Here is a 138887-nt window from a genome sequence, read left to right on the forward strand (position 1 = left end):
ATTTTTTTACTATTTAGAGCTATTTGGAATTTTATTACAGGATTTTAAGGGGATGTGTATATACATATGTATATGTGTGTATGTATATGTGTATATATATATACACATAGTATGTGTATGTACACATGTATGTATGTATATATCTGTGTGTATGTATGCATATACGTATATATGTATATTCTTGATACAAGCGTCTTGTCAAATAAATGATTTAACATATTTTCTCCAGACTGTGGCTTATCATTTTATTCTCTTAAAAAAAATTTTTTTAATAGCAGAAATTCTTAATTTTGATAAAGTCCAGTTAGTTGTTTTTTTATTATTTTGTTTTATTTGTCATACCCAAGACATCTTTGCCTGATTCTAGAACACAAAGATTTTCTCCTATATTTTCTTCTGGAAGTTAATTTTTGTTCAGGCATACCTTGGAAATATTGCCGGTTCAGTTCCAGACTGCCACAGTAAAGTGAGTCACACATTTTTTTACTTCCCAGTGCATATAAAAGTTATGTTTACACTATACTATAGCTTATTAAATGCACAATAACATTATGTCTAAAAAACAATGTACATACCTGAGTTAAAAATACTTTATTGCTGAAACATGATAATCATCAGAGCCTTCAGCAATTGGTAATCTTTTTGATGGTAGAGGATCTTGCCTTGATGTTGATAGCTGCTGACTGGAGTGGCTGGTACAGTTCCTACTTTTTTTTTTTTTTTTTTTGAGACAGAGTCCTGCTCTGTTGACCAGACTAGAGTGCAGTGGTGTGATCTGGGCTCACTGCAACCTCTGCCTCCTAGGTTCAAGAGATTCTCAAGGTACACTTTTTTGCGATAAGACAACAATCAAGCTTGCTGCATCAATTGACTCTTCCTTTCACAGAAAATTTCTCTTTAGCATGTGATGCTGTTTGATAGCATTTTACCCACAGTAGAACTTCTTTCAAAATTCGAGTCAATCATCTAAAAACCTGTCACTCCTCTATCAACCAAGCTTACGGTATATTCTAAATTCTATGTTGTCATTGCAACGATGTTCACAGCATCTTCACCAGGAGTAGATTCCATCTCAAGAAACCAATTTCTTTGCTCATCCATAAGAAGCAACAACTCATCTGTTCAAGTTTTATCATGTGATTGCAGCAATTCAATCACATCTTCAAACTCCACTTATAATTCTAGTGCTCTTGCTATTTCTAACACACCTGTGGTTACTTCTGCCACTGAAGTCTTGAATCCATCCAAAGTCATCCATGAGGGTTGGAGTCAACTTCTTCCAAACTTCCCTTTAGTGTGGATATTTTTACCTCCTCCTATGAATCACAAATATTCTTAATGGCATCTAGAATGGTGAATTCTTTCCAGAGAGTTTCAGTTTACTTTGTCCATCAGAGGAATCACTATTTAAAGCATCTATGGCAGCTATAGCCTTACAAAATGTATTTCTTAAATAATAAGACTTGAAGGTGGAAATTACTTCTTGATCTGTGGGCTGCAGAATCAACATTGTGTTAGCAGGTATGAAAACATCAATGTCCTTTATATCTCTATCACAGCTCTTGGGTGACTAGGTACATTTGTCAATAAGCGGTAATTTTTCAAAAGCAATCTTTTGTTCTGAGCAGTAGGTTTCAACTGTGGGCTTAAAATATTCAGTAAACCATGCTATAAACAGATTTTCTGTCAACCAGGCTTTGTTGCTCTATTTATAAAGCACAGGAATAATAGATTTAGCATAATTCTTAAGGGCTTTAGGATTTTGGGAATGATAAAGGAGCATTGACCTCAAAGTCATCAGCAGTATTAACCCCTAACCAGAGGGTCAGTCTATTCTTTGAAGCTTTGAAGCCAGGCATTGACTTCTCCTCCCTAGCTATGAAGTCCTAGATAGTATCTTCTTCCAATAGAAGGTTGTTTCATCTACACTGAAAATTAGTTGTTTAGAGTAACCACCTTCATGGACTATCTTAGCTAGTCCTTCTGGATAACTTGCTGCAGCTTCTACATCAGCACTTGCTGCTTCCCCTTGCATTTTTTATGTTATGGAGCAGACTTCTTTCCTAAACATCATGAACTAACCTCTGCCAGCTTCAAACTTTTCTTCTGCAGCTTCCTCACCTCTTTCAGCATTCATAGAATTAAAGAGAGAGTTAATTCTATGGATTGCTGTGGATTAGGCTTCAGCTTAAAGGAATTATGTGGCTGCTTAGATCTATCCAGACCACTAAAACTTTCTTCATATCAGCAATAAGGCTGCTTTGCTTTCTTATCATTCATGTGTTCACTAGAGTGGCAGTTTCAATTTCCCTCAAGAACTTTTATTTTGCATTCACAACTTGGTTGTTCAGCATGAGTCCTATCATTTGGCCTATCTCAACTTTTGACATGTCTTCCTTACTAAGCTTAACGATTTTTAGCTTTGGGTTTAAAATAAGAGATATGTGACTCTTCCTTTTACTTGAACACTTAGAGGCCATTGTGGGGTTATTAATTGGCCTAATTTTAATAGTGTTGTGTCTCAGAGACTAGAAAGGCCCAATGAGAGGAAGATAAATGGGGGAATGGCTGATTGGTCTAGTAGTAAGAACACACACAATATTTATCAATTAAATTTGTCATCCATCGTCTATGGGCACAGTTCATGGTGCCCCAAAACAAATGCAATAGTAACATCAAAGATCAACAGTCACAGATCACCATAACAAATATAATAATAATTTTAAAAGTTTGAAATATTGCAAGAATTACCAAAATTTGACAGAGAGACATGAAATGAACACTTGCTGTTGGAAAAATGCTACCAATAGAATTACTGGACATAGGGTTGCCATATAACTTCAAACTGTAAAAAATTACAATATCTGAAAAGTGCAATAAAATGGCGTATGCTTATTTACGGTGGAAGGTATGAACAAAGGTTCATTGTTTGTTTGTTTGTTTGTTTGTTTTGCTGGGGGAGAGGCAGAGGGAAGCATAGGGATATCCCATTGTTTTATCACTATTTATTAAAGACTGTCCTTTCTCCAGCCTTTGCATTTTGTCAAAAATCACTGCCATGTCATATTTGTTTAACTCTTTTACATTGATCTATTTGTCTGTCTTGACACTAATGTCTTATTTACTGTAGCCTTATGCTAAGTGTTGAAGTCAGGTAATATGTCCTCTAATTTAGTTGTTTATCAAAGTTGTTTTAGCTACTCTAAGTTCTTTGCACTTTCATATTAAGTTTAGACTAAACCTGTCAATTTCTAAAACTAAATGCTGGGATTTTTTAAATCTATGGATTATATTTTGGGGATGGAAATGAACATCTTAACCATATTGAGTATTTTGATTGGTGAACATGGATTATCTCTCCATTTATTTACGTCTTCTTTAATTTTTTAAAGTTTTATGGTTTTTGGTGAATAATTTGCATGCATTTTGTCATATTTCCCCTAAAATTTGCAAGCATTTTGTCATATTTCCTCTGTGTTTGATATACTTTGATCATATTATAAATGACATTTTTATTTTGGTTTCTAATTATTCAGTTAATATACAGAAATGCAATTTTTTTTGTATATCAAACTTGTGTATGGCTTTTCCTTCTTTCTTTTTTTTTTTTTTTCTGAAATGGATTCTCAGTCTGTCACCCAGGATGGAGTACAGTGGCACAATCTGGGCCCACCACAACCTCCACCTCCCAGGCTCAAGCAATTCTCCCACCTCAGCCTCCCGGGTAGCTGGGATTACAGGCGCATACCACCATGCCAGCTAATTTTTGTATTTTTAGTAGAGACAGGAGGTCACCATGTTGGCCAAGCTGGTCTTGAACCCTTGACCTCAGGTGATCCGCCCGTCTCAGCCTCCCAAAGTGCTGGGATTACAGGCATGAGCCACCGTGCCCGGCCTGTGTACTGCTTTTTAGTTTTTACAGCTTTCATGTAAATGCCATAAGATTTTCTACACAAATGATCATGCCATCTAAGCAAAGATTTGACTTTTTTCTTTCCAATGTATTTTATTGCTCTGTTTTGCCACTTGAAGATGTTCCTTCTTTTTCTACTTTGTTGAGAGTTTGTAACAGAAATGAATGTTGGATTTTGAAAAATGTTAGTTCTACATCTATTGAGATGAACATATGGTTTTTTATTTTTAGTCTGCTAATGCAGTGAATTACATTGATTTTTGAATGTTAAAAGAACCTTGCATACTGGAGATAAGCCCTCTTTGATCAAGTTGTATTATCCTTTTTATATTCTTGGATTTGATTTGCTAAAATTTTGCTAAGAAGCTTTGGCTTTATGTTAATAAGGGATATTGCACTTGTTGGTAGTTTTCTTTTTTGTAATATCTTTGTCTGATATTGGTACCAAAGTAATGCTGTCCTTATGAAATGAGAGGTGTTCACTTCAATTTTCTGGAGCAGTTTGTGGAGAATTGGTGTGATTTCTTCCTTAGACATTTGATGGAACCCAGGTGTAGTTATCTGTTCCTGGAGGTTTCTTTGTGGGAAGATGTTTAACTGAAAATACAATTTCTTTAATTGATTTTAGTTTTTCAAATTATCTGTTTACTTTTGAATGAATTTTACCACTTTTTGTCTTTCAAGAAAATCATCTATTTCATCTAGGTTTTAAAATTTATTGGTACAAATTTATTCATGAGATGCCCTTATTATTTTTAACATATATGGAATCTGTAGTAAGCTTACCTCTTTCATTCCTGTATTGGTAATTTACATCTCCTCTCTGTATTTCCTACTTAGTTTAGAGAGTATTTTCATCAATTTAATCAGTCTTCTCAAAGCCCTGGCGTTTTGTTTCATTAGTTTTTTATGTTGTTTTTGGTTTTCTATTTCATTTATTTTTACTCTGATCTTTATCATTTCCATTCTTCTGCTTATTTGGGGTGTAATTTGTTCTTTTTTCTAATTTCTTAAGGTGGAAGTCGAGGTTATTATTTTGAAATATTTTCTATTTGATATAGGTATTTAATGTTAGAAATTTTTCTTTAGGCATTGTTTTAGCCACAACCAAAAAAATTTTGGAATGTTGTGTTTCTGTTTCTAGTTCAAAGGAGTTCTTATTTTCCCTTTTGATTTACTTTGATCTGTGGGTTAATTAGAAGTGTTTTTATTTATTTTCAAAATGCTGTGAGATTTTCCAAGAGATATTTCTGTTTTTGATTTCTAATTTTATTCCTCTGCAGTCAAATAACATACTTTATATGACTTGAATTTTTTAAAATTCACTGAGATTTCTTTATGACTCAGAATATGCTCTATCTTAGTAAATGCTTCATGTGCCCTTGAAAAGAAAGTGTATCCTACTATTGTAGGATGGAGTGTTCTGTAAATGTCAATTAGACTAATTTGTTTGACCATGTGATTTGAGTCTTCTACATCTTTACTTATTTTCTGGTTACTTGTTTATCAAGTATTAAATGTATAGCATTGAAAAGTCTGACCATAATTGTGAATTATTCTATAGTTTCTTTCAATTTTAGCAGTTTTTGCTTCGTGTATTTTGAGGCTCTCTTATTAGAAGCATAAAGATTTAAGATTTATTGTATCCTTTTCGTGAATTGCCTCTTTATTATCACAAAATTACCTTCTTTATCCCTGGTAATATCTTAGTTTGAAATCTACTTTGAAGTCAATATATCCACATTTTCTTTCTTTTGATTAGTGTTAACAAGACATTTTCCCCATTATTTTGCTTTTAACCTATTTATGTCTTTATGTTTAAAGCAGGTTCCTTCCAAGCAATATATAGGTGGGTCTTTTTTATTTGACCTGATAATTTATGCCTTTTAATTGGAGTACTAAGATCAATAGTGTTAATGTGATTAGTAAATATGGTCGTGTTTAAATCTGCCATCTTGCTGTTTGTTTTCTGTCTCATCTATTTTTTGTTTTCTTTTGTCTTATTCCTTTTTTTGAATTGAGCCTTTTATACAACCCCATCTCATCTCCTTCATTGACTTAATCTCTGTAACTTTTTTGTGTTATTTAGGTAGTTGCATTAGGATTCTATTGTTTAGATTTTTAACTTTGTATAGTCCACCTTTATGTTATACTACTTTGCTTACAGTATCAGAACCTGTAAACTATATACTTCCATTTTTCTCCTTCTGATCTTTGTGCTATTATTATAATACATTTTTATTTTACATATCTTAAAAATATTCATAATATGTTGCTCTCAATTTTGCTTTAAATAGTTATTTATTCTTCCAGTAGGTTTGAATTGTAAGAAAAAAAGGTTTTGTTTTATCCAGGTATTTACCATTTATGGTGCTCTTCTGTTGTGTAGATTCATAGTCCCATTTGATATTATTTTCCTTCATCCTGAGGACTTCCTTTAAAATTTTGTATAATTCATAGTCTGCCGGTGTGAAATTATTTCAGCTTTTAAATGTCTGAAAAAATCTTTATCTCATTTTAAAAATGTATTTTGCTGGATATAGAAATCTAGTTTTCCAGTTTTTTGTTGTTGTTTTTTCTGTTTGTATTTTTTCTTTCAATATATTAAGGATGTTGCTTTGCTGTTTTCTGGCTTGCATTGTTTCTAGTAAGAAATTTGCTCTCATTTCTTTCTTTTTCCTGTCATCATGTGACTTTCCTCATGTGACATGTCTATTTATCTCTGGCTATTTTTATGACTATTTTATCATATGTTCGAAGCAATTGTATTGTCCTTGTGCCCTGGTATAATTTTCTTCATGTTTCTTGTTTCTTGAATTTGTGGATTTAGAGCACCCTGCCAATTTTGAAAAATTTTGGTAATTCCCCATCTACCCCATTATTCAAGGATTTCACCTGTTCTTATATTAGGCTGCTCAAAATTTTCCCACACCTCACTGATGTTCTCTATTTGAGTTCTTTTGTTTGGTTGGTTTTCGTCTTTTTTCCTCCTCTCTGTGTTTTGTGTTAGGTAATTTCTATTGTGACATCTTCAAGTTCACTATATTTTCTTCTGTACTATCTGATATACTATTAACCTCATCCAAGGTATTTTTTTATTTCAGACATGGTAGTTTTCATCTCCACAAATTTAATTTTAAAATATATATATTTCATATATTTTCTGAATGTGTGCAATATTTTATCTAGCTTATTAAACATATAGAATGAATTTATAATCATTGTTTCAATGCTCTTGTCTACAAATCCTGTGTCTTTTCTGCGTTGCTTTTATTTTTCTATCATTATTGATGACATTTTACTATTTCTTTGCATGCCTGGCAATTTTTAATTGGAAGTCAGACATTGTGAATTTTGTCTTTCTGGGTGCTAAATATATTTATGTCCCTATAAATATACTTAAGCTCTGTATTGAGATACAGTTAAGTTACTTGGCAGCAGTTTGATTCCTTCAGATCTTTTTTAAGACCAGAAAAACATTTAATCTAAAACTAAATTGTACCCACTACTGAAGCATAACCCTTCTGAGTATCCTATCTGAAGCCATGTGAATTACACATTTTTCCAGTCTGGCTAGTAGAAACAGAAAGTATTTCTGGCCCTGTGGGCTCCAGTGATTTTCCTTCTTAATTCTTTGAAGTAATTCTTTCTCCTGTCTCATATGATTTCTTCACATGAATGTGCCTGTTAGTACTCAGTTGAAGACTCAAGAAGAATCTTCTGCAGATCTACAGAGTTCTCTCTGTGCACAGTTCTCTTCTCTCTGGTTTTCTGCAAACTCTAGCTGCCTTGGCATCCCCGCTTCCCAGTTCTGTCTTCACTCAGGGAAATAACCAGGCCCTGTCTGGATTCCCCTTCTGCACAGCAGCCTGCAAACTCTCTGAGAGTAAGCTGGAGCAATCAGGGCTCACCTCATCTGTCTGTCAAGGTCCACTGTCCTTCGTTGCCTGGTGTGTCTAGTATCTTGAAAACCACTGTCTCAGGTATTTTTTTCTTTTTTGGTGGAAGGGTAATCTGGCCCCTTTTACTTTATCTTTACCAGGAGTGGTAGTTCACTTTGTTTTACCAACTATTTGTTTGAGCATCAAATAACTGCAAGGTCCTATGTGATACACTTCAGACATGGAAATAAATAAATCAAGTCTGTTTTGTGATGCTTACAGCACAGACAGCAAGACAGGAAAGCAGATACAAAGGTGTAAGTGTTGTGATGGTAGGAAGCATGTTTTTTTCTAACTCCAACAACCTGATCTTTCCTGCCCATGTATCCTTTCTCCAGGAGTCTCCTTGGACTCCTCCCTGACTGCATCCTCATGGAGTGAAAACCAAAGACAGGTACACTTTGCTGAGGCTCCAGTGGATATGAATCTGGTTGTGGGTTGGGTGCAAAGACTGAAATGGCTCAGGAGGCTATGAATAGGGCTGGAGGTTTTAAAATACATGGTAAGAAAGCTCTTTGGCCCTTCACTAAATACTAGTGAGAAGCCATGCTGTGGTGGAAATAAATATTGAAATTCGGGATGGAGAATCCCTGAGATACAGAGCTTCAAAGCTGCCAAACTGCTGCTGAAACAGAAGACAGCAGCTCTAATATTAAGACAGTGATGCACTCTACTCTAAGAGGCTGTATGCAGCGGGAAGTGAGGGAAGGAAAGCCAAAGAAGCACTTCGTATAAAGGGGAATAATTTCAATGACAGAAAACTCAAGTTACAAAGGTGTCTCTGGAAGTCCAATACAACTAGTTCCTCCTGCACTCAGCACTGGATCAATTGATCTTTGCTTGGTTAAGCACTGGATGAAGTGGTTGTGCTTCATTTAGAACAAAAAATATAAATTCTGTTTTAAAATATCGGTATAATGATTCACAGAGCAGAGATGTTTGTGTTGTGCAAGGCCGAGAGGGCTGCAATACCAGGTCAAACACAGAAGATTGGGTCCTTGAGCCTTGGCCTGACAAAATGTTCCTCCTTCCTCATGTAAAATCACACTGCAAACCCCCTGGGTGCAGCTCCCCTCCCCCTCCACCTTTGTCTACCTCCTGGAGGTGGGCACAGGGCAGACTCCTCAGGAGAGCTGGTCTGTCTTAGCTGTATCAGCCAACCAGGGCCTGTGGAAATGCCAGGTCTCCCTTTCCTTGCCTCATCCCTACATGCAGACTTCCCATTCTGTTTGGCCTCATGGCCAGTTAGCCAGTTGCTCGGAGCTGCTTAGAAACAGGAGTAAGGAATTGTTGTAATTTCTTATGTCACGGAACTGGAGGAGAGGAATAAAGGGGTGAAACTTTAAGCACAGGAAACCCACCAACCAAGTGCCAGGGCAGATGAAGGAGGAAAGAATTGGGTCTTGTCTTTGTTCTTGGGAGCTTGGGGCTATTAGTGAGGAGGAAAGGGATGTTTACAAAATCATATGATCACCATTGCCAAAAAATGGAGAGAGTACTTAGGAGGATGAAATTCTGGAATACTGCAAGGCCATCTTTTCTCTCACACGAAGCTTCCTCAGAGGCCATCCCATCGAGTCAGCAGAACATACTATTCAGGGGAGGGTCTAGAGCTGGATCCTCCGGACAAAGACTTTTAAGTTTCTAAGTAGGCTTTGGGGATTTATTGCAGAGATCTAAAAGTATATGCTCTCCATAAAGCAGTCTTAAATAAATCTCCAGTAAGGGGAGAAGGAGCGGGAGAGGAGATTCTACATTGCATGAGGTAAAGCCAGAGCTGACTGTGTTTACTAGGAGTTGAGTACATTGTTTTCTGCAATCAGGGATAGTGACTGGATATTAGAAGTTAAGTTTATTTATGGGAAAATGCATTTATATCTTTTTGACAGGAGTATTCATTTCTTCAACAAACATTTAGAAAGGTGTCATAATGGATGTATTGGAGAGACTATGCATCAAGCACAGTTCTAGGTGTTGGGGAAGTCAAGAAGCCAAATACAGTCAAGGGCCCCGCTCTCATGAACTTAACATTCTAGGGAGGCAAGAACACAACAAATAACACAAGCTCCAATAGTGGTGAGCGCTATAATGAGATGAAGAAGGGCACGGGGTAGAGAATCAAATGTAATTGTGATTTTGGACTGTGAATTTCAAGTTATTATAACTAGGCTCAAACACATCTTTATTAATCAAAATAGGAACCATTGACAATCAACACATTTTTGCCAATGAGAAATAAGTTTACTTTTTCCTGTAGCATTAAAATCCATGATTCAGGGTTCAACAAACTCTTGGAAAGCATTTTCTTCACCCTGCTGGTTGTGGAAGCATTTTCCCTGCAAAATGTTGTCAAGATGCTTGAAGAAGTGGTAGTCGGTTGGCAAGAGGTCAGGTGAATATGGCAGATGAGGCAAAACTTTGTAGCCCAATTCATTCAACTTTTGAAGTGTTGGTTGTGTGACAAGCAGCTGGGCATTGTCATGGAGAAAAATTGGGCCCTTTTTGTTGACGAATGCTGGCTGCAGGCATTGCAGTTTTTGGTGCATCTCATGAATTTGCTGAGCATACTTCTCAGATGTAACGGTTTCACTGAGATTCAGAAAGCTGTAGTGTATCAGACTGGCAGCAGACCACCAAACAGTGACCATGACATTTTTTTTGGTGCAAGTTTGGCTTTGGGAAGTGCTTTGGAGCTTCTCCTAGGCCCAACCACTGAGCTGATTGTCACCAGTTGTCATATAAAATCCACTTTTCTTTGCACGCCACAATCCGATCAAGAAATGGTTTGTTGTTGCATAGAATAAGAGAAGATGACGCTTCAAAAACAACTATTCTTTTTTCTGCTCAGCTCATGAGGGATGCACTTATCGAGCTTTTTCACCTTTCTAATTTGCTTCAAATGCTGAACGACATAGAATGGTCAACGTTGAGTTCTTCAGCAACTTCTTGTGTAGTTGAAAAATAATCAGCTTGGATGATTCCTCTCAATTGGTCATTGTCAACTTCTGACGGCCAGCCACTACACTCCTCATCTTCAAGGCTCTTGTCTCCTTTGCAAAACTTCTTGAACCACTACTGTACTGTATGTCCGTTAGCAGTTTCTGGGCCAAACTTGCTATTGATGTTGTAAGTTGTCTGCACTGCTTTATGACCCATTTTGAACTTGAGTAAGAAAATCGCTTGAATTTGCCCTTGTCTAACATCACTTCCATGGTCTAAAATAAATATAAAATAAACAGCAAGTAATAAGTTATTAGCAAAAAACATCAAGTGAGAAGTGTGCATTAAAATGATGTATAACATAACCACATTTACTTAAGAATGTATTCCGATATCAAATGGCAAATTTCAACAACGCAAAAGCCCCACTTACTTTCACATCAACCTAATATTTTAGAGAGGTTAAAGGAGCCATCTCAGAAAAGTGACATTGGAGTAGAGATCTGAATGACATGAAGAAGTAATTCACTGGGATATTTGCAGCAGAGCTCTCCGGAAACAGAGAACAAGTGGAAAACCTGCAAGGCTGGATCCAAACCCTCCGCAAGTAGGAGCTGAGGAGTGGGGAGGTGAGGTGGAAATGAACAGGGACTGTGGAACAGTCAGGGCGTCATGGGCTTTGGTGTGTCAGTAACAGCTTTATTGGGGAGGAAGGGTGGGGTAATGAGCAGAGTTTACAAGGAGCTGGAGAAAGAGAGTCAGCACTGGCTATTGCCCCATTTATCTGCTTCTCTTAACAATATTTTTAAAAATGCTCTCTATCCTCGCTGTTCCCAAGCCCTCTCTTCTCATTCTTTCTTGAATCCACCCCAATCTGGCTTTTGTCCTTACCACTGCCTTAGACTGCCAGTGTCAAGGTCACTAATGGCCTCTGTGTTGCCTGATCCAATGGGCATTCTTAGTCCTTATCTTTTAAAACATATTTAATTGACAAAGATTGTATATACTTAAGGTATACAATGTGATGCTTTGCCATATGTGCATGTTGTGAAATAATTGCCACAATCAAATGAATTAACACATCCATCAGGACCCAGGCTGTACCTTAGATCCCCAGAACTAAGTTCATCTTATAGCTGAAAGTTTGTACCCTTTGACCAACATCTCCCCATTTCCCCAGCTCCCCTCACCAGTTCCTGAAAACCCCTGCTCTACTCTCGGCTGCTATAAGTTTGACTTTATTAGATTCCACATATCTGTATAGCATTTGTCTCACTGTTTATCCCTCCTCCTTGGCAATGTGTCCACTTGTCTTTTAGAACACCACATTATCCTACCATGTTTCTTAACTCTGTCTGCTCTTTCCCTTCTCAATTTTCCTGAACTTTTTCTTCATATCTCCCTGATCATTCAACACTGGAGTGATTCAGGGGATCATGCTTGAGCCTCTTCTCTTTCCTCTCCATATTCATTCCCTTGGTGATTTCATCCTGGCTCATGTCTTCAAATGCCATTTATATGCTGATGATTTCCAAATGTATTTCCACAGCATAAACCTCTTTCTGAATTCAGAACTAGTATCTCTAACTGCCTACTTGACAACTCTGCTTGGATGTCTCAAGCTTAACATGTCTCAACGTTCACTGCTGACATTTTCCATAAAACCAGCCCCTCGGCCAGACACAGTGGCTCACGCCTGTAATCCCAGCACTTTGGGAGGCCAAGGCAGGTGGATCACCTGAGGTCAGGAGTTTGAGACCAGCCTAGCCAACATGGTGAAACCCTGTCTCTACTAAAAATACAAAAATTAGCCAGGCGTGGTGGTGTATGCCTGTAATCTCAGCTACTCAGGAGACTGAGGCAGGAGAATCGCTTGAACCCCAGAGGCAGAGGTTGAAGTGAGCCGAGATCATGCCATTACACCCCAGCCTGGGCAACAAGAGTGAAACTCCATCTCAAAAAAAAAAAAAAAAAAAAAAAAACCCACCTGTGGTCTTCCCCATCTCTGTTAATGAATCTTTATGGTCATTCAGGTTGTTCCCCCACTGATGCCCTACATCTTATTTTATTTGTAAAATGTAAGTCTTATTGGTTCTAGGATCCAAACATATCTATATTCTGCTCACTTCTCTCTGCCTCTACTGCTACCACCCTACTTCCAAGCCATCGCTAAATTCCCACAGTTTCTCTAACAGTTCAACTTGCTTCCACTCTTGCCAGAGAGAGCCTTTAAAAACTAAGTCAGATAATGTCACTGATCTGCAGCTTCTCATCTCATTGACTATAAAGCTAAAGTTTTACATGATTTCTCCCCACCGCCTACCTCTACCCAGACCTCCAACCTTGTCTCTCAAAAATCTTTCCCTCATTCACTCAGCCCCAGCCACACCAGCCTCCTTATTGGCTCCAGAGCACTCCTGCCTCCGGGATGCTGCCCCTGTTGGGCCCTGTGCCTGCACTCATCCTCATGCTGACCTCCTGGTTTTCTCCAGGTTGCTGTGTGAGGCCTTCCCTGGCTACCCCATTTAAAATAAATGACAACCCCCTCCTCCAGCACTCCATAAATCTCTTCCTTGCCACATTTTTCTACACAGAATTTCTGAACATTTAACTTGATTTAAATTTCAGATATGTGTTTATTTTGCATACCTTGATTTATATTTCAGGTGTGTGTTTATTTTGCATAACTCCTCCACCCCCCCACTGGAATGAAAGCTCTAGCAGGGCAGAGATTTTTGCCTGTTTTGGTCGATGCTATACCCTAGGTCCTAGAACACAGGCACACAAAGAAGCAGTCCAGAAACAGCAGGTGAATAAAAAATCAACCAATAGGAAAGAAGGTAGGAAAGGCATTTCTAGCAGACAGGAAGGATGGAAAGCACCAGGTCCACAGACCTGGGACCTGGAGATCTGCCCTGCCTTCCTGTGTTCTCCTCTTGAGATTATGTTGTCTTCTGTAAAGCGAAGGTTGAACTCCATGCCCTGAAGGCCCCTCCAGCATTAGAATCCCCAGACTTGGACCCTAAGCGGGGTAGAGAGGTGGCCCTGGGGTTACTGGGCCTAGGGCTCCTGGCAGAGGTAGGGGATGTACGGGGAGAAGGAAAGGTAGCTGGAGCTGAGCATGCAAGTACTAGCCTATGAGAGGAAATGGGCTCACCCTTCTTTCCCATAGCACTCTGACAGCTCTCTCCCCTTCCTGCCCACTCCACCCCAAGCAGGCTTTCTAGTAAAACCTGAGTGGCAAGAAAATAACTTTGCAGCTACTCCAGCAATTTCCAGCGCACCTGTCTTCTGACTTGCAACTCCCCTGTCATCCCCTATGGAAGCCCTGGGCTCTCTCTTACTGGGGCGTACCAGGATTCAGTGTCTATTGCACATGGTGGACATCTCTGCCCCAGTGGAGAGGGTGGCTTCGGAGCACAGGGACTCGAGCTTGATCAACCTGCTGACTTTGAGAGCACTGGCCAGCTGCTACACTACTCTGAGCTTCAGCTTCTCCCCTGTAAAGCATAAAGGATTATTACATGAGAGTGAATGAGGGGTTGATGCACAGTGTCTACCAAACAGCAGGTTTGGAAGGCCTGTTCCCTTTGCACTTTCCTCTGCATTCTTTCCAGGGAGACTTTCCAAGCCCTGTTTCTGTTTATACCTGCATCCATGCAGGGTCCAGTTAGCTGAGTGCTCACTTGGCATGGCACTGAATTGCACCCACCTCTCAGTTTCTGCACCTGTCTGTCTATCAGGTTAGGAGTTCCCTGACGGCAGAATCAGGATCCTCTACTACATCTAGAGCATCCTGAGATCAGGGGTTGTATCTCTCTGTCAGACAGGGAGGATAGGCCAGGGCCCTTCCCAGCACACTGGCTCAGCTGAGATCTCAGAGGCCTGCACATGCCCTGACTTTCAGCATTGTGACCTAGTTTAATGTGAGACAGTAAGCAGGGGACATGTGTCTTAGGGAGGGAGGGATAGGCACTATTTTCTACTTTGGACCAGACCAATTCATCTAGTAGCCTGGAGCAGTCAGACTGCTTTGTAACAAACTGTCCATAAATACAGACTAGTTCATGGGGGGCTCACCAGGGCCCATGCCAGGCAGGAAAATGTGGGCAGCTCACTTGTGTTGGTAAAGTCGTGAGCCACACACACACACACACGCACATGCACAAACACATGCATCTGAGTGGCCTCTGCAACTGCTTTTAGGAGTATTTGTAAGAGCAATTACGCCTCTCAGGAGGCAGCTGATGCAGGATCAGGTGTCCCCCACCAGTCTCTAATTAGCAGGGGCGAAAGAAGGAGTGGGGAGTGATAAATCAGGAAGCTGGGCAAAGTCCTGGAAAATCCCTGATCCCTTACAAGTGTCTGACAACTGAGGACACTTTGGAGGGAGGCTTCATGGCTGGACTTGGTCCCTGCACTCCCCTTTTGTTCTGTGACTGTCTCTTTCTCCCCTCTGAAGTGTCCCTCCCCCATTCCCTGCACCCAAGGGCCCTGCCACTGCTGGCTGCCTTCAACCAAACTGTGCTCCTCACAGCCCTGCCTTCTTTTTCACACAGCCCTGTGAAGTCTTACCCCTTATGGTATTTTGCCTATCACCTCCATTCCATGTGCTTGGCTGAAATCGTACCTTATACCTTTGACTTGATGGGCTGTGACTGTATGTATACTCCTCACTCTATTGCTAGATTCCTTTTTCCAGATAAAATTTTGTTCCAAACCACTGTCTGTCCTCTGCCCATGCAGATCCCAGGCCCCACCATGTACCATCAAGCTCTAGAAATGGAAAGCCACCTTAATGTCCCCATGATTCCCACTCAGGGGAGCATACTCAGTGCACACAGGCCATTATCAAAGCACAAGACAGAGTCTCATGTCTTGGGCTGAATCGTCACCTGAGGCCCAGCAGCAGCAGACTGGAAGGAGCAGCAAATGGGAAGGCGACCTGGCTCCCCTCACCACGCTACTCCCATGGACTGTGTGACTGTGGGGCTTCATGTTTTTCATGGGCAAAATGAGTTAGTTAAAGCTGATGAACTTTAAAGAACTTACACCTTCAAAACTATCTTTAGGTAGGTAACACACTGTAATCCATCAGCAAAACTTTGCAATGGCCCCCAGCGATAAAATAGCCAACTTCCTGACTACAACCTATGTGCTAAGCACATATATTCCCTCACCAAATTCTCACAGAATTCTAAGGAATTGTTAGTATCCCCATTTTACAGACAAGGAAACTGAAATTCATAGAGGTGAAATGTCTTGTCCAGATAAAAAGACGTGCAGGTGCAATTCAAACCCAGGCCTGTCTGACAGCAAAGCCAGTGCCCACCATTGAACAGTAACATTCTTTCAGATTGGATTAGGCTGAAATAAACTTAAACACCAGACCCAGCCAGGAAGTGGAGCTCCCTATTCCCAGGACCAAAGAGGGTCATCCCAAGGGCATTTTGGCTGAATGAGAGCCAGAGAAAACTGACACTCCCTCCAGAAAACCCAGAACTGGCCATGTTGAGGTAAGTGACTGACTCACAGAGCTAGAATGTGTCTTTGAAGTCACCTAGTGGAACCTGTCACAGCCATCAGATGCTCAAGCACCTAGCAAAGCAGCCTGATGGGGAGGAGAGCCCCTGACTGGAGGTCAGGACACATGGGTTCCAGCCCAGCTCTATCACAGCCTCGCTGTAGGCTCTTGGGCAACTCATGTTCTCTCCAGACTTCAATTCCTGTCAGAAGACAGATGAGCCCCAATGGTGAGAAGTAGGCATAGGTGTGTTAAGAAGCACCTGCATTCTAAGCTACTTGAAGGCAGGGATTGTGTGTTTTCTATTCATAACCCTATCTCCAGTGCCTTGCACATAGTAGAGGCTCAGTAAGTGTTGGTTGAATGAATACATCAATTATATTAACAACTTTACCTTGTGACCTGGTATTAGGCAAAGGCATTACTTCTTTTTTTGTTGAGGTACAATTCATATAACATAAAGTTACCATTTTAAAGTGAACAGTTCAGTGGTGTTTAGTACATTCATATATTATGCAACCACCAACTCTATGTCGTTCTATAACATTTTCATCATCCCCATTAGCAGCTACATCCCATTCTCTCCTCCTCTCACTTCCTGGCAACCATCAGTTTGCTTTCTGTTTCTATGAATTTACATATTGTGAATTTAAGTTATTATTATTAGTTATTATTAGATAGATAAATAGAGAAGCTCCTATGCACCAGGCGCAGTGTAAGGCATTTCCCATGCATTCTCTGAGGACTCCTCCATCTCAGACATTCTGCTGCTGGACAGAGAATCAACTGTACAAAATGTGATTTCCCCAACAATGAGCCCAAAGGGGAGGGAATTTCCTTTAGTTGGAGAAGGGGGAACTGAGTGTCTCTTTCCTCTACTACTGGCAGCCTTTATGCCTCTGCTCCTCTTGCTGCCACCAAGAGCAGAGCTGTGGCTGCCCTTCCACAGCTCTCAGATCCAAGAACAAAGGCCAGAACTGGTGACTGAGATCCAGTGATCCAACAAGCCCAGGAGAGAAAGCTATAAGAAGATGTAAGAGAGGAAAGCAGGTCAGGACAGACAGATCCACCCAGAAGCCCAAAAAGGATGAGTCAGCCCTCTTGGCCCTTTCTTGGTCTCATCTCCCTTCCTTGAATAGCAGACGGGCACAAAAGGTGAGAGAAGAGCCAAGGTCAGGTCCAGGAAGCAATGGAAAAAGATGAGGAGGATTCAAAGTTTGTGGGGAAGGTCGGGCACCGTGGCTCACGCCTGTAATCTCAGCACTTTGGGAGGCTGAGGCGGGCAGACCATGAGGTTAGGATTTCGAAACCAGCCTGGCCAACATAGTGAAACCCCATCACTACTAAAAATACAAAAATTATCCAGGCATGTTGGCACATGCCTGTAGTCCCAGCTACTCAGGAGGCTGAGGCAGGAGAATCGCTTGAATTGGGGAGGCAGAGGTTGCAGTGAGCCAAGATTGCACCACTGCACTCAAGCCTGAGAGACAGAGTGGACTCTGTCTCAAAAAAAAAAAAAAAAAAAGAAGTGTGTGGGGAGACAACTAGTGCAGGTTGGCAGGTTGAGGACTGAGAGCCGCTGATGTAGGAGACAGTGCCCTGGGGAGAGGAGGAGGCTTGTGAGAGGGAGAGGAGGCTAGCAGCCTCAGAGCATGGGGCAGTGCCATACCAGGAAGCAGATGAGGCATGGCTATTCAAGATGAGAATGCATGATTTTCTGGCCCAAGTCACCTTCCAGGACCATCTGCTATGACCCCTCTGGCAATCTGTTAAGAGCTGTCCTCAGCATCCCTCCCCACAGGACATTGAATCACCATAACCAATTTCTTCTGCCCCCTACCACTAAGCAACAGCTCAAATAGGTTGCCTCACTCAGGAGAGAGACAAACTAGCCAGCTTCTGCCTCCAAATTTGAAATAGCCAGTGCATCCTTAGGCTGGGGCAGAGTTGGGGCCAAAGCTTCTCCATGTGTCATGGGATATGAGCTCATCCTTATTATGTTGGGTGGGGGTTGGACAGTTACCCAGACTTGTCATGTGGACCTGGAGCTTATGAGGTCATTCACATAGGCAGTGAAAGAACCTCTCCCATATACGTGAATGCCTGTCTCCCAAATGGGGCAACCTGTGGGCAGAATAAGGGACTTCTCAGCCCTAGAATGTTGAGGTTTCCCCAACCCCTCCCTTGCATACACACACACACAAACACTCCCTCAGCTGTATCCACTGCCCTCTTTCCCACACCCTAGCTTTGCCCAGCAGTCAAAGGCTCACACATACCATCTTCTCCTTAAGGCTCTTATTATGCCGTGAGTCAGAGGGCGGGAGGCAGATCTGGCAGATACTGAGCCCCTGCTAACCCATAAGACCGGTGTGACTTCCTTGATCTGAGTCTGCTGCCCCAGACTGACTGTCACGGGCTGGGAAGAGGCAGATTCCCCCCAGATGAAGTCAGCAGCAGAGCACAAGGGCATCAGCGCCAAAGTAAGGATGCTTGATTAGTTCTTCAGGGCAGAGTGGGCTGTGCTTCCTCTGCCCCAGAAAATGGCACAGTCCCTGTTCTATGGGAAAAAGAATGTGAGGTCCCTGGGTGGGCTCAGGGAACAGAGAGGTCATGAGGAGGGGATAGCACTGCAGAAACCAAGGGTGCCTTGTGAGTCCTCCCTCTGTCTTTTTAGGCATGATCCAGGAACATGACAAAATTAGTGCTTTAAATAGATTTACTTGGGGCTAAGAGAAATGTGCCTGTCAGGAAAACTATGGGGAATCAGGACACTTCTCAAAATTAGCCCCACTGAGTATTGTCTTTATAATTCCTTCTTTTTGGATTAGATTGTAAAAAAGAGAGTGTAAATGAATGATGTCCATATAATAAGTTATTAGCCAACCATTAAAAAGAAAGGGAAGAAATAAATCAGTTTGGTTTTTACACACACATACAGACACACACATATAAACATTGATCAACACTGAAATGTTTAATAGTCATTATTTTCGGGTCGTAAAATTCACTGTTCTTCAATGAATACTTGTAGAGCACATATTATATGCAGTAGTTTTGATAGGTTCTAGGGGTATAGTGGAAAACATACCAGGTATACGCTGCTCTTAGCTTATTTTCCAGTGGGAAAGATAGACAATAAGCAAGTGAACAAATGCAAATAAATTACTCTAGATTGTTATAAGTGAAATTAAGTACCAATCCTTTAGATATGGTACACAGAGAAGGATCTCTGACAGACCCCAACATTGACACTGAAGCTGAAAGGCATAAAAGAACCAGAGACCTGGGGAGGGGCCGGTGGGCAGAAGGAGAGCAGGTGCCAAGCCCCCAGGTGGAGAGCTCTGGGCTCATCTCAGGAACCGAAGGCCCTCAGTGAGGTAAGAATATACCTCTCAGGGAGAGATTGACATGAATTGGGGCCCCAGAAGAAGGCAGAAGCCAGGTACCCAGGGTCTTTTAAACCACGGCAGTGAGTTTGAATGTTATTTCAAGTGTGCTGGTGCACTGTTGGCACGGGGGAGAGATGTGCTCAAATCCCCACTCTGAAAGATTTCTTAAGCTATTTCTAGAGTATGATTTACAACAGGAAATGGATGATTTGATTCTGATCTTTATACCTTCATGCATTTAAAAAAGTACTTAAGAAAGTAGTTTGGTTTGTCATTATAAAAAGCAATACTTATTTTTATATTGTGTAGATTCAATCTTGTTTCCTTGCCTAGAGTGGGCCGTGCTTTGGAGTTCTTATGAGCATGGCATTCCTGAGAACTTCTCTAACTGCAGCCTCGGGCATAGAGGCTGGGCAGCAAGTGGCAGCAGCAGAGGACTCCTAGAAGCCTTCTACTTGACTCTACTTGGCCTAAAGTCAAACTCCCTCCACCAAAGACAGAGTTTATTTCCACATAGGATGGAGTTAAAAAATATATTCTGAGAGAGGAAGGGCTTGTGGCCCAAGAGAACACCCCAGAAATACCACCCCTTCATGGGAAGTGACTCTATCTTCAAACATATAACCCAGCCTGGACATCCCCGAAAGACACATAACTTTCCATTTCATGCCCTTGAAAGTGAATCTTTTGGCCTAATAATGAGAACAAACTCATTTTGAAAGTGGAAAAATTGAGATTCAGAGCAGAAGTTTGACTAAGGTCACAAAACAGTAGGATGCCTCACTCAGCTCCCTGTGCCTAGGTCAGAAAAGCATCACAGGAATAGTTGAGCTACCAGAATCCTCTGGCCAGGCAGGAGCTGTGTGTCCCTGGGAAATGGGGCCCTAAAGGGTTTGCTGCTTAAGATGCCTGTGGTGAGTCAGGAAGGGGTTAGAGGAAGTTGACCAACTAGAGTGGTGAAACCTGTCCATCACCTTCAACCTGGAGGGAGGCCAGGCTGCAGAATGATATAAAGAGTGCCCTGACTCCTGCTCAGCTCAGCACTCCACCAAAGCCTCTGCCTCAGCCTTACTGTGAGTCTGGTAAGTGTCGGATGGTAGAACCAGGGTTGGGACTCGGGACCTCCAACAGCATACGATGTGGTGGGGGTGGGCAGCCTGGGTGGGGGTGGGCATTACTCTGGGGCTGGATTCAGCTGGACTTTCATTCTAGGGGGACTCGAGTCAGAGTACTGAGAGAAAAGTGCCTTGGCACAGAAGTGCAGAACAGAGAGTAATCATCCTATGTCCCATCTTTTCTTGTGACCATATTTTTGGATTTGTGTGTGAGAGAGAATTATGGAAGGGAGGAGGGGAATAGCATTCAACTTCTTTCCTAAACCTCTTGGGTTTTGACAGACCATCATTTTGCCTTCTTTATGGAGGGAGAGGTTCAGGGAAGAGCTTCTACCTTTTGGCTATGCTGCACAGAGGGATGGCAGAATGGGGAAACCTTTCTATTTGGAGAAACCTAGGCAGAGCTGGGACAGGAAAACTCAACTTAGAAGTATAAGACTTGGAAGAACAACCTCCAACTCTCAGCAACCTTCCAGCTCCCGCAGCCCCACCCCAGACACAAGGACTGCAGCTAAACCTCAGAAGGTCAGGAGAGAAAGCAGCCCTGGGGTTGAATAGGCCAACCTGCTGGCTTTACAGGGGGGAAAACCAAATCCCAGGAGACTAAGTGACATGCCCAGAAACACACAGCATTCCAATGGGAGATTCAGGCCTAGAGCATGTCCTGTGGCTCCAGTCTGGAGGTCACACCATGACCTCTTAGGTCCTCTCTGGCACGGCCTATTGGTTTTCTAGGACTTGGTGTTCTCCAAGAGACATTTCATTCCCTAAGGCCTTACTCCTCACTGTGACATAATCCCAGAACGCATCTCTGCTCCTTGGTCAGTGAAGCGATGAGGGTGGACACAAGGACTAGACAAGAGCAGACAGTGAGCTGGCACCTGACCCACCCTTGCAGAACAGCCCTGCAGACAGATCTCCTTGTTGGCTCTCACCTGGGAACAAGGAGGCTCCTAGGAGGACCTTTCTCTGCCCCTCCACATTTCCACCCTTCTCTCTCTGCTGCTTTTGGGAAATGATAGTCCAGAGGTGGTAGAACAGTACCCTGCCCAAGGGAAGAGGGGATGCTAAAAAACCAGATACTTCTGCAGATTCCCAAGGTTTCATCTATTTCCTTTGCCTTCAGCCTGTGCATCAGACCTCTTCTGTCTTTCAGGTTGACAGTAGCTTCTAAGATGTCCCAGCAACACACACTGCCAGTGACCCTCTCCCCTGCCCTCAGTCAGGAGCTCCTCAAGACTGTTCCTCCTCCAGTCAATACCCATCAGGAGCAAATGAAACAGCCAACTCCACTGCCTCCCCCATGCCAGAAGGTGCCTGTCGAGCTCCCAGTGGAGGTCCCATCAAAGCAAGAGGAAAAGCACATGACTGCTGTAAAGGGACTGCCTGAGCAAGAATGTGAGCAACAGCAGAAGGAGCCACAGGAGCAGGAGCTGCAGCAACAGCACTGGGAACAGCATGAGGAATATCAGAAAGCAGAAAACCCAGAGCAGCAGCTTAAGCAGGAGAAAACACAAAGGGATCAGCAGCTAAACAAACAGCTGGAAGAAGAGAAGAAGCTCTTAGACCAGCAACTGGATCAAGAGCTAGTCAAGAGAGATGAGCAACTGGGAATGAAGAAAGAGCAACTGTTGGAGCTCCCAGAGCAGCAGGAGGGGCACCTGAAGCACCTAGAGCAGCAGGAGGGACAGCTGAAGCACCCGGAGCAGCAGGAGGGGCAGCTGGAGCTCCCAGAGCAGCAGGAGGGGCAGCTGGAGCTCCCAGAGCAGCAGGAGGGGCAGCTGGAGCTCCCAGAGCAGCAGGAGGGGCAGCTGGAGCTCCCAGAGCAGCAGGAGGGGCAGCTGGAGCTCCCAGAGCAGCAGGAGGGGCAGCTGGAGCTCCCACAGCAGCAGGAGGGGCAGCTGGAGCTCTCTGAGCAGCAGGAGGGGCAGCTGGAGCTCTCTGAGCAGCAGGAGGGACAGCTGAAGCACCTGGAGCACCAGGAGGGGCAGCTGGAGGTCCCAGAGGAGCAGATGGGGCAGCTGAAGTACCTGGAACAGCAGGAGGGGCAGCTGAAGCACCTGGATCAGCAGGAGAAGCAGCCAGAGCTCCCAGAGCAGCAGATGGGGCAGCTGAAGCACCTGGAGCAGCAGGAGGGGCAGCCTAAGCATCTGGAGCAGCAGGAGGGGCAACTGGAGCAGCTGGAGGAGCAGGAGGGGCAGCTGAAGCACCTGGAGCAGCAGGAGGGGCAGCTGGAGCACCTGGAGCACCAGGAAGGGCAGCTGGGGCTCCCAGAGCAGCAGGTGCTGCAGCTGAAGCAGCTAGAGAAGCAGCAGGGGCAGCCAAAGCACCTGGAGGAGGAGGAGGGGCAGCTGAAGCACCTGGTGCAGCAGGAGGGGCAGCTGAAGCATCTGGTGCAGCAGGAGGGGCAGCTGGAGCAGCAGGAGAGGCAGGTGGAGCACCTGGAGCAGCAGGTGGGGCAGCTGAAGCACCTAGAGGAGCAGGAGGGACAACTGAAGCATCTGGAGCAGCAGCAGGGGCAGTTGGAGGTCCCAGAGCAGCAGGTGGGGCAGCCAAAGAACCTGGAGCAGGAGGAGAAGCAACTGGAGCTCCCAGAGCAGCAAGAGGGCCAGGTGAAGCACCTGGAGAAGCAGGAGGCACAGCTGGAGCTCCCAGAGCAGCAGGTAGGACAGCCAAAGCACCTGGAACAGCAGGAAAAGCACCTAGAGCACCCAGAGCAGCAGGACGGACAACTAAAACATCTGGAGCAGCAGGAGGGGCAGCTGAAGGACCTGGAGCAGCAGAAGGGGCAGCTGGAGCAGCCTGTGTTTGCCCCAGCTCCAGGCCAGGTCCAAGACATTCAACCAGCCCTGCCCACAAAGGGAGAAGTATTGCTTCCTGTAGAGCACCAGCAGCAGAAGCAGGAGGTGCAGTGGCCACCCAAACATAAATAACCACCCGCAGTGTCCAGAGGCCCTCAGATCGTCTCATACAAGGGAAGAGAGAGCCACTGGCTCCACTTATTTCGGGTCCGCTAGGTGGCCCGTCTCATCTGTGAACTTGACTCTGTCCCTCTACATGTCTCTTTAATGGGGTGAGGGTGGGGGAGAGAGGGAATTATTGTCCAGTGCCAACCCCAATGACCCCAATCCCAACCTCAGGTGAGCAGAGCCTCTACTTGAGGGACTATTGTTACTATAGGAATCCTTACTTCCCCAGTATTGAAGCTGAATCAGTGAGTGTGTACAATGATACATAATAAATCCTGGAAGTCTTGGGATCCTATATTCTCTTTAGCATTTTCTTCTATCACACCACATAAAAACCTGTGTATGGGTCAATGGCTGCAAGAGACTCCCACGGCCCATTCTCAAAGGAGGACAGACTCTTTTTAAATTTTGGTCCTCAAACCACTCAATAGATCTAACAGTTCCTGAAAAAGAAACAAACCCCCCCCCAAAAAAAATCAGCTTCACTTGATGTACTTGAAAACAACACTTGCCAGCCATGAAAAGGGGATACGTTGTTCTGGTTGCATCTCAGTCCAACACTACCTTCCACCACAACACCACACTCAACCCCTGGCAGAGCCCACCCTACACTTCTGCTCCAGACTCAGCTCCTCTCAGGAGGGGGACTGGGAAGATGCTAGGAAAGCTTGGGGGCTCCATCTGGGTTCTAGTCCCTTCCCTGGAAACATTTCCTGGCTCTTCTTCTTGGGTTTTCTCTCTTAGAAAATCTCATGATTTCAAAAAGTCTTATGGTCTGCCTACTTGGCTGAGGAAGACTTTAGCAAAGCAATAGAAGTAGAATTGGGCAAGGTGGGAAGAGGAGGTGTTCCAGATTGTCTCTGAGGGAAAGTGACAGCGTTATTAAAGTAAGTAAAGGTTGGACCAGCAGCAGTCATGGAAGCCAAAACTACTGACTAAGCTGGAGAAATACAGACCCAGTCACTGCAGGTGTCACCCTCCTGCTACCTGGCTCCCTGACATTTCCATAGCCTTTACTGCCATCAATCATATCAGGACCTGGGGCTCTCCTTTCCTGGGAAAAGCGCTGCTTTTAATTCTTCAAATTGCTCACTTTTAACTATTTGACCACAGCATTTTAGGCAGGCTGTCTCAAGCTATTTGAAGCTATTTTACTGCAGGCAGTTAAGGATTTATCAGGGACTTCCCTACTGAAGTGTCCAGAGACACTCAAGTTTAATAGATCTGCACATCATGGCACTTAGCATTCCTTCCTCCCCACCCAACCCCAGCAACACTCACTGTGTTTCCTCCTTAGGTGTTTTCTCTTTGAGTTAAGAAAACCGCCATTGCCATCTGTGTATTCACAATCATTCCTCATTCTTCCTCCTCTTCCCTACCCCCATCAAGGATCAAGTCCTTGCTATCTCCACCAATACCTTCTGAGCTCGGCCTGAAGTCGTTTCTCACCTGAACTGTTGCAACACCCTTCCAGCTGGTCTCTCTTGCTCTCTATCTCCACATACCCTGCGATCCACTCATCACCCAGAGCACAGGGTGTTCTACTTAAAATTCGAATCTAACCACATCCCTCCTTAGGTTAGCACTTGTCAGTGGTTCTCATGACTGAGACCATGAGAAGGCAGGCTCAAGCTCTGGGCAGGGAGATTGGGGACAGAAGGTACAGTAATCAGAAGCACCCAGTGTGTGTGCACATTTTCCAGTTGATTTTTTAAAAATAGACATTTTAGGACAGTATCAAATTTGTAGAAAAGTTAAGAAAATATTAGAGTTATCATATATTTCACACAGTTTCCCCTATTATTAATATTTTACATGAGTAGGGTACATTTGCTACAAATTATCGCAGCTCAATACGGTGTTATTGGCTGAAGTTCCTGGTTTATTCAGATTTTCTTAGTTTCACCTAATTTCTTTTTGCTGTTTCAGTATCCCATCCAGCATATCACGTTGCATGTACTTGTCTCCTTAGGCTTCTCCCTTGACAGAGTCAGTTCCTCAGACATTTTTGTTGTTGTTGTTTTGATGATCTTGAAAGCTGCGAGGGGTGCTGGTCAGATATTTTGTAGGATATCCCTCAATTTGTATTATATTTGTCTGATGTTTTTCTCATGATTAGACTGGGGTATGGGTTTTTAGGAGGAAGACCACAGAGGTAAAGTGTCATTCATTCTTACCACATCATATAAAGTATACGTATATCAGACACAACTCATCACAGTTGCTATTAAACTTGATCACTTAGCTGAGACAATGTGTGTCAGGTTTCTCCACTGTAAAGTTATTCTCCTCACCCTCCCCCAATTTCCCCTTCTATACTGTACTCTGGAAAGGAGTCACTATGCAAAGGTCACCATTAAAAAGTGGAATGTAAAGTTTCCATCATTGAGGATGGAGAATCTACATAAGTTCATAAGTTATTTGGAATTTTCAGTACAGATTTGTCCCCACCCTATTTATTTATATTAGTATGGAGTCATGACTAGTTATTTTGTACTATGGGCTATAACCCAATAGTACTTTATTTATTTGTTTGTTCAAATTTTTCCAGCTTTGGCCATTGTGAGCTCTTTCATTGGCTCCTGTGTTCTTTAAAATATACTTCCATCAATATGTGTTTTTTAATTTTATTTTATGTATGTATGTATTTATGTTCAATTTGTTTTCTGTTTTTGTTTTTTTTTTTTTTTTTTTTTTGGCATACTGCCCTGCTTTCTGACACTACAAGATACTCCAGGCTTACCTTGTATATTTCCTGCCCCAGTCCTAGAATTAATTTCTTCAAGGAGTCCCATTTCATTTTATCGGAGAATGGTATTAGAAACCAAGAACTTGGAACTGGGTATAACCATTACTCCTGGGGTAGCATTTCCTTTAGGCCCTCTTAACTGGCAAAGGAAGTATATATGTGTATACTAACCTGTGTGTGTGGGCATTTATGTATGTTTTCTAGTAGTGATCTGTATCTATATTAAGCTAAACAGAGCTCATACTAATGTCTCCAACTATAATTTATTACTACTTGGATCTTTCTAGCCTCCTCCCATTTCTTATCTGAAAATTATCACTCCAGCTGTGAGAAACCTGGCCCCCAATTGCCACCTGTTTTCTTAATTATTCATTTTCAGTATTCAGAAGTGACTGTACTGTTTTACATTCCCACCAGCAATGAGTTCTTCCTGTTGTCTGTTATTTTCACCAGGATTTGGTGTTAGCTTTTTGAATTTTAGCCAAATTTATAGGTGCATAGTTATATTTCATTGTTTCAATTTGCAATTTTCTTATACATGATGTTAAGCATACACTCATATGTTTTTTGCCATCTTCATATCTTCTTTTATGAGGTGTTCAGATCTTCTGCCCACTTTTTTAATTGAGTTGTTCATTTTCTTTCTGTTGAGTTTCTAAAATTATCTTATATATTGGGATTATCAGATATGTGTTCGGCAAATATTTTCTCCTGGTCTGTGGCTTGTCTTTTCATTCTGTTAACAATGTCTTCTGCAAAGCAGTTGTTTATAATTTTAATAAAGTCCAACTTATCAATTTTTTTTCAAGAATCACACTTTGGTATTGTATCTAAAAACTCATCAACAAACCCAAGATCACTTAAATTTTCTCCCGTGTTATCCTATAGAAGTTTTAATTTTACATCCTTCATTTAGGACTATGATACTATGAATTGATAGGTCTCAAATCATTATTTTGTATCTGGGTATCCAACTGTTTCAACACACTACACCTCTCTTTGCCCCCCCCACTCAATCTGCCTGGTACTAAGTGTAAAAAAAAAATTTCTCCCAACTCATGGTTTTTACAACGGAAAAAGATCAAGATGAACAATCAGCTTCCCCACAATCTTGGGTTCCATGGCAGGAGAACAGTCCCTACTTCAACCCATGGGAAACATCATAAATGCCTGAAGGGAGACATATCCCTGAGGACAGCCAGAACCAAAGTCGGGGGCGGGACTACCATCCCCAGCCCTGGAAATTCTGAACTGTAGCTCTGCCAAAGGAGATGCCAAATCAGACTGGCTGTTCGGCAGCATTGCACTATGAGAGGTACATTTCACAGGTTCCTAGGTCACAGGTTCCCATGTGTTGAAAAAATTGTTTCCATGGTGCGTTTATGTTTAAAGTGGGTTTCTTCCAGGCAACATATAGTCAGATATTGGTTTTTATCTATGCTAGTAATCCTTGTCATTTTATTGATGTATTTAGACCATTCACATTTGAAGTAATTTGTGATATAATTGTATTATTATCTACCATGTTTGGAGCTGTTTTTTCTTCACAGCACTTTTGTTCTTTCCCTCTTTCTCTGCTTTCTCTAGTTTTGAGACTTTATTATTTTCATTTTATATTCTCTGTTAGCATATAATTATATAAATAATTATGTTTACTTTTAAAAATTAGTGGTTTCCCTGGAGTTTAAAACATACATTTACAACACATCTAAGTCCTTTGAAGTAACACTATAGTGCTTTATAAGTAGTGCAGATAACTCATAACAGTATTCTCAACTCTTCTTGCTGTCATTCATATCATGTATTCATTTGCTATAATTATCCAATACATTATTACTTTGAATAGCTATTAGATCAATTAAGAATAAGAAAAATAAGCATGTTATTTTACCTTTTTTGATACTCCCTCTTATTTTATATAGGCCCACATTTCTGACTTATATCATTTTTCTTCTTATAACATTTTAAAAAATATTCCTTCCTCTTTTAACATTTATTGCAGCTATTAGGGCTTCTGACAATGAATTCTCAGAATATCATTTGTCTGAAAAAATATTTATTTTATCTTCAATTATTAAGGATGATATCACTGATATAGAAGTATAGAGTTTTCCTTTCAACAATTTACATATTTTATTCAGTCTCTTTTTGCTTGTATGGTGTCTGACAGGAAGTCTGGTGTAAGTAATACTTGCCCTTGCTCCTCTATATGTAAGGTTTTTTATTCTGCAGAATTTTCAGAATTTTCTCTTTGCCTTTTGTTTTGTTCAGTTTGAATAGAATAAGCCTAGGGGTAGATTTCTTGGTGTTCTCTGAGCATCCTGGATCTGTTATTTAATGTATCGCTCTTTTGGAAAACTCCAATTAGTACTTCAAATATTTTGTCTGCTCCATTTGCTATTTCATTTCCTCTGGTATTGCTGTTATGTATATGTTACATCTTTCAAAATTGTCCCACATTCTTGGATAACTCTGTTGTTGATGTTGTTGTTTTTAATTCTCTTTTTCTTTTTCTGCTTCAGTTTGTGAAGTTTCTACTGACATGTCTTCAAGATCACTGATTCTTATCTCAGCTGTGTCCAGCCTACTGATGAACCCACCAAGGAATCTTCATTTCTGTCAGTTTTCTTTTTTCTAGTGCTTGACTCTTTCCTAGAGTTTCCATTTATCTACTTGCATTACCCGGATATTCTTGTATGTACTGCACTTTTTCCATTACAGACATTATAATACTAATAATATTTATTTTAAATTATCAAATTTTTCTAGTGTCCTAAGTTTTGTCTCTTCTATTATTTTTGGGTGTCCCTAAGAACTCCTTAAATAGAATTTGCACAAACACAACTGATAAACTCCCTATTAGAGTGATCAAGGGAATAAAAGAGAGAACACACAAATGACCAAATCATGAATAAAAGAGGTAAGATCATTGCAGATTATTTAGATATTAAAATGATAATAAAGAATATATTCACTGAGTAGAATACAAATATCTTACCAGGACATCCTGATTACTTGATAATTTCTACTTATGATATTATAATACATGATGCCATTAATATAGCAGATTAGCATGATGTTTTCTGGAATGTTCAGATGATCAATGTCCTTTCATACTTAATGTGTCGAGAGCAAGAGAGTTAATACAGTTCTAAGGCAAGATCATAAATGTGTATTGCTCCCCATCCTAGGTGAATATACCACTTCTTATTCTCCTGACTCCTAGGTGTTGAACAGACTACACTCATCAGAGATATAGCTGCATATTACACACTAGAAGTTATATTGATCTGTTCTATTAAAAATTTTATATATTATAAAGGAGTTGCAATTGAGTCTACCACTTGGTTAAGTTTGTGGAAGTCTACCATTATTGTGTTAGTCAGCATTCTCCAGAGAAACAGAACCAATACATTGTGTGTATGGGTATGTGTGTATGTATGTATGTTTGTAAGTATATGTATATATACATATTATACACACACAACTAGATATATATATATGTATGCATACATATATAAATATATTTATTATAAGGAATTGGCTCACACTCATGCAATTATGGAGGTTGGCAAGTCTAAATCTGTGATGTGGGCTGGTAGGCTCAAGACCCAGGAGAGCCAATGTTGCAGTTACATTCTGAAAGCCAGTAGGTGGAGACCCAGGAGAACTGATGGTGCAAATGAAGTTCCAAGGCAATCTGCTGGAGAATTTCCTTTTGCTCGGAGAGGCTGGCCTTTTCATTGTATTCGTGCCTTCAGCTCACTGAATGAGGCCCATACATATTATGGAGGGCAATCTGCTTACTTATAGTTCATTTATTTACATATTAATCTCGCCAAACTGATGGCATAGAAGAAAGCTGGCTTCACTCTCTACAAAAATACTAAAAAGGAAAAAAGAAAGAAAGAAGAGAGAGAAAAAAGAAAAGAAAGAGAGAGAGAAAGAAAGAAAGAAAGAGAAAGAAAGAAAGAAAGAAAGAAAGAAAGAAAGAAAGAAAGAAAGAAAGAAAGAAAGAAAGAAAGAAAAGAAAGAGAGAGAGAGAGGGAGGGTAGAAGGGAGGGAGGGAGGGAAGGAGGAAGGAAGGAAGGAAGGAAGAATGAAGTCAGGCATGGTGGCTCATGCCTGTAATTCCAGCACTTCGGGAGGCCACAGAGGGCAGATCACCTGAGGTGAAGAGTTAAAGACCAGCCTGGCCAACATGGTGAAACCTTGTCTCTACTAAAAGTACAAAAATTAGCTGGGTGTGGCGGCTGAGGCAGGAGAATAGCTTGAACCCAGGAGATGGAGGTTACAGTGAGCTGAGATTGTGCCACTACACTCCAGCCTGGGCAATACAGTGAGACTCTGTCAAAAGAAGAAAAAGCAAGAAGAAGAAGAAGAAGAAGAAGAAGGAGGAGGAGGAGGGAGGAGGAGGGAGGAGGAGGAGGAGGGAGGAGGGAGAAAGGAGAGACAAAGATAAACAGCACAGAGATTATCACCAGCAATATCCCAGAACTCAAATAGGAGAATGCAACAGTTGCTGTGGCAAAAGAGAAGTAAAAAATCTCTGAGCAGATGTTAAGAGAATTGGACTTCTATATTCATGATGCCCCCTGCTTCCCCCATGCTTAGTTTTCCTGGTACCAAGTGTAAAAATTTTTCCCCCAACTCATGGTTTTTACAACGGAAAAAGTGAGATCAAGGTGGACAATCAGCTTCCCCACAATCTCGGGTTCTCTGGCAGGAGGCCTGTCCCTGTCTCAACCCATGGGAAATATCATAAATGCCTGAAGGGAGGCATATCCCTGAGGACAACCAGAAACAAAGGGGTGAGGGAGGGTGAGACTACCATCCCCAGTCCTGGAAATTCTGCACTGTAACTCTTCCAAAGGAGATGCCAAATCAGATGGCTGTCCAGCAGCATCACACTGTGAGTGGTACATTCCACAGGCCCCCTGGGAACAATCCTTAGCCAGCCTTTCCACACTGCTGGGACATTCCTTTGAGGACCTCCTCCATTTAAGATAAGTAGTGCTCTGATCCTTGACTAGAGCTGAGGCAAACCTGGGATTAAGTACCATCTAGTACCAAAAAGGAGGCAGCAACATAGCAGGGGGAAAAAAGGAAAAAAATCAACAGGTAAATTACAAAGAATCTCTAAGCAAACATATCCAATAAAAACCAAGGCAAGCTGGACAGAGAAAATTGGAATAAATAACTAATCTTTCAATTCAAAGACATACACATAAATTCAGAAGAAACATTAGCAAACAAGGAACCATGGCCTTCCCAAGAGGATAAAGCAAGAAACCAGTGACTGACCCTAGTAAGATGGCAGTATGTGAACTCTCTGACCAAAAATTCAAAATAACAGTTTTATGGAAACTCAGTGATCTCCAGTATAACACAGAAAAACAATTTGGAAATTTATCAAAGAAATTTAACAAAAAGATTGAAATAATTTTTAAAAAAATTAAACAGAACGCTTGGAACAGAGAAATACATTTGCTGAACTGAAAATTTTGTTAGAAGCTCTCAACAGCGGAATGGATCAAGCAGAGGAAAGAATCAGTAAGCTCAAAGACAGTCTGTTTGAAAATACAGTGTCAGAGGAGAAAAGAAAATATTAATCTTAGCCATGATCATGCTCTAAGTTGACACACAAAATTAGCCATTACAATAATTCACCAAGATCCCTGGCTTTTTTTTTTTTCAAGAGCTGTAGCGGTCAATTAAATAGGAATGTATAATGGGGACTACTAAAAGAGTGGCACTGATCTCTGCCATTCTGCCCATGATATATTGTTTTCTATTTACTATCTTGGCTATTTGGGAAGGGGGTGCAGTTTTAAGGGTTTCAATTTGATCTTTCTAGTATGATAGCTCTTACTCCGTGGATCAAGGAACAAGTATGAGAAAACTTCCAGGCACTAAATATGTTTGTCCTACAAGTATGTACCCAGAAACTGGGAAAATGGCCACTGGATGTGGCCATTGACTTTTTTATTTTATTTTTTTTTTGAGATGGAGTCTCACTCTGTTGCCCAGGCTAGAGTGCAGTGGTGCGATCTTGGCTCACTGCAAGCTTTGCCTCCCAGGTTCACGCCATTCTCCTGCCTCAGCCTCCCGAGTAGCTAGGATTACAGGCACCCGCCACCACGCCTGGCTAATTTTTTGTATTTTTAGTAGAGGTGGGGTTTCACCGTGTTAGCCAGGATGGTCTCCATCTCCTGACCTCATGATCCACCCGCCTCGACCTCCCGAAGTGCTGGGATTACAAGCGTGAGCCACCTGACCTTTGACTTCTTAAACCCATAGTGAAAAGGACTACCTTGGTCAGAACTCTTTATCACTAACCCCAATACACTCTTATTCTAATGGGGAGGTCAAGGTAATCCCTGGAGTCCCCTGATGTTAGTGTCAGTTCAAATTATATATCCAACAGCCCTCAAAGAACCTGGGTACTTCCCTTTCTCCAAAGTACAGTTGCTAAGGAAATAAAAGTTTGAATCACTACTGTATACACTTAATGTGGTGTTGTACAGTCCTTTCTCAATAGGACTTGAATCTCTTTCAAACAATGGGTTCTGGATCTGAGAACTGGCTCAGGACTAGATATTGGGTAAGAAATTGTGACTGATTTTTGAGGCAGCTGACATCAGCCACATAGGGATACACACACACATACAGATGGTCCTCAACTTTGGATGGTTCAGCTTACAATGATTTTCTGATGGTATGAAAGCAATATGCATTTGGTAAAAAACCATACAAGTGCTTCAAGTATTCATCTAACCATTTTTTTCAGTTTAAGCATAGCATTCAATTAATTACATGAGATATTTAACACTTTATTATAAAATAGGCTTGCGTTAGATGATTTTGCCCAACTGTAAGCTGATGTGAGTGTTCTGAGCACATTTAAGGGTGGCTAGACTAAGTTATAATGTTTTGTGGGTTAGATAGATTCAATGCATTTTCAAGTTGTGATATTTTCAACTTACAATGGGTTTATTGGGAACATGACCCCATCATAAATTGAGGAGCATCTGTATGTGGCACATGTGTGTAATGTCCCTAATGACTTCCCACCTATTTTGTCCCTAATAAGACCATATTCTACTATCCATTGCTCTAGACCCCTGTGGGTCAGGACATCTTAGTGATTATTCTGACATTCCAATTTTGTTGGCCATGATGGTAGTCACATCTACTTTGCCTCTGATGGTTAACTAACACAATCTACCCTCTGTTATTCCCTTATTGTCCTTTCATTCTCATTGACACTATGGAATCTAGTTCAATCAGCATTTCCTACCTCAGACCAAGGCAATAAAGGACAGCCACAATTGGGCCTCTCAATAATGATAGTACGGCCCACCCAATCACCAGCACATTTCTTGTAACTTTAATGAAATAAGTGTCTTCTGCGACCTCTTGAAAAACATACACAGTTTCTGAGTTTCAGGATTATGTAATAGATCTGTTCTTACACACCTGCCTCTCAACCTTTTTATCTTTATCTCAATATTCTGCCAAGATGGTTCTGGAATCTCCGTCTCATTTAATATGGGCCATAAGTTTTTCTGAGTTCCAAAAGGCATCCTGGAAGCATATAAAGACTTTATTTAGGAAACTGAGTCATATGTATTGCCCCCATATCAGGAATTATTCCCCTAATCATTCTCATACTCCACATCATATGATTTAACACACTCAAGATCCTCTCCTAGGGAATCCCAACCTGTGCTGGTCCATATTATCCAGGCCCTGCAGATCCTTCAGTGAATAATTCTCTCCCTTAGCAGGACAAGTACTAACCCAATTGGCTCTGCTAAGACTTGAACCAATACCCAAGAAAGGAGGTGGGGCCAGATCTTGAGTTAGATAAGTATTGTCTTACAAGGCACCTGTTTCAGTTCAGCCAATGGGATGTAGGGATTGATATCTTCTATCCAAGAAGGACCACTTCTATAGGCTGAGAAAAATCAGGTATATCAAGCACATCCATGAATATATTCCCATCCCAAGTCTTGAGGTCCCATTCCTTCCTTATCAGGACCCTATGCCTTTGGCATAAGGATGCTGTAAAGTCAGCTTCCTATAAAGCTTAGTGTTAGTTCCTGTGCCTGGTGTTTAACACCATCTTCCCTCTGCAGGAGGTGAAGTTCTCTTTAAACACTGCTATGGAGCCCTTCTGACTTTCATATCACGTCTTAAGATAGTAAATGAACGACTTGAGTTTGTCCTCTTTTTCTCTTTAAAACATCAAGAGCATCCAGAAACATTAGCCAAGCCCTTTGTCCATTTCTTCCATATCTCTCAAACGTCAAAGTTATTTATCAAGTCAGTGCACTGCCTTTTGCTGCATCTTGCCCTAAATCACCACAGGAGATCATAATTACAACACTACAACATGCCAAGGGCTATCGCTGTTTCACTTACCACCAGCAAAGGGGTTCTTGTTCTCTTCTGTGGGGAGCCAACTCCAGAATCCCACAACTAGAATCTTCCTAGAACTGCAGCTACCAACTGTCATTGTTTGGGTTCCCTGGAAGCACATCCTGAGATGAGGATTTATTTGCAGTATAACTTATTAAAGCAGTACTTCCAGGAGAAACTAGTTAGGGCATAGGAGTAGCAGGACAGAGAAGGAGAGGAAACCAGATTGTCATTTTGGGCAAACATGTGTGCAGGTAGCTTCATCCTGATTCTGCAAGAAAACTCTGGAATGTAAAAGAAAAGCTGTATTGATATGAGACAAGAAAGCTAGGCTGTGATACTCTCGTACCTGTAAGTCATTGGCTAAGGGCCACTCCAGGGAGACATAAAATATCTGGTACTTCAGGCTTTGTGCATGTGAGGACATAGCAAATTCAGTTGCCAAACACATTCATCTGAAGAAGCATCAGATAGAAACAAATGAAAGCAAAAGGATACCCAAACCTAAGTGGTGTTGAACAACACCATGAGAATGAAGTCAGCAAAATCCAGACTGAAAAACTCCATATGACAAATAGTATGGTTTCTTTAATAAAAAATTGCAAAGGGACAAAAGAAATAAACTGGGAACCTTTAGATCAAAATAAACTTAAGAGATATATAGATGTATTAATTAATAAAAATGTATCTACATTATTTTGATGTCATTTCAAATAAGTCATTAGTAAATTAATGATTTGTAGCATAATTGGAAATGTGAACACTGAGTGGATATTTCCTAGTATAAAGATGTTAGCTAGTATTTTCAAGGTGTGATAATATTTAACATAACTACTGAAAAAAGTATTTATAGATATAAAGAGATGAAATGACATGAGTCTGTGATTTGCTAAAAGTAACACTGTAGGAGGCAAGTGGTAAGAGAGATAAAATGAACAACGTTGTCCATAATTTGAAAGTTATTAAACCTAGTTGATGTACACGTGATTTATTCTACTATTCTGTTCATTTATATGTTTTAAATTACCATTAAAATGTCTTTAAAATAATATAATAATTTTATTGAAGTGAACTAACATATACAGTATAAAAACTGCATCCTTTGTAACTACACATATAATTAAAAAAAAATTAAGACTTCAACTTAAAAGTGTAACGAGCAGTGCAGAACTTTTAAAACATTTCAGAGAGCTGTCTTAGGTTGGTTCCCTGAAGAAGCACAGTCTGCGACAAGTGAATAGGTACAAGTAGTTTATTTTGAGATGTGACCCCAAATAGCAGAAGTCAGGGCCACTAGGAAGAATAAAACAATAGAGAGAGAAAGTCAGTCCAATGGTGTGCTGTTGAGCTGTGTATTCCTGTGGATAACAGGCTAAACCGCACCCTGAAGTTTCCAAGGGCCATCTAGAACATATATTAGAACTGTTTGCTGGAGATACTGAAAAGAATGCTTGCTCTCTGTGTACTCCTATGTCTAGTAACCAGTGGTTGTCTGGAGGATGTTAACCTCCTCACGTTTCCACCCTGTGCTTCCACCAGCATGACTGAGTAGTCGGCTGTGAGTGTTCCACAGCCTGGCTGTCAAGAGCCCTGGGGCAGATGTGAGAGACACCTAGTGCAGCTGAAGTGAGGTGCTGTGGGATACTCCTCAGCATAGGTGGTTGCCATAGCTACAGCCTGGGTAAAATGGTGAGCTGAGAAAACAGGAGGAAGGGCATAAAAAATGTTAGACTGTAGACATCTAGAAAGTTTGACAGGAGATATTTATGGACCTTATAATCAGAGTGTCTTCCTATTGCAATGGTCCATTTCCCTCCTTGCAATAATCCTTTTGAATAAAGTCTCTCTACAGTAAGAAAGTTCAACAGCAACTGATTAATCTTCCTAATGTTTTCTCTTTCTCATTTAAGTCTGAGATTTATTACAAATTCGGTTCTTTTTGTAATTTCTGTTTTAATTATAGTTACAACCCTTTTTTAACTTTCCATATTAACTTTTTTCTCTTTTTTATCTTGGTCAACATTTTTAATTTTGACTATTTTTTTCACCTTTTCAAAGAATCGGTTTGGCTTAGTCGATTCATATAATATATCTTTGTCTTTTATTTTATTAATTTTTCATTTTATATTTAGTATTTTCTTACATATACTTTCTTTTTTTTTTTTTTTTTTTTTTGAGACGGAGTCTCGCTCTGTCGCCCAGGCTGGAGTGCAGTGGCGGGATCTCGGCTCACTGCAAGCTCCACCTCCCGGGTTCACGCCATTCTCCTGCCTCAGCCTCCCAAGTAGCTGGGACTACAGGCGCCCGCCACTACGCCCGGCTAATTTTTTGTATTTTTAGTAGAGACGGGGTTTCACCGTTTTAGCCGGGATGGTCTCGATCTCCTGACCTCGTGATCCGCCCGCCTCTGCCTCCCAAAGTGCTGGGATTACAGGCGTGAGCCACCGCGCCCGGCCTACATATACTTTCTTTAGCATTTATTTTTTAATTCCACTTTCCTGTATTAGATCATTAATTTTCAGCCTTTCATATTTTATATAAACTTTTAAAGTCTTAATTCTCCTTACTTTTATTGCTTTTTCTGTATATCTAGTGAGTTCTGATATGCAATATTTATGCTACTGTTTAGTTCCAAGCATTTAAAAATCTCCTCCAGACTGTCCTGTCCAGGAGTAAAAGTTACGGTAATGCCACAATATCACACATAGGAAGGACAACATTGGCTCTTATGCCTCAGAAATCAACATTTGGACCATTCTGCTAGGTAACGGAAATAATAAAAATAATAAATAATTTATAAGCAAACAAAACAAGCTGACCAGGTGAGGCACTGCTGTGGAGGTTAAAAGGATGTCTGCTGGAGTCACACACTTGAGATTGAACCCAGCTCTTCTGCTTACATTCTATGTGATCCTGGGCAGGCTACATCATATCTCTGATCTGTTTCTTCATTATTAAAATGCAGACAAAAATATTGACCTTTCAGCATTGGTTTCGTTATTAAATAACACTTGCAAAGTACTTAGGTTAGTGTCTAGCACACGAAAGGGGCTCAGCAAATGAAAGCAGTGGTTCACACAGCATATTTGGGATTTCAGAAGTTCCTTTTGTTTTCCTCTGTGCCTTTTACTCATGTCTAATTAGACCATGAAAACAGACTTTGCTTCTTTCTTATGTGTTAGGAATTTTTCAAAGCATTTTGCATTCTTGAACCCATTTAATCCCTTAAAATGAAACCCAGTAAAGGGCACATATTCTGTACTAGGAAATCCTAACTGATTTTGATTAACTTACCAGCTAAAGCAAACTGTGTCTGTGGGGAAATGAGGAGGTTGCCCCAAAGGACTACAATGATAGGCTTTGGCTTGTTGCTTTTGGGATGTTCCTAGCACAAAGGAATAAAAATACAGTTTGAGCAAGAAGCTATAATGGGTGGCTCACCACTGGTAAAAGCTAGCCAAGAGGAAGAGCACTCAGGATGCCTGCTAGCCTTCCAAAGTATCTGTGATCTCTTGCTACCCTCTAGGGCTGTGATGTAGAATTGCAGGACCGAGAGAAAAGGGCTTCACCTGAGGGAGGCTCCTAAATGCAAAGCTTGGGCATCCAGGGTCTGCGTGAGACACCTCCAAGAAAACGGTGATGAATAAGGAAATTTGTGCCCTGAAGGATTCAGACAGAGCAAGGATATGAAACAAATGCATAAAGTACTTTTACTAACAATAACTGTGCCCCATTTATTGAGTGTTGCCACACGTCAGTCAGTGTCAAAGGCTTTACATGCATGATCTCAACTTTCTGGTGCAACAATGCCATGATTTGGTATGATTATCCTCCTCATCTGAGAGACAAGGACACTGAGGTTCAGAAGGACAAGTTGCTTGGTCAAGGTCACCCAGCTAGCCACTGAAATTCAAACCCAGTTGTCCAAATCCAGAGCTCATGCCTATACAATGCTTTGGGCACTGAGGTGGGAAATCCCACAGAGGCTTAGGGTACGCTCATGCACCTTTCTGAAGGAGATGGTATATGAACTGGGCTTTGAAGAATAGGTACTGGGGGATGAATACCAAAAGAAGATGGAGCAGAGCCCCAGAGGGAACTGAGTTAGGCCTAGATGGGGTTGGAGGGACACTGTGGGTGTGACTGGAATTAATGGTTTAGTTTGTTGGAGCTCAGGAAGCCAAGGGAGATAAAATAGAGATGCAGGCTGACCTTGATAATATTTTGTATCCACTACGTCCTTCCATAATTCTTTTGCAATAGGCATAAGGGAGCTGAAAATCAAGTAAGTGGATGATTTCCAGCCCATGTGGAAAGACAGATCCTGCCAGCCTCATGCTTACTCTTACTGGACAGCAGGGCAGCACCAGATTGTTCAAGAACTCTGAGGGGCAGCAGTGGGATAACAGGATGAAGTTCATGTTAAAATGCAGTAGGACTGGTCTGAGGCAGAAGCACTGCTAGGGAGACAGGCATCAGGAGAAAGTCCTCTGGCAAGAGGCCATGTGGCTACAGTGACCCTCTCCTCTGGATCTCACATGGGCATCTATGGTCTAACAGAGTTGAATGTGCTTAGATGGACAAAAACATACTTTTTAAATTGATGCACTTTTCCAGAAAAACCATGATGTACAATACATGGCAAAGAGATCTGCATTTGTCATGAGTAAGTAGATCATAGCTACCTTACTAAACACTAGTTTCTTCTTGACTAAGTTTAGAATATACATTTATAATATACATGTGTATCCTGCTCCCCTCGCTGGGTTCTGATAAGGATCCCAGGTAAGGGAGAAGACAGGAGCCTCAAAAATTGCCTTGGTTCTACAAAATGGGAGAAAATTTTTGCAACCTACTCATCTGAAAAAGGGCTAATATCCAGAATCTACAATGAACTCAAACAAATTTACAAGAAAAAAACAAACAACCCCATCAAAAAGTGGGCAAAGGACATGAACAGACACTTCTCAAAAGAAGACATTTATGCAGCCAAAAAACACATGAAAAAATGCTCATCATCACTGGCCATCAGAGAAATGCAAATCAAAACCACAATGAGATACCATCTCACACCAGTTAGAATGGCAATCATTAAAAAGTCAGGAAACAACAGATGCTGGAGAGGATGTGGAGAAATAGGAACACTTTTACACTGTTGGTGGGACTGTAAACTAGTTCAACCATTGTGGAAGTCAGTATGGCGATTCCTCAGGGATCTAGAACTAGAAATACCATTTGACCCAGACGTCCCGTTACTGGGTATATACCCAAAGGACTATAAATCATGCTGCTATAAAGACACATGCACACGTATGTTTATTGCGGCACTATTCACAATAGCAAAGACTTGGAACCAAGACAAATGTCCAACAATGATAAACTGGATTAAGAAAATGTGGCACATATACACCATGGAATACTATGCAGCCATAAAAAATGATGAGTTCATGTCCTTTGTAGGGACATGGATGAAATTGGAAATCATCATTCTCAGTAAACTATCGCAAGAACAAAAAACCAAACACCACATATTCTCACTCATATGTGGGAATTGAACAATGAGATCACATGGACACAGGAAGGGGAACATCACACTCTGGGGACTGTTGTGGGGTTGGGGGAGGGGGGAGGGATAGCATTGGGAAATATACCTAATGCAAGATGACGAGTTAGTGGGTGCAGCGCACCAGCGTGGCACGTGTATACATATGTAACTAACCTGCACAATGTGCACATGTACCCTAAAACTTAAAGTATAATAATAAAAGAAAAAAAGGAAAAAAAAATTGCCTTGGTTCAGCCTAACTTCCAGGAGCAATCAGAGCAACATTTCTCAAACAAAACTCAGATCAAGTCACTACAAGCTCAGATCTCTCCACAGCCCCCATACCCTGGGGGAGTGGTCCCTGCTTGGCTTTGGGAAGTCCCTGCTCTTCATCCACCCTGCTGTAGTCATACAGTCCTTGCTGAACACACCAAGACCTGCCTGTCTTAGGGCCTTTGCACTTGCTCTTCCTCTGCCTTTGTCCTCAGACCTTTGTGTGACCATATCCCATCATTCAGGCCCTGCTTCTGTGTCTTTGTTTCACAGAGTCCTTGTTGACCATCCTAGTTAAACATTACCACATCGTAGTTTCTTCATAGCCCTCATTACTCATCTGAAATTACGTTATTTAGTTTTTTGTTACTTGATCGTGTATGTGCTTATCATCTGTTTTTCCCCCACCAGGATGTAAGCTCTGGGAGAAAAAAGACCATGTGGGTTTTATAACATGTACCTTGTGTTCTCTGTGCCTAGAAAGTGCTCAATATGACGTAGTTCCATTTGTCTATTTTCACTTTTGTTGCTTGTGTTTTTGGTGTCATATCCAAAAAATAATTTCAAAGACCAATGTCATGAAGCTTTCCCCTTTGTTTTCTTTCAGGAGTTTTACTCTTTCAGATCTTACATATAAATCCTTAATCTATTTTGAGTTTATATTTGTGTATGGTATAAGATAAGGGCCCAGTTTCATTCTTCTCCATGTGGATATCCAACTCTCCCAATAACATTTATTGAAGAGACTATTCTTTCCCCATCATATATTCTTGACAACCTTGTTGAAGATTGGTTGACCATAGATGTGTGGGTTTATTTCTCGACCCTCCATTCTGTTTCATTGATATATATGTCTGTTTTTATGCCAGTAACACACTTTTAATTACAATAGCTTTGTCATGTATTTTGAAGCCAGGAAGTGTGATGCCTCCAGCTTTGTTCTTTTTTCCAAGGAATGTGTTGGCTAGTTGGGGTGTTTTGTGATTCCATATAAATTTTAGGACTATTTTTCCTATATCTGTAAAAAATGCCATTGGGATCTTGATAGGTATTGCAATGAATCTGTAGATTGCTTTGTGCAGTATGAACATTTTAACAATATTGTCTTACAATCCGTGAACACAGATGTCTTTCCATTTATTTTTTGTGTGCTTTATTATTTCATCAAATTAAAAAGCTTACGCACAGCAAAGGAAACAATCAACAGAGAAAAGGCAACTTACAGAATGAGAAAAAAAATTTGCAAACAATATATCTGATAAGGGGTTAATATCAAAAATATATCAGGAACTCTTACAACTCAATAGCAAAAATAATAATAACTTTATTTAAAAATTGGTAAAGAACCTGAGTAGACATGCAAATGGCCAATAGGTATACAAAAAGATGCTCAACATTAATAATCATCAGAAAAATGCAAATCAAAACCACAACAAAATATCACCTAGCACCCGTTATTTTCTTTTTTTTAAATCAATCTTGCCAATAAACAACTTTATTTTGGTTTTTACATTCATTTATAATACATTTACAATTTACTTACATTTACATTCAGGTCACATCCATAAATGTAAAAATGTAATTTTCATAAGCCATCATCTTACTTTTGACACTTTTATGGTTTTTTCCATATAGACTGTTTAGCTGTATATTCTTTTTTTATCTTTTGTATTTTTTGAAAGCAAAAACACGTTAAATTTTACAAAAATTATTTAATCTATATTACTCTATTGAGTGAATTATAAATTTACTTTTAAATAGTTTTTGGTAATTATACATACGATTTTTGTATTTTGTTTGACATTTACATTAAAAGAACAAATGGATGCTAAATGCTCAAGCTAAAAATCTCTACCTTAAAATATCAACCTTGTACTGCATTATCAATTTGTTTTTCTCTGTGTGACAGAAATATTAGCTGCCTTACAAGAATCTTTCTTCCTTTCTCTTTTATTAATAGAATATTGGTTTTGTTTAGGAAGTAAATGTATCCACTTAAAAATACTCATCAAGCCAGATTCCATTCTATCTAGTGGTAGTCATGTGAGGCAGTTCCAGTGGTAGAAGCCTATCAAGTAAGACATTTGCAGGAGCTATTATTTCCTAATATAAGATGAACAGACTTCACTGGCATGTGATTTTTGTTCTCACCAATCCCTTTCTTCTGCCCTAAGCACATGCTTGGATATGAAGAAGTTCATTGCCTATGAGAGGTAGGGGGACTGTCCACTTGCTAAAGGTGGCAGAGCAGGAAGCTAGAATAAACTTGGTCCTTCATGATTTCCTTGAGCAACTACAAGGAAGGACTTCCTATATCCTAACTTTCTGTAACATGATGAAAATAAAATCCTTGTTTAGTTGGATTTCTATTACATGTAAACAAAATGCAATACTGGCTGATAGCACTGGTTTCTTGCCCAGATCACTCTGATCTTTAAAAAGTTACATACATAAAACAATCAAAATATAAATATATATCTTTCCATGATATGATTTTAGATAACTAAGCACTTCAAATTTGTAAAGTTACTTTGATTTCATATAGCAAAGAAGAACCCATGCTTCCTCCGTTTTTTCTGACTCAAAAAATAAAGGTTAGAAATCATTTTATGTCACAATTAAGGATAAAATCCTTCTGAATATTTTTATTGTGTTATAAGGCACAAGCTTTAATTACACTACTAGATTTGTCTCTTTTCAAATGAGCATATGCTTCTTTAATTTCTGCATTCAAGCTCTCCTTGAATATAGAATACCAATTACATAAAATAATTGTGTGAACTCTTACAAGGCTCATTATTTTTCTGTTTTCATAATATTCTTATACTCATTAATAAGTGCAATGAAATGTTCTAAATCATATATTTCAAACATTACTAAATAATTATCTCCATAGGTTCACATTTATTTCTTCTCAAGAGTTATTTTTGTTGCTGTAAATTAAATAAAATATAAAACATTTCAATGATCAAAGAATAATCAAAAGAACCTTGCTTAGTGGAAGTAATGAACACAAATTTATAGGTAGCCTCAAAAATTGTTATTCAAACAGATTTCTTTAAATCTTCACAACTCACAAAAATCATGTCAGCATTTGGTAGGCTTATATCTCTTTAAGTCTTACTCCATTTGTGTTGCCATCCATTCATACCTCTTCACAATGATTTTCTCCAATTATCTCCTCATTTATGACATTTTCAGTCTCTTTCTCTTTCTAATCAATTATTTTCTAAAAAAAAAAAAAAGATAAGCGTTGACAAGAATGCAGAAAAATTGAAACCCTTGTACACCATTGGTAAAAATGTAAAACGGTGCAGCCACTGTATAAAACAATATGAAGATTCCTCAAAAAATTAAACATAGAACCACCATATGATCTAGCAATCCCCCTTCTGGGCTTATAGCAAGAATTTAAGCCAAGATCTCAAAGAGATGTCTGCACTCCCATGTTCATTGTGGCATTACTCACAATAGCCAAATGTGGGAACAACCTAAAATCTCCATCAATAGATGAATGGATAAAGAAAATGTGGCATAAACATACAATAGAATATTATTTACTCTCTAAAAAAGAAGGAAATCCTGTAATATGTTATAACATAGAGGAAACTTGAAGACATTATAAGTGAAATAAGCCAATCACAGAAGGGCAAATACTGCATGACTCCACTTATATAAAGTATCTAAAATAGTCAAGCTCATAGAAGCAATAGAAACAAACAGCAGAATGGTGGTTGCTAGGAGCTGGGGTGGGGGAAATAAGGAGTCGCTGCTTAACAGGTATAAAGTTTCGATTATGCAAGATGAACAAGTGCTAGAAATCTACTGTACAGCATAATGTCTGTGGTTAACAATAGTACATTGGGTACTTGAAAAATTGTTAAAAGGGTAGATCTCGTGTTAAGTAATCTTACCTCAATGAAAGAAAAAAGAAGGTGGCCAGTGCATGGTAGGCACTCAGTCAGTATTTGTTTCTGACTAATACCCAACTCTCTGTGAACTGAGTTTTCCACATGTCGTGTGTGCTTGTAGCTCTCACTTCTCCCCACCTGACTGGCCTCACAAAGACCTTTGAGATGTAGCAAGAGGACCAGGCCCCATCCTGCAGTTTATGAGCCTAGAAATCAGTCAGTGCCTTAGGCCAATTTCTGGGCACTCCCCACAGATGCCAAATTCTCAGCCTCTTTTGGATGATGATGAAATAATAGAATGGTTTGCTAGAGCATTAGGTATGGGTGGAGAGGAACATGTGGAAAGAAAAGACTTTCCTGAGGCAGAGGGATGGGTAAAGTCATCCCCCAAATCAAGGAACACTTAGGGAAAAAGGGAGGGTGTCCTTGACTTCAACTCACCATGTCACCATTGAGGAGACAAGACTTAGCAGGAGTTACCCCCTCCAGGAAGCCTTTGGCAATGTCACCTAGCTGGTTTATATCCCTTACCTGCTATAACAACCTCTAAATTACTCTATCATAGCATTTACTATATATGATTGAAATCATTTGCTTAGTCTGTTATCTACTTTAGATTCTGACTTATAGAGCAAAAACTTAAGTCTTATGTATCTCTGAATTTTCAGTGCATAGTTCAGTGCCTGAAACATAGCAGGTCTCACTACTCATTGAGTGAATCGATTTTTTGAAGTACATCTAGCTGAGCCCTCTGTTTCCATATCACTCTTTTCCCACAGTCCTGAAGTGGACTTACCATGCAAATAGCCATTCTATGTTGTTGGCATTCAAGACCACACCCCTGCATAGACCCATGGGCCAGCTGTGAGAACAAGTTCTTGAGTAGCCACACAACAAAAGGAGGAGCCCAGAGAGGCAAATCCGGGACTTGAGTCATGAAGGTGGCATTCTTTTTATAGCCTTCCTTGAAGAGAAACAGACTTAGCTGTAAACACAGAAAAGTCTTCACACACCCAAGCCTGTAAGTATGCATGTGAGGGGGCTGGTGTGTGTGTGTGTGTGCATGTGTGTGTGTGTGTGTGTTTTGCATATGTGTTTGTCACATGTGTGTGTGATGTATGTGTGCATAGTATGAGGTAGGGGTGTGTGTGTGTGTGCATAGGTGCACCTCTTCTGGGATAGAGAGTAAAGAAGCTGTTGCCTATATGACTATCTCCTTCACCCCAGCCTCCCATAACCTTCTATATGGACCATTCATTCAACAAATATTGATCATGTTTAGCCCCATATTAGTTTGAGCTTGCTACTATTGAAACTACTGTTTCACCTTCCCCAAAACAAAATTCCCCTCAGCTGCTGGTCTCATTCATTGAGATCAGCATGACTTGACTTCTGGAACATTTCTGGGACCTTATTTGGGCCTGGCTCTGTGTTAGTCTTGGGGAGGACATTTGTGGTCTGTCCTCAAGGGTTTAACACTATTGGGGTTAACAAATCATATACCCAAATGTCTCAAGAACCAAGAATATTCTACATATCCTAGTAGATCTGGGAAAGGCTATGGAAGTGAGAGAGTCTCTATTTAGGCAGATACATTCCTTGCAGATGAGAAAAGCTTCATGGAGAAGATGCTGTCTGATTTTGTGTTTCAATATCATTTTTTTTTCTTTTTGGATCTGTGAGAAACTCAGAATATCAGACGCTGTTCATTTAAAATGGAGGTAGCTGACATCTCATTATGTTCCCAGCCCTTCTTCTGGCATCCACGCTTCATTTCCAAGAGCACTAACATGTTTCTTAACTTATCTTTGACCTCCTGGCCAGACAGTACTCCTGTTTGCTCTTTGTCTATCGCTCTAGGCTCTGCTGCCTCTGGGAAACTCCAACCACAGCCCTGTTCCAGCCTGTGAGGTTTCCTCCACTCACATCCTTCCCACCCTAGACCATATCCAAATGACCTCCCCAGCTGCTCCCATCGCTAGTAGGGCTTTCTTATCGACCTCCTTAAGGTCCTCAGCCTGAGGTCCTCAGCCAGAGGTCAGCTCTACTCTCTTCTTCCTGGACCTACCGTGATGATGGAAGAAAACAGAACAATTTGTGAGTGCACCCCTGGCTATCCCCAGTTCATTCACTCCAACTTTCCAGAATTCCATTCTTTTGTGAGCAGATTTTTGAGGTCTCTTCCTCTTCTCAGAGAGTATTATTCCTCTGTCTATAGCCTGATTCTCAATAGAAACCTAGAATTCTATATTTCCATAAAAAATGAGCTCCCCCATTGGCTTGCTTTCATTTTATTCAGCTAGATTCCAGCAGCTTGAGGACAGGATCTTTTTACATGGCTTCCATTTGCATGGCACCTGATTCTGTGCTTAGATACATGGTAGGTGCTCAACAAATACCCAGGAGGTGCATTTTGTTTATTCCCCCAGTGCCTAGCAAAGGACACGGCGCACGAAGAAAGCCCCCTACATAGAAGATAGTAGTGGGGACGAACTGAGTGTGTGTGTGTGTGTGTGTGTGTGTGTGTGTAGGTGTGTAGCTGACTATAGAGAGACCCACCCTCACAGAACCTTGCTATGACCCAGAATTCCAGACACAGAGCCTAATCTCTCTTCCTGGAAGCAAGCATGATACCTGCTTGTCTGGGTTCCACACACCCACTTGCCTGTATTGTCCTGGCTGAAGGGTGTGCATGGAAAAGGAGGAGGAAAAAGGGAGGGAGCCACCACTGCCTCCTTCTACTCAGCCCCAGTTTCACTGCTAAGAGCAGAGAGAAGTTAGCCAGAAGCCAGGAGCCATGGGTAGTGGGACCAAAGGCTCCTGGGACCCACACCTGGGATCCTCTCTCCCATGCTTTGTAGCATTGTCTTGTTTCATGCCTATGAGAGACCAAACCCCAGCTCTTATGTCTGATTATTTACTGCCCAAAATGGAATTATATTTCAAATTGCTTATTTCATGTGTTTCTCCTAATTTTCTCAGGAACCAGGAAGCAAGACTGTATTTTAACATTGTAAGGTTGCATTTTAGGTCATCAGACCTAAATCTAGCAGGAGGTATGTGGTCCTCCCGAATGCTCCTGAGGAAACAGAGACCTGAGCTCAACTGGTCTCTCCCAGGTCAGAGAATATACAAGAAGATGCCCTATAGGACATCTATAGGACATCCTATAGATCTATATGTGCTATCATTTGGGACTTATCTATGACTGTGACTCTTTTCAGGCCATTGAATATCCTTCCTCCTCTGTCACTGGAGCTTAGCAGAATGTCATCTTGATTGGAGGAGGAGCTGTCTCATAAATGCTTTTTAAGATAAGTAACTAGTAGGCAACCCCAGAGCTGGGGTGAAAAGTGGAGTCCTAGAGGAAGAAGGCAGGTGCAGCTCATCTGACTTACTCCTGCTCCCCACCCTGGACACTCACAAGTACAAGCGCTCAAATGCCTTTGGCCTCCAGCTTAAACTAACCTGATGCACTGAAGTCTAAGGGCTTATTGCTCCCTCTTCAAAGGAGACTCACTGGAGGTTAAGTTATCTCTTTTAAGGAAATCAGGAGGGGAGCAGGGCCAGATTAGATGACGACTATCCTGTCCTTTGAGTGACGGGAGATAAAACCAAAGCTCCAGTGGTCTTATTGGGAGATCTAATGTCACCAAGACACTCCTTATGTTCTCTGCACCTGTCTTTTTCCATTTAGAATCACAGGCTTCTCCTCAGAAACCCTTGTGTCTGTATTCCAGGGATAGGGGAGCCACCCATAACAAAAAGGGAAACAACAATAACCATCTAGAAGGAAAAGGTTTTGGAGAAACTGGAAGCTCATCTACCTCCTTCGAACATTCTAAGTTTGCATCCTCTGGCTTCTCATCCAGTGGCCAGCAAGGCCCAGGTGGGCTTTCAGGGATGTCCAGCAGCAAGATTATGTGAGCAAAGAATTCAGGCTACCTTCTGGGAATGACAAGCAGGTCCTTATTGATGGGGCGTAAAGCCTGAACCAGGGAGTGCTAAGATCAGGCAGGAGAGGTAGGCAAGCCATATCCTAACAGAATCCAGACTTTATTCTGTAGGTAGAGGAAATGAGGGGCCTTTGAGAGATTCTGTGTTGGAGAATGACGTGGTCTCATTTACATTTGAAAATTTTTACTTTGACATTTCAGACTTAGAGAAACGTTTCAAGACTAATATAAAGATTCTTTAACACCTTTCACACAGATTCAGCCAGACTCCTAAGTGTTGATCTTTCTCTCTCTCTCCCTCTGTATATGAATTTACATGTACAGATACATGTATATATCATGTGTATATCAAACACATGTAATATAGATTTTATATATATATATATGTTTTCTTTTCTTTTTTGTTTTTTTTATTTTTTATTTTATTATTATTATACTTTAAGTTTTAGGGTACATGTGCACAATGTGCAGGTTAGTTACATATGTATACATGTGCCATGCTGGTGTGCTGCACACATTAACTCGTCATTTAGCATTGGGTATATCTCCTAATGCTATCCCTTCCCCCTCCCCCCACCCCACAACAGTCCCCAGAGTGTGATGTTCCCCTTCCTGTGTCCATGTGTTCTCATTGTTCAATTCCCACGTGTTCTCATTGTTCAATTCCCACCTATGAGTGAGAATATGCAGTGTTTGGTTTTTTGTTCTTGCAATAGTTTACAGAGAATGATGATTTCCAACTTCATCCATGTCCCTACAAAGGACATGAACTCATCATTTTTTATGGCTGCATAGTATTCCATGGTGTATATGTGCCACATTTTCTTAATCCAGTCTATCATTGTTGGACATTTGGGTTGGTTCCAAGTCTTTGCTATTGTGAATAGTGCTGCAATAAACATACGTGTGCATATGTCTTTATAGCAGCATGATTTATAGTCCTTTGGGTATATACCCAGCAATGGGATGGCTGGGTCAAATGGTATTTCTAGTTCTAAATCCCTGAGGAATCGCCACACTGACTTCCACAATGGTTGAACTAGTTTACAGTCCCTCCAACAGTGTAAAAGTGTTCCTATTTCTCCACATCCTCTCCAGCACCTGTTGTTTCCTGACTTTTTAATGATTGCCATTCTAACTGGTGTGAGATGGTATCTCATTGTGGTTTTGATTTGCATTTCTCTGATGGCCAGTGATGGTGAGCATTTTTTCATGTGTTTTTTGGCTGCATAAATGTCTTCTTTTGAAAAGTGTCTGTTCATGTCCTTCACCCACTTTTTGATGGGGTTGTTTGGTTTTTTCTTGTAAATTTGTTTGAGTTCATTGTAGATTCTGGATATTAGCCCTTTGTCAGATGAGTAGGTTGCGAAAATTTTCTCCCATTTTGTAGGTTTCCTGTTCACTCTGATGGTAGTTTCTTTTGCTGTGCAGAAGCTCTTTAGTTTAATTAGATCCCATTTGTCAATTTTGGCTTTTGTTGCCATTGCTTTTGGTGTTTTAGACATGAAGTCCTTGCCCATGCCTATGTCCTGAATGGTAATGCCTAGGTTTTCCTCTAGGGTTTTTATGGTTTTAGGTCTAACGTTTAAGTCTTTAATACATCTTGAATTAATTTTTGTATAAGGTGTAAGGAAGGGATCCAGTTTCAGCTTTCTACTTATGGCTAGCCAGTTTTCCCAGCACCATTTATTAAATAGGGAATCCTTTCCCCATTGCTTGTTTTTGTCAGGTTTGTCAAAGATCAGATAGTTGTAGATATGCGGCATTATTTCTGAGGGCTCTGTTCTGTTCCATTGATCTATATCTCTGTTTTGGTACCAGTACCATGCTGTTTTGGTTACTGTAGCCTTGTAGTATAGTTTGAAGTCAGGTAGCATGATGTCTCCAGCTTTGTTCTTTTGGCTTAGGATTGACTTGGCAATGTGGGCTCTTTTTTGGTTCCATATGAACTTTAAAGTAGTCTTTTCCAATTCTGTGAAGAAAGTCATTGGTAGCTTGATGGGGATGGCATTGAATCTATAAATTACGTTGGGCAGCATGGCCATTTTCACGATATTCATTCTTCCTACCCATGAGCATGGAATGTTCTTCCATTTGTTTGTATCCTCTTTTATTTCGTTGAGCAGCAGTTTGTAGTTCTCCTTGAAGAGGTCCTTCACATCCCTTGTAAGTTGGATTCCTAGGTATTTTATTCTCTTTGAAGCAATTGTGAATGGGAGTTCACTCATGATTTGGCTCTCTGTTTGTCTGTTATTGGTGTATAAGAATGCTTGTGATTTTTGTACATTGATTTTGTATCCTGAGACTTTGCAGAAGTTGCTTATCAGCTTAAGGAAATTTTGGGCTGAGACAATGGGGTTTTCTAGATATACAATCATGTCGTCTGCAAACAGGGACAATTTGACTTCCTCTTTTCCTAATTGAATACACTTTACTTCCTTCTCCTGCCTAATTGCCCTGGCCAGAACTTCCAACACTATGTTGAGTAGGAGTGGTGAGAGAGGGCATCACTGTCTTGTACCTACAAAGAGACTTAGACTCCCACACTATAATAATGGGAGACTTTAACACCGCACTGTCGACATTAGAAAGATCAATGAGACAGAAAGTTAACAAGGATACCCAGGAATTGAACTCAGCTGTGCACCAAGCGGACCTGATATACATTTTTTTCAGCACCACACCACACCTATTCCAAAATTGACCACATAGTTGGAAGTAAAGCTCTCCTCAGCAAATGTTATAATTTCAGAACAGAAATTATAACAAACTGTCTCTCAGACCACAGTGCAATCAAACTAGAACTCCGGATTAAGAAACTCACTCAAAACCACTCAACTACATGGAAACTGAACAACCTGCTCCTGAATGACTACTGGGTAGATAACGAAATGAAGGCAGAAATAAAGATGTTCTTTGAAACCAACGAGAACAAAAACACAACATACCAGAATCTCTGGGACACATTCAAAACAGTGTGTAGAGGGAAATTTATAGCACTAAATGCCCACAAGAGAAAGCAGGAAAGATCTAAAATTGAAACCCTAACATCCCAATTAAAAGAACTAGAAAAGCAAGAGCAAACACATTCAAAAGCTAGCAGAAGGCAAGAAATAACTAAAATCAGAGCAGAACTGAAGGAAATAGAGACACAAAAAACCCTTCAAAAAATTAATGACTCCAGGAGCTGGTTTTTTGAAAGGATCAACAAAACTGATAGACGGCTAGCAAGACTAATAAAGAAGAAAAGAGAGAAGAATCAAATAGACGCAATAAAAAATGATAAAGGGGATATCACCACCGATCCCACAGAAATACAAATTACCATCAGAGAATACTACAAACACCTCTACGCAAATAAACTAGAAAATCTAGAAGAAATGGATAAATTCCTGGACACATACACCCTCCCAAGACTAAACCAGGAAGAAGTTGAATCTCTGAATAGACCAATAACAGGCTCTGAAATTGTGGCAATAATCAATAGCTTACCAACAAAAAGAGTCCAGGACCAGATGGATTCACAGCCGAATTCTACCAGAGGTACAAGGAGGAACTGGTACCATTCCTTCTGAAACTATTCCAATCAGTAGAAAAAGAGAGAATCCTCCCTAACTCATTTTATGAGGCCAGCATCATCCTGATACCAAAGCTGGGTGGAGACACAACCAAAAAAGAGAATTTTAGACCAATATCCTTGATGAACATTGATGCAAAAATCCTCAATAAAATACTGGCAAACTGAATCCAGCAGCACATCAAAAAGCTTATCCACCATGATCAAGTGGGCTTCATCCCTGGGATGCAAGGCTGTTTCAATATACGCAAATCAATAAATGTAATCCAGCATATAAACAGAATCAAAGACAAAAACCACATGATTATCTCAATAGATGCAGAAAAGGCCTTTGACAAAATTCAACAACGCTTCATGCTAAAAACTCTCAATAAATTAGGTATTGATGGGACATATCTCAAAATAATAAGAGCTATCTATGACAAACCCACAGCCAATATCATAGTGAATGGGCGAAAACTGGAAGCATTCCCTTTGAATACTGGTATATGTTTTCTTTTCTTTTCCTGAACATTTTGAGAGTAAACTGAAGATATGATGCCCCTTTGCCCCTAAATATTTCAGTGTATATTTCCTAAAAACAAGAAATTATCTTATGTTTGCCTTTTAAAACAATCATTTTGGCTTCTATGTAGAAGAGAGTTTGCAGAGAGAGAGACTGTAGACAAGGGGATGGGCAAGGGACCTCTTCAGCAGTGAAGGCAAGAGCTGGTAAAGCCAGGACAGCCTAGGGCAGTGACCTAGAGATGGGTCAATGGGACTTGGCAAGTGGATGTAGTTAGAGGTAGTTCCCAGCTGCTGCCAGGGCTGCCAGGAGGATGGTAGGTGTGGCGAGAGCAGGGGGAAGGGATGAGAAGTTCAGTCCTGGACATGCTGAAATCAATGAGCCTTTGAAACACTAGATAAAGGTTTTTAAAATAAATGTATTTATTTTTAAATTGACAAATAATTACATACACATATTTATTAATTTATGGGGTGTAATATATGTTTGCATAGATCAAAACATCATTGTGCCCTAAACGGAGATATTGAGGCAGCAACTGGATATATGGTGGATCTGAAGGACAAGGTAGAGGCCCAGCCTGGGGATCTAGGGATAAAAAGTTGCTGGTCCTTCGAGGAAAGGTGGCATTTCACACCATGGGCATGAAAGAGATCACCACAGAAAGCAGGAGCCTCCTGGAGGCAGAACTGCAGAATTTCAGTCCTTCAGGGACTTCATTCCATAGCATGAGGCCATACAGGATGAGGGTATGTCTTGGTCTGCTGGGGCATCAAAGTACCCCGGTACTCCTCTCTCACGATGGTCAAGTCACTGGGTCTGGGCATGGTAAAGCCAGGTGGCTGTGGGGGCCATGGAGATGAACTGCTCCTGACCCACGACTAAAGGCTCCCTAGGAGTCGGTAAGAGAGTGGGTGATATGAAAGAGTTAATCCTCCAGGATCTGAGAGACTGGGCAAAGGCAGAGGAGGCATGAGCCGGACTGGGTTCTGTCTCAGTGAAGTCACCATGCAGGCCACAGCATGTCTCCCAGGCTGAGAGGGATGGACCAGAGCTTCACACTGTGTCCTGGAGAGTCTGGGAGGAGTCGGGAGGGATGGGGTGTGGCTGCTATGATAAGCCTGGTCCTGCCACCTCTGCAAAGGCCTGGCTTTTAGGAACAGGGATGCCAGGAGGGGAGAATTTCCAGCTGAGATTCTGACATCACCCAAAGTCCTCATTTGTTTGGTTGGTTGGTTGGCTTTGGGTTTCGGTCAAGCCCTCTCTATGGCATCTTATAAAATGTGACCTCAAGTAAGTCATTTCTCTTTTTTCATTCACCTATTCCATATTTGTTAGTGATTAGGCTTGAGAGACCACATTAGTGGTTCTTAGGTGTTTGGGTTTCACTAAACCTAAATTTTAAAAAAAATAGTCAATAAGGAACAACTCTTTATTTTGCCAAGTAAGGGCAAAGGCCCTTTGTAACAACCATCACTTTACAAAATAAAGATAATTTTAGTACTAGTAACTGTGAAAAGAATATAGCATCAAAAAATAAACAAAAGACCTTCCAAAGAAATAAAAGCCACTAATCTTATACCAACTGCTATAAAATAACCTTATACCAACTGCTCAGAGGAGAAGTCAGCCTCTGAGATGGGGCTGGTGTTGGCAGCAAGGCACTGGGGAAGACAGGAAAGGCCCCCAGACTGTGGACCCCTGTGGGCAGAAACATTTCTCATTTCTCTGTGGCTTGTTGAGAATGTCATCCGGTGTTGGCACAGTGCTTGGGTTGAGAGTTGGGAATGTTTTTTTCCTGATTACTGGGCTCCTTCCAGCTCTGGCACCTGTTAGTCCAGGGCACTCTGTGGTCCTTGACCGACAGACCAGTCCTCTGCCTCTGCTACCAGGGCAGAGGACTGGACCTTCTGGGGCCTAAAGCTTCTTTGCTTATGCTTCTGTCATTTATTTTCTAGTGCTTGGCACAAATCTGGTGCCCAGCAGGTGACATCCCTGACATCACTCCCTCCTCTCCAGCTGCCCTGCTGCTTCTCCTGGGTATTCTGCTCTGTCAGACACAATGTGTGTAAGCAAATGTCTTTTTTTTCCCTCCTCTCAGGCCTAATATCTGTATGCCCCATTTTTGTCACTTAGAATCATGAGGTCCCCTTGCCTCCTCCTTCCCTTTCCTTCCTTCCTCTCAGTCCTCCAGTCCTGGGTTTTCTCATTTCAAGTCATTCTTAAGCCTGTCTTCCCTCCCCACTTCTATTGCTGCCATCCTAGGTGAGGGCCCTATCATTTCTTCCCTCCCAACTGGTCTCCCTGCCTCCATCTCGTGCATCCTCACTCCTACCCCACCTCACCCTGAGTTCCACTGTCAAATCCATCCCCAGAATACTTTCAGTCTTGTCCCTCCTTTGGGAAAATTATACTGTGCTCAAACCTGGCACAGACCTTGGGGATGATTCTCTTTACAGAATAGAAAACCTGAGCCCCGGAGAGTGGAAACCAACCATCCAAAAGCACACAATTACCGGCCAAGCTAGAAGCTAGAACACCCAGGCCTTCTAAATATACACTAGTGCCTGTCCACCTCCTTATTATAATCAATAGAATTTTGAAAACTATACATTATACTATACATTATAACATTGGTAGAAGATTCCACCCTAAAGGTAACCTCTGCACTGTTTAGAAACAGGACCCAGCCTCCCACCCTGCAATTTCAGCTCTCCTGGCTAGTCTAGAGTGCAAGGCCTTCGCTGGGGTCTGGTCTCATGTCCACTGCCCAGTGCTCATCACCACTGCTCAGCCACTACACTCATGTTGACTTCTTCTTTTTCCAGACACACAAAGCATCTTTCTACCCTCAAACAGTTTCTCAGACCATTCTTTCATTAATTTCACAGAAAACAATTTAGCTTCAATTCTGAACCATAGTTTTGCTAGGTGCTAGGATACAAAGATGAAGTCAGTGTTTCTTCCCACAAAGGGCCCACAGTTAAGGGTCATTTTCTGTCTTCCCCAGTGCCTTTCTGCCAACATCAGGCCCATCTCAGAGGCTGACCTCTCCTCTGAGCTCCTTCACCACCCTTGTTCCATATCACCCCTCAGGTCCTGGCTCACAATGCTGGCTGCCAGCACCAGCTCCTCTGTCATAGCTGGTCTGGCCTTATTTCCCCAAGAAGATCATGAGCTCTGAGAGGGTTGGCTCTATGTGTCACACAGCTCCCCATCCCCCACAGGACTTGGCGTGGGGTTTGCCTCCTGCACATGTGCTGAGTGACTGGAACACTGCTAAGCTCTTGCCCTTACCCTCTGCCCAGATAGGTCCTGGTCTTTCTCAGGTTGGATGTTCTGCAAGTGCCCAGAACTAGAAGCCAAGCGAGTGGGTGTCTATTCACAAGTCAGAGGCATCCTGGGGGGCAGGGCCACCCACCCCTGCCCCTAGTATACACCTCCATCCCTGCCACCTCACCATCAAGTTCATGTTTATGAAAGTGAAATAAGGAGGAGATGAACTCCTAAGAAAATCTGAAGAGGAAAATGATGTCCTCAAGAGCCATGTTGTGCCTTAGCCATATGGGAGCAACGCAGATGTGGGAAGTCATTTCCCGGCAGATAGGAACCTATGGTAGGTGGTATGTTCACATGTTTTGAGAATTGACAGAAGAGGCCGGGCATGGTGGCTTATGCCTATAATCTCAGCACTTTGTGAGGCCGAGGCAGGCATATCATTGGAGGTCAGGAGTTTGAGACCAACCTGGCCAACTTGGCGAATCCTCATCTCTACTGAAAATGCAAAAATTAGCCGGGTGTGCCAGGCATGATGGCACATGCCTGTAATCCCAGCTACTTGGGAGGCTGAGGCAGGAGAATTGCTTGAACCCGGGAGGCAGAGGTTGCAATGAGCCGAGATCGTGCCACTGCACTCCAGCCTGGGCAACGGAGTGAGACTCTGTCAAAAAAAAAAAAAATTGGCAGAAGATACCACCTTCCATCTCATCAACTTTACTGCATGCTGGCCTTATGCCCCCATAAATACTTGGGGCCAGAGTATAGGAAAGACCCCTGTGTTTATGTGTAAATGTGCATGCATGTGTGTGTGTGTGTGTGTGTGTGTGTGTGTGCGTGTGTGTGTGTGTGTGTGTGTGTGTGTGTGTGTGTGAGTCAGGATTGAAGAAAGAGAAAGACAGAGAGCAATGCTAATGAAGGTCAGTGGTTAATACCATTCCAAAACCTGGGATAAGTAATTGGGTTTCTTAGTGGCTTCTAGATTACCCATTCATTTTCTGTCCTCTGGTGTCAGAAGCAGTTCTGTGTTATACATTCTTGAGGTAGCTGACTCCACCACACTCACACACAAACACAAAAAAACCTGTCCTAGGTGGTTGGGGCACATACAAAAAATAATTAACAGGATTTAACACCCCAAGCCCCACAAATTAGCTGATGTTCACACTTTCTTCAGCCATGTAGGCATCATTCCAGTGACATGTGGGTTTGATTTCTTTGGTTAATACAAACCTAACAATTGAAAAGTATCTGTAAGAGTTGGAAGTAAGAAGGTAAGAGGACGTGACACAGTTTTAGTGCCCCTTCCCATCTACAAAGGCCTGATTCACAAGGACAGACTTGCCAAGCCAGGCTTCCCTCTGTCCTGTTGCCTTGGAAACAGCAAGGGCCTGGCCATCCTTGCTTCCCCCTGCATCCCCAGCATGGACATAGTGCCTGGCACATGGAACAATTGCATCTTAATGAATAAATGGTTAGCCCAGGATAACAACTCCACATAGTCTTTCTTCTCTGCTATTAGGGACCTGAGCTGAAATCCCTCTCTCAGGCTTTCTGGGGCTGCTTCTGTCTGAGTGATACCAGCTTGAAGGGATTCTCCTCCTGGGAAGGGCTGGACTCCTCTGGCCCTCCTTAGTTACTAGCCCGTGCACATCTTGTGATCCCAGAGAGTCAGGACCATGGTTTAAGAGAGAGAACATCGGTTTCCACACCTGTGTCTTCTAGTGATGCAGCATGACTCCCCAAGGTCTTGGGATGTTCTAAGGCTTTTATTAAATAGTGGAACCATGGCTAAATTTCATGGCTGAGATTTAAAATGTGCCATCTTCAGGACTAGCTTGCCTATTTCCATTTCTCTCACTCAAAAGTCTTTTTTAATGTATTTTTAGGGGAAAAGTAAAAATTATATATATGTACAGTGTACAATGTGATGTTTTGATATATGAATATATTGTGGGATGACTAAATCAAGCTATTTAATACATGTATTACCTCACATATGTATCATTTTTGTGTGGCGAAAACACTTAAAATCTACTCATTTAGCAATTTTCATGTCACATATTGTTATTAACTATAGTCAACATGACTTCCAGTGGATTCCTTGAACTTATTCCTCCTGTCTCTTTCAACCAAGAGCTTATGACACTGGGTGGCAAGTGCCACTACTTGCCTCCAACTTTTTTCAACTTCCTATTCCATATTTCTAAGAGTGTGTCTTGCCCTAGTATTCAAAGCCCATCTCCATGGAGCACCCAACGACTGTTGACCATGCATTTTGTGCCAAACACTTGCACATACTTTAAATAAGTTGTCCATTTTAATCCTTACAACTGACATGCAGAATGGTGCTGTTACCCTCTTTAGCAGGTGAGAAAATTGAAGTGCAAAAACATCTGGTTCCTAAGGTCACCCAACTGGTAAAAGGCAGAGCCTCAGTCTGAGCACCACTTGGGAATTTTTTAAAGATGAGCTCCATCCTTTGCCAGGTATGGGAAGCATCCAAGTCTGTATCCCGTGCCACCCTTCTTTGTCCTGGAACTTCTAACAGAAGTTAGGAGGAAGAGCCAGGACTGGGGCCCCAGGAGCTCAGAACCCAGAATCCAGTCACTGTGACTCCTCCATGAGCTCACTCTAATGCAATGCTTCTTAGCTTCCCCCACCCCCTCCACCTTATGATAATCATTTCCCTGGGAACCCTGGAGTCATATGGATATGTGATATATGTAGGGAGATTTAGAGATAAGCACTATCTACTGTAACCAACCAGTTTCCCCGAATGGGGCCTAACGATTTTCCCAATAGCAGAACAGACAGAGAGTGGCAGCTGCCATTTCTTGTATAAATAACAATAGGTAAAAAATGAAAGCCTCTTGTCTTGTCTTCCCACCAGTTCAAGCTGAATGTGACTCTGAGCCTAGGTCAAGTCAAAGTCACAACTTTGCTGAGGGTGGTGGGTTTCCAAGAGAGCCATCTGCCCCCTCAGCTGTTTTCTTATGTTACCTGCATAAGCTGCCTGTCCCATCCCCTCCTCTCTGCCAACCAGAACATCCCAGAACACTGCCCTCACACCCCCACACCCAGCATGGTCGGAATGCTTGCTTGGGACCATCCTAGATGCCAGGGATCTAAGTCAAAAGTCATGAGTGGGTTTGGAAATCCAAGGAAGCCAGTCCTCGTAAAATGATGGGGAGATGAGGCAAGGGGAGGGTGAAGGCACTGTCATCTCCAAATCCCGCCATACCAGCCCTGGGGGTGAGTAAAACTTAAAATTTGAGGAAGGACAGGTGGATCCTATTGTGACTAGGGACTAATTAGGACACCCCAATCCTGGGCCACCTCATGGCCTCAGGCAGGGATGAGAGGTATATAAAAGGTAGATAGGCTCAGAGCATCCCAAACCCCTCCACACCTATCTGCTCCAGTCGCTGGTGAACCTTGGTAAGTCTGGAAAGGTAGTACCTCTTATAGCAGCCTTGCCTTGCCTGCATCCCTAACCAACTATGGACTGGGCTGATTCTCTGGGTGGTGGTCAGAAAGGATGGGTCTTTTGGGGTACCTCTTTTTTCCATATCATTTGTGACAAACCTATCTTGGGTCCAGCAAGTTATCCAGCAGAGTAGTGTGGGAGGCTGGGCTGAGCAGGGAGAAGGAGGGGGGTATCTACAAGAGGGTCAGTATCTCAGCGATGCTGCTGGCATGGTGTGGGTGTTGCATCTTGTCAGGTGCTAAGAGGGAATTAGTAGGAGAGGAGAGACCAGTTCTGGGCAGAGCAACTGGAAGGACTGTCCTTTCAAAGAAAAGAGAAGGCAGGAAGGAAAGAGAACAGACTCCCTTGGGACAGCAGAGTTGTGGATGTCCATGGAGCAAAGGGCTGCAGGGACAAGACGATGTGGCACCATGGAAGGCTCTGCTCTGGGAATCAGGAGACCTCTTTTCCCACCATCTATGCCGAGTGGCTTTGAAGCCATTCCTTCCCTCTGAGGTTTGCTTTCCTCAACTGTAATTGAGAGAGGCAAGCTAGATAGTCCATTTCATCTATCTCTAGAGTTTTCTCTTTATAAACTCCTTTAGAGAGTGGTTAAGATGCGCCTTTTAAATTGTTTATGAATTTACTTAACAAATTACAACTCTTATATAGTGTTCATTTTGTGCTACTACTCTGCATGTGTGTGTCGGTACATACATACCTACGTATGCATGCATATTTTAAGTATGTATTTTATATACTCATTTAATTTTTGCACCAACTCTAAGAGAGGTAAGTATGGAAAACCTTAGTTGCTCAAAATCATATAGTTAATAAATGATTTAGCCAGAACTCAGATCCCAGGCAATTTATTCCAGATGCCACAGGTTTTGCTATAATAGGATACAACAGTCTGCTCTTTCATTCTTCCTCTTTTTTTTCCTCTCTCTCCCTTTTCTTTTTTTATGTTTTTCTTTCTTTTCAACCCCTCCTAACATTTCTGTTTTCCCTCCCTTCCTCCTTTCCTATCTTTCCTTCCTTCCATGTTTCTTTGTCTTGAAAAGAGTTGAAATAACTTGTAAACACTTAAAGTTTACACATGCGCGCGCGCACACACACACACACACTCCTCTTAAATCTGTGAAGGGATCAGGGCAAGGTAAAAGCAGAGCAGGACAGGAATGTGGCAGGGGGTTCACCTGGGCTTAGGGTCTCTCTATGGCTCAAGTGTTCCTCATTTCTGTGTCTTTCTGTTTCCAGTTGCAAGTCCAGCCCAGAATGTCTCAGCAGAAGCAGAAGCAGTGTGCTCCCCCGCAGCAGTGCTGCCCCCCACCCCAGCAGCGCTGCCCCCCACCCCAGCAGTGCTGCCCCCCGCCTCAACAGTGCTGCCCCCCACCCCAGCAGTGCTGCCCGCCGCCTCAACAATGCTGCCCCCCTCCCCAGCAGTGCTGTCCCCCACCCCAGCAGTGCTGCCCTCCACCTCAGCAGTACTGCCCCCCACCCCAACAGACCAAGCAGCCTTGCCAGCCCCCACCCAAGTGCCAGGAGCCCTGTGCCCCCAAGTGCCCACCCCCTCAGCAGTGCCAGACGTCCAAGCAGAAGTAAGCCCTGGGCATGTGATCAGAGGCGAACCCCCAGGAAAAACAGAGCATGAAGTTCCTTCTGGGCCAGCATCTTACACTCCACAGGCCAAGCAAAGCCCTGCTCACCAGTGCTTCTGGATGCAGCCACACTTCACACTTGCAGGAGAGGCAGCACCAGGCTGGCAGCTGGCGGCTTCCTCGAGCTCTACTCTTCTTAATTAGCAGCTGCAGTTTCCATCTCAGACAAGGATCTGGTTCTAAACTATCTAATCATCTTTCCTGACATGCATCTACATTGCCCTGCTGGAAACATGAGCGGCATGCACAGGCATCTTCTCCTACCACGCTTCCCCTCAGCTCCTGTTTTCAAACAATTAAAACAGAATTCCTCTGGCATGAATGTCTTGGTCTGATGATTTTGTTGTTTGAAAATGTAGCATTTCTGCAGTTTTTTTTTTTTTTTTTTTTTTTTGACGGAGTCTCGCTCTGTTGCCCAGGCTGGAGTGCAGTGGCGCGATCTCGGCTCACTGCTATCTCCGCCTCCCGGGTTCACGCCATTCTCCTGCCTCAGCCTCCCAAGTAGCTGGGACTACAGGCGCCCACCACCACGCCCAGCTAATTTTTTTGTATTTTTAGTAGAGACGGGGTTGCACTGTGTTAGCCGGGATGGTCTCGATCTCCTGACCTCGTGATCCGCCTGCCTCGGCCTCCCAAAGTGCTGGGATTACAGGCGTGAATCACCGCGCCCCACCGCATTTCTGCAGATTTTTTTATCCTGCCCCCAACCCAAAACTTAAGCAGAGCCAAGTGTGGGATGCAGGTGCAGGAGAAGGCACGGGGAGGAGCCTTCTGAGATGCCCAGACATTTACAAGGCTCGTACCAGGAAAAGAGGTGGGGACTTCTGCAACACAGACGCACACCACATTCACAGAAAATGAAGATGCAGGAAAGAACCACGGGGAGACAGTGCTCACCCAGAGAACATGTGCAAGGAAAAGCATTCTCCTAGGCCCAGACAGAGCAACAGAGCCTGCCAAAAAGACCTGCGCAGTAGAGGAAAAGGATTGAGGGAGGTAAGTTCTAACTCAGAGAGCACACTCTAAGGGCTGAAAAGAGTTGAGATAAGGCCTTAAAAATTCTCCCATAGGTAAAAGAAAAAGCCAAAGTTTCTTCAAGCTAATCAAGTATGTAATTAGGAGACAGTCTATGCAAACACTGCATACCCAACACACACACCCGACAGTAAATATTTGATCAAAATATCAGCTCCCATTATTTCTGTTTGGGGATTCTCTTGAACAATTTCCCCCCACTGCCATCCTGCTTTCAATTCTCTAAATTACTGGGGGATTGAAGTGACCAAATAATGCAGACCCACAGGGAATCCAAACTTCTGGTTTCTGCTATTTCAAATACCCTCTCCCAAGTTTCTCCACTAGACCCCTCTCTTACAAAATAGTCCACAGATTGATATATTAGAATCTCCTCCTATACCTGCCTCCCCTTTCATGCCTCTGGGCACCAGGGAAGCCACTGAGAACCAGCAGAAGTACGCAAACAAAGCCAGAGAAGACAATAATATAAACTAAAAATCTAGATTATCCCAACATATGTTACAGACACTGGAGAATGCAAAGTTAAAAACCAAAACTTTTACCATTGCTTCCCAGACGGGTGTGCTCTTCTTCCTCCATCATACCTCTTTCTGCGCCTTTCAGGTCTCATCTATTCATCCATCCATCCATCCATTTATCCATCATCCACCATGCATCAATGGACCCCTATTAAGCACCCTCTCTTGTTTGCTCATAATGTGGTGGACACTATGAAGATACACAGGGTTCTGGGTCTCACCCAAGATTATAAAGAACAATTAGACAAGGAAGCATCTAATGAAGGGATGATGGATGGTACAATACCTCACTTATGCCCTCAGAATTCAGAGGAGACAGACAGAATGAGAACAGTAAGAGCTGTTGAGGGTAGGAAGGAGAACTTGGTCCTCTCTGTAGTCATAGCACCTACCACAGGGCTCCCAGGGACTTGCCTGTTCAGTGATGAATACCTAGAGAAGGTGCAGTTTCTAGTGGAAGGACAGTAGGATTTGGCTAGGACAGAGAGCATCCCAGAACTGGATACAGCAGGAGCCAATGCTGTGGGATCCAGGTGTGCCCAGGAGGGCCAGCCCTCCGGTATATATCGAAGCCCCAGGACCAAGTGGTTGGAAAGTACGGCTGCTCACATCTGCTGTATACCACAGAAATTTGGGGGATGGCTCCACTTTTGTGACCTACTTCTCCTAACTCTTTTCCCAAGATATTGCATTCATCAGAAACTCAAGTCTTAGATACAGAAAACCAGCGAAAAGTTAAGTAAATCTTAACTGAACTCCCAGGAAGTGATGTAAAGTTTTAAACATTTTCCCGTATTCAGATATATCATTGAGCAGTCTCCAAATGTCTCTTTGCTCTAGTTCCATATGTTATCTTTCCCAGATTTCTCTCATATAGGCTCTTACCCTACTTGATTCAGCAACTTAACACGAGGTTCCGTTTTTCCTCTCTAGGCTTCATTTAATTTTCTCCTCTACTAATTATCATAATCTCCAGGTGTGCACATGTGCATGGATACATCCGTGTGTGCACACATGCTACGAGAGTGAGCAAGCCATAATCTAGAAATGTCCTTAGACGAGAAAAAGACTGCAAGTATGTGACCTTGCTGATTCTTCTTTGAATCCTGTCACACTAAGTTTGGATTCCAGAGCCACCCTTCTTTTGCATGTGACCTGGAACGAATCACATAACTTTTCTATGTCTCACTTTTCTCATCTGTATAGTGGGAAAACAACTGCCTCTTTGGGTTGATGGGGGTGGGGAGTGTTCAATGAGACAATGGAAATGAAGAAGAAAACATAGCATGACCCTAGGAGGTGTTGGATAGATTTCAGCTATCGTTTTGATGACCGTTCTCCAGGTCCTGATCAAGCAGCAAGCCTGCAGACGGCACGCTCCCCTTATCCCACCAGCCTCAGGACATGGGCTCCAGATCTTCAGTGACACAAAGTGTGAGGGAGCAGAGCACATATTGAGGGAAGGGACAAGGATCTGTTAAGTGGAGCAAAGGGTCTGAGCAGGTATTCATGGGGAAACAAGATTTAGTCTACAGTATAAGTACCCCATTTGGTGGTTGCCCTTCTCTTCCAGAATCTTCACCTTTGTGACACGTGCCCACAATGAATCATGTCCTCAAGGCAGTCCTGGGTGGTTATGGCTCATGGTGACTTTTACCTGTTGTTTTGTAAAGTGAGCTGTGTCTTTTTGAGGCAGGCTATGTTCCCTGGAGGCTTCTGAGATAACCAGACATTTACAAGGCTCCTACCAGGGTAAGATGTGGGGGACTTCTGCAGCACAGATGCACACAACATTCAAAGGAAAATAAGGATGCAACACATCACCAGGAGGAGATGATGCCCACCAGGAGAACACATGAAAGGAAGGGCATGCTGAGGCTGACAAGCCAAGGAAGCACCTACAGGAGCAGGGATTTGACCGACAGGGAAGTTGCCCAGCATTTATGCACATTAGCCTATTGCATGGTGGTTCCACCCTATTGAGGCAGGTGTCATTATTGCCATGACAGATGGAAGACTGAGGATCAGCAAAATCACTTATTTGCTCATAGTGGTAATGGCCTGTAGGTGGTAGGACTGAGGTTCAAACTCAGTGTGTTCTGGCTCTCTGGTCTTATTCTTTGAAACACAGCAAGTGGTCTTACATTGCTAGTGGCTAGGAGAAGCATAATGCCCGGACCCTGTCCTTTGAGAGTTTACCATCCACTGTTTCACTAGAAAGGCAGAGCTAGGCACGTTCGCAGTCACACACTTACACTTGTATGTACACAAATATACTCATGCATGTTTTTACATCATTTGATGTAGACATCAAAATAATATCTACGCCTCTCAGACTGACATTGAGCGTTGAGAGTGGAAGCTGGGGTCAAGTCCTAGAGGCCCCCTGCTGTGGATGCATCAGCCTCCTTATATCCTTATGGTGTGGGGGGCTGCGTAAGCAACCAGGGTGGTGCCAGGGCATGACAGGAAGGGAAGTTGGTGTGGCAGCCATTGGCCACCTATTACAAAATATTTTTAATATTTTTAAAACCATGGATTCAGTAACATCTGTGCAGACCGGCATGTAACTTCTGAATATCAGCCCTGTGCACACTCACTCTTGCACATTCACACGTTTGTCCACATACACTCATATTCCCACAAATATACAGCTCATTAACCCTCACATGAGAGCTCACCACACACCAACACACACTCACATGCGGTCAATCACACTCAAGTATGATTACACCCACTGACACACACTCACAGACACCCAGATGCACACACACACTCACACTGTAATTCCCACTGTTGAGCATGGCCCCAGAACATCAAATCCAGCTCTACTCCTGTGACCTAGTGACTTGTCCTCTCCCCTTTCTCCAGGCCTCTGCCACATTCCAGCAAGGATGTCTCACCATCTGGCTTGAGTGAAATTTCCACAGAACAGAGGTCTCAGGATGAAGAGTGTGATGCTGAGGGCTTCGAAGGGGGTATGCCTTCATCAGAGAAGTGCTTGTATACATATTCTCTTTATTCTGCTCCAAACAAAGAAATTCCATGGAAGATGGCATGGTAGGGTGCAGGAAAGAGAGTACCTACACATCTTGGAGTGTGACAGACCTGGGCTCAAATCTCCTCTTCCTTACTTTTGTATTAATCTTGGCCAACTTAACCTTTCTAAGCTAAAAAATGAGAATAACTTGAACTTCAAGTCCTAAATTTGAAGCTCAGAGTTTCTGACAGCAGTGGTGTTCTATCTTTCCCTCATGCCCTCCTCCACAAGCCCCAGGGAAAGGGAACCCCACTGCTAGATGCACATCCTGCTGTGTATGCCCAGGTTGTGGGGAGCAGGGGGACCCTAGCTGGTAATGGATTTCTGCAATGAAGCTTCAGCACTCGGCAGTCAGTCATCCTTTGAAGGAAGCCCTGCCTGTGGGTGCGGCCAGCTTCAGTGTGCTCCACCATCTCCTGCAGGTTTGTACGTGTGCCCTGGCAATCTGACATTCCTGGGAGAATCACAGATGCCTGGCACTGAAGACGCCCTGGGCGTGGCTTATACCCACCTATGCTGAAACTCCTCCCAGTCACTTTGGGGCTATCAGTTCGGCATGCCATGTTTAAGTGTGTTATTGTTGTCTGGGGGTCTTGTTCATACGCAGAGAACAGTCATTGTTTTACCCCAGACTCCTGACCCTTGATATTTGGTCCTCTGTCTTCTGGAATTTTTATGTCAACTCTCAGGAATTAGACTATGCAGCTTCCATCTCACTCTTAAATAAAATAAAAAGGGAACCATTTTCCCTGTCCTGGGCTCTCCAGGCAGCCCTTTGGCTCAAGTCTCCTCTGCCACCAAGGGCCGATGATGTGTGTGACATGAATGCTCATCTTCGGTGGACTTAGGAGACACTGGAGCTCTGAATTAGGAGCACTGGACAGAGTATATGAGAGCTGAGTATTGTCTTAGTTATTCTGCTGTTCTTCTGCGGGACCCAGGACAAGTCATTCCCTTTTCCCAGTGTCCTCACCTGTACATGACAATGTTGGACTTCCTGAACTATTTCTAAGCTTCTTTCAGTTCTGACTCTGTATGAGGTGACTCACGCTAATCTTTGTGTTTAATCTCTTCGCCTAATGATTCATCATCATGGAAAACCCTAAAAGAGGTAAGTCTGGGGTTGAAGGCCACCAGATGCTTCTGCATGGAGGCGTAGAGAAAGCTTAGCTAAAACATGCATCTGTATTTGAAGAGCACTCGGGCTTAGGACTAACTTTCCTCCCTCCAGGGAACCAACACATCCACCTTCCGGGGCCAGGTGTGTGTGTGTGTGTGTATGTGTGTTTAAGCAGCAATTTACTACTATAAGCAAGACACTATACTGGGATCTTAATACTTATCTTATATAATATACATTACTACCATATAAGTAAAAAATTTAATTTTGCAAATGAGGAAAGCAAGAACCAAAGAGGTTATAAACTTTGCCAGCTGAAAGAGCTGAGAGTCAAATATAGATCATTCTTGGCACAGAAAGACAAATACCACATGATCTACTTATGTGTGGGATCTAGAAAGTCAAACTCATGGAAGCAGAAAGTAGAAGGGTGGTTACCAGAGGCTGGGCATTGGGGAAGGACTGGGGAGATATTGGTCAAAGCAATATAAAATTTCAGTTTGATAGGAGGAATAAGTTCAAGAGATCTATCCTACAAGTGATGACTACAGTTAATAATGTATTATACACTTGAAAATCACTAAGAGTAGATTGTGTGTTCTCCCCACAAAAAAAAAAATCGTATGTGAAGGTACACATATATTAATTAGCTCAATTTAGCCATTCCACAATTTATGCATATTTCAAAACATTCTGTTGTACACAATAAAGATATACCACATTTGTCAATTAAAAATAAATTAAATAAAATTCCTTTAAAAATTTAAAAAGAAGAAAAAAGTCAACATTAGAGAAACTGGAAGGATATATAAAACCGCTTTGTACTATTTTGCAATTTTTCTGTAAACCTAAAATTATTCCAAAATAAAAATTTGTTAAAAATAACAAACAAATATAGATCTGTCTTTCATATAGGCCCACCCTTTTTTTTTATTATACTTTAAGTTTTAGGGTACATGTGCACATTGTGCAGGCTAGTTACATATGTATACATGTGCCGTGCTGGTGCGCTGCACCCACTAACTCGTCATCTAGCATTAGGTATATCTCCCAATGCTATCCCTCCCCCCTCCCCCCACCCCACCACAGTCCCCAGAGTGTGATATTCCCCTTCCTGTGTCCATGTGATCTCATTGTTCAATTCCCACCTATGAGTGAGAATATGCGGTGTTTGGTTTTTTGTTCTTGCGATAGTTTACTGAGAATGATGATTTCCAATTTCATCCATGTCCCTACAAAGGACATGAACTCATCATTTTTTATGGCTGCATAGTATTCCATGTTGTATATGTGCCACATTTTCTTAATCCAGTCTATCATTGTTGGACATTTGGGTTGGTTTCAAGTCTTTGCTATTGTGAATAATGCCGCAATAAACATACGTGTGCATGTGTCTTTATAGCAGCATGATTTATAGTCATTTGGGTATATACCCAGTAACGGGATGGCTGGGTCAAATGGTATTTCTAGTTCTAGATCCCTGAGGAATCGCCACACTGACTTCCACAATGGTTGAACTAGTTTACAGTCCCACCAACAGTGTAAAAGTGTTCCTATTTCTCCACATCCTCTCCAGCACCTGTTGTTTCCTGACTTTTTAATGATTGCCATTCTAACTGGTGTGAGATGATATCTCATAGTGGTTTTGATTTGCATTTCTCTGATGGCCAGTGATGATGAGCATTTTTTCATGTGTTTTTTGGCTGCATAAATGTCTTCTTTTGAGAAGTGTCTGTTCATGTCCTTCACCCACTTTTTGATGGGGTTGTTTGGTTTTTTCTTGTAAATTTGTTTGAGTTCATTGTAGATTCTGGATATTAGCCCTTTGTCAGATGAGTAGGTTGTGAAAATTTTCTCCCATTTTGTAGGTTGCCTGTTCACTCTGATAGTAATTTCTTTTGCTGTGCAGAAGCTCTTTAGTTTAATTAGATCCCATTTGTCAATTTTGGCTTTTGTTGCCATTGCTTTTGGTGTTTTGGACATGAAGTCCTTGCCCACGCCTATGTCCTGAATGGTAATGCCTAGGTTTTCTTCTAGGGTTTTTATGGTTTAAATCTAACGTTTAAATCTTTAATCCATCTTGAATTGATTTTTGTATAAGGTGTAAGGAAGGGATCCAGTTTCAGCTTTCTACATATGGCTAGCCAGTTTTCCCAGCACCATTTATTAAATAGGGAATCCTTTCCCCATTGCTTGTTTTTCTCAGGTTTGTCAAAGATCAGACAGGGATGCCCTCTCTCACCGCTCCTATTCAACATAGTGTTGGAAGTTCTGGCCAGGGCAATCAGGCAGGAGAAGGAAATAAAGGGTATTCAATTAGGAAAAGAGGAAGTCAAATTGTCCCTGTTTGCAGATGACATGATTGTTTATCTAGAAAACCCCATCATCTCAGCCCAAAATCTCCTTAAGCGATAAGCAACTTCGGCAAAGTCTCAGGATACAAAATCAATGTACAAAAATCACAAGCATTCTTATACACCAACAACAGACAAACAGAGAGCCAAATCATGAGTGAACTCCCATTCACAATTGCTTCAAAGAGAATAAAATACCTAGGAATCCAACTTACAAGGGATGTGAAGGACCTCTTCAAGGAGAACTACAAACCACTGCTCAAGGAAATAAAAGAGGATACAAACAAATGAAAGAACATTCCATGCTCATGGGTAGGAAGAATCAATATCGTGAAAATGGCCATACTGCCCAAGGTAATTTACAGATTCAATGCCATCCCCATCAAGCTACCAATGACTTTCTTCACAGAATTGGAAAAAACTACTTTAAAGTTCATATGGAACCAAAAAAGAGCCTGCATCGCCAACTCAATCCTAAGCCAAAAGAACAAAGCTGGAGGCATCACACTACCTGACTTCAAACTATACTACAAGGCTACAGTAACCAAAATAGCATGGTACAAAACAGAGATATAGATCAATGGAACAGAACAGAGCCCTCAGAAATAACGCCGCATACCTACAACTATCTGATCTTTGACAGGCCCACCCTTTTGACTATGGTTCCCATGGCTAAGCTGAATATTTTCCAAGGCAGGCAGGGCTGAGGTTTTTCTCATCTACATTTCATTGCACTAGTTGAAAGGGAACTCTGGGTATGTCTAATGCAATGCCTAGATGCAGGTTATGGCCTCCGTGGAGCTGGCCATATCTTGCTCCTCATATGGCCTTTATCTTGCTCCTCATAGCCTGGAGGAAATAAAATATAAATGGTGAAACAAGTGTGCATGCTAGGGCTTCTCTGATGGGAAAGGGTGAGAGGTCAGTGATTTTTAAGAGTGACAGGAAGCAGTAAGCCATATTCCTTTTGTCTTCATTGAATTCCCTATTCCATTCTTAGCATAAGACTAGATTTAGGTGGTGTCCTCTGCCTTGGCACCCTGAGAGCAAAGTGTGTGTGTATGCATATGTGTGTGTGCACGCATGTCTTCATGCCTGTACATGTGTTCATCTGCGTGTACATATGCATATGTGCATGCTATTGTCTTTGTGAACAATCAGGAAAGTGTCACCAGCAACCATAATCTTAATAGTTTCCCAATGGTCTTCCATCGTGCCCTGTTATCACTGCGGCCCCCTGTGAGGAGAGTTGTTAAATTAGAATCTTGGGGGTTTTTTGTTTGTTTTTTAAGGTGCTCATTTTGATTCTCCTTAGTACAGACTGGGAGCAGTCAATAGAATAGTGCTGGCTTTGCCATCCCAGGGGGCAGGTGCCCCTTGGTTGTAAGGCAGGTAGCAGAGAACAGTGGGTAAAGTAGGAGAGACCAAATAAAACAGCAGGCACCAGTGTCAGATGCATATGAACCAGAGCAACTCCATCTTGAATAGGAGCTGGGTAAAATGAGGCTGAAACCTACTGGGCTACATTCCCAGACAGTTAAGGCATTCTAAGCCACAGGATGAGCTAGGAGGTGACCACAAGATACAGGTCATTAAGACCTTGCTGATAAAATACCTTGCAGTAAACATGCCGGCTAAAACCCACCAAAACCAAGATGGCCACAAGAGTGACCTCTGGTCGTCCTCACTGCTACACTCTCACCAGTGCCATGACAGTTATAAACGAATGGCAATGTTAAGAAGTTACCCTACATGGTCTAAAAGGGGGCAGCATGAATAATCCACACCTTGTTTAGCATATAATCAAGAAATAACCATAAAAATTGGCAACCAGGAGCCCTCGGGGCTGCTCTGTCTATGCAGTAGCCATTCTTTTATTCCACTACTTTCTTAATAAACTTGCTTTCACTTTACTCACCCTGAATTCTTTCTTGCACAGGATCAAAGAACCCTTTCTTGGGGTCTGGATCGGGGCCCCTTTCCTGTAACACCAGCACCTTGTAAAAAGATGTACCAAGGCCAGGTAGAGCCTCATGACTCACCTGCAGATGCCGATAGAAGGACACCTGCAGCTCACAAGGGCTGATAACAAGCTCCTTCTATCTCCAGATTGGGCCAAGAAGGGCTCTCTGGCCCAGGGCTAGAAGCCAAAGGAGTCTTTGCAAGAAGACGACTAGGGTCTGAGTGGTAATTACAGCAGTCTGTGTGAGAACTCTCCACTACCTTAAATAATTTAAAGATAATCCTCTGAGGTTGGCAATGGAAATCACCCCTGAGACAGGATCTGTGGGAGTTCAGCACAATTCATGCTTCTCAAGAAATCTCCACTTGGAGATTTCTTGCTAACTGTGGCTTCTTTTTTTAAAAGTCCTTGCTTCAGAACTAAAATGAAGCCAGAGTAGCCTTCAAACAAAAAACATACCAAAGGCTCAGTCACAACCAAAGGTCAATGGGCATAGAGGTGATATGTGGCCAGATTATCTGGTCAATAAGCATGGTTTACTCATTTTCAGCACAGGCTTCACTGCAAGGGTGTCTTCCTGGCAAACCCCTGTCCTGCCTTGACGAGGCCAAAGCCACCATATCCTCACAACCCAGGAGCACACGCAAGCATCTCCCGGCCTTCCAAAGCTAGAACAGCACTTCATACTTCTCCCTGCTCCTTCAACAACAGTGGTTAGTGATGGTGGTTGTTCTTAAAGGGAAAAGATGGCAGAGATCTTTGCTCAGGTATCACCTTGTCCAGAAGCCCAGGGGAGATTTAAGTGTCCTACAGCCTTCCCTGGGTGATGTCTAGTGGTAAGTTGCACTTAGCTGGCCAGGAATTGTCACACTCTGTCTAAATCACTTGGTCACTTGTCTCCTTGTCCCAGTCTCACCACCTGCTTGTTCCCCAAACACAGGGAGTGACACTTAGAGGTCCTTACAGGTGTACTGATGGAGAACCTGCATGTTCAAACTACTGCTGGGTTTCGGAGGAAGTGGCCTCACCCTAGCTTGGGGGTGGCCGCTTTCCCCAACACAGCCTCCGGCCAAGGCCTGCTCTCTGTACACACCATTTGTCTGTGCAGCAACCCCCTCCTTCTGCACTCTACCATCTCTGCGGCTCACTCACTCCCCGAAAGAACCGCATGGCATCGGGCGGCCTATGCCTCCTGAGCCCTGCCTGTTCACAAGCCCTGTGCTGGAAGGTGCAGTCAACAGGCATGGAGAGCTTATGGTTCCCGAGAGAAACAGTGTGACTCAGTCTAAGTTATTTGAGCCAAACTAACTCAGGCTTGATTCATTTACCAGCTACACAACTTGGGGCAAGTTACCCTCTCTGGGCTTCAGTTTTCTTATTTACTAAACAGAGGTGGTGCTTCTCCTCCTATAGAGACCGGGGCTACAATGTAGCTGCTGTTTAGTAAATGGAATCCATTGCAGGGAGAGCTCCTGCTCTCTTCCCAGGTTGACTTGCCTGAACTCCACGGAACCCTTCCTAATTTCCCACCCCTTGCAATGACTGAAGCCAGCCCGTCTGCATCAAGCCCCAATGATGCCTGTACCTGGCAAAGGGACCAAGGCACTGGTTCCAATGGGGAGGTTACTGGCACCTCCTCCGACAGGAGTGTAGTCCAGCTTGAATGGCTGTGGGAATAGGAGGAGTGCCAGCTGAGGGCTCTATGGCCCTGTTTCTCTGCCTGTACAGTGAGGTACAGAGATCACTAAGGTCTCAGCTGGGTCCAAGGGTCCCAGGTCCTGTGGGTCCTGTGGGTCCTGTGGGTCAGCCAACAGCCTCCTGCGGCAAGAACTCCGCTGAAATTAGAAGCAGGTGCACCGGCTTAGCCCTGCCCAGCAGGTAGCGCTCTGCCCTAACCGCCTGGAGGGCTGACTTACGTGGTTTGACGCAAGGTTTCCTGGGTCAGAGTGAGGAAGGAGATGGTTTATTTAGCTTCCCAACCACAGACAAAAAGTTATTAGTAGAAAAATGTCAGCTGCCCACAAATAGTTTTTGTCATGTACTGTGTATGCCCAGGCTGGCTTCTCCATATTCCCTTCCCCTCTCTCTCCTCTTGTATCCCCCACCTGTACACACGCAGTCACATAGACGTATGTGCACACACACAAACACACACACACACACACGTGGGCCCATACACACACCTAAGTCGCTGTCTTAACTGCCGGTAGCATACACTGGAATTAAGCACTTACCTTCCCTTTGGCCAGTGTCAAGCAAAACTAGGAGGGAAATCTCCCTGGGAGAAAAAAGTCAGTGCTTGTATGTGCCAGTACATCAGTCAGGATAGGCTAAGTTACGCCTCGGTAACCAATGAACCACAAATCCCAGGGGCTTAAAACATAGGCTTATTTATAACCTTTGTTTTTATCCTGCATGTCCACTGAGGATCAGCTGCAGCCCTGCTGCACATTAATTGGATTTCAGGATCCAGACTGACAGAGCAGCCTGGGTCTGGAACATGGTCAGTCCTCTGAGGAGAGAGGAAAGAGGGCATAGTGAACCATGGCTCTTAAGGTTTACATCTTATGGACAAAGCAAGTCACATGGCCAGGGCTGCCATCAGCAATGCGGCAGGGAAATGTGCTCCCTGGGGAAGAGGGGAACAGGCAGCAAACTGTTTATGAACAATACGACAGTTTACCTCACCCACCGCAGAGATTGCTGTATTATCTGCCCCTTGGAATTACCGATCCCAGCATTGCCTTTTTTTGAACTGTAGACGTCATCTTAGGCAACCCAAGCAAGCTTTGTCAACTTCTCCTGTGTGCCAGCAGCTCTAAGGCACTGAGTGGAGGGAGGGAACCAAGAGTGAGAAAGATAGGCCCCTGCCTTTAACAGGCTCATAACTGAGCAAGGAAGAAAAGCTCAGAAACATATTAGAGGCATGAAATGAAACATATTAGAGGTAAGTTTGCCATGAGCCACAGAGACGGAAGGGCCTCAGGAGTGTCTAGCAAACTGCACTGTTCCACATCAGGCAAGCAGGTGTAAGTTCTCCTTTACAACCACATTGTGGGAGAGTCTACACTTATATGTACTCTCTGGACTTACCACATATTTGATTTTTCAAACACATATTCATTGTGTATCTCCTATAGGTCAGGTACTTATACTACACATAGGAGTCAATGGAAACTAGGGAATGTTCCTGCCTTCAAGGAGCTCACAGTTAACAGAGGGACAGACCAGGGGATATCCTATTCTAAAACAGTACAATCAGTGCTAGGACAGGAGCTTCCTGAACAGAGATGGGCACCTGGGTAACACAGAGTGGGAAATGTTCAGGGAAGAAATGATTCCATTTCTGAAGTGCTAAGAGTATCAGTCAGGCACAGATTAGGGACACAGTCCAGGTAGAGGGAATGGCTTGTTGGAGAACTATAGTTTTCTTTCTTTCTTCTTCTTCTACTTTTTTTTTTTTTTTTTTTTTGAGACAGTGTCTCATTCTGTCACCCAGAGCGGAATGCAGTGGTGTGATTTCGGCTCACTGCAACCTCCGCCTCCTGGGTTCAAGCAATTCTCCTGCCTCAGCCTCCCAAATAGCTGGGACTACAGGCACCTGCGACCACACCCAGCTAATTTTTTGTATTTTTAGTAGAGACAGGGTTTCACTGTGTTAGCCAGGGTGGTCTCGATCTCCTGATCTCATGATCTGCCTGCCTCGGCCTACCAAAGTCCTGGGATTACAGGCGTGAACCACCATACCTGGCCCTATTCTTCTTTATTTTAATTTAAATTGTGAGTCTTCTCAGAGTGGGGCCATGTGTGAAGGGCCTTTTATACCATGTAAAAAACTGTGGACTTTTTTCTGAGGCCTGAAGGAGTCACTGACGGGTTTAGGCTTGGAGTGGCTTGTTTACCATGGATACAAGGTATAGTCCTGCCTCTTCCCTTCTCATCCAGCTCAGGAGGGATGAATATGCCACATGGTCTATTTGTATTTCAGCCTACTGACTACATACAAGGCCAGTCTCAATGCCCAGTAGCAGCTGCGCAGATCTCTGGGTCCTGGTCGTGAACTCAGTGTCTCAGTGCTCACATGGCACTGTCTGAAACTGATTCTGGCAGACTTTGCTTGATGCAGCTGATTCCCCAGAAGGTTTCCTGGCCAGAGGTCAGGGCACTGACTTGACAGACTGGCCCAGCTTGTGGTATCAACTAATTTGTCTGTTTGATTTGGTTTCTTATCTCAGCCACCATCACTGACCTGAGGGACAATCAGAGCCCCAGCTCTTCATTCCCAGGGCCCAAAGCCTGGGGAATAATCAGGCTCCCCACTGGTTAGTGTCATCAGCAGAAATGTCCTGTTGCCCAACCATCTTCTTCCAGGAAGAGAGCTACTCTCCCTCCATGGCTACTGTGGCTGGTCTTTAGTTGACATTACATCCACTGAGCTTGGTTGACCAGTGACAAAGATTCTTTGCTTGACCAAACTTTAGTCAGGCTCCTGAAACTTCTTCTAGGCTTACCTGTGTACTTGCTTGTAAATTCAGTTTTAGCCAAGAACCAACCTTACTAAGTTTACCAAGAACCACCCACCCTCAATGTCTGATTACCCTTGATATATAATCAGGTTCCTTGACCTCCTCCATCCCCCATGTGAAGTCTGATCACCCTGGCTTATCTTCAGCAAGAATCCTGTTGGGTTTTTTTAGCCACAATTCTTCTTAGCTCTGCTGTTTCCTCTTAGTCACTTTTCATCCACTGACTCCCACCCTGCTCCTTGGCTATAGATTCTCATTTGCCCATGCTGTATTTGGAGTTGAGCTCAACCTCCCCTCTGCTGAAAATCCCATTGCAATGGTTCCTATATCTATCACAATGGTCCTGAATAGAGTCTTTCCTCAACACATGCAACAAGTGTCATTGAAATGTTTTTTCTTTGACACTAGAAATGAAAATCACAGGGAACTCCTAAGAGAAAGCAAGAAAGCAAGAAAGAAAACAAGAAAGCGAGAAAGCGAGAAAGCGAGAAAGAAAGAAAGAAAGAAAGAAACGAAAGAAAGAAAGAAAGAAAGAAACGAAAGAAAGAAAGAAAGAAAGAAAGAAAGAAAGAAAGAAAGAAAGAAAGAAAAGAAAGAAAGAAAGAAAGAAGGAAAAAATTAAGAAATAATTGTCCAGGCCAGGTGCAGTGGCTCATGCCTGTAATCCCAGCATTTGGGGAGGCTGAGGTGGGTGGATCACTTGAGGTCAGGAGTTTGAGACCAGCCTGGGCAACATGGTGAAACCCCATTCTACTAAAACTACAAAAATTAACTGGATGTGGGGGTGCATACCTGTGGTCCCAGCTACTCAGGAAGCTGAGGCAGGAGAATCGCTTGAATCTGGGAGGTAGAGGTTGCAGTGAGCCAAGATCATGACACTATACTCCAACCTGGGCTACAGCTTGAGACTCCACCTCAAAAAAAAAAAAAAAAGAAAAGAAATAACTGTTCAGCTTACATGATACAGTTCTTAGGGCATCCTTTGCAAAGCATTTTTTTGTTTTGTTTTCTACCCTTAGCCCCTCACCCTCTACAGGGCTTTCTTTCTTCTACTATACCAGGACTTGCTTTTCTAAATTAGTTGCCAGCCAGCCAGCCAAACAGTCGATGTATCAGTTGATCAAACACTCAACCAGCCAGCTAGTCAGTTGTTCAGTGAACTGGCCAGTTAGGCAGCTAGTCTATCAGCTCATTTCTTATTTATGCACCCACCTCCTCCCTCCCTCCATCTTTCACTTGCTCACTCACAGACTGACTCACTCAGCAGCATCCTTTAGTCATTGGACACCTGCTCACCAACTAGCTAGTCTATTATCTGGCCAAGCACCCATTTTTACTAGGGTGTAAGTTCTGTCTTGAGCATCCTTCCTACCCTTAAGGAGCTTGCACTCTGGGTGGATATAAAGAGCCACTCCACAGACACCACACATACATCAGTGTATTAACATCCAGGCACGAGGCCTCTTACAGGTGACAGTTGATTGCAGCATAGATCTTCAAGGTAGAAGAAGAGAAGGGAAGGGCTATGTATATGGTTCGGATAAACAGGGATTGCTACTTAAGCATTGGCCTGAACCTGAAAAGATAAATTAGTCCAAAACACATGCTAGGACTTCATGGGTTCTGCCTGTAAGGCCAAACTCTCAGCTGATTCATTTATATATCATCTACCCATTTATTCATGTGTCCATTTGCTGGTTCACATGTATGAAGTGGATATAATATGCGCTTGGTTAGTGTGAGGGATAGATGAGAAACACTCAAATAGCATAAATTAAAAGCTGTGGATATTGAGCAAAGGAGGGAAGCACATCTTTTGGGAAAGATTGGGGAAAGGGGCCATGGGGAAAGTGGTGTTTAAGATGGTTCCTGAAGACTGAATTTCACTGGGAAATCTGGGAGTAGGGCACCATGACAGATTGAATAGTTCGAGGCAGGAAAGTATGGGCAAGTTCTGGAAATGAATAGTTTTGTCTGGAACTGTCTTAAGGAAGCTAAAACAGGAATTATAGGTGGTGGTAGCTTATGCAAGATCTTTAAACGGTTTATATTCCCTCCCCTTCTTCAAGTGCCTGAAGGACTGTTATGTATACGCTCTAGCACACTGCTCCCTGCTTTAGGCTGAATCGGGAATGGTGGCTACCTGCATGCATGTGACCACTCACCTCTCTCATAGCGGACACCATTTACCAAGGAAGGCACTCTTACCCACTGATCCTGAAATCAACCTCAACACCCTCAATTCACTGTCAATTCCACCAGGATGAAACAAGGCTGCCTTCCCTGACCTAATCATACATTTACAGACTCTTAGCCCTCAATGGAACCTTAGCAATAATGTTGGCCAATCTTTTCATATTGGAAACCAGGAAAATTGAGGCCCAGGAAAGTTAGGGGATGTACCCAAGATTTCACAGCCAGTGAGGGGCGAGTATTCCTAGAGCTATCTCCCTCCTCCCTCAGCTCCCTCCCTGTGTCTCTAACTGCAACCATGTCACATCACAGGAAAGGGGGACTAGTGCTTCAGCTCCATTTGTCTTCCATGAGGCAGATCCTAGCATGCTTCCCAGATGGGCGACTTGGCTACTCACCCCCACCCTTCCACTACCAGTGCTCAGCTTCCACAGTGCATGGTCTATGGATGTTCCATGGAGACCAGTGTATCACACAAGGTCCAGGGCTCGTTTCCCCCTAAACTCCTAGTACTGCCTAGGGTCTTCTAGAAATGTATCATAGTGGGATGAGGGGTGGAGCGAGGAGATAAATTAACCACACATTTCTGGAGATTCATCTTCTCACTGTTCTCCCTCCAAGGAAGTCCTTCTGTGAAAGGAACTTCCTTTAGTATTATCATACAGAATATCTAACATTGGTATCAAAACATCTTCTATGCAGACAGCCTAAATTAGAGGGTGAAATGACTTATATTGCAAATGGACTTCCTACATTTAAAAAAAAAAGTTGCAAGGTCTCCTTAAGTAGCATCTTCCAAAGTGTCTATTGACAGATTGTTAAGTAATTAGTGAAGGGAGAAACACGAAACTAAAATTTTCTAAGCCATGACTGCTGGTTAACTATCAACCCAAAATTAAGATAAATCAAATATTACATTATTCTGATTTTATTTTATTTTATTTTATTTTTTGAGACAGGGTCTCATTTGGTCACCCAGGCTGGAGTGCAGTGGCTCGATCATGGTTCACTGCAGCCTCAACCTCCTGGGCTTAAGTGATCCTCCTGCATCACCCTTTCGAGTAGTTGGGATGACAGACATGTGCCACCATGCCTGACTAACTTTTAAATTTATTTTGTAGGGACAAGATCTCTCCATGTTGCCCAGCCTGGTCTCAAACTCCTAGCCACAAGCCATCTGTCCGCCTGGATCTCCCAAAGTGCCAGAATTACAGGCATGAGCCACCATGCCCAGCTAAATCTAATTTTTAAAATAAGATGCTACTTGCTCGGTTTTGAATTTTCACCTTACAAGGACAAGCAGCTAAAATTCAGGAACCCTGGCCCCAAACCTCCACTGTCTTCTCTACTAAGCTTGGTCCTCCTCCCCTAAAACTCTCTGATGATTCACCCAGGATGCTCCTTTTTGCCTTTTCTTCTTTCATTCCTGGAAATGGCATAATAAATATGTTCCATTTGTCTCCAGATGAAGTCATTAACAACCTTTCTTTTCTCCAAAATCCAGAGACAAATAGGAAGATGTGTCTGGATTAAGAGTTAAATTATTAACACTGTCTCTGATAGGTCCCCTCCCAGTGCTCAGGCCTCTGCCAGTTACCCCATTGTTTGCCTGCAGGGTGGAGCTGGGTTTCTCAAGCTTTGACTCAGCTTCAGAAATGAGTCTTAACTGCGCCCTCCCTTCCCTGATGGAGTCACAGGCACGCACCTGCTCTCAGGTGCCTGCTCCCCTGAGCGGGAAGATGCAGAGCCCGGCTTTCTGGTTTTTAATACAGCGTGGTCCTTTGAAGATAAGAAAGCAGATGCAGAACTCCAGATTGGCCAGGACACAGTCCCGTGGCTCGGCTGGGGCAGTGGGGCTGGGAGGGGTGACTGCAGAGTCACCATTCCACACAGCTTCCCAGGGCCCACCTTATCTGGAGGGGTTGATTTGAGGGGTGGCAGGAAGTCTCCCCTCTCCTTTGAAAGCATAATCCACTGCCCTAGCCAGCCAGGGTGTTTGGAAATCAGCTATTACCCATTTAAGAGACTTGGGTGAACCCTCCCTCCTGGATTCTGGATCCAGCGACCATCAGAGCTAGTTTTCTCGCCTATAAAATGTATAATACAATTAGCTTTCTTCATAGTGTGTTGTGAAAACCGCATATGGAAGTGTTTGATAAGGTTTAGTAACTAATAAAAAAGCAGCTGTGTCTGGCAGTGTGAGACAGGGATCAGTGAAGATCTCTTAGAAGGGGTAGGGAGGACACGCTAGCGCTAGCGGGGAAAAGAGTACCTGGCTTCCACCGCATGTTCTCACTCATAGGTGGGAATTGAACAATGAGAATACATGGACACAGGAAGGGGAACATCACACACAGGGGACTGTTGTGGTGGGGGGGAGGGGGGAGGGATAGCATTAGGAGACACCTAATGCTAAATGATGAGTTAATGGGTGCAGCACACCATCATGGCACATGTATACATATGTAACAAACCTGCACGTTGTGCACATGTACCCTAAAACTTAAAGTATAATTAAAAAAAAAAAGAGTACCTGGCTTCCAAGGAGGGAATCGGGAGGAAGACTGGGGCAAGAAGAGGTGGAGACCACCTCAAGCAGCTTCGTAATTTGTCATCAGTGCAGCCTCTGCTAAGAAGCTGCCCAGTATTTCACTCCTATCAGCTGACTGAGAGGGACTGTGGTGTCAGGAGACCTGCAATTCAACCCTGGCTTTGACATTAGCCCTCATGTGACCTTGGGGTAGATATGGCCTCATTCAAAGTTTCAGTTTCCCTCTCTGTAGACTGGCAATAATGTAGCTGACAGGGAAGTCGAGTGTGGAGGTTTTGAAAGGTGTAACATGTTGAATGCACATGAGGTTGACTGGGTCTTGAATGTTTATGATCTATGACACATGGTCCCTTTAAGGCCAGCCATATTTAGGTCTCTATCTGGGTCACCCCTGGGGTATCCTCTGAGATGATAGCTGTTTTATAAGCCGAGTTTTATCACATGACAGAATGCTTCAAAACTAAGCAGGAGTCCTTTATTAATAAAATAAAAGGGCAATGATGAAATTGGGAAAAATAGGAGTAAAATTCATTGCAGTAAACCCACATGGGTGACTGGGACATGAGGGATGGAGCTGCCCATCTGTTCACAGGCAATACACACATACCAGTGCCTTCAAGGCACCAGGTATATGAAAAGCCTTGGTCTATGTCCATGCAAATCTGTCTTGCTGCGTAGTTTCCTTGTGGAGAGTTCATATCAGCAAGAGCACAGAGGACTGGGGGTATGTGGAAGTGAGGGCTGCAGGTGGAGATGGTGTTCTTCTTGGAGGTGGAATGCAGAACCAGAATCTGGAACCCAGAATATTACATTCTTAGTGTTGCTAGGCTTGGGAAGAGGAAGTGGGGGAGGTCTGGCCTGGAGGGGAAAATTAAGGGGCTGATTAAAGTGAGGCTGACCCTGAAAAATGAACAGTATTCCATCCACATAAGACAGAAAGCTCAGGAGACGTTATTAGTCATGGTCCCCACCCAATGACAGTGACTTGTCCACCATGGAGATGCTGACTGCGGTGATGGAGTGGAAATGAGCCCCAGGCCAGGCACCCACCCAGCTCCACCCTGAGCAGCTGCATGTGGTTGAGCAGGTCCTTTAACTTCTTTGGGCCAGCCTCTTTAAATTGTCAGTAAAATTGTCATGAGGATTAAATGAGGTGAGGGATTTGAAAAATGCTTTGGAAAGTACATTAAGGTATTCCTATCATTTCTCAGGCCATCCTACCCCTTCCTCTGGTGATGGCAGTGGTGAGCCCTTGCATGGCCTCTTGTTGGGCAGCATCCTGAGGTCGATCTTTGGGGTAGAGGGCTAGAGGTGGACCAGCTTCCCAGAGGCCCTGCCTTTCTCCATCCCAGGGCCTAGGAGGCTAAATGGAGGACCAGGGCTCCTTCCTGCCACCTAGATAAGGCCCTGAGTAGGATTGCTGTATTTAGCAAATAAAAATAGAGCCTGCCCAGTGAAATTTGAATTTCATATGAACTACAAGTAATTTTTGAGTATGTTTCCTGCAATATTTGGAATATACTTATACTTTTAAAATATTCTGTTATCTGAGATTCAAATTTAACTGAATGTCCTGTATTTTATGTGGCAAGTCTACCACAGGGGCCAATTCTATCCCATGTTCTGTAACCACCACGAATACTCCTCAGCACCCCAACTCCCAATGGGCAGATGGGGACAGCACCGCCGTGTGCTGGGGCACCATTCACATCATCTTCTACCTGTGCCCCAGAGAAGCCTCACAGAACACTTCGTGAACTGTCCCCCTGGAATAGGAAGGACACTTGCACTGTGTATTGAGGAAGGGGGATGAGTGGTACCTGGGGCTAGGCATTGAATCATCCAGATCTGAATTCAAATCCCATCTCTGCTGTTTAATCTTTCTCAGCCTCACTTTTTTCATCTGCAAAATGGTAACAACGACACTTTCCCTAGAGGGGCCATGAAGATGAAATGAAATAATAAGCATGACGGATGGTCCTGGTGCTAGCCTCACAGTGAGTGCTCAAGAAATGGCAGCAATTTGCAGAAAAAGGGATGTTCACATTTTTGTCAGAATTGCCCCAAACCCCATCCTCTCCCTCTTCCTCTTTTTTCTTCAATATTTCTTATAACTGTCTGTCTGCAAACAGCTCCTTCAATTTGTACTATATTTAAAAGATCTTGAATCCCTGAGTTTGAGCAAACACCTTTGGTGGGTTAAATCAGCTCAGGTGCAGAGACTTGGAATGCTGAAAATATATGGTGGGTGGCTTTCATCAAAACAGGTCAGCAAAGCAAGTCCCTGAAGGAAGTGCAGGTGGGAGAAGTGGGTGAGGAATTCCCTGGGAGGTGGTAATCAGGACCACACCAAGTGCCCAGGGCAGGTTGGGGGCCCTATAAAGGCTCCTGGAGTGGCTCTGCCTGTGGACAAGGGCTCAGCCTCCTCTCCTGGGGTCCAGCTTGTCGCCTCTGGTAAGTGAGAACTCATCTGTTCTCCTGGGATTTGTGGGGCGCTTTCCTTCTCCTTTAACTCCTTTGAGCCGCTAGGCCAAGATCCTCTTCCATCCTTGGGTAATCAGGGAAGTGACACAAGTCTTCTGACAATTGCGGAAATGGCACACTAATCGGTACTTAGAAAGTTTAATCTCCATTCCGCACCATTGCTCAGTATGACTTATTTTCTGATCATGGGTTTGACTCCCCAGAAAGAAGATTTTTATTGTTGAAGAAGGAGATATTTAGAGCTACAGGATTTTGTAGCAATTCCGAGCCCTGTTTAAAGGTTTCTCACACCCTATTCTGCATTTTGCTTACCAGTAAGCTTTAAACTTTTCTTCCAGGTGTATGCAAACAGGTATATTGAACATTTTATTCAATCCTATGCAGCTCTCATGCTTCCCTATTCTGATTGCCACCTCTTTACTTCCTGAGGCCTGCACTTCCCATCTATAATCATTAACTTAGACCATAAGGAACACTGCCTACAAAGATAGCCAGAGACCCTCATCAGAGCTGGGAAGGCTTCAGGGAACTTCCTGACCAGCATCCTTCTAATAAGGGTGCTGAGACCCACAGAAGGAAGGTTGCCCATGAAGTTAATGGCAGGATGGACCTAGAACCAATGTCTGAGCCTTCTTGGCTAGCGCTCTTTCCTTTGAACATCCTCCTGTCATCCTTTGGCTCCAGTGATCTATTTGGCTGGCCCTCAAGCTTCCCAGTTCTTTGTAGAGGGCTGGAACCACTATCCTGTAGCCACATAGGACTTGCCTTAGTCTCCCATGGTGAGTCAGGGGTGGAGCAGGGATTAGAGATCAGGCCTCTGCATTCTTATACACCCCTTCTCCAGCCCGATCTCTCACACACACACACACACACACACACACACACACACTCACACACACACCATGATGCTTACCTGTAAGACAGAGACTGTTTTTGTCCTCTCCTCATGCCCCTACATCCTTGCCCATTCTCATTGTCTGCATTATCAAAGGGAGCCAGTTGACATTGTCCAGATCTGTCAGCTAAGATGGCATGCTTTGACCTTGTAAAATGTCTGGGCTACTTTTTAACCATCTTTTTAAAAAGGGTGTTAAAAGGCTACTTTTTAACACCCTTCTCATGGTGTCCCTGCCCGGTTTCCTTTAGGCTCACCTGTTCCTAGAGCAATGTCTTCCCAGCAGCAGCAGCGGCAGCAGCAGCAGTGCCCACCCCAGAGGGCCCAGCAGCAGCAAGTGAAGCAGCCTTGTCAGCCACCCCCTGTTAAATGTCAAGAGACATGTGCACCCAAAACCAAGGATCCATGTGCTCCCCAGGTCAAGAAGCAATGCCCACCGAAAGGCACCATCATTCCAGCCCAGCAGAAGTGTCCCTCAGCCCAGCAAGCCTCCAAGAGCAAACAGAAGTAAGGATGGACTGGATATTACCATCATCCACCATCCTGGCTACCAGATGGAACCTTCTCTTCTTCCTTCTCCTCTTCCCTCCAGCTCTTGAGCCTACCCTCCTCTCACATCTCCTCCTGCCCAAGATGTAAGGAAGCATTGTAAGGATTTCTTCCCATCGTACCCTTCCCCACACATACCACCTTGGCTTCTTCTATATCCCACCCCGATGCTCTCCCAGGTGGGTGTGAGAGAGACCTCATTCTCTGCAGGCTCCAGCGTGGCCACAGCTAAGGCCCATCCATTTCCCAAAGTGAGGAAAGTGTCTGGGCTTCTTCTGGGGTTCCACCCTGACAAGTAGGGTCACAGAGGCTGGTGCACAGTTTCTGCCTCATTCCTCTCCATGATGCCCCCTGCTCTGGGCTTCTCTCCTGTTTTCCCCAATAAATATGTGCCTCATGTAATAAATGTGTCTGCTTCCTGGGCTAATTGTCCACTCCCAGTCCCATTCTGTGATTCATTCATTCATTCAGAGGGAACATTTTAGGGAAGTGAAGGTGCAAGTACACACATGCCCGGGAGTTCAGGAAGTCACTCTTATGGACACAGTTACTCTCTGGTAACCAACAATGGGGAAACATATCCAGATGTATCTCAGGTAAAGGAGGACAGAAAACAAGCCCAGCAACTAATTGGCAAAAGTCTAATAGAGTCTTGCATAACTAATACCATCTAGGGAAGATCAAAAGGGAGGAAAATTTAGCTCCTACCATTAGAAGCCCAGCCCACCTGATGAATGCAGTTTTTTCCTCTTGGAAGTTGTCATTCTGAAAAAGCACACAAAGCATACATAAATGACCTGAGTCCTGCAAAACATTTCTACAAACATGTGCAACTGACTTTTTCATGTATTTGCTTATGTTTTTGTTCATTCATTAACTCACACTCATTCACTTACATATTCATACTCAACTCATCTGATATTTGGCAAGTTCTAGAATGACCTTAGTTTTCCACTCTGCCATGCTGGATTTCCAGAGCTATCCAGAGTCAATTTATCCTGTGTCTCAGTGTACTGTTTGGAAGGCAGTCATTTTCTTACACAGGGAAATATTGTTCCGGGGATGGCCACATACAGAGAGTTTGTACAAAGTATACAGGGCCTGGTTTTGTCAGTTAGTCTGACTTTACACAGCTTATAAAAGAAACCTGTTTTTACAACTGGCTTCCTGACCCTCCTAACCCACGTGTGAGACCAGCTGCCTATATTGGAAAGAAGCGGCAAACCTCTCAGATATAAAGAAAGATAAGTATTCGAAGAAGAGACCCTGAGTAGGAAGAAGCAGCTGAATGGAGTTCGATTTTCTCCCCTTGAGCTTTATTCTTTTCCTGGGATTTAGTCACTCAATTTCAGTTGCCACCATCAAGCATAAATTGCTTTCTCACTTAACACACTAGCCTAAAAGGGAACAAATAACCACCTTCTCTACTTCCCCTTAAAGTAGCGATCCATGGCTGATATTTCCAAGTCATAGTTACTTAAAACTTAGTGGGTACCGACATTAACCAGGAAAGCCAAAGTATTGCAAACACAATTAAGATTCATTCTAGCCCTAAGAATTCATTGACAGCCTTTCTGTGCCCCAATCCCTGCATCCTAAAATAACTCCCCTCTGTCAAGTAGAAAAGCCAGTCTGTCTTATTCCCCTTCCTGGCTTCCTTCCATCTAAGCCCTATCCAGTTTCTTGGACACACTGTTTTTCAGAGTTTTCATGTCATTTTCATGTCTCCCAAGAAGGCCTTGGCAAGTCTTCCCACAGACTTTTGAGTACCAGGCTGATAGATTTGCATAGTCTTCAGCTAATTGGACAGATAGGGGTGATTGAAACAATGAATGCTTCTGCTGTGATATGTGTCTCAGGTTATTAACTCAGTGAGGAAGGGGAGACACCCATGTTTTCCACACCAGTGGCCAAGGACAAAGTCCCATCTCTGCATGAGTAGGTGGGCATCCATTCCCCCTTATGAAGAAATTCTTTTATGTAATTCTACCCTTCAGAAGTTCACAAAGCAACATTGGCTTATGTCAAAATCCCAGCCATAATTAAACTCATAAAAGTTAAAATATGAGCCCTTAAAGAACAGGAGTCTTGTTTACCTCACTATCCCCAAATGTGCAATGACTAGCTTTTCAAAAGTACAGAAGAAAGAACTGCTTCTGAGTGGAAAAGGACAGCCTGTGGCAAGCCAGCAGCCTAGTGTACATCTAGAGCAAATTACAAACTAGCTGCACCCACCTGGGGACCCTAAAACTCCAGAGATAGGAGAGCCTCAGAGAGGTGAGCCAACAAATGTTTACCTGGGATAATCTGTGGATTCTGGGCAAGAGCAGAAGAATAAAAACCAAAGCTTTCTACTGTGGAGGATCATTGCTAGGGACAGAGAGACCAGAGAATTTATGGGTGCTCTAGGGGGCGGTCTTTAAGCAAGTGGTTGATATTCCACTTGGAACATGTAATGAATTCTAGGAATGGTCAGGTCAGGATATTAAATACCTAAGCAGAAAGTCTTTGAAATGTAAAGTGGAGTTTTTAGTAGGTTTATGAAACAATGAATGGAGTTTGCAACCTGCCAGGTGGAGGGCCTCTGGCAAACACACCAGATAGAGAGTTAAAAACTGAAAGGCCAGGGATAATTCTACTCTGTTGGATAGAAGTCAAAATCATGGCCATCGCTGGGGAGAGTACCAACTGGAAGGGGATATGATGAAGCTGTCTGAGATTCTGGAAAAGTTCTCAGCCTAGTGGGTGCCAGTTACCTGGGTTCATATATATATCAAAACATACACTCAACTGATTTGTGCATTTTTTTTGTTAGTTTAACCTCAATAAAATAGAAATATCATTAAAATAGTATCAATTATCCTAAATAAGTTTAATGAAAGATATGATGTTTATACTAAAAATATAAAACATTATTGAGAGAAACTAAGAGAGAACTCACAAATTTGGAGATGTTTCATGTTCATGTATTAGAAGATTATTTTGTAGAGATGTCAATTATCCTTAATTTCATCTAAGATATGCAAATTAGAATGAAAGTGTGATACTCCTACACAAAGCAACATATTGGCTAAAACTAAAAAGACAATACCAGGTGTTGGTAAGAATATGGATAAACAGGAGCTCTTATAAACTGCTGATGGTAGTGTAAATTGGACAACCATTTCAGAGAACTATTGGGCAGTATTTCTAAAGTTGATCATATGTATCCCCATCCCAGCAATTTCACTCTTTATTGTATACACAACAGAAATGTGTACATAGAATTGCTAAAACACATATATGAAAACAGTTATAGTAGCAGTATTTGTAATAACCCCAATTAAAAATATTCCAAATATCCATTAAAAGTAGGATGGATAAATTAATTGTGAATTTTCATACAATGGCATACCAAAACACAATGAGATTAGTTAGACAAGCTCTACCCCATAACACGAATGAATCTTTCAAACACAGTCTTGAGAGAAAGAAAGCAGATATTAAAAGCACATATTGTATAATTCCATTTATTTTTATAAAGTCAGAATGACTGGACGGTAAGCTTTACAGGGATCTGGCAAAGTTTTGTGTCTTTATCTGGGAACTGATTAGACAGATGTGGTCACGCAAATTCATTGAGCTGTGTACATTTTCCTGTATAATAATATCATATTTCCTTTTCTTAAAAAAGCATTATATAAAGTTATATAGAGAGTTATAAAAAAGTTATATAAATTTAAAAAGTACTTAGGCAATATTTAAGCCTGATTGGCTTAAACAATTATTTTTCTCACTATTTGTGTGCATACTTTAACCTTTTTCTACCCCATTGTATCTTCAAAGCCCATCTGCAACATATCAACAAAATTAAAACATATCTGTTCTTCTGAGGAAAGGAGAATATATTTACAAAACCTCCAAACACTGCCAGGGGAGAAAGGATCTCTCAATACACCATCCTCCCAGTATTCCTCCTTCTCACCATTTTATTACCTAGAAAATTCTCTCTACCCCAGAAACAGAACAATGCCCCACCAAATCTATCTGTCACAAACACCCAGCAGGCTCAAATTCCCTGCCACCTCCTGTTCTGGCCAGGAGGCCCTCAGAGACAAAGTGAGCAGGCCTGGGCATCTGCATTGGAGCTGTTCTGACATTCCATTTCCTTTTGCAAAAGGGGCAAGGGCTCTCAGACTGAACAGAGTTGAATCCCAGCTTCTCCATTTCCTGGTTGTGTGATTGCATTCTGTCACTTAGATCCAAAGTCTGTTTTCTCATATGCAAAAAGCTGTCAGGTTCTAACAATTATTTGCAGCATTTTGGGGAGGATTGGTGATAATATCTGGAAAGTGGCTGCATATAGCATATGTTCATTAAGTAATTGATTTTATTTTCATCTACAACTGGGGAAGATGGCTATCAAAGCATGAGCTAACGATACTCCTCTGCCTAGAAGTAGAAGGTGGCCATATGGAAGTCTTTTTACTCTAGCTCAGGAGTCTATGCTAATAAGTAAGTGTTATCTGTTTCCCAGCCTGGGAAGGCTCCAGGCTAGAAAAGAGGAGACTTAGATTCTAGTTTTGGATCTGCTATTGAATAAATCTGTGACCTAGAACAAGTTCCTTAACCTCAGTCCTTTATCCATAAAATGAGAGGTTGGGTTGGATGCCTTAAAATTAGGTCGATCTGTGAATTCTTTCAAGTTTTTGCATATGTATGGGTCCTGTTCCCTACCCCACCCTCTCTAACCCCATCAGGGTGAATCTTGTGGTTTCCTAATAAGCAGAGTACATACATGTGTTTGGGGCATCAGCAGAGCTCAAAAAACAAGAGAGTAAGTAAATGAATGAATGCAGATCAGATTCCATGAACCATTTCAGGCTATGGTAACTAGAACATTTAAAAACAAATGACAACTAATGAGTTTAAGGTAATTTTGAAAAATAAAGATTTATCTTATATAGATTGGCAGAGGAGGATGGAAGGGCAGTGACGGGGATCAGGATATGCCACCCTAAAATGTCCCACTTGGCACAAGGATTATTTTGAGCTGAAGGCAGTTGAGGGTCAACAGGGACATCAAGAGTTTTCTGCCTTCAGCTTATCTGCCTAAAGGCAGAGCACAAATTTATCCCCTGTCTTGTGCAGGATGAGAGGACCAATTCTTATTACTAGAGATGGAGAACCATCATTGAGATGAGTCTGCATGAACCAACCTTACTAAAGTAGCCCTTATATTCCAGAAGTTCCCCCATATAATCCCTAGTCATCTTCCACAATTTATTCTCTCTTGAAGCCCAAACCCTTTTTCTTTCATAGGAAGAATATACAGGCTCTCAAGCCTAACCACTTCTTTGGGTTTTCATTTCTTTTCTGTGAAGCACCTATGCATGTAAAAATATTGACATCAACATAAATCATATGCCTTTTCTCCTATTAATCTGTCTTCTGTCAGTCAAATTTGCAGGCCCCCATTACTGAACCTAAGAGGATAGACAAAAAGTTTTTTTCTCCTCATCAGCAGTATACTTTCTTGGTACTCTGTGCCTCCAAAGGTCATAATTTGGCCCTGCCAGGAGGTTCTGGAAGTAGGAAGCATGAGCCTTTAACCCACCAAAAGGTCTCCATACCATGTGCATGATGATGTCCAGGAAGGTGACAGGGGATCATCTCCTGGCCCCAGGACCAGCCTACCATGCCAGCTTGAGTTAGTGCTTTGATGATTCCCTGCTTGGAAGGGTGACATTCAAGGGTGTGTGTACTTTGCCTTCCTCAGATGGGACTTAATTATTTCCCAAGGCTCCCAATATCCTCAGGCCAAACACCCACATTCATCAGCATCTAGTTGCATCAACATCAATATCTGCCCAGGTATCTTAGCACCCACCTGCACCTCCTTCCACCTATTCATAGGACTGGGACTCTCCAGTTGGATTCAGGTCCTACAAGTTGAGATATTCTGGCAGAGTAGTGATTTTTCAATCCTGGTTTTATCTGATAATTAAAAAACAATCAACTGATTAAATGAAACTTTGGAATGGTGCCTAGACATGAATATTTTTTTAAAGATACCAGATGATGTCAATCGCAATCAATGTAGAAAAGCCCTTGTGTTTAGAGTCTACTGTTGGCCAACTTGTTTGATTTTAAAAACCACTTGATGCACTTTAGAAATACAGATCCCCACGTCCTTCCCTTAGCTATTTCTATTTCACTGGAAGGAGCATCCTAAGTGATTCTTATGCTTAGGTCAGTTGGGGAAACCCTCCTCACTGATGGGGTTTGGATCCCAGAAACTCAAAGAATATTGTCTACTTCCCTACTAGACTTCATAAAGCTGGGACTTCATGCTTGACATTTGAGGGTCATTCAGCAAATATGTGTTAAACGAATGACTGACTGGCTACTTCAAAAATGAAGGAAATGATTAGGTTTTTCTAAGTCATGGAAGATTAATTTCTAATAACAGGTGTAGTTCAGACCCTAAGGAGAAGAAATGCACTTGACATCTATGATCCATCTACTATGTTCTAGCCACTACAGTAGTTGTTTTGCATAAGTAATCTCATTTAATAATAGGTCTAAAAACAAATTTTACAGGTAAGATACGCTGAGATTCATAAAGCCTTCAGAGTTACTGGATTTGCATCTTGGCTCTGCCACATTATTTGCCATGTAAACTTGAACAAGTGATTTATTCTTTGTGCTACAGCTTCCACATCTATAGACTACGTTTAATGACCTGGTCCTTGCACTGCTATTGTAAGAACTAGTGTCAAGTACCTAGAACATGGTCTGACACTCTGCAGAAGCTAATAAAATGGTAGCTATTTTTATTATTAGAAAACGTTCCTGATATCACACACATAGCTAGTAAGTAGTAGAGTCAGGATTTGAATCCAGGACTTCATGTTTCCAAACCTGTAATCTGTGGAGATCACTCTGCACTCTGGAGAAGGTGCTTTCAGAGGTGGACCAGGGACAAAGCAGGCATAGCTGAGCAAACAGAAGGGACCGGCAACTACACAGGGTTTAGATTCTCTGCAGAAAATTTTTAGCCATGAACTTGTTCCTTTGCCCCCCTCTACAGCCCAGGAGGCAATGATTGATAGGAGGGATAGCACATCCGTCTGAATCATCCCAGATTCCAATACTTTTCATTTTAAAATACGTCTGTGTCTTTTGATCATCCATACCCAGAGAAGCTCTACTTCTGGTGGAAGATAGGCAGTCGATCAGCTCAGATGTGTGAGACTATAGGGATCCAGTCAGTGTCTCTTCTAAGAGTCACCCTCTGATTTATAGAGTGTTCCACTAGTCTTGAGAAGCAATACAACAAAGTTCTCAAGGGACTGTACCCTGGCACATCAGACCTTCATGACATGTTGGGAGAGTCACTCAAAGTTTTTCTGCCTCAATTTCCTTATCTAAGGTGTGTCCAGGTTTTTGTATAATCACCAATAATTTTAGCCTCCTCCCATGCCCCAACTCCTATAAAACATGAACTGTGCAGTCATTGTCACTGTTCAATAGCTCAAGATATAATTTGGTAAATATGTAAACCTGAAATCGAGTGTAAAAAAATGAGGGGAGATAAAGCAATCACAAAGGCCAAGAATGTTGCTCCATTGAAGAAGTATGCCCTGTCCTTGGGCGCTCTCTCCCTGTTCTCTCTCTCTTTCTCTCTCTCTCTCTCTCTCTCTCTCTCACACACACACACACACACACACACACACACACAGAGTGAGAAGGAAAAAAGGAAACTCACAGTCAAAAGGAAAAAGTTTCAACTGATTTCAAGTGGAAGGAGAGGAAAGAATGAGACAAGCTAGCAAGAATTATTACGCTAGACGTATTTAGCTCATTCATCTTAAAGTGTTAGAAGCATCATTGCGTTTAATCTTTATAGCAACTTTGTGAAGTAGAATTTAAAGTTCTCCTTTTAAAGATAAGGACAGTAGCATGCAGAAAGGTTAGGCAACTTGCTCAAGGTCATCCAACTAATAAGGGCATAGCAAGGCTTTGAAACAACTGGGCAAGACATTAAGCCTGGGTGCTTTTATTTCTATATACCTCAAGCAAGAGAAGCCAGGTTTAATTTTTTATCCATCCCTTCAAGGACCAGAAATAAAAAGAGTGAGGGTGAGGGGCATGCTCTGTTCTTAAAGAGATGGTAGAAAGGAAAGGGAATTGAGCATCCCAGGTTTGGGTCTGATTCTGTCACTAAAGAGGCTGTGAAGCCTGGAGCGAGTTCCTTCCCCCACCACAGCAGTTCATTCCCTCTCTATTGGATGAGGGGCTGAGTAGAGTTTCTCTGGTGCTATGATTTCATGTCCTCCCTCCACCTCTGCACCCACATTTGCAAACTTAACTTTTCCTCCCTGCTGGGCCAAAGTGTTCAGGAGGCTCCTAACACCTGGGATCTGGTGTTTCTCCTTTTCCTGCCCTTTCTCAGATGAAGAGCTTGTGTGTTATAGAGACTTTTTAAAAATTATCATGGCCTGAATTGAGCAGCTGACACTCTGGGGGTCTCCCTAGCTTCTCAAGGTGATCAGAGAAAGGGAGGGGGTAAACCTGTTAATACTGCATGTTTCTAAATGTTACCATGCTTTAAATATGCAATCCCCACAGGAAAAGGCCTGGAGTTCAAATTCTGCATGACCTTCTTTGCAGGGTCTGGGCTTTAGGGAAGTGTGGGGGAGAGAGTAATCTATGCTGGGAAAAGCCTGATCACTGATTAGACTTAGGGCCATCAATCTTCCTTGCTCTGGAAATGACTGATGAACCTGAGGCACTGCTCAGAGTCAATGGAAGTTCCAGGGACAAATGAGAGCCAGTTTTCGATGTCAGAAGAGCAGCAGCTCCTGTGTCCTAGGTGGGGCTTTTCTGCAAGGCTGAGAAATCTGGGGTGCTGTTCTTACTGTCGGAAGCCACCCAGTTTCCCCTTGTCTTTATGTGGGAGTTTGTGGGGCCTGATTCAATAGCTAACCCAACCCCAGTGGCAGAGAAACAAAGTTTCTTCTGAGGGAAGATTAACGATTAACACAAGTCACTGTGGAAGCTTCAAATACACAGAGAGAAGAATGTCAGAGACCAAGAGAAAGTTCCAGAGTCTGGAGCCCAAGCAGGCTTGGGTGGGGTGAAGGAAGCACATGTTGAGGCACGCAGGACTGTCCAGTAAGGAGCTGATAACCAGGGAGAAGGAAATTCCTTTGCATCCAGGGCTAAGGTCCAGGGAGGGCATGAGAACACACCAGCTTCAGAGGTGGCTTCAGATCATCCAGGGCCTGAGACAAGCTGGGTGACACCAGAGGACAGACAACTAGGCAGCAGGTTCCTGCAGGGCTGAGAATCCTACCAGACATAGCAACAGGTTCCAGCAGCCCCTGCTGTCAGGGCTCCTGGGTGGGGACTTGGTGAAGAAGGGGACCTGGGCACAAACCTAGAGGAGAGCTAAGTGAGGCAAGAGTCTTGGAGCTCAGGTGTCCTGGTGGGGCTGGCACCAGCCCGGAGCAAGGTGGGGCATTAAACTGTTTGACAGTGAGGCAGGTGGGTGGGGAGGGCAGCAGGTACACTGTGTACCGGAGCTTCTAGGCAGGTTTCAAAGTAGACTCTCAGCCTGTCTTTACAAATAACGCCATTCAGTCATTCATTCATTCAGTCAGCCAGCCAGCCAGCCAGCCAGGCAGTCGGTCTATAAATGCCAGTCACCAAGCAGCTTCTGCACGCCAGGCACTGTGTGAGGATGGAGATGGATAGGGACCAATGGCTGCATGGACACAGTGGGAGGCTGACCTTGGCCTCAGGTTCACTGGCTGTGGAGCCAGCAGGTGCTCCACAAACATTTAGGTGTGTGTTTGGGTAAAGGAGGGGTTAGATGAGGAGGAGGAACCATCTGAACACCTGAGTTTTAAGGATGATTTGGATTTTCCAAAGGCCACACCTAGTAACAGTTTGTGTTTTGAGTGCAGCTCTGAATCAGAGACCTCAGTTTTATGGCAATTGCCTATGGAAAGATTGAGGGAACCCCTGTTCTTGTGTCCCCAGGAAAGAGAAGTTCCTTGGCAGGGCAGAATCTGACCATCGTGGAGTGAAGGCAAGCATGTGCAGGTGCTCAGGGGCTTATCACCTACTGCCTCCCCCAGTGCCTTCACCTCAGCTGTGTCACGATGTCACTCTGAGAGCTCCCCTAGAGCGAAAGCAACTCAGGATAGAAGCAGACATTTTAGTTTTGGCTTTTCCCTTCCTTTCTCCGACCCTGGTGCCCTGAGTAATGATAAACTGAACCTTATTTCCACCTATTCTAATTCATGCCCTTCTTACTTTAGCAGAGCTAGAAACACCCACTGTTTAGAGCCACTCAAATATTAAGCATCTTTATTTCTACTTAAAGGGATTTATCTTAGCACCGATTAAGGCTTACCCACAAGGCAAGGCTCTTTCTGTGTCCTCACGCTGTCACTCCTAAAACTTTCCAGAACTACAAGTGACCCAGCTCTCAGTCAGGAAGGGCTCCCCTTTCCACCTCTAATCAATTTTCTGCCTGGGCTTAATTTCCTCCATAGACATTAGGGAGTCACAAGGAATTAAAACAAAGGAGAACACAGGATTTCTGTGTAAAATTCTTTTCTTCCTAGGGTTTGTTTTTTTGACCTTGGTGAGTTATTTCACCTCTGGTGGCCTCAGATTCCCCAATCATCCCTTGAGGAGTGTGAACTAAAGGCTCTCTGAGATCCATAATCTCAGTGGCTCTCAACTGTGCTCTGTCTCTTACCCTGGGGAGTTCATGATCTGTAGAGGAAAAGTGGGCTTCCTCATCAGAGAGCTCCTAGAATGACAGGCATGATGGGCATATGTTAGGCTCCCCACTGAGATTTGTTGAATAAATGAGGAAATAAACACTGTGGTGGGGACACCGTTGCTTTAAGCAGGAACAGCTCTGACCCTCGGAAAGCCCCCAGGAGATACAGACCCAGAAGGAGGAGGAAAACCTTGCAGCCAGCAGGATCTCTAGGTATTGGGGCTGGAGCTGGCAGTGGGCAAAAGTGGAGAAGGATTCAGCATTGAGGACCCCATGGATGGGCTGCAGGGAGGCAGGTAGAAAAGGCTTTTGGGTTTTCAGGTGGGGGGCAGTCTAGCCTGATCAGAAAGGAGGAAAAGGCCAGGGCCAGATGTCTGGGTGGAGTGAAGGGAAAAAGTGATCCCAGAAGAAGGATTAGCCCCTGAAAGTCCCTGAAGTAGGAGAAGGGTAAAGGTGTGGTTGGTGAAGGAAAGCAGGTTTTCCCAGATTAGCAACCAGTCAGGGGGAGGAAGGTGAGAGTGGGAGAGTCATAAGTAAATTATTCTGAATGTGTGTAGTTTAATGGAATTGGGAAAAAGATGGGGGAAATGGATGGAAGGGTCTTGGACTCTGAGACAAGGGGTCTATAATCAGTCCATTTCATTATTTCTAGCTTCCACCTTCACCAAGGCAGACAAGGAGGGCCCACCTCAGCTCCTCTGCTCCCCCTCCCTTTCCCACCTATTCATGTGTGCAAGAGTGCCCTGTCCCACAGAACACGGGGAACAACCATCTCAATGACAAGGACAGCAGGTGGCAAGGCCTCAACAGGACTCAGATGTCCCCCCAGGGTTAACTCATGAAACCCTCCATGAAGCCTGCTGCTCACCCCTCCCTCAAGGCAAGCCCTGCACCTGGGTCTGAGGATGAGGGTGGCAGTGAAAATTAGGCCAGTGACATCATTTTCAGCCAGCCAGTGCCAAAAAATATCAGGTGGTGTTCATCAAAAAAGCTGAGCCAACCGGTGATGAGGATGGTAGTGTGAGTCATGTGTGACAGGTGAGGAATGAAAACAGAGTGCCCGAGAGCTTCTATTTCCTTGAGGCAGGGCTCATTCATCTTATAAAAGCCAGCTGGCCATTGCCTTCACACCAAACCCAAGGGACCACACAGCCCATTCTGCTCCGTATACCAGGTAAGTCTCTGATTGCAACAAACTGGCAATTCTAGTGTACTTTTTCATTATTAGAAATTAGCTAAAGGCAAATATGTGTAAGCAGGTTAATCCAGGGTTTCAATGGGAGATAGAGAATAGTGGAATATCTTTATTTTAAGTTAAATTACAGTCTGGATTTGAAAGGACCTTAGAGATGGTTAGGGCTCCCACCTCAGTAGATAGTCATTGAACTGGGAGTCCTGGAGAAGATTGTTCAAATGCCCATGGGAAGTTCATAGCAGAACTAGAACTCAGGCCCAGAGCACTCTCAGTAACACTGCAATTTCCCCCTGACAAGATATTTATAGAAATTTTAATTTATTAGATGGATCTCTACTGAGCATTTATTCCATTTAAGGCAGTATGCTAGGCACTTTGGACAAATCAATGCCTAACGTACTTACTTAACAAACATAAAACCTAGCAGGAAGGTAATACATATATATAAATAAATGAAATGCAAAGTAGATAGTAATTGGCATGACGGAGATGGGCAGAGAAGGGCTGTGCACTTTTGGGAGACCTTGCTCAAGGAGACCCTCCTAGGGGTGTCAAGTGATGTGAGCTATGATGGAGGGGTATTTGGACAAGCAGAGATGGGAAGAAAAGCATTTGGAAGGGACTGTGTAAGCACAGACCAGAAGCAAAACCATAGAGGCTTAGATGAATATAAAGCCATCCTATAAGTCACAGGCTTTCTACATGGTACTAGGAGAGGAAAGTGGTCTGATGCCATTTTCCAAAAGACCTAATATGCGGACCTCATGTCCCTCAGAAGCCAGCTTTAGTAGGGCATTTTTCCAGAACAGATATAAGTTGCCTTGGGTAGGAAGGGAGCCAAGAAGAGAACTCCAATAAAATGGAGCAGAAGAAATTGCCTTTTAGCTCCTCCTCTTCAAAGGGCCTGAAAATTATCCAAGCTTATTTCATTTTTAAATGTAATGGGGGAGTTAAGGGAGATGAAAGGCTTTCTCTTCTAAAGGGTCCTGAAATAAAATCTGTTTGGCATTGAATTTGTATCCATCTTTCTTTAATTGAATCACTGTGTCAGCTTTCTGTCTCTAGAAAAAAACACATTTGAAGCATGAATTCTCAGCAGCAGAAGCAGCCTTGCACCCCACCCCCTCAGCCTCAGCAGCAGCAGGTGAAACAACCTTGCCAGCCTCCACCCCAGGAACCATGCATCCCCAAAACCAAGGAGCCCTGCCACCCCAAGGTGCCTGAGCCCTGCCACCCCAAAGTGCCTGAGCCCTGCCAGCCCAAGGTTCCAGAGCCCTGCCAGCCCAAGGTGCCTGAGCCCTGCCCTTCAACGGTCACTCCAGCACCAGCCCAGCAGAAGACCAAGCAGAAGTAATGTGGTCCACAGCCATGCCCTTGAGGAGCTGGCCACTGGATACTGAACACCCTACTCCATTCTGCTTATGAATCCCATTTGCCTATTGACCCTGCAGTTAGCATGCTGTCACCCTGAATCATAATCGCTCCTTTGCACCTCTAAAAAGATGTCCCTTACCCTCATTCTGGAGGGCTCCTGAGCCTCTGCGTAAGGCTGAACGTCTCACTGACTGAGCTAGTCTTCTTGTTGCTCGGGTGCATTTGAGGATGGATTTGGGGAAGGATCAAGTGAACCATCCCTAGTCTTCCTTCAATAAATAACTTTTAACTCCACATCTGGCTGTGCGTCACTGGTTGATTCAACCTCTGTTGCCTTCTCAGCGTGAAGTAGGAACTAACACTGTGAAGGCTGGTTGTGAGGTCTGTAGTCAGAAGGTGGCCGATCCTGACACTGAGAATGTGTGTGAATGTGTATGGCTGCTGTACACACAGGACACTCCTGGGCTGGAAGTGGGAGTATGTTCAGGGCCACCAACCCAATCTGTTACTTTGGGTAGGCAGAGCTAGAGCAAGGCTTTTTTCTTTTACCTTAATGTTTATATCTTAATGACTTGCAGTGAGTCACATGTGAGTGTAGATGGTGCCCGCTTCAAGCCATCATCATCTTTGTTTAGTTGATTCCTTTTTAAAAATTATTCCAAAGAAACAGTGCTTGTGCATAGTCCAGCCTAGTGATCTGTTCTGCACTCATCTTCCTTTTCTGATGCCCCCAATACATGGAGCCAAGGACTTGAACACTCACACCATACCCACAAACACATATTCACTCCCACACTCCCACACAGGGATATACTCGCATGCACAGACATTCAAACACACACACACATACGTAGATCTCCAAAATCCCAACACTCACACACACACACTCCTTCACACACTTGGATCTCCCAAACCACCCAACACTGACATACACACACACATGCACTTTCTCTCTCTCTCTCTCTCTGTCTCTCTCTCCCTCTCTCTAACTTAATCACCTTAGTCCTATGTTTTTTCATCGAGTGCCTGCTGTGAAGATACCTGATGCTGCAGCAGGAAGAAGGAGAGTTGAATCCATACCACCTGCCCTAGAAGAACCCTAAGAGAGGTGATCTTCAGTCTCCTTCCCATACAAACATAAGCTCTCAAAAAAGTACACACATGCTCCTCTCTCCACACACACATGCATGAGCACGCACACACTGTACTTTTGTAAGACATAAAAGTTGAATATTTTATCCAATAACTGCCGAATAGACACATTTGTCTCATCAGCACATAAAATATTACAGACCACATGTTATACCACAAACAAATCTCAACAAATTTTAAAAATCAAAACCATATCAAGGATATTTTCTTACAACAATAAAATAAAACTAGAAATCAATAAATAATAAGAAAAACTTTAGAATTTTTGCAAATATATGGAAATTAAACAATATGCTCCTGAATGATCAATGGGTCAATGAAGAAATGAAAAAAAAATTTAAATTTAAAAATTAAAAATTTTTTGAAACAAATAAAAATAGAAATACAAGATACCAAAACCTGTAAAACATAGCAAAAGCAATAGTAAGAGGAAAGGGGTTTTTTTTTTAGCAATAAATGCCTACATCAAAAAAAGAAAAAAAAAAGCTTTAAATGAAGAACTTAATATGCATACCAAAGAACTAGTAAGCAAGAACAAACCAAACCCCCAAAAAAATAAAGATAGAGCAGAAATAAATAAAATAAAAACTAAAAAGCTTTACAAAAGATTAATGAAACAAAAAGTGGATTTTTTTGAGAGAAGACTCAAATAAATAAAATCACAATTGATAAAAGAGACATTACAACTGATATCACAGAAATGCAAAACATCCTAAGAGACTATTATAAATAGCAATACACAAACAAATGGAAAACCTAGAGGAAATGAATAAATTCCTGGGCACATACAACATACCAAGATTGAACCAAGATCAAACAGAAACCTTGAATAGACCAATAATGAGTAATGAGATTGAAGTAGCTCTAAAAAGTTTCCCAACTAAGAAAAGCCCAGTGCTAAATGGAATTACTGATGAATTCTACCAAATACTTAAAGAAGAACTAATACTAATTCTTCTCAAACTATTTCAGAAAATTGGAGAGAGAATTCTTCTAAAATCATTCTGTAAGGCTAGCATTATACTAATATGAAAATAAGACTAGAACATGAAAAAAACAGAAAACTGCAGGCCAAAATCCCTAATGAACATAGATGCAAGTCCTTAAAAATGCTAGCAAACCAAATTCAACAGCACACTAAAAAGATCATCTACTATGATCAAGTGAGATTCATTCCAGGGATGCAAGGATGGTTCAACATATGCAAAACAATAAATGTAATACATCATATTAACAGAAAGAAAGACAAAAAACTTATGATCATTTCAATAGACACAGAAAAAAAAATTTCACAAAATTCAACATATTTTAATAGTGAAAATTCTCTACAAATTAGGTATAGAAGGTACATACCTCAGTGCAATAAAGTCCATATGTGACAAACCCACAGCTAACATCATACAGAATGGGGAAAAGCTGAAAGCTTTTTCTCTAAGATCTGGAACAAGACAAGGATGCCCACCCTCACCACTTCTATTAAACATAATACTGGAAGTCCTAGCTAGAGCACTGAGGTAAGAGAAAGAAATAAAAGCCATCCAAAATGGAAAGAAGGAAGTCAGGTTATCCCTGTTTGCAGATGACATGATCATATATAGTGAAAAACCTAAAGATTCCACCAAAACACTCTATGAACTGATAAATGAACAGTAAAGTCACAGGATACAAAATAAACATGCAAAAATCAGTAGCATTTCTATACATCAATACTGAGCTACCTGGAAAAGAAATCAAGAAAACAATCCCATTTAAAATAGCCATAACAGTGCCTAGGAATAAATTTAACAAAGGAAGTGAAAGGTCTATAAAATGAAAATTGTATTGCTCTGATGAAAGAAATGAGAGGAGGATACAGTAAAATGGAAAGATATCTTATGTTCATGGACTAGAAGAATTAATATTGTTAAAATGACCATACCACCCAGAGCAATCGATAGATTCAATACAATCCTTCTCGAAAGTCCATGATATTTTCAAAGAAATAGAAAAAACAATCCTTAAATTCACATGGAATCACAGAAGACCCAAAATTGTCAAAGCAATATTGAACAAAAAGAACAAACCTTGAAGCATCACACTACCTTACTTCAAAATATGCTACAAAGCTATAGTAACAAAAAAAGGCATGGTATTGGCAGAAAAAAACAAACACTAAAACCAATGTAACAGATAAAGCACTCATAAATAAATCCACGTATTCACATCCAACTGGCTCTCAAAAATGGCCCCAAGAACATAAACTGGGGAAAAGACAATCTCTTCAATAAATTATCTGGGAAAACATGGCATCCATACGCAGAGGAATGAAAATAGATTCCTGTCTTTCACCACATACAAAAATCAACTCGAGATGGATTAAAAACTTAAATATAATATGAAACTACAAGAAGAAAACATTGGGGAAATGCTGCAGGACATTGGTGTGGACAAAGATTTTTGGAGAAGAACTCAAAAGCATAGGCAACAAAAGCAAAAATAGACAAATGGAATTATATCAAGCTAAAAAGCTTTTGAGCAGCAAAGAAAGCAATTAACAAAATGAAGAGTCAGCCTACAGAATGGGAGGAAATATTTGCAGACTATCCATCCAACAAGAGATTAATAACCAGAATACATAAGAAGCTCAAACTATTTGCTAGCAAAAAAAATTGATTTGAGCAAAAGACATGAGCAGACATTTCACAAAGGAAGACATACAAATGGCCCAAAAGATATATTTAAAAATGCTCAGTGTCACTAATCATCAGGAAAATGCAAATCAAAACCACAATGATATATTATTTCAAACCAGTTAGAATGGCTATTATCAAAAAGACAAAAAAAATGCTTCCGACGATGAAAATAAAGACAAGCACTAGTACACTATTAGTGGAATGTAAATTAGTACAGCCACTACGGAAAACAGTATGGCAGGTCCTCAAAACACTAAAAATAAAACTACCAGACCCACTTCTTGGTATATATCCAAAAGAAAGGAAATCAGTATATTGAAGAGGTCTCTGCACTCCCTTGTTTATAGCAACACTACCCACAATAGCCAAGATATGGAATCAACCTGTGTCCATCAACAGATGAATATATAAGGAAAATATTGCATATATACACAATGGAACATTATTCAACCACAAAATAATACTTAAATCCTATCATTTGAAACAAAATAGTTGAGCCTGGAGGACATTACCTTTAGTGAATAAGCCAGGCACAGAAAGATGTATTTCACATGTTCTCACTCATAGGTGAAAGCTAAATAAGTTTATCTCATAGAAGTAGAGACTAGAATAGTGGTAACTAGAGGCTGGGAAGGGTGGGGGAGAGGGAGGATAGGGAGATGTTGGCTAATAGATTCAAAAATATAGCTAAATTGATGGAATAAATTCGATTGTTCTATAGCACTGTAGGGTAACCATAGTTAACAATTATTTATTCTATATTTTCAAATAGCTGGAAGAGAGGATTTTGAATGTTCACACAAAGAAATGATGTTTGAGGTGATACATGTACTAATTATTCTGATTTTATCATTATATATTGCATACATGTATCACAATATCACACTGTATCTAATAAATATGTACATTTATATCAATTAAAAATAATTTTTTAAAAGGCAAACTATCTCTACCCCTATCTCCAATGCAACATGCCATAGTGAAACAGGGCTGAAAAGCTTCAATAAAAACTTCCATGTGAAGGATGAAGAATGGGAATCACGATCTGCAGTGAATGTGAAATCCTACCTAACAAGGATATCAAGCCCCTCCTCCCCTTGAGTTTGCTGTCTGGAAGGCACTCCCTGGTCTACTGTTCTCTGTGCCATATCAGTATCTTCTGTGCTCATTAACATCGATGGCCATGCTTGCAAATGCTTAGATATCTTAAGAGAACCCTTGGACAGAATTTACTTTACAGAATTTGAAAAAATTTGAAAGTTTTTACTGAGTTTTTCCTGACCTTCTCTATTCTTGCATGTTGGGTAGGGGCTGTGGGTGAAGATAACTGGTCTTTTAATATCATAATTTTCTGGAACAGGAAGAGTTACATAGGACCTGATTGAGAAGATTGTATATCTTGAACGGGTGAAAATGAAGCTCTTTTGTGGGTGCTATAAAGCATATTAGCAGAGTACTGTTTCCCAAACTTTAACATCTGTAGTTGTGCATTGTCGCAATGCACATGTCTCATAATTAGTTTGTATTTTGCTTTATCAAAACTGATAAGAACTGATGAAAAAATTAGACTGGCCTTAGGTTAAAAATGACCATGAAATAAGAGCATCGATATGCAAGTTATAAATTATTTTAATATAGATTAAAATACGTATCATAACAGCAATTAAACATGTTATTATTTATCAACTAAGAATAGTCTTAGTTGTTTATAGCAACACTACCAACAGTAGCCAAGATATGGAATCAAATAAAGACTCAGACTACTCTTAGTTGATAAATAATAACATGTTAATTGCTATAGTCTACATAAGAACTGATGCCTGCTAATGGACAATATTCTGGACAAATACTATTCCTATTCTCGAAAGACATTTATACACGACTTTAACCGTTATGTGGTAACTCTTCCTCTGTAGGGCAGAAGCTCTCAAAAATAGAAATATCTGAAGATTGTAGGAACATTTGGGCACTTGAAGAGACATTCTGTAGTGTACTTTACTTTGAGCTAATTGCTTCTGCAGACTACGGAGCTCAAAGTAGAATCCATAGGAGAGATATCATTGAATATTCCCTGTGCTAGGCAGATACCGCAGAACCCTCAGCCTCTAGACAAAAACCCCATAATTCTTCCCTATCCCTTTTACTCCTTCACTCATTCCTGCCTCTCCACTCTGGCCTCTGTACACGCTGGGCATGCTTCTGACTTCAGGTTGTTTTATTAGAAATTCTCTTTACCTAAATATTTATTTTTCCAGACATCCATATGTCTCAACTCCCTCACCTCTTTCTTTCTCTGCCAAAATGTCAGCTTCTCAATGAGGCCTAACTTGGCAGTACATTCAAGTCATAACAACCCAGTCCACCCATTCTCATTCTTGCAATTACTCACACTACTTTATTTTCCATAGCAGTAATATATATTTTTTGCTTTATAATTCTATGTATTATTTATTGCCGTTCAACCTCCAATCATTGCCACTAACATGTAAGCTCCAGGAGGAAAGGGAATGTCATTTTTCTTCACTCATGTGTTCCAATTAGTGGGACACTGTGGGTATACAGAAAATTTTATGAATCAACACATTAAAGAGAGAGCTTCATTGACCTAAAATTAAAGAATTCTCTAATTGTCCAGTTGCTACAATCATTCAAACTGCCAGGTGAAGTGGGACCTCCAATCCTGAGCCTTTGCCCCAGTGTAGCAACATGACCACCTGATCCTTTTAGGAATTCCAGAGGGTTTTTTTGTCAGGTGGGAAATCACCACCCAGCCTAGTATAGGCTATTCCACTTCTTTATAACTGGGGCTGCCTGACCGTATAACTGGATATTCTTCATAGCTACCACTCTTAAAATCAGATTCCAGATCCGCATTAGAGAAGCAAGTAAGTCAGAACTCTTGGTATTCATGTCTTTTTACATTTTATTTTTATTATTTTTGTTTGTTTGTTTGTTTGCTTTTTGAGACCAAGTTTTGCTCTGTCACTCAGACTGGAGTGCAGTGGCACAATCTCTGCTCACTGCAACCTCCAACTCCAGGGCTCCCACCTCAGCCTGCCATGTAGCTGAGATTACAAGCATGTGCCACCACACAAAATACAAAAATTAAAAAAAAAAATTATATTTTTAGTAAAGATGCAGTTTCACCATGTTGCCCAGGCTGGTCTCGAACTCCCGGCCTCAAATGATTCACCCGCCTTGGCCACTGAAGTGCTGGGATTATAGGTGTGAGCCACCACACCCAGCCCATGTCTTTCTTTTTTCTCAAGAAAATATACAAAAAATGTCAGAATATGAGATAAGAAAGTTCTCCTATGGCAGCATCTGGATCATTTTCCAGACCACTTTAGTTTCATGGTACGTAATGATGATAATTCTTCTGAACACAATTCAGAATTTGAACCAACATTTATTGTTTCAGGAAAGCAGAATTTCCTTTGAATGATGGATAAGAATGGTGAAAAAAATGAAAATGGTGAAAAAAAAACGCCAAATAAGAAGTCAGAAGCCATTTATTGTCATAATTATAGATTTAGATGATTAGAGACTATCCTCTTAGATTAGAGAATTTCCCAGCATTATACGAGCATTGATTTATCTTACTTCTACTAACGCCTTCACCTATTTCCTTTAGACTCACCTGAGTTTGAGTAAAAGCAAGGGCAGCGCAGCCTTTTCCACTGCCACCTGTAATTCTACCTGCAAGGTCCCCTCCAATGCTTAGAGACATGGACCCGAAGTGCCCAGTACCTTACACACCTCCACGGAGCTCACCTTGCCAGTGTCAGGACTTGTTCATTCAGCATCCACCTATGGAGTGCCCGACTCTGAAAAGCCCACCTCCCCAAACTGTCTGCCGCACAGTATTCACCCAGCAGTACCCACCACCCACCGCCACAGTGCCAGCCAGTGGGAAGGCGGTTCTGTCTGCCTAGCAGCCCTCCAAAACGCAAGAAAATCCTCAAAACTTGCAGGACCAAAACACAACACACAGAAATGGTGCTTTCCTTTGGGCGAGTTCCAAATGAACACATTTTCTTCAAAGCCTGTTATGGCTTGAGGTGACATCATCCTTAGGTTACGATAGTTGGATTTTTATATCTTCCTCTGCATCCAATCTGTTGCATTATGTTATTTTGGCTGAAGTATACAAAGAAAATCTGGTCTCATAAAGATGTAGTTTGCAAAATGGATTAATAACTTTTTACATAATTATGGATATTCTTTGACACCATGCCAAATTCAGCAAGTAGTACATACTTTCTTAAAGATTAGTTGCAACATGGAATCTCAAACCACATTAACTAATTGTTCATATTCTGTTACATTAAAATCCATTTGTCAGAAAATAAAAAATAAAATAATCTCTACAGAAAATGTGATTTTCTATGTAGACAATGCCAAGAGATTGTCTAACATCTTAGAAATAAGAAGTAAGTTCAGCATGTCACAGTATACAAGATTAACACACAAAAAAAATTGCATTTCTACATGCATACGATGAAGTAAAAACTGAAAAAAATGCTTATTTAAAATTTCTCTATAGAAAGTTAAACACTATACATTTTAAAATACGTACAAGAGTTATATGGTGAATATAAACTCAATGGGTAAAAGAAAGTGAAGAACACCTAATTGGAGAGACCACTGTGCTTATCTGTTAGATGATTCAACATGGTAAAGATGTCAATGCTTTTAAAATTGATCTATAGCTTTAATACAATTCTTATGAAAAATTAAAATGGCCTAGAATAGCCAAAACATTAAAAGCAAGAATAGAATAGATTCATTCTTTCCAATATTAAGGATTACTCTATACCTCCATTAATCAAGGTGGCACAGCACTAGGGAAAGGACAGACACACAGATCAATGGAGCAGAAAACATACACTCTGAAATCCACACAAATGTTCCAATTATTTTTTTAATACAAGGTTAAAGCAATACAATGAAGGAGAGGCCACTTTTTCAATAAATAAATGGTGTTAGAACAATTGTACTGCCATAGGTAAAATATTTAACTTCAATCTAAACATTACTCCTTACACAAAAATTAACTCAAAATGGACAATGGGCTTAATTAAAAACATGAAACTATATTTTTTACAAACAGGAAAAATCTTTGAGACTTAGGACTAAGTAAAGACTTTTTAGACTTGGCACCAAAAGCACAATTCCAAAAAGAAAACAAAAATGATAAGTTGGAATCCATCAAAATTAAATAATTTCTGCTTTGTAAAAGACCCTGTTAAGACAATAGAAAGACAAATTATAGACAGGTAGAAAATATTTCCAGATCACTTATTCAACAAAGGACTTATATACAGAATACATAAAATGCCCTCAAAACTTAACAATAAAAAATCCCATTAGAAAATGTACGAATGTCATGAGCAGACATTTCATGGAAGACATACAGATGGCATATAAACACACAGAAAGACATTCAACATCCTCAGCCATTAAAAATCATACATTACAACCACAACGATGCATCATTATGGTGAGGACATGAAAAACTGAATCTTTCAGACATTGCTTGTGGGATGTAAAATAGTACAACCTCTCTGGAAAATAATTTTGTAGTTTCTTTTAAAATTATGGTGGACTTAGTATGGGACCCATTAATTATACTCTTGGGCATATATCTCAAAGAAATAAAATTTATTTATTTCCAGATACAAGATTGCACATGAATGTCTAAAGCAGCTTTATTAGAAATAACCCAAAACCAGGCCAGGCATAATGGTTCATGCCTATAAATCCAGCACTTTAGGAGGCGTAGGTGGGAGGATCATTTGAGCCCAGGAGTTTGAGACCAGCCTGGGCAACATAATGAGATCTCATCTCTATGAAAAATAAAAAAATTAGCCGGGCTTAGTGGTACACACATGTGGTCCCAGCTACTCAGGAGTCTGTGACAAGAAGCTCATTTGAGCCCAGAAGGTCTGCAGTAAGCTATGATCACACCATGGCACCTCCAGCCTGGGTGACAGAGTGAGACCCTGCCAAAAAGAAAAGAAAAAGAAAGAAATAATTGGAAACTGGAATCTTGCCAAATGTTCTTCAAAGGAGAAATGGTTAAACAAACTGTGGTACATCCATACCATGGAATACTATTTAACAACAAAAAAGAACAAACTATTGATAGAAATGATTGCCTGAATAAACCTTAAGAAAATTATACTGAGTGGAGAAAAACACCAATTTCAAAAAGATACAAACTGCAAGATTCCATGTATGTAATATTCATGAAATAACATAATTGTAGAAATGACAAACATTATTAGTTACTAGTGGTTCGAGATACAGGGGGAGAAGGGAGAGTGTGGCTGTAAAAGGGTAAATGAGGGAGTCTAGAGGTGATGATAAGGTCTTGTCTCTTGATGAAGGTGGTGGTTACACAAAGCTACATATGTGATAAAATTTCACAGAGCCATACACACACACACACAAATGAGTGCATATATAACTGGTGAAATCTGAGTTAGCTCAATGGATTGTACCAGTATTAATTTTCTGGGTTTGATGTTGTTCTACACTTATGCAAGATGTTAACACTGGAGTAGGCTGGGTGAAGGTGTACGTTTCTTTTATGCTGTTGTGAATCTACAATTACTTCAAAATTAAAAGTAAATACTTATAGCAACAGATTGAATGCAGAAACTAACATGAGAATCTAGCAAAATATTGATGAGATATGCAAAAATGGAAAACAATTGAATAAATTGATTACAAAGTATTAGAGGAAGTATTACATGTGGAAATGATATAAAACTTCAAAATAAAATTTTTACATTTTAAATTAATTGCTCATATTGCACTCTTACCTAACATCTGTACCTAATTTGGTAGCATCACAAATTGGTCATTTTGAAAATATTGGTTCACTGAGTTATATAGATCTTACAAATGTTGACACAGTTCTTTATACAATAGGAAAAGATCGCATTCATTAATCCACCACCAATCTCATGAGAAAATTAATTCCATATTGGGAAGCTGTGAAACTGGTAATGAACTAATTGATACATTGCAATGAACTAATTGAGTTTTTCAATATTATAACTTTTGTGTAAAAGTTCACATTACCTCACTGGCAATAAATACTGTACCAGTTTTCTACTGTTGTATAATGAATTACCACAAATTTAGCATCTTAACACATATTTCATAGTTTCCATGGTCAGGGGCTCAGGTTTCACAACAAGGCTGCAATAAAGGTGTCAGCCTGGCTGCATTCTCATCTGGAGCCTTCACTGGGAAAGAATCCACTTCCAAGCTCATTCAAGCTGTTGGCTGAATTCATTCTCTTGCAGCTCAATGACCAGGGGCTCCAACTTTTTGCAGGCTTCCGACTAAAGTCCTCCCTCAGGTTTCAGAATGCACCTGTGGTGCCTAGAGGCAGCCCACAATGAAGCAAACATCCCCCCTCTATGGGCCCTTATATCATCAAGCCTGCAAGGAGAGTCCCTTCCTCCAGCCTGCCTGCTGTCAGTCTTGCCTAGATCACATAATCATGGAGTGATACCCTGTCACGTTTGTTACAGCCTGTTGATTAGAAGGAGGCCAACCTCAGCGGCTCATGCCTATAATCCTAGTGCTTTGGGAGCCTGAGGCTAGAGAACAATCTGAGCCCAGAAGTTTGAGACTGCAGTGAGCTGTGGTTGTGCCACGGCACTCCAGCCTGGGTAACAGAGCAAGACCCTGTCTGAAAAAACAAACAAACAAACAAACAATCAAACAAACAAAAAAACAGCAGGTCACACACAGGATTATATAAGGGCATAAATGCCAGGAAGGAGGCCACTGGGGCTCCCTTAGGGTCTTACTGACACAAATACTGTCTGTTGTTTTCCTTGAAATGAAAGGCTCATTCAGTTCGTTTTCAAGGAAATGTCTGCCAAATACCCAAGTCTGAGTAAACACAGTTTGCCTGGCAGTTGTTCTTTCAAGTAAAATTTTGTTTGATAAAAAACAGCTAGTTCAGATCAAAATTCAGTCTCACAAATGCTTTTTCTAGAGACAGCCATTGTACTTTGAAATGCAGCAAAATAACTTTATGTGTGTTTCCCATTTGATAACAAATAATTTCTAAAGGGTGAAGATTTTTTTAATGACTTTTATTCAAACAGGAAGATTGAACAGGGCAAGTGATCTGCACAGTGAGGGTCTCTATGGTTCTCAGATTCAATATTTTTTTGAAGCTGCCATGCCTATTTGAGGATATGAGCTTTTTTGTAAATATCAGATTTCTGCATTCAAAAATGACAGACAAATAACCGGTTCTTAATATCTGTGAGGACAGGGCATGCAAGTAGATAATAAGATGAACTTTTTTCTCTTTGTAATTTGGTCTTATTTCTCAAATCCTCAGTAGTCATTTTAGCCCTCCTTCCAACTAATCCTTCTCTAGAGTAATACAGCCTGGCAGGATACTTTATTGAGACAGTAATTGTATAGTTTCTAGGTGTTCCCCATCTCAAGATTTTGTATGTTACCTTGCCTCAGGGTCCAGTGTGGCTGGGCCAACAATGGGAATTGGCTTCATTCTACAAATCTAGACACACTGATACTGTTATGCTAGATCAGTGTTTCTCAAAGTGTGGTCTGCAGGCTTTCAGGGATGCTTGAGATCCTATCAAGGAGGCTGTGATGTCAAGACTGATAACAAGATAACAATAAGACCGTCTGTCTTTTTACTTCGCTCATATAGCACAGATGGCTCCATAAAAACGTGGGAAAGGAGTCAAATATCTGGCACTTTAGCAAGAACCAAGACAGTAACATGAAACTGTACTAGTAAACAATGCAGGGCGTTATTTTATCTACATCTGATTTACAAGTCCTACGGAGCAAGCAGTGCAGGAAGCATTCAAGTTATTGGTACAGGCCGGGCGCAGTGGCTCACACCTGTAATCCCAGCAGTTTGGGAGCCTGAGGCAGGTAGATCAGTTGAGGTCAGGAGTTCAAGACCAGCCTGGCAAACATGGCAAAACCCCATCTCTACTAAAAATACAAAAATTAGCTGGACATGGTGGCAGACACATGTAATCCCAGCTACTCGAGAGGCTGAGGCATGAGAATCACTAGAACCCAGGAGGCAGAGGCTGCAGTGAGCAAAGATCATGCCACTGTACTCCAGTGAGACTCTGCCTCAAAAAAAAAAGTTATTTGTATAATCCACTTTGTTATCAGATGTTGTTCAATTTCCACTGACATCTGAAACATGGAATCCTGGTGGACACATCACCTTGTGACAGCTGTGCATCCATCATTGCGGGGCAGCCATGCGCTGGTGATCAGAATCCTGCTGGGTGGTGGGAGCCGTTTTCACTAAGAACAGTAGGAAGATTCTGATGGTAACAGAGATAGTGATATTAGACCGCAGAGCATGCTTCAGAGACAGAGAACCAAGGCCTAGCTCCCTGAGCCAGCCTCATGCCTGGGGCATCTGCACATAACCCAGACCTAAAGTTGCCAGTGCACTTATCTCCTTTAAATCATGATGTTAACTTGCACTACTTTTACCAGGCCGGTTCCAGGGTTTTAAACTCCACAAAAATAAATCAGGATCAGAAAATCCTGTTCAGAGGAATATACATAAATGTCTGATAACAGGATCTACACCAGAGTTCCAGTTGCTCAGAGTGGCCACACTGTTCTTCCACAATCCAGATTCCAAATATCTATTAATACATTTACACTTAAATATTTACATATGACTAGTGCCTACTTTATTGGACGGCTCAGTTCCACAGTCTCCAAAGACAGGCCTTACATCAGTTCCAAATTTCTTATATTAACCCACCAGATGATTCCTCTGACCTTGGCCTAGGCACTGATTTCCATCACTGGGCAATGTTTTTCTCTTTCTGTATCTTAAATGGAGCATGTATTTCATTATATACCCTAGCTTGTGTTCCCCCAAAACTGAGCCTAAGACAATATCTTATGTGAAGCTAGTTTCTTTGAGAATGTAATCATAGAAAAGAGGAATGTGAAATAAACAGGGGTGAAGCTAGGCAAAAGGAAAAATCAATATATACAAAGAATATGTTACTAAGTAGGCAACCAGGAAGGGTGACTGGAACTTGATCCCCAGGATCTCAGCTGACAGAGAACTATGTCACAGAAGGGTTTCCCCTAGAAATGAAAGAGGAAAGCATTATCTACCAGTTCATGTCCTCCATTGGTGGAGTGTGGCCACTAGATGCTAACACTGAACTTCAAGCTTGCATATCCACAAGTGCATTACAGATTCCTACAGACAGCTCACGCTGGGGCATCAGAGGCCCTCAGGTGAGGAAAGAAGAGGCAGAACTCTAGGCAATGTGTGTGAGTGGTCCACATAGCCATGGTAGAAAACAAGAGCAAGATCCAGAAGATTTGGAGAGTGCCTAAGAGGCACCCAGTACCATCCACACACAAGTCCCAAGAAAGTCCCAGGACAGTGCAGTTGGATGACTCACAGCCTCCTGCCACCAGAGAAGGGAGCCAGTGGGAAAGACTAAGGTACCTGGGGAAGTGGGACTCGCCTTCAGAAGCCACTCAATGTATCCTCTCTAAAACTGAGGCCAGACTTACCAGCACACCCAACACTGCTCATGAGAAAACAAAGCTTCTCTGAAAGAGGCTTAACGTTCAGGCGCTGAGTGTGTTTGACTAAACAGGAATAACAGGGTTGGGGTAAAACGAGAATTTCAATAAGCTGATGGCAGAGAAGCTTTTGTTGGGGTGAATGAGGCAAGAGTTAGAGAAGGGCAGGAGAGAGCCCGCCCAGGGAAGGGACACAGGAAATCAGAAAGGAATTTCCTCTAGAACCAAGGTGCAGAATCGAGGAAGAAAATGAGGGAGACCAGGATTCATAGAGGAGCTTCCTTCCTCTGGGGAGGAAAATCCCAGGTGGAGCAGCAGGGTCTAGCCGAAGCCCCCAGGGTCTGTGGCTCCTGAGAGGTGGATTTGCTGAGGAGAGAAACCTGGACCCAACACTGAAAAAGAGCTAATGTGATGACAGAGCCCAGAGTTTAGGCATGGCAGTGGCCCTGGCCCATCCCAGAGGGAAGTGGCCGGTCAAACAAATGCTAGCAGAGAGGGAAGGACATGGGTGTGGAAGGGAGGGTAAGCCTCTTCTCCTTCATGAATTATCAGCTCACACCTCTTCTCAGCTCACACCAGGAGGCCTGGCACAGGACAGTGAATCATGCCCAAGAAACTGCCTTGTGGCTTCCTGCCTTCCTCCCTCCCTCCCTATCTTTCCTCTTTTCTTTTCTCTTTTCTTTTCTTTTCCTTTCCTTCCCCTCCCCTTCCTTTCTTCCTTCCTTTCTTTCTTTCTTTCCTTCTCTCTCTCTCTCTTTCTTTCTTTCTTTCCTTTCTTCTTTATCTATCTCTGTTTCTTTCTCACTTCCTTTCTCCCTTCCATGAACCTACAGCTCTATTCAGGAGAACAATGACTGTCCATTGACTTAACACCCATGATAACCAGGCACTGTGTGACGCTGAAGTAGAACAAGGGGCTTTCAGAACCTGGTGGAAGGAGCTGGGCATCAGGTTCAAGGGAGTAACACAGTCGTGGAACATTGGGAAAGGAGGAGCTATTCACATGCCTGAGATGTAAGGATGTCTGGATTTTCCAAGGGCCGCGTCTAGTAAGAGAGTGTGTATTGAGGGCAACTCTGAGTTAGTGACTTGAGGTTCATCCTGTAGTGATCAGAGGAAATGGCTGGTGTATGAACCTAGGGAATCAGCACGCTCCTCTTCCTATGTCACTCCTGGAGAAGAAAGATACCACAAGAGGCAGGGTCTTCAGGGCTGAGCCACAATGTCACACAGATCCAGTCAATCCTGCCTGTCCATCTCAATGACATCTACTATCCCTGATCAACACGGCACCTTAAGGCGCCCTTCACAGTGAAAGCAACTTATTTCCAAAGCAGGCATTTTGCCTTCCATTGCTCCTCCCAGGTCCAAATCCAGTAAGAGACTGAAAATCAGATGATTCACTTATTCTGCACCATCCCCATGGCCTCGCAGAACCAGAAATGCCTATTGTTATTTCCATGTCCACTTCAACCATGAGGAAGCCCAATAGGACTAATCTGGCTAAAGATTAGGGCCCAGGCCAAGAGGCCTGGCTCGTTCTAGTCCTAGGAGCATGGTACTTCCTCCTAATTTAATCCATTGCCATTCAAGAAGACCTTTGCCCACAGCAACCACACCACAAAGGGTGGACAGTGAGTCAGGCCCAGGTGACATCACTGTCAGAGCTTAAGTGACAAAAAATGTTAAGCCAGAGATACTTATCACAAAAGCTGGAATGAAGTTAGAGCAGTCTTTTAAAAAATCCAATTTTCTTAAGGCAGGGCTCATTTTCTATATAAATACCAGCTAACAAGAGACTCTTCACCAGATCCCAGAGGCTGAACACCTCGACCTTCTCTGCACAGCAGGTGAGTCTCCGCATTAGGAACACCTTAATATTCTCCAATAGTTTCTTTATTTTGATTGAGATCTCTTTGCTATGCAATGAATATATTTATTTTAAATGCAATAACGACTTTTGTTTAAGGTGACCTTATACATATTTTGACTTTCCACTCAGATTACAGGTGTGGAACTTAGGATCAGAAAAGGGGAGTGATTTCTGTAAAGGCTTGCTAAGTTAGCAAGACAATATACCCACTTCAAGAGCACTCTCCTGTCAACATGTATTGAAAATTTTTAATATAGAAGGCACTACATTGGCAATTTTGATGATCAAAAGATAAGTTTTTCTTTATTGCATGAATGTATAATCCATTAGAAAACATATACTTGACTAAAATTTGCAAACATACAGCATGGGGAGTGATTAGCAGAGAGGGAAAGCAAGTATCATGCTGTGGCAAAACGAGGAAGGTGAGAGCATCAGGAAGGACAGCCATGAGAGGTGGGCATGTGTGGGGAGGCAGCGATGATGTGGAGAGCCTGCCAGAGAGCATGTGCAGCAGGCACAGTGTGAACAGAGGCTCCCAGGTGGATTGTGGGAGCCTTAGGGGGAAGTTTAGATAAGAGTTCTCCTGGGAGAACTATCGCACTCTATAAGGAGGACATGAGTGAGTAGATTCTAGACTGCTGACCTTAAAATCTTTCCAACTTATGGAAAAACTGAGGTGTCACATCAATCTTCAGCCAATGACACACAGCCAAGAGTGGTATTAAAAGTGATTTAATCAGGGAAGAGCAAGAAACATGCATTTCTTTTCACTCAATTCCTCAGATGATCCCTGAGCAGCTGAAGACCAGAAAAGCCACTAAGACTTTCTGCTTAATTCAGGAGCTTAGAGGATTCTTCAAAGAGTGTGTAAGCGAAAGCTTCAGAGTATATATTTGCATATTTGTATGTGTTTTCATGTTGTACGTAGGTTTTTAGATGTACCAGGAAGAAAAGAAGCATAAAGAAAGGCTCCATTTACACGATGTGGAAGAAATCAACTTTACCTTATTCTCTGGAAGATAAGTGGGGATCACCAAAGCATCCCATGATCTCAAATTCAGGGAAAAAGAAAGAAAAGAGAGGCTCTCAGTTCTGAAGGAGAATGAAATGACAGATATTTGTCATTAAACTGGGCTTCATTCCTACTTAATCAAAGCACTGAATTAGCTGTTTTGTCTCTAGGTCCAGCATCCTTTGAAGCATGAGTTCTTACCAGCAGAAGCAGACCTTTACCCCACCACCTCAGCTTCAACAGCAGCAGGTGAAACAACCCAGCCAGCCTCCACCTCAGGAAATATTTGTTCCCACAACCAAGGAGCCATGCCACTCAAAGGTTCCACAACCTGGAAACACAAAGATTCCAGAGCCAGGCTGTACCAAGGTCCCTGAGCCAGGCTGTACCAAGGTCCCTGAGCCAGGCTGTACCAAGGTCCCTGAGCCAGGTTGTACCAAGGTCCCTGAGCCAGGCTGTACCAAGGTCCCTGAGCCAGGTTGTACCAAGGTCCCTGAGCCAGGCTACACCAAGGTCCCTGAACCAGGCAGCATCAAGGTCCCTGACCAAGGCTTCATCAAGTTTCCTGAGCCAGGTGCCATCAAAGTTCCTGAGCAAGGATACACCAAAGTTCCTGTGCCAGGCTACACAAAGCTACCAGAGCCATGTCCTTCAACGGTCACTCCAGGCCCAGCTCAGCAGAAGACCAAGCAGAAGTAATTTGGTGCACAGACAAGCCCTTGAGAAGCCAACCACCAGATGCTGGACACCCTCTTCCCATCTGTTTCTGTGTCTTAATTGTCTGTAGACCTTGTAATCAGCACATTGTCACCCCAAGCCATAGTCTCTCTCTTATTTGTATCCTAAAAATACGTACTATAAAGCTTTTGTTCACACACACTCTGAAGAATCCTGTAAGCCCCTGAATTAAGCAGAAAGTCTTCATGGCTTTTCTGGTCTTCGGCTGCTCAGGGTTCATCTGAAGATTCGAATGAAAAGAAATGCATGTTTCCTGCTCTTCCCTCATTAAATTGCTTTTAATTCCAGTCTTGGCTGTGTGTGTCATTGGCAGAATCTTCCTCCTTCCTTGTTTCCCCATTGTGAGTCAGGACCTATAGACAGAGAGGAGTTGATGTAGAAGTCATCTATTTAACCCCAGTACTGTTTGTTTCTATGGGTGTATGGGGTTACAGTTGAGGTGTTCCTGGAATGGCAATGGGCCTGGTGTGATGTTGAATAGAAGTTGTCACTTTGGGCAGCCACAGGCTCTCCTCTTGCACTGGACTGAGTCATGCCTGACTCCAAGCCACCTGTTCCAAGACACCTCTGATCCTCAGTATCCTGACAACAAATCTCCTGTTTGTTCCAAGAAAACTTTACTCCTACATATTTTGACTGGACAGTCTATTTTTCTTCATTTGTTTTACCTTCTAGATACCCCACCACACACATACACACACACACACACGCACACACACACACAGAGTCATTCACAAAGAGAAACATTCATTTTAAATAGCCACACAGTCACATAATCATTCACACAAGCTCTACCCTCTCTAGCTCAATGTTATTTTTTCTAAGTAACTCTTATGTGCAGAGATCCCTAAAGATGGACCAGCAAGAGAGAGAGAGGAGGATACGCAGCACCTCCCTTGTAGAATTTGCAGTCTTGTTTACGAGTTAGGATATTCATGCCCTTCTAATACAAATGAGTACACAACCATACACACAAACACACACACACACACTCCCAGTGGTGTTCCAAAATAACCCTCAGAAATCTATTAAGTGATTTTTATTTTATTATTATTATTATTATTATTATACTTTAAGTTTTAGGGTACATGTGCACAATGTGCAGGTTAGTTACATATGTATACATGTGCCATGCTGGTGCGCTGCACCCACTAACTCATCATCTAGCATTAGGTATATCTCCCAATGCTGTCCCTCCCCCCTCCCCCCACCCCACAACAGTCCCCAGAGTGTGATGTTCCCCTTCCTGTGTCCATGTGTTCTCATTGTTCAATTCCCACCTATGAGTGAGAATATGCGGTGTTTGGTTTTTTGTTCTTGCGATAGTTTACTGAGAATGATGATTTCCAATTTCATCCATGTCCCTACAAAGGACATGAACTCATCATTTTTTATGGCTGCATAGGATTCCATGGTGTATATGTGCCACATTTTCTTAATCCAGTCTATCATTGTTGGACATTTGGGCTGGTTCCAAGTCTTTGCTATTGTGAATAATGCCGCAATAAATATACGTGTGCATGTGTCTTTGTAGCAGCATGATTTATAGTCCTTTGGGTATATACCCAGTAATGGGATGGCTGGGTCAAATGGTATTTCTAGTTCTAGATCCCTGAGGAATCGCCACACCGACTTCCACAATGGTTGAACTAGTTTACAGTCCCACCAACAGTGTAAAAGTGTTCCTATTTCTCCACATCCTCTCCAGCACCTGTTGTTTCCTGACTTTTTAATGATTGCCATTCTAACTGGTGTGAAATGGTATCTCATTGTGGTTTTGATTTGCATTTCTCTGATGGCCAGTGATGGTGAACATTTTTTCATGTGTTTTTTGGCTACATAAATGTCTTCTTTTGAGAAGTGTCTGTTCATGTCCTTTGCCCACTTTTTGATGGGGTTATTTGTTTTTTTCTTGTAAATTTGTTTGAGTTCATTGTAGATTCTGGATATTAGCCCTTTGTCAGATGAGTAGGTTGCGAAAATTTTCTCCCATTTTGTAGGTCGCCTGTTCACTCTGATGGTAGTTTCTTTTGCTGTGCAGAAGCTCTTTAGTTTAATCAGATCCCATTTGTCAATTTTGTCTTTTGTTGCCGTTGCTTTTGGTGTTTTAGACATGAAGTCCTTGACCATGCCTATGTCCTGAATGGTAATGCCTAGGTTTTCTTCTAGGGTTTTTATGGCTTTAGGTCTAACGTTTAAGTCTTTAATCCATCTTGAATTGATTTTTGTATAAGGTGTAAGGAGGGGATCCAGTTTCAGCTGTCTACATATGGCTAGCCAGTTTTCCCAGCACCATTTATTAAATAAGGAATCCTTTCCCCATTGCTTGTTTTTCGCAGGTTTGTCAAAGATTGGATAGTTGTAGATATGTGGCATTATTTCTGAGGGCTCTGTTCTGTTCCATTGATCTATATCTCTGTTTTGGTACCAGTACCATGCTGTTTTGGTTACTGTAGCCTTGTAGTGTAGTTTGAAGTCAGGTAGTGTGATGCCTCCAGCTTTGTTCTTTTGGCTCAGGATTGACTTGGTGATGCAGGCTCTTTTTTGGTTCCATATGAACTTTAAATTAATTTTTTCCAATTCTGTGAAGAAAGTCTTTGGTAGCTTTATGGGGATGACATTGAATCGGTAAATTACATTGGGCAGTATGGCCATTTTCACGATATTGATTCTTCCTACCCATGAGCATGGAATGTTCTTCCATTTGTTTGTATCTGTATCCTCTTTTATTTCCTTGAGCAGTGGTTTGTAGTTCTCCTTGAAGAGGTCCTTCACATCCCTTGTAACTTGGATTCCTAGGTATTTTATTCTCTTTGAAGCAATTGTGAATGGGAGTTCACTCATGATTTGGCTCTCTGTTTGTCTGTTGCTGGTGTATAAGAATGCTTGTGATTTTTGTACATTGATTTTGTATCCTGAGACTTTGCTGAAGTTGCTTATCAGCTTAAGGAAATTTTGGGCTGAAACAATGGGGTTTTCTGGATATACAATCATGTCGTCTGCAAACAGGGACAATTTGACTTCCTCTTTTCCTAATTGAATACCCTTTATTTCCTTCTCCTGCCTAATCGCCCTGGCCAGAACTTCCAACACTATGTTGAACAGGAGTGGTGAGAGAGGGCATCCCTGTCTTCTGCCAGTTTTCAAACGGAATGCTTCCAGTTTTTGCCCATTCAGTATGATATTGACTGTGGGTTTGTCATAGATAGCTCTTATTATTTTGAGATATGTCCCATCAATACCTAATTTATTGAGAGTTTTTGGCATGAAGGGTTGTTGAATTTTGTCAAAGGCCTTTTCTGCATCTATTGAGATAATCATGTGGTTTTTGTCTTTGGTTCTGTTTATATGCTGGATTACATTTATTGATTTGCGTATATTGAACCAGCCTTGCATCCCAGGGATGAAGCCCACTTGATCATGGTGGATAAGCTTTTTGATGTGCTGCTGGATTCGGTTTGCCGGTATTTTACTGAGGATTTTTGCATCAATGTTCCTCAAGGATATTGGTCTAAAATTCTCTTTTTTGGTTGTGTCTCTGCCCGGCTTTGGTATCAGGATGATGCTGGCCTCATAAAATGAGTTAGGGAGGATTTCCTCTTTTTCTATTGATTGGAATAGTTTCAGAAGGAATGGTACCAGTTCTTCCTTGTACCTCTGGTAGAATTCGGCTGTGAATCCATCTGGTCCTGGACTCTTTTTTGTTGGTAAGGTATTGATTATTGCCACAATTTCAGCTCCTGTTATTGGTCTATTCAGAGATTCAACTTCTTCCTGGTTTAGTCTTGGGAGGGTGTATGTGTCGAGGAATTTATCCATTTCTTATAGATTTTCTAGTTTATTTGCGTAGAGGTGTTTGTAGCATTCTCTGATGGTAGTTTGTATTTCTGTTGGATCAGTGGTGATATCCCCTTTATCATTTTTTATTGCGTCTATTTGATTCTTTCTCTTTTTTTCTTTGTTAGTCTTGCTAGCGGTCTATCAATTTTGTTGATCCTTTCAAAAAACCAGCTCCTGGATTCATTAATTTTTTGAAGGGTTTTTTGTGTCTCTATTTCCTTCAGTTCTGCTCTGATTTTAGTTATTTCTTGCCTTCTGCTAGCTTTTGAATGTGTTTGCTCTTGCTTTTCTAGTTCTTTTAATTGTTATGTTAGGGTGTCAATTTTGGATCTTTCCTGCTTTCTCTTGTGGGCACTTAGTGCTATAAATTTCCCTCTACACACTGCTTTGAATGTGTCCCAGAGATTCTGATATGTTGTGTCTTTGTTCTCGTTGGTTTCAAAGAACATCTTTATTTCTGCCTTCATTTCGTTATGTACCCAGTAGTCATTCAGGAGCAGGTTATTCAGTTTCCATGTAGTTGAGCAGTTTTGAGTGAGATTCTTAATCCTGAGTTCCAGTTTGATTGCACTGTGGTCTGAGAGATTGTTATAATTTCTGTTCTTTTACATTTGCTGAGGAGAGCTTTACTTCCAAGTATGTGATCAATTTTGGAATAGGTGTGGTGCTGAAAAAAATGTATATTCTGTTGATTTGGGGTGGAGAGTTCTGTAGATGTCTATTAGGTCTGCTTGGTGCACAGCTGAGTTCAATTCCTGGGTATCCTTGTTGACTTTCTGTCTCATTGATCTGTCTAATGTTGACAGTGGGGCAAATTGGATAAAGAGTCAAGACCCATCAGTGTGCTGTATTCAGGAAACCCATCTCACGGGCAGAGACACACATAGGCTCAAAATAGAAGGATGGAGGAAGATCTACCAAGCAAATGGAAAACAAAAAAAGGCAGGGGTTGCAATCCTAGTCTCTGATAAAATAGACTTTAAACCAACAAAGATCAAAAGAGACAAAGAAGGCCATTACTTAATGGTAAGGGGATCAATTCAACAAGAAGAGCTAACTATCCTAAATATATATGCACCCAATACAGGAGCACCCAGATTCATAAAGCAAGTCCTGAGTGACCTACAAAGAGACTTAGACTCCCACACATTAATAATGGGAGACTTATTAAGTGATTTTTAAAACAGATCAGTTTAAAAGAGATTGCAAGGAGAAGGAGTGCTTGATCCAATTTAGGTGAATTATTAGCAACAAATTTGTTAGAAAGCAGGTCATTAAGCTACAGAATGTCAGGCAGGAGTAAAAAGGGAGTTAAACAGTACATAATAGAGTTCCTGCATTTCAAGATAAAAAACTGATTTCCGGAAAGGCAGAGAAAAGTAATTAAGATCAATCAAAAATTATTTCAGAATCACACCTGGAGTCCAGTTCCCTAGGTTCCCAGCCAGCCCTCTACTCTTTCTCCTGCAGCCTAGTCTTGTTTTCAGGAGTGACTGAGAAAGTTTGTGGTCTCTGTTGAGCTGGTCTGGAATACTAGGGAGCTGTTTCCAGAAGCAGTGAAGCCAACATAAAATTTCAGAAGGGTCATTGCAGTCACTGAGGGGTGAACCCTATTTTTCAAGAAGGTGGGTGGGCCATAATATCAAACAGGTGTGAGGTAGGTGATAGGTAGCACCTGCACAGTATAGCATTGGCAAGAACTCAGAGACACCTGGAAACAGTAGACTGTAGAAATTGTCCAACAAGGTAATGAGTAGTTGCCAAACTGGCAGGAGAGAGTAAAGTCACTCAGGTCTGCTAGATATGTATGTGTTAAAATGGCTTCATATTATTGCTGATTTCAGTGATGGAAAAGTCTAGAGACAACTCCAGGACTAACTACAATTAAATAGGCTGATCCAGAATGGAGAAATGTGTTCTATAGTATGCAGCTATTATGCATATAAAGTAGCTCAAACATTTTAAAGGGGAGTTTGGACAGGAAGCACAAAAAGATTTAAAGATCTGCCTGACCTTTGAGCCATGAATTCTATTCTAGAAATTCATTAAGAATTATTCATGCATGTACACAAAGATTTATACATCAAGATATTCATTTCAGCATTGTATCTAATAGTAAAAAGCTGGTAAGAACCTAAATGCATACTAGTGAATAACGGCATCCATAATTGATGGAGTGTCCATGTATTAAAATTACACAGCAGCTATTAAAGGAAATATTACAGAAGAATTATTAATCATATTGAAAAATGATCAGGTTATATTTAAAAAGCAAGCCCCAAACAATATAAGCAAAAAAGAATCTTGTGAATAATACATGCATGAAAGTCGATTTATATAAAAAAAATCCTGATACAAAATTCAGCAAAATATAACTGGTTATTTCTTCCTGTTCACATGATATTGTTCATTTGCTTTTTTGAATGGCTCTGTTTTTTCTTATTATATAATATGTAAAGTTATTTCATTTTTAAAACATTTTATCACGATATTAAAAATACAGAAGTCAGTGAAGATGCTGCTGAGCTAAGGAAAAATGTGTGTCCTGCTTATCCAGAACATTCCTCAGGCTCTACACAGATCCCAGATGAACAGTAAAATGGTGGGGGCCTCCCTTCCATGTTGAAGTAGGGTCCATGGAGATAAATGCTTCAACGTGCCTGGTAGAAGGCTGATGCCAAGGAACCCTAAACCTTTAGAGTAAATGGAGAGGACAGAACTACTCTCCTATCTTCTCACCCTTCCTCCCTTTAGTCATTCTTGCCTCTCTACAAAGGTTAGTTGGAATGCTTTACCGAAAAGTGCTTTGTAAGCACAGACTCCATAAAATCAACCTTAGCTTCTTAAAAACTGTCTGGTCACAACTGGGTCTATGTGTCATTTTCAAATATGACATTTCAGTCAAAGCCTTGGTTATAGAACCAAGATTTTCAGTTATATCCAGTTACAAGAAGGATAAATTCCTATTGGACATATGCAAATAATTATGTCGTCATGAAAATAAGAATCCTCAATGAGTGCCAAATTCTAGAGGGATTAGGCAAGGAGAAAACGATAAATGTTCTATTTCTGTTTATAAAAGTATAATCTAATTATTGTTGCAAGTTATGGATACTGTAAAAGAGAAAGAAGTGTCTTATAATCCATTCAGAAAATAGAACATAAAAGAATCAACAATGTTTCAAGTAAAAATCCATAAATATTATAATTGCACTTCATCAGTTCATCTGGTACCTGTAATTAATTTTTGTTCTGGTTGATCTTGGGTTAGCAGTTTTATCAACCAATCAGTTTCTCCAATATAGTTCTGGAAATCCTTACTCAGTCTAGTGGGATGGTCTTAAAGTCATTTAAGCAATGCAATCAGAAGCCTGCACTCTAGTGTATCTGTTATAGATTTTTTTCCATGTGTCCCTGAGACTTTTCCTTTTTATTTAAGATTAAGCATTTTGGCTTGTAACTTATTAAAAACGTTTTCATACGGGAATCAGAGTAAAACAAAAACTATCTGTGCATGACAAGACTTAAAACGGCTATGGTTAAAGATATGATAATGTGTCCAGAATTTAGTCCTTCCGGTGGGTTCTTGGACTTGCTGACTTCAAGAATGAAGCCGCGGACCCTCACAGTGAGTGTTACAGTCCTTAAAGATGGTGTGTCTGGAGTTTGTTCCTTCAGATGTTCAGATGTGTCCGGAGTTTCTTCCTTCTGGTGGGTTCGTGGTCTCACTGACTTCAGGAGTGAAGCTGCAGGCCTTCACGGTGAGTGTTACAGCTGTTAAAGGTGGCATGCCCAGAGTTGTTTGTTTGTTCCTCCCAGTAGGTTTGTGGTCTCGCTGACTTCAGGAATGAAGCTGCAGACCCCCGCAGTGTTACAGCTCATAAAGGTAGTGCAGACCCAAACAGTGAGCAGGAGCTAAATTTATTGTGAAGAGCAAAAAGACAAAGCCTCCACAGCAAAAGCCTCCACAGCATGGAAGGGGACCCAAGCTGGTTGCCTCTGCTGCCTCGGGTGGCCAGCTTTTATTCCCTTATTTTTCCCCGCCCACATTCTGCTGATTGGTCCATTTTACAGAGCACTGATTGGTCCATTTTACAGAGTGCTGATTGGTCCGTCTTTGCAGAGTGCTGATTGGTGCGTTTACAAACTTTAGCTAGACACAGAGTGCTGACTGGTGCGTTTTTACAGAGTGCTGATTGGTGCACTTACAAACCTTTAGCTAGATGCAGAGAGCTGATTGGTGCGTTTTTACAGAGTGCTGATTGGTGCATTTACAATCCTCTAGCTAGACAGAAAAGTTCTCCAAGTACCCACTCTACCCAGGAAGTCCAGCTGGCTTCACCTGTCAATAAGAGTTTATTATTAAGTAATTGACAAGGAAATTTGGTTGTCTCTGTCATAGATATTTAAAACAACAACCAGATTTATGACTAAAATTATCCCAAGGCATATCCTGAGCAGTGGAGGTATTGACAAATTCCTATGAATGTCAAACAATTTCTGAAATAGTCATGTTAATAATATTTATCCATGCAAATATCACATAGAGAAGGTTAAGCATCTCTTCTCATTTGACAACACATTTAATGCAATTTAACTATCAAAAACCATTACTTTGTTTAAAATTTCTCTTTTTACAAGGTGAAAGAAAAAAATCTTTCATGATTTTCCAGGGTTCCTCTGGGAAATATTAAGGTCAATTTGAGATCAAGATTTCATTTCAGGTCTTATTTTGGGAAGGCAAAACTGCCAAAAATGTTAAAAGGTTTGAACACTTGACTAAATAAGATTATTGATCACTATGAAACCATACTTGCCTACCTAGTTAACCAAAGTGACTATAAAAAACTACAAAAGTAACTATAGGAAGGTACCTTATTGTAAAATACCTTAGTTTTTTTTTCAAAGAGAGAAGACTTGGTTGTTTTAAATAGTCAGGACATGGAAAAGGTCAACATAAAGCATAGGACATCATTCTGATAAGACACAGAACCTTTGTTTCCCAGGCAGTTACACAGAAGGTAAACTAAACAAAACCTTTTATAGTCTCTTATTTTTTTTTCTTTTTTTCCCTCTGCATTCCTCTAGTCAATCTTGGCTGCCACAATCACAGACAAAAAGCATGAGGACATTTTTCTTCTTGCATCTGTGGTGGAAACTTTAGCAGCAGACAATACCTGCTCCAGGCATGTCAGATAGATGCATTTCAATCTTGTAAGGAGCAGGACATCCAACCATGGGGTTACAACTCCTGGCTGACTGACCACTGTGCGACTATAAACATTGATAATCAAATGAAGGAAGGTCCTTGGTTATAATAGACACAATATGGCAGCAGGGTGCTTAAGATGCCACCGTGTGCTGTGGACAAATGTATATCACCCTTTTTGTTGTAGATGGAAAGTTATTGAACAGAATCTAAAATTACAACCAGTTTCTGTTGGGGTTAAAGAAGTAGGCATTCCATGGTGGATCCAAATTATCCTGGAGAATGCCCCACCCAAAAACAAGGGAGACTCTGAGAGGCCTTATGGAATACTTAGACTAAATCACATCTGGATGTGACCACCACTCCTTTAACCCCAATGTAGGCGTCCAACATTTTGGGTACAAAACGTGGCTAACTGCTCTCAGGCCATTAGTACACAATGGCAACAATAAGCATGGTGGATTAAACAATATTGGCCCACCTGACAGAAAAGGGCTTTAGGGAACATAGGTGCTGATATAAGCATTGTGGGACAATCTAAATTCCTCACCCTTTCTTAAACAGTTTTATGAAGCTATAATTCACATACCGTACAATTCACCAATTTGAAGTATACGATTAAATTAACTTTAGTGTATTCACAAATATGTGTAACCATCACAACAGTGAATTTCAGCACAATTTCATCACTGAAAAAAGAAAATGCCACCTTCAGCTATCATCCTCCTATTTTTTTACCCTCTCCCCCAACCCTAAGCAACCACTAATCTACTTTCTGTCTCTGTAGATTTTCCTACCCTGGACATTTCAAATGAATGACATTATATAATACATGGTCTTTTGTGACTGCTTTCTTTCACTTAGAATAAAGTTTTCAAGGCTCATTTGTGTTCTGGTATTAATCAGTTCTTCATGTCTTTTTAAAAATATTTTGTTGTAATAAAATATACATAACATTTATCATTTTAACCATTTTAAATATATAGTTCAGTGATATTAATTACACTCGTATTGCTATGTAATCATCACCACCATCCATCTCCATAACTCTTTTCATCTTGTAAAACTGAAATGTTATACCCATAAAAATAACAACCCATTTTCTCCTTTCCCCAGGCCCTGGCAACCACTACTCTATTTTATGTCTCCAGGATTTTGACTATTCTATGTACCTCATGTAAGTGGAATAATAGAGTATTTATCTTTTAATGACAAGCTTATTTCACTTAGAATAATATCCTCAAGATTCATCTATGTCATAGCATATGTAAGAATTTCCTTCCTTTTTAAGGCCAAATGATATTCCACCATAGGTATATGCCACATTTGTCTTATTCATACTTCCATTAATGAACACCTGCGTTGCTTCCGCATTTAAGCTATTATGAATAATACTGCTATGAACATGGGTATATAAATATCTCTTCATGTCCCTGCTTTCAATTCATTGAAGTATATACCCAGATATGGAATTTATAGTTCATATTGTAACTCTAGTTTTAATTTTTTAAGAAAAGGTCATACTGTTTTCCAGAGCAGCTGTACCATTTTAAACTACTACCAACAGTGCACAAAGGTTCCAAATTCTCCACGTCCTCACCAACACTTTCTATTTTCTGGCATTTTGATGGTAGCCATCCTAATGGATATGAGGTGGTATCTCATTGTAGTTTTGATTTACATTTCTCTAATGGTTAGTGATGTTCAGTATCTTTTCATGTTCTTATTGGCCATGGTATACCTTGGCCAATGTTTTCTGAACTTATTTAAATAAATGCTTAGGCAAGTTATTTACCTAGTTTTCCTATTTTTTTAATTGGGACATTTGGTTTTGTTGGTTGTTGAGTTTCAGGACTTCTCTATGCCTTTTGGATATTAATCCCATACGATATATATGACTTGCAAATATATTTTCCCATTCAGTGAGTTCCCTTTTTCAGTGTTGAAGACATTCTTTTAGTATACATTACTTTTTAATTTACTAAGTCCAATTTATCTATTATTTGTTGTTGTCTCTACCTTTGGTGTCATATCCAAAAAAATCATTGCTAAATTCAGTGTTGTAAAGTTTTTACCCTATGTTTTCTTTGAAGAGCTTTATAGTTTCAGGTCTTACATTTAGGTCATGAATCCACCTTGAGTTTAATTTTTATATGCGGTCTTAGGCAAGAGTCCAACCTTATTCTTTTGCATGTGGATATCCAGTTTTCCCAGCACCATTTGTTGAAAAGGCTGTCCTTTCAAAAATAACTGTATCATGTATTTGATAGTTTATTTCTGGGCTCTCAGTTGTATTCTACTGGTTTAAATGTCTGTATTCATGCCAATACCACACTTTTGATTATTAGAGATTCATAGTAAGTTTTGAAATTAACAGGTGTGACTCTTTCTGCTTTGCTCTTATTTTTCAAGATTCTTTTGGCTATTCAGGATCCCTTGAGATTCCAGATGGATTTTAGGATGGGTTTTCATATTTCTACAATAAACATCATTGGGATTTTGATAGAGATTACACTGAATCTGTAGATCGCTTTGGGTAGCATTGACATCTTAACAATGTTAAGTCTTCCAGGTCATGAACACAGATGTCTTTCCATTTATTTTATGTCTTCTTTAATTTATTTCAACAATGTTTTATAGTTTATTGTAAAGTCTATAACTACCTCTGTTAATTCCTAAGTATGTTATTCTTTTTCATTCCATTATAAATAAAATTTTTTCTTAATTTTCTTTCAGATTTTTTATTATTAGTACATAGAGACATAATTGATTTCTGTGCATTGACCTTGTATCCTGCTATAATGTGTTATTAGTTCTAACAACTTTTTATAGAATCTTCCGGTCATATCATCTATTAATAGAGATAATTTTACTTCTTTTCCAATTTGGATACCTTTTGTTTTTTCTCCTGTCTAATTACTCTGGCTAAAATGTCCAGGACTACATTGAGTAGAAGTGGCAAAAGAAGACATCCTTGCCTTTTCTTCATCTTAAGGAAAAAGCTTTCAGTCTTTCACCATTGAGTGTGATGTTGGCTGTGGTTTTTTCACATGACTTTTAGAATGTTGAAAGTTTTCTTCTATTCTTAGTTTGTTGGGTGTTTTTATAATAAAAGAATGTCAAATTTTGTCCAATGCTTTCTTTGCATCAGTTGAGATGATTATGTGATGCTTTTCTTTGTTATTTTAATGTGATATATTATAATGGTCAATTTTCATATGTTGAACCATTCTTGCATTCAGGAATAAATCCCACTTGGTCATGGCATATAGTCCTTTTAATATACTGCTGAATTCAACTTGTTAACATTTGTTAAAGATATTTGCATCAATGTTCTTAAGAGATATTGGTCTGTAGTTTTCTTTTCTGTCAGTGTCTATATCTGCGCTTGGCGTCGAGATAATGGTGACTTCATAAAATGAGTTAGAAAGTGTTCCCTCCTCTTTAATTTTTTGAAAAGTTTGAAATAGATCGCTGTGAATTCTTCCTAAAGTTTTTGATAGAATTCCCCAGTGAAGCATCAAGTCCAGGACTTTTCTTTATGGGGATATTTTCAATTACTGATTCAATATTTTTACTAGTTATAGATCTATTTGGATTTCCTGTTTCTTTGTGATTTGGTCTCAGTAGGTTTTGTATTTCTAGGAATTTATCCATTTCATCTAGGTTACCCAATTTGTGGGTGTACAATTGTTCATAACACTCCCTTATAATCCTTTCATTTATGGAGAATAACTATAAGGTCCCCATTTTCATTTCTCATTTTAGTGGTTTGAGTCTCTTATCTTTTTTCCTATTCCATTTAACTAAAAGTTTGTCAATGTTGTTAATCTTTTCAAATAACTATTGTTTTTATTGATTTTCTTTATCGTTTATCTCTGTTTTGCTTATCTCTGCTCTAATCGTTATTATTTCTTTCCTTCTGCTAGCTCTGTGTTTAGTTTGTTCCTTTTCTAGTATCTTAAGTTGTAAAGTTAGGCTGTTGATTTGAGATCTTACTTGTTTTTATAAGGTAAGCATTTATAGCTATAAATTTCCCCCATGGCACTGCTTTCATGCTTTAGGTTTTGGTATGTTGTGTTTTTGTTTTCATTCATCTCTAAATATTTTCTAATTTACATTGTTATTTCTTCTTTGATCCACTGTTTGTTTAAAATTGTGTTACTTTCCATAAATTGATGAATTTTCCAGTTTTTCTTGTTATTGACATCTAACTTCATTCTGCTTATTGAAAAAGATACCTTGTGTGATATATATTTTTTAAATCTACTGAGACTTAATTTTTGCCCTAACATATATTTTATCCTAGGAAATGTCCCACATACACCTGAGAAGAATGTGCATTCTGTTGTTGGATAGAGTGTTCTGTGTATATCTGTTAGATCTAGTTGGTTTACTGTGTTGTTCAAGTCCTCTATTTCCTTACTTATCTTCTGTCTGCTAGCTCTATTCATATTGAGAGTGATATGCTGAAGTCTCTGGCTATTGTTGTAGAATTGTCTATTTCTCCCATCAATTCTGTCAATTTTTGCTTTGTATATTTGATGGTGTGATATTAGGTGCATAAAGGTTTGTAATTGTTGTATCTTCTAGCTGTATTAAACCTTCGTGTATATATATATACATATACACTTATATACGTGTATATATATACACGTATATACGTATATATGTATATATATATGTAACCTCTTTTTCTCATAAGTTTTTTCATTTAAAGTCTGTTTTATCTGATAGCAATATAACTGCTTCTGTTCTCTTTTAGTTACTATTTGCATAAAATATCATTTTCATTCTTTCACTTTCAACCAATTTGTATAATTGAATCTAAAGAGAATTTTTTCTAGATAGTATATAATTGGATCATGTTTTTTAAGTCATTTTGCCCATCTCTGTCTTTTGATTGGAGAATTTAATGCACAGACATTTATTTTATTTATTTTTATTTTATTTTATTATTATTATACTTTAAGTTTTAGGGTACATGTGCACAACGTGCAGGTTTGTTACCTATGTATACATGTGCCATGTTGGTGTGCTGCACCCATTAACTCGTCATTTAGCATTAGGCATATCTCCTAATGCTATCCCTCCCCCCTCCCCCAACCACACAACAGTCGCCGGTATGTGATGTTCCCCTTCCTGTGTCCATGTGTTCTCATTGTTCAATTCCCACCTATGAGTGAGAACACGCGGTGTTTGGTTTTTTGTCCTTGTGATAGTTTGCTGAGAATGATGGTTTCCAGTTTCATCCATGTCCCTACAAAGGACATGAACTCATCATTTTTTATGGCTGCATACTATTCCATGGTGTATATGATGCACAGACATTTAAAGCAATTACTGGAGAGGAGGGGCCAAAATGGCCAAATAGGAATAGCTCCAGTCTGCAACTCCCAGCAAGACAAACACAAAAAGTGAGTGATTTCTGCATTTCCAACTGAGGTACCCAGTGCATCTCATTGGGACTGACTAGGTGTCTGGCATGATCCGCAGAGAGCAAGGAAAAGCAGGCTGGGGTGATGGTTCACCTAGGAGGTACATGGGACAAAGGGACCACCCTCCCCCAGTCAAGGGAAGTGGTGAGGGACTGTTACCCACCGGGGGTACCATGCTTTTCCCACAGATTTCTGTAGTCCAAGAATCAGGAGATCCCCCTCATGAGCCTACACCATCAGGGCCTTGGGTCTCAAGCACAAAACTGGGCAGACCCACAGCAGCTACTCCCATTGGTGGCTGTTTGGGCAGGCACTGAGCTGCAGGAGTTTTTACCTACACCGGCGGCACCTGGAACTCCAGTGAGGCAGGAGAACCATCCACTCCCATGGAAAGGGGGCTGAAACCAGGGAACCAAATAGCCTCACTCAGCAGGTCCCACTCCCAAGGAACCCTGCAAGCTAAGACCCACTGGCTTGAAATCCCCGCCAGCCAGCACAGCATCCTAGAGTCTGCCTAAGACGACTGAATTCCTGGGAGGAGGGGTGGCTGCCATTACTGTAGCTCTAGTTGGCAGTTTTCCCCGTCAGTACTAGGGAAACTGGGAGGTTTGGACTGGGCAATACTCCCCACAGCACAGCACAGCAGCAATGGCAGATCATGGCCAGACTGCTTCTTTAGGTGGAACCTGGATCCATCCCCCTTCACCAGACAGGGCCTCCCTGCAGGAATTCCAGCAACTCCAGCCAGGGGCTTATAGACAGAATTCTCATCTCTCTGGAACAGAGCACATGGGGGAAATGGCAGCCATGGCCTCAGGTTCAGCAGACTTAATCTTTCCTACCTGCTAGCTCTGAAGAGTCCGACTGATCTGGACAAGAGGGATTCTCCCAGCACAGCACACCAGCTCTGCTAAGGGACAGTTAGTCTGCTTCCTTAAGCAGGTCCCTGATCCCATGCCTCATGACTGGGTGAGACTTCACAAGAGGGGTTGCCAGACATCTCATACAGGAGAGTTCCAGCTGGCATCAGGTCAGTGCCCCTCTGGGACGAAGCTTCCAGAGGAAGAAGTAGGCTGCCATCTTTGCTGTTCTGCAGCCTCCACTGGTGATACTCAGGCAAACAGGGTCTGGAGTGGACTCCCAGCAAACTGTAGCAGACCTGCAGAATAGGAACCTGGCTGTTAGATGAAAAACAAACAAACAGAAAGCAAGAACAACATCAACAAACAAGAGCCCAAAAAACCCCATCCAATGGTCAACAGCCTCAAACATCAAAGGCAGATAAATCCACAAAGATGAGGGAAAAGCAATGCAAAAAGCCTGAAAATTCCAAAAGCCAGAATGTCTCTTCTATTCCAAATGATCGCAACACCTCTCCATCAAGGGCACAGAATGGGGCTGAAGCTGAGATGGATGAACTGACAGAAGTAGGATTCAGAAAGTGTGTACTAACAAGCTTCACTGAGCTAAAGGATTATGTTCTAAACCAATGCAAAGAAGCTAAGAACCATAATAAAAGATTACAGTAGCTGTTAACTAGAATAACCAGTTTAGAGTGCAAAATAAATTATCTGATGGAGCTTAAAAACACAGCACCAGAATTTCATGATGCAAACACAAGTATCAATAGCCGAATTGACCAAGCAGAAGAGAGAGTATCAGAGCTTGAAGACTACCTTGCTGAAATAAGGCAGGCAGACAAGATTAGAGAAAAAAGAATGAAAAGGAATGAATAAAACCTCCGAGAACTATGGGACATGTAAAAGACAGAACCTATGATTGATTGGAGTACCTGAAAGAGACTGGGAGAATGGAACCAAGTTGGAAAATGCACTTTAGGATATCATCCAGGAGAACCTCCCCAACCTAGCAAGAGAGGTCAACATTCAAATTCAGGAAATCCAGAGAACCCCAATAAGATACTCCACAAGAAGATCTGCCCCAAGACAGATAATCTTCAGATTCTCCAAGGTCAAAATGAAGGAAAAAATGTTAAGGGCAGTCAGAGAGAAAGGCCAGGTCTCCTACAAAGGGAAGCCCATCAGACTAACAGCAGACATCTCAGGAGAAACCCTACAAGCTGGAAGAGATTGGGGGCCAATATTCAATAGTCTTAAAGAAAATAATTTTCAGCCCAGAATTTCATATCCAGCCAAACTAAGCTTTATAAGCATAAGAGAAATAAAATCCTTTTCAAACAAGCAGATGCTGAGGGATTTCATCACTACCAGAACAGCCTTGCAAGAGCTCCTGAAGGAAGTACTAAACAGGGAAAGGAAAAACCATTACCAGCCACTACAAAAACACTGAAGTACATAGACCAATGACACTATGAAGCAACTACATTAACAAGTCCACAAAATTAACCAGCCAGCACATGATGACAGGATCAAATTCACACATAACAATATTAACCTTAAATGTAAATGGGCTAAATACCCCAATTAAAAGACACAGAATGGAAAGCTGGATAAAAAGGAAAAGGCATTAACTGACTTCTTAATAAATGTTGTTAAGGTTATAAAAGACTTCTGGAAGTCATATCTTATGGTCAAGATTAAAATTTTATAGATTGTAGAATTTTGAAAAACAAATTTAATTGACTTCTTGCTATTTTTATTAGGGCTTATTGTTTTGAAAATTAAGTATCCTTATTATGCTTCAAAAACTACAGTACACCTGTTGTTAGATTCCAGTCTTGCCTAATGTTTTTCAACTGTTATTATTTTCTACAGTTTGGACCAAATTCTAATTTTCTTGGCTACAAGTCTTCAAAATAATGTTTTCAATTCTTTTCCTTCTTTTTCCCCCCATTTTTCCTAATTGAGAGTCACTGAAAACTAAGCTGTGCTTTCTTAAAGCCCTACGAACTGAAGGTGGACAACTTAAACTTCGGAAGAAAATAATAGCAACCTATTTACATACATAAGCCACTTTCATACCTGCCTACTAATATATGGACTTCAGAGTAATGTGTCCTACATCGATTTTCTAGGGTTTTCCTTTTGTTTGTTTTTCTCCCTTCCTCCCCCTATTTTCTCTTCATACAACATGAGACTTCACAACCTGCTAAAATGGGCTTTCCTAATAACTCAGGACCTACCCATCTAGGAATAAACCATCCTAGCCATGAGAGATCAGATGAAACCTGGGAAAAGAGACTCAATTTCTTCTAAAATGCTTTCTCCAAAAGATTTTTTAAAAGAAAAGGGGGGAAGAATGGTAGGAAAATAAATCTCAGGGCCCCCAAATCACTAAGCTAAAGGGAAAAGTCAAGCTGGGAACTGCTCAGGGCAAACCTACCTCCCATTCTACTCAAAGTCACCCCTCTGCTCACTGAGATAAATGCATATCTGATTGCCCCCTTTGGAGAGACTAATCAGAAACTCAAAAGAATGCAACTATTTGTCTCTTATCTACCTGTGATCTGGAAGCCCCCTCTCTGCTTCCTGTTGTCCCACCTTTCCTGACCGAACCAATATTCATCTTACATGTGTTGATTGATGTCTTATGTATAAAACCAAGCTGCGCTCTGACCACCTTGGGCACATGTCGTCAGGACTTCCTGAGGCTGTGTCACGGGCATGCATCCTCAACCTTGGCAAAACAAACTTTCTAAATTAACTGAGACCTGTCTGGTTTCACAGCTGGAATGAAGGTAAAACAGCCCTCCCCAAATCCACTTCCTTATAGCAGGGCTCATTTTGCATATAAAAGCCCAGTTGGCCAGAGACTCCTAACCAGACCTGAGAGGCCAGGGAGCTCAATCTTCTGAAGTAAGAGTTCCAACCTGAAACTGTTTAATATTCACCTAATTGTATCTTATTTTGATTGGGGTCTCCTTGCAATGCTAAGGCTATGGTTATTTGAAATGGATTTGCAGTTTGTACTTAAGGGTACTGTAATGCCCAACCTTGTTTTTCCTTTTTCACCTAGCCTTGTTTCCACCTGAATAGACTCTCCCTTAGCTGAGAGAACCAGACAAACTCCATCTTGGCTCTTTCACTTGTAGCCCCTTCCTCAAGGACTTAACTTGTGCAAGCTGACTCCCAGCACATCCAAGAATGCAATTAACTGATAAGATACTGTGGCAAGCTATATCCACAGTCCCCAAGAATTCGTCTGATTGATAATGCCCAAAGCCCCGTGTCTACCCCCTTGTAATAGTCTTAAAGCCCCTGCACCTGGAACTGTTTACTTTCCTGTAACCATTTATCCTTTTAACTTTTTGACTACTTAAATTCTGTAAAATTGTTTTAACTAGACACCCCCTCCCCTTTCTAAACCAAGATATAAAAGTTAATCAAGCCCCTTCCTCGGGGCCGAGAGAATTTTGAGCATTAGCCGTCTCTCGGTCGCCGGCTAATAAAGGACTCTTAATTCGTCTCAAAGTGTGGCGTTTTTCTAACTCCCTCGGGTACAACAGTACTAAAGCAGTTCTTTTTGACTTCCCACTCAGATTACAGCTGTGGGACTGAGACTCAGAAAAGGGAAGTGACTTATTTTAGAGTGCTGTTCCCTGAGCAGGAGGAATGAACTAGACTCCATGCCCAGGGCACTTTTAGTGATATTTTAATCATCTGTATGATTTTTAGAATTGTCAGCATCAAAGGCACTGCATTAGACAATTTGGATGTTCAAAACTTAAATCTAGGTGCAGTGGCACATTCTGTAGTTCCACCAACATTGGAGGCTGAGGCTGGAGGATCACTTGAGCCCAGGAGTTTGAGGCCTGCCTAGGTGACATAGCAAGACCCCATTTCTTAAAAAGAAAAAAAAAAAGTTAAATTCTTCCTTGCTACACAAACCTATGATCTATCAGAGAACACAACACGTGCACAAACTTTGCAAACATACAGCATGGGGAGTATGAGATCAGTAAAGAGGACAAATCATGTACCATGCTGTGGCTAAATAAGGAAGATGAGTGTAAGGTTCTTGTATCAGTTCAAACTCCGAGAACATGCCAACAGACAACACGAGACAAAACATGCTGTTTTAATGAGCGCCTGGGTGCAGGGAAGCTGAGGCCTAAAATGGCGTCAGTCCCAAGTGAGGACGGGGCAAAGGTTTTACAGTCTCCTGTAAACAGGATGTGTCCTAGTCTGACGCAACTGCTATGTTGTACCTGGATGGCCTCTTTCAGGATCTTCAGGGGTACGTGTCTTCCAGCCGGGGTAGGTGTCCTTCAGCCAGCTCTCTTCCTGCTTCTGCTATCTTGCTGACGCATGCTGCTGATGCAAGTGGCCTTGCACCTTGGGACTGGGCCTGAGAAGGCAGGAGTTATTCATCTCCTTAAGCTTTCAGGCCCATGGGAGAATCTCACAAATGAGACCATCAGGGAGGACAACCAGGAGGGGTGGGCAGGTGTGGACAAGTAGTGTTGGCACGGAGAGCCTTCCAGAAAACATGTGCAGTGGGCAACGTGTGAAAACAGGGTCACAGTTGGATTGTATGGGCCTCAGGAGGAGGTTTAGATGGAGTTTTCCTATGAGAACTATGGCACTGTATAAGGTAGGCATGAGTGAGTAGACTTTAGACTATTGACCTTTCCAAATTATTGCAAATCTGGGGCCTCCCATCAGTCCTTGGAGGCTTGTTAGGTTCCCTCACTAGTGTATGCTCTTAGATATACCAAGAAAAATGGAAGCTAAGAGGACACAACTTATATGGAGCAGAACAAATCAACTTTTACTCTCTCCCTTTGAAACTGCTTGGGGATTATCAAAGTTTCCTTTGATATTACATTCAGAAAACAGGAAGAAAGAGAAGAGCCCAGGAGTTCAAGGTTCTCATTCCTCTGGGGACATGCAATAAGATGTTTGGCATTGACTTTGGCTTCATTCCTATTTAATCAAAGCACTGAATCTGCTTTTTTGTCTCTAGATCCAGCATCCTTTGAAGCATGAGTTCCCACAAGCAGAAGCAGCCCTTTACCTCACCCCCTCAGCTTCAACAGCAGCAGGTGAAACAGCACAGCCAGCCTCTCCCTTAGGAACCATTTGTTCCCATAACCAAGGAGCCATGCTACCCAAAACTTGGAACCTGGAACCTGGAAACACCAAGATTCCAGAGTTAGGCTGCACCAAGATCCCTGAGCCAGGCTGCACCAAGGTCCTTGAGTCAATCTCCACCAAGGTACCAGAGCCACATCCTTCAACAGTCACTTCCGGCCCAGCTCAGCAGAAGTCCAAGTAGAAGTAATGTGGTGCACAGACAAGCCCTTGAGAAGCTGACCACCAGATGCTGGACACACTCTTCCTATCTGCTTCTGTATCTTAATTGTCTGTAGACCTTGTAACCAATACATTGTCACCCCAAGTCATAGTCTTTCTCTTATTTGTATTCTAAAAATATGCACTATGAAGCTCCTTTTGCTTGCACACACTCTGAAGAATTCTGTAAACCCCTGAGTTAAGCAGAAAGTCTTCATGGTTTTTCTGGTCTTCAGCTGCTCAGGGTTCATCTGAACATTCGAATGAAAAAAAATGCATATATCCTGCTCTGCCCTCATTAAATCACTTTTAACTCCAGTCTTGGCTGTGTGTGTCATTGGCTGAATCTTCCTCCTTCCTTGTTTCCCCATTGTGAGTCAGGACCTATAGACAAAAAGGAGTTGGTGTAGAATTCATCTATCTAAACCCAGTACTATATGTTTCTATGTGTGTGGGGGGGTACACTTGGGGGTGTTCCTGGAATGACAATGGGTATTCTGTGATGGTGCATAGAGATTGTCACTTTGGGCAGCCACAGGCTCTCCTTTTGCACTGAACTGAGTCATGCCTGAGTTCCATGTTGCCTGCTCCAGGCCACCTCTCATCCTTAGTATCCTTCCCACTAATTTCCTGTTCCTAGAAAACTTTACTCCTACATATTTGAACTTGATATTCTATTTTGCTTTATTCATTTTACCTTCCAGATACCCCAACACATACAGACATAAACACACAAACACTCACTAAAAAGCAGATTCATTTTAAATAGTCACACACTCACATAATCACTCACACAAGCTCTATCCTCATTGGCTCAGGCAATGTTACCTTTAGCTGGGTATTCGCCATGTACAGAGAGGCCTGAAGTTGGAGGAGCAAGAGGGAGTGGAGGATACACAATGCCTCCCTTGCATAATTTCGCAGTTTTGTCTAGAAGTTAGGACATTCATATCTTTTTCACACAAATACTCACTATACAGTCTCTCTCTCTCTCCCCCATCCCTTTTTCTTTCTCTCCCTCAGAATAACCCACAGAAACAGATTTATCCAGTAATTCCAAACAAGATGTGGGTTTTAAACAGGGATTAGGATTACACAATTTAGGTGAGGTGAATAACTGGCCACCAAGTTAGGAAAGAGTAGGTAATTAAGGTATAAAACCTCAGGAGTTATAGGAGACTTAAAGAGCACCCAGTAGAGTTGCTCCATTTCTTAAATAAAGAAATTGATACCCAAAAAGTTAATTAAGGTAACCCTGAAATTATGTTTCTGCATCACCCTGGAGCATAATTCCTCAGACTCCCAGCTCCCAACTCTCTCCTGCAGCCTTGTCTTTTTTATTTCAGGGGTGACCAACAGGTTTGCAGGTCTGTGTTGAGTGGCTCTGGGATATTGTAGAATGGTCTCTAACAGTAGAAAGGATGACAAAACTTCTGAAGGGCTACAGTAACCACCGGGGAACAAACTCTATTTCTTGATAGGTTGCATGGTTCATAATATCAAAGAAGTGTGAAGCCAGTGACAGGTTACACCTGCATGATACACAGGTACTCCAAATAGGTTTTACAAGACCTCAGAGATATTTGCAAATGATAAGACAAAAATTGTCCAAAGAATCATTACAAGTTGATGAGTAGTTGTCAAACTGGCAAGAGAGAATGATGTCACTTGGGCCTGTTAGGTATGCACATGATGAGGTGGCTTCAAATTACTGCTGATTCTATGATAGAAAGTCTAGAGATAATTTCAGGACCAATCACAATTAAGTAGGATGATTCTGGGTGGGGAAGTGGACTCTATGATACAGAGCTATTACGAATGTAAAGTCATGTACTTACTTGTTCCCATTGTTTGGGGCTGCTTTTTAAAAATACAAATTTATTGTGGAAAATACATCTGTCACATAAAAATTGTGATTTAAGGCATTTTTATGTGGGCTTTTTTGGCATTCATTCCATTTACGATGTTGTATGTCTTTGTTTATATATATATATATGTGTGTGTATGTGTATGCATGTGGGTTGGTGGAAGATTAAAAAAATCCCGATACTTACTATAGCAAAATATAAACAGTGGTTATTTCTGGCTGTTTAATGTTAGTGTTCATTTAATAGCTATCTGTTTTATACATTATTAATTATATAATAATTTTTTTTTCTTTTTTTTATTTTTTGAGATGGAGTCTCGCTCTATCACCCAGTCTGGAGTGCAGGGGCTCAATCTTGGCTCGCTGCAACCTCTGCCTCCCTTTCTTTCAGATATTGCTAAGTAACAAGAATAACGTTCTTCTAGCAGTAGCCTTGCCAGCCAGCTCCTGTAATCTTACCTGCATATCCTGTTACATATTCTTCCTGGGGTTGAGAGACATAGCCTTCAAGTGTCCAGAACTTTTCACGTTTCCACAAAGCCCGCC

General features: G+C 41.8%; 5 protein-coding genes, 2 long non-coding RNA genes and 1 other non-coding gene across 12 annotated transcripts, besides 42 other annotated features; 6 read left to right on the forward strand and 2 right to left on the reverse strand.

The window, feature by feature from the left end:
* Positions 18250–21989: a promoter, noted in NCBI's record as "-2500 to +1240; full proximal regulatory region". NCBI's record gives its function as "drive expression in epitheium of keratinocytes" and the evidence as "EXISTENCE:transgenic organism evidence [ECO:0001131][PMID:8234288]".
* Positions 18275–18660: an enhancer, noted in NCBI's record as "-2473 to -2088; distal regulatory region (DRR)". NCBI's record gives its function as "drives expression in upper granular layers of epidermis, esophagus and cervix" and the evidence as "EXISTENCE:reporter gene assay evidence [ECO:0000049][PMID:9512462]" and "EXISTENCE:transgenic organism evidence [ECO:0001131][PMID:11850802]".
* Positions 18275–18798: an enhancer, noted in NCBI's record as "HindIII/HaeII fragment". NCBI's record gives its function as "drives expression in epidermis" and the evidence as "EXISTENCE:transgenic organism evidence [ECO:0001131][PMID:9804813]".
* Positions 18275–19516: an enhancer, noted in NCBI's record as "HindIII/RsaI fragment". NCBI's record gives its function as "stimulates expression in response to calcium" and the evidence as "EXISTENCE:reporter gene assay evidence [ECO:0000049][PMID:8550612]".
* Positions 18609–18660: an enhancer, noted in NCBI's record as "-2140 to -2088". NCBI's record gives its function as "promotes expression upon binding by Sp1" and the evidence as "EXISTENCE:reporter gene assay evidence [ECO:0000049][PMID:9895295]".
* Positions 18613–18716: a response element, noted in NCBI's record as "-2131 to -2028". NCBI's record gives its function as "mediates induction by calcium" and the evidence as "EXISTENCE:reporter gene assay evidence [ECO:0000049][PMID:9159190]".
* Positions 18614–18653: a protein binding site, noted in NCBI's record as "AP1-5". NCBI's record gives its function as "mediates response to phorbol ester" and the evidence as "EXISTENCE:protein binding evidence [ECO:0000024][PMID:7759510]".
* Positions 18621–18640: a protein binding site, noted in NCBI's record as "AP1-5". NCBI's record gives its function as "mediates response to phorbol ester, oxysterol, calcium, and cholesterol sulfate" and the evidence as "EXISTENCE:protein binding evidence [ECO:0000024][PMID:7759510, PMID:10816578, PMID:11254751]".
* Positions 18621–18640: a protein binding site, noted in NCBI's record as "AP1-5". NCBI's record gives its function as "mediates response to phorbol ester, oxysterol, calcium, and cholesterol sulfate" and the evidence as "EXISTENCE:protein binding evidence [ECO:0000024][PMID:7759510, PMID:10816578, PMID:11254751]".
* Positions 18621–18640: a protein binding site, noted in NCBI's record as "AP1-5". NCBI's record gives the evidence for it as "EXISTENCE:protein binding evidence [ECO:0000024][PMID:15025563]".
* Positions 18621–18640: a protein binding site, noted in NCBI's record as "AP1-5". NCBI's record gives its function as "mediates response to phorbol ester, oxysterol, calcium, and cholesterol sulfate" and the evidence as "EXISTENCE:protein binding evidence [ECO:0000024][PMID:7759510, PMID:10816578, PMID:11254751]".
* Positions 18626–18645: a protein binding site, noted in NCBI's record as "Sp1 site". NCBI's record gives its function as "synergizes with adjacent AP-1 site to promote activity of enhancer" and the evidence as "EXISTENCE:protein binding evidence [ECO:0000024][PMID:9512462, PMID:16123409]".
* Positions 18626–18645: a protein binding site, noted in NCBI's record as "Sp1 site". NCBI's record gives the evidence for it as "EXISTENCE:protein binding evidence [ECO:0000024][PMID:16123409]".
* Positions 18639–18665: a response element, noted in NCBI's record as "VDRE (vitamin D response element)". NCBI's record gives its function as "mediates response to vitamin D" and the evidence as "EXISTENCE:reporter gene assay evidence [ECO:0000049][PMID:12445200]".
* Positions 18949–19431: an enhancer, noted in NCBI's record as "PstI/AluI fragment". NCBI's record gives its function as "promotes differentiation" and the evidence as "EXISTENCE:reporter gene assay evidence [ECO:0000049][PMID:8798509]".
* Positions 19056–19080: a protein binding site, noted in NCBI's record as "-1691 to -1667 probe". NCBI's record gives the evidence for it as "EXISTENCE:protein binding evidence [ECO:0000024][PMID:12192491]".
* Positions 19850–20789: a promoter, noted in NCBI's record as "-900 to +40". NCBI's record gives the evidence for it as "EXISTENCE:reporter gene assay evidence [ECO:0000049][PMID:1487505]".
* Positions 19867–19876: a protein binding site, noted in NCBI's record as "G1 (-883 to -874)". NCBI's record gives its function as "mediates activation by interferon gamma" and the evidence as "EXISTENCE:protein binding evidence [ECO:0000024][PMID:10585866]".
* Positions 20099–20595: a transcriptional cis regulatory region, noted in NCBI's record as "PstI/AvaI fragment; negative regulation of gene expression". NCBI's record gives the evidence for it as "EXISTENCE:reporter gene assay evidence [ECO:0000049][PMID:8550612]".
* Positions 20200–20216: a protein binding site, noted in NCBI's record as "T1". NCBI's record gives its function as "negative regulation of transcription" and the evidence as "EXISTENCE:protein binding evidence [ECO:0000024][PMID:8554386]".
* Positions 20217–20232: a protein binding site, noted in NCBI's record as "T2". NCBI's record gives its function as "negative regulation of transcription" and the evidence as "EXISTENCE:protein binding evidence [ECO:0000024][PMID:8554386]".
* Positions 20272–20295: a protein binding site, noted in NCBI's record as "-454 to -477 probe". NCBI's record gives its function as "promotes gene expression in HCK cells" and the evidence as "EXISTENCE:protein binding evidence [ECO:0000024][PMID:12126624]".
* Positions 20320–20339: a protein binding site, noted in NCBI's record as "T3". NCBI's record gives the evidence for it as "EXISTENCE:protein binding evidence [ECO:0000024][PMID:8554386]".
* Positions 20350–20629: an enhancer, noted in NCBI's record as "active region_1737". NCBI's record gives its function as "activates an Ori minimal core promoter by ATAC-STARR-seq in GM12878 lymphoblastoid cells {active_cell/tissue: GM12878}" and the evidence as "EXISTENCE:reporter gene assay evidence [ECO:0000049][PMID:35858748]".
* Positions 20364–20416: a silencer, noted in NCBI's record as "-386 to -335". NCBI's record gives the evidence for it as "EXISTENCE:reporter gene assay evidence [ECO:0000049][PMID:15120610]".
* Positions 20377–20416: a protein binding site, noted in NCBI's record as "OL40". NCBI's record gives its function as "suppresses gene expression" and the evidence as "EXISTENCE:protein binding evidence [ECO:0000024][PMID:15120610]".
* Positions 20483–20515: a protein binding site, noted in NCBI's record as "H2 footprint". NCBI's record gives the evidence for it as "EXISTENCE:protein binding evidence [ECO:0000024][PMID:8550612]".
* Positions 20509–20743: a promoter, noted in NCBI's record as "-241 to -7; proximal promoter region (PRR)". NCBI's record gives the evidence for it as "EXISTENCE:reporter gene assay evidence [ECO:0000049][PMID:7759510]".
* Positions 20601–20622: a protein binding site, noted in NCBI's record as "C/EBP site". NCBI's record gives its function as "mediates response to phorbol ester, thapsigargin, green tea polyphenol, curcumin" and the evidence as "EXISTENCE:protein binding evidence [ECO:0000024][PMID:10037704, PMID:10970794, PMID:15044435]".
* Positions 20619–20639: a protein binding site, noted in NCBI's record as "AP1-1". NCBI's record gives its function as "mediates response to phorbol ester, arsenite" and the evidence as "EXISTENCE:protein binding evidence [ECO:0000024][PMID:7759510, PMID:15037572, PMID:20006635]".
* Positions 20619–20639: a protein binding site, noted in NCBI's record as "AP1-1". NCBI's record gives its function as "mediates response to phorbol ester" and the evidence as "EXISTENCE:protein binding evidence [ECO:0000024][PMID:15037572]".
* Positions 20620–20641: a protein binding site, noted in NCBI's record as "AP1-1". NCBI's record gives its function as "mediates response to protein kinase C" and the evidence as "EXISTENCE:protein binding evidence [ECO:0000024][PMID:9506439]".
* Positions 20620–20641: a protein binding site, noted in NCBI's record as "AP1-1". NCBI's record gives its function as "mediates response to protein kinase C" and the evidence as "EXISTENCE:protein binding evidence [ECO:0000024][PMID:9506439]".
* Positions 20621–20639: a protein binding site, noted in NCBI's record as "AP1-1". NCBI's record gives its function as "mediates response to phorbol ester and green tea polyphenol" and the evidence as "EXISTENCE:protein binding evidence [ECO:0000024][PMID:7759510, PMID:11698415]".
* Positions 20621–20639: a protein binding site, noted in NCBI's record as "AP1-1". NCBI's record gives the evidence for it as "EXISTENCE:protein binding evidence [ECO:0000024][PMID:15025563]".
* Positions 20621–20639: a protein binding site, noted in NCBI's record as "AP1-1". NCBI's record gives its function as "mediates response to phorbol ester, green tea polyphenol, arsenite" and the evidence as "EXISTENCE:protein binding evidence [ECO:0000024][PMID:7759510, PMID:11698415, PMID:15037572, PMID:20006635]".
* Positions 20749–24089, forward strand: IVL (involucrin). The gene is made up of 2 exons (NM_005547.4): positions 20749–20792; positions 21982–24089. The coding sequence occupies exon 2, from the start codon at positions 22001–22003 to the stop codon at positions 23756–23758; it is 1758 nt and encodes a 585-aa protein (NP_005538.2). The 5' UTR covers positions 20749–20792; positions 21982–22000; the 3' UTR covers positions 23759–24089.
* Positions 20789–21989: a silencer, noted in NCBI's record as "+40 to +1240". NCBI's record gives its function as "may downregulate expression in MCF-7 and keratinocytes on heterologous promoter and may regulate native promoter" and the evidence as "EXISTENCE:reporter gene assay evidence [ECO:0000049][PMID:1487505, PMID:10816578]".
* Positions 38439–38488: a silencer, noted in NCBI's record as "silent region_1335". NCBI's record gives its function as "represses an Ori minimal core promoter by ATAC-STARR-seq in GM12878 lymphoblastoid cells {active_cell/tissue: GM12878}" and the evidence as "EXISTENCE:reporter gene assay evidence [ECO:0000049][PMID:35858748]".
* Positions 38499–38578: a silencer, noted in NCBI's record as "silent region_1336". NCBI's record gives its function as "represses an Ori minimal core promoter by ATAC-STARR-seq in GM12878 lymphoblastoid cells {active_cell/tissue: GM12878}" and the evidence as "EXISTENCE:reporter gene assay evidence [ECO:0000049][PMID:35858748]".
* On the reverse strand, positions 42084–61413 carry LINC01527 (long intergenic non-protein coding RNA 1527). Its single transcript, NR_183723.1, has 2 exons — positions 61189–61413; positions 42084–44014 (listed from the first exon to the last, which is right to left on the reverse strand). It is a non-coding gene; the product is annotated as a long intergenic non-protein coding RNA 1527 (long non-coding RNA).
* Positions 59409–61458, forward strand: SPRR5 (small proline rich protein 5). The gene is made up of 2 exons (NM_001395435.1): positions 59409–59451; positions 60740–61458. Exon 2 carries the CDS (start codon positions 60758–60760, stop codon positions 61082–61084), a length of 327 nt encoding a protein of 108 aa, NP_001382364.1. The 5' UTR covers positions 59409–59451; positions 60740–60757; the 3' UTR covers positions 61085–61458.
* Positions 80522–80721: an enhancer, noted in NCBI's record as "active region_1738". NCBI's record gives its function as "activates an Ori minimal core promoter by ATAC-STARR-seq in GM12878 lymphoblastoid cells {active_cell/tissue: GM12878}" and the evidence as "EXISTENCE:reporter gene assay evidence [ECO:0000049][PMID:35858748]".
* Positions 80812–80861: an enhancer, noted in NCBI's record as "active region_1739". NCBI's record gives its function as "activates an Ori minimal core promoter by ATAC-STARR-seq in GM12878 lymphoblastoid cells {active_cell/tissue: GM12878}" and the evidence as "EXISTENCE:reporter gene assay evidence [ECO:0000049][PMID:35858748]".
* SPRR4 (small proline rich protein 4) lies at positions 80953–84777 on the forward strand. Of its 2 annotated transcripts, XM_017000482.3 has the most exons (3): positions 80953–81596; positions 82332–82440; positions 84074–84777. In XM_017000482.3, exon 3 carries the CDS (start codon positions 84094–84096, stop codon positions 84331–84333), a length of 240 nt encoding a protein of 79 aa, XP_016855971.1. In that variant the 5' UTR covers positions 80953–81596; positions 82332–82440; positions 84074–84093; the 3' UTR covers positions 84334–84777. The 2 variants fall into 2 exon arrangements, with proteins under 2 accessions (XP_016855971.1, NP_775103.1); NM_173080.3 differs by lacking the exons at positions 80953–81596; positions 82332–82440 and adding an exon at positions 82851–82897.
* Positions 84778–96283: 11506 nt separating this feature from the next.
* SPRR1A (small proline rich protein 1A) lies at positions 96284–98017 on the forward strand. 2 transcript variants are annotated; one of them, NM_001199828.2, is made up of 2 exons: positions 96284–96328; positions 97401–98017. In NM_001199828.2, the coding sequence occupies exon 2, from the start codon at positions 97434–97436 to the stop codon at positions 97701–97703; it is 270 nt and encodes an 89-aa protein (NP_001186757.1). In that variant the 5' UTR covers positions 96284–96328; positions 97401–97433; the 3' UTR covers positions 97704–98017. The 2 variants fall into 2 exon arrangements, with proteins under 2 accessions (NP_001186757.1, NP_005978.2); NM_005987.4 differs by having other exon boundaries at positions 97415–98017.
* Positions 98018–113951: 15934 nt separating this feature from the next.
* On the forward strand, positions 113952–116059 carry SPRR3 (small proline rich protein 3). 2 transcript variants are annotated; one of them, NM_005416.3, is made up of 3 exons: positions 113952–113996; positions 114806–114889; positions 115205–116059. In NM_005416.3, the coding sequence occupies exon 3, from the start codon at positions 115224–115226 to the stop codon at positions 115731–115733; it is 510 nt and encodes a 169-aa protein (NP_005407.1). In that variant the 5' UTR covers positions 113952–113996; positions 114806–114889; positions 115205–115223; the 3' UTR covers positions 115734–116059. The 2 variants fall into 2 exon arrangements, with proteins under 2 accessions (NP_005407.1, NP_001091058.1); NM_001097589.2 differs by lacking the exon at positions 114806–114889.
* A 4725-nt stretch (positions 116060–120784) lies between these two features.
* On the forward strand, positions 120785–136792 carry LOC105371446 (uncharacterized). 2 transcript variants are annotated; one of them, XR_922151.2, is made up of 3 exons: positions 120785–123373; positions 125938–125998; positions 136146–136792. It is a non-coding gene; the product is annotated as an uncharacterized LOC105371446 (long non-coding RNA). The 2 variants fall into 2 exon arrangements; XR_007067039.1 differs by lacking the exons at positions 120785–123373; positions 125938–125998 and adding an exon at positions 134989–135773.
* Positions 124685–124817, reverse strand: LOC124900435 (small nucleolar RNA SNORA31). The gene has a single exon (XR_007067391.1). It is a non-coding gene; the product is annotated as a small nucleolar RNA SNORA31 (small nucleolar RNA).
* Positions 134979–136178: an enhancer, noted in NCBI's record as "MED14-independent group 3 enhancer chr1:152995252-152996451 (GRCh37/hg19 assembly coordinates)". NCBI's record gives its function as "activates an origin of replication core promoter dependent on BRD2, BRD4, P300/CBP and CDK7 cofactors, and independent of MED14, by STARR-seq in HCT116 cells {active_cell/tissue: HCT116}" and the evidence as "EXISTENCE:reporter gene assay evidence [ECO:0000049][PMID:35650434]".
* Positions 136793–138887: the final 2095 nt, after the last annotated feature.

The sequence above is a fragment of the Homo sapiens genome, chromosome 1 (genome assembly GCF_000001405.40).
Source record: "Homo sapiens chromosome 1, GRCh38.p14 Primary Assembly".
Lineage (NCBI taxonomy): Eukaryota > Metazoa > Chordata > Mammalia > Primates > Hominidae > Homo > Homo sapiens.

What these genes read in the sequence shown, in the direction of transcription:
- IVL (NM_005547.4), top strand. Translation starts at nt 22,001, where the DNA reads ATGTCCCAGCAACACACACTGCCAGTGACCCTCTCCCCTGCCCTCAGT.
- SPRR5 (NM_001395435.1), top strand. Translation starts at nt 60,758, where the DNA reads ATGTCTCAGCAGAAGCAGAAGCAGTGTGCTCCCCCGCAGCAGTGCTGC.
- SPRR4 (XM_017000482.3), top strand. Translation starts at nt 84,094, where the DNA reads ATGTCTTCCCAGCAGCAGCAGCGGCAGCAGCAGCAGTGCCCACCCCAG.
- SPRR1A (NM_001199828.2), top strand. Translation starts at nt 97,434, where the DNA reads ATGAATTCTCAGCAGCAGAAGCAGCCTTGCACCCCACCCCCTCAGCCT.
- SPRR3 (NM_005416.3), top strand. Translation starts at nt 115,224, where the DNA reads ATGAGTTCTTACCAGCAGAAGCAGACCTTTACCCCACCACCTCAGCTT.